General features: G+C 42.9%; 1 protein-coding gene and 1 long non-coding RNA gene across 5 annotated transcripts; one reads left to right on the top strand and one right to left on the bottom strand.

Moving 5' to 3' along the window:
- Positions 1 to 58,266: 58,266 nt before the first annotated feature.
- On the bottom strand, positions 58,267 to 65,161 carry LOC103552818 (uncharacterized). Its single transcript, XR_011532536.1, has 2 exons — positions 64,834 to 65,161; positions 58,267 to 59,435 (listed from the first exon to the last, which is right to left on the bottom strand). It is a non-coding gene; the product is annotated as an uncharacterized lncRNA (long non-coding RNA).
- Positions 65,078 to 143,551, top strand: SLC44A3 (solute carrier family 44 member 3). Of its 4 annotated transcripts, none has more exons than XM_070592590.1 (15): positions 65,078 to 65,322; positions 65,794 to 65,901; positions 69,290 to 69,432; positions 71,041 to 71,177; positions 72,114 to 72,207; positions 90,133 to 90,293; positions 91,988 to 92,077; positions 93,298 to 93,422; positions 98,068 to 98,254; positions 107,264 to 107,429; positions 116,630 to 116,786; positions 119,248 to 119,331; positions 139,505 to 139,642; positions 142,014 to 142,079; positions 143,351 to 143,551. In XM_070592590.1, exons 1-15 carry the CDS (start codon positions 65,296 to 65,298, stop codon positions 143,465 to 143,467), a joined length of 1,800 nt encoding a protein of 599 aa, XP_070448691.1. In that variant the 5' UTR covers positions 65,078 to 65,295; the 3' UTR covers positions 143,468 to 143,551. The 4 variants fall into 4 exon arrangements, with proteins under 4 accessions (XP_070448691.1, XP_070448689.1, XP_070448690.1 ...); XM_070592588.1 differs by having other exon boundaries at positions 142,014 to 142,250; XM_070592589.1 differs by having other exon boundaries at positions 119,245 to 119,331.
- Positions 143,552 to 144,179: the final 628 nt, after the last annotated feature.

Genomic DNA, 144,179 nt, shown 5'->3' with positions numbered 1-144,179 from the left:
ACAAGGACACCAGTCATACTGGATGAGGGATCACCCACATGACCTCATTTTACCTCAGTTACCTCTGTAAATGTCCTGTCTCCAAATACAGTCACATTCGGAGATACTGAGAGTAGGACCTCAGCATACGAATTTTGTGGCAGACAAAACCCCCTAAACACTCAGCCCATAACAGACCTAGATAAACTAAAATAACTCAACTCTGAAAAAGGAAAACAAAGTTGGAGAACTTACACTACCCGACTTTAAGACTTATTGCAAAGCTGCAGTATCCAAGACTGCACAGTGTTGATGTAAAGACAGACGAATCGATGAATGGAGCAGAATAGAAAGTTCAGAAATAAACTCACATGCATATGGTCAGTGGACTTTCAACAAAGGAGTAACATAAAGACAATTCAGTGGAGAAAATAGAGCCTTTTCTACAAAGCGTGCTGGAACCAATTGGTTATCTGTATGCAAAAAACCAAACTTCATTACATAACTGTACCGCTTATAAAAATTAACTTAAAATAGATAATAAGCTTAAATGTAAAACTACAAAACTTCTAGAAGAACATATAGGAGAAAATCTTTCTGACATTGGGTTAGGCAGAGATTTCTTATCTGTGACACCAAAAGTGTGACTATAAAAGAAAAAATAGGTAAATTTAGGTTCATCAAAACAGAACTCTTTAAAAGACAAAATTAAGAGCTCTTCAAATGAAACTGTTAAGAAAATGAAAAGATAAGCCGCAGACTGCGAGAAAATATTTGCCAATTATATAACTGATATACGGCTTGTGTCTAGACTATACAAACAATTCTCAAAACTCAATTCTAGGAAAACAACATGCTTTGTAAAAATCAGCAAAAGACTTTAACGGGAAATTCACCAAAGGCAGTATACAGATGGCAAGCATGTGAAAAGATGTTCAACATCATTGGTTGCTAGGGAAATGGAAATTAAAACCACAATGTGATATCACTATATACCTACCAGCATGTTTAAAATTAAAAGGACTGGACGAGAAGATCCAAGATGGCGCCGTGAGTAGTCCTCTTTGTCTCTCGCCCTTCGAGTCTACAATTATTTGGACACTTATCGCTTGACAAAGGATATCCAGACAGCATCTCAGGACGTCTGAGACACCCACGCGACTATACATCGGAAGGCGGACGGACTTTCCTCTGGGAGGATGTGGAAATAGGTGAAAACTCTCCGACCCCGAAGGGCAGCCTAGTACCCGCAAGCGGCTTTCTTCCAACGGACACCCCCAGAGGATCCACACACATCTAGGGCAGGAGCGAGAACACAACAGAGGAGCGACGGTGGAAACAGGTGACCAGATCCCTACCTAACCCCCCCGCAATTACTCCTAAACGCAGAGGGAAACTTTGGAGTTGCACACCTGAGCCCGCGGGGAGAGTCTCTCCCCGCCATTGGCGGGGAGACCCAGCCTGGTGCTCGGGGCACCCGGAGGGTCCCAGAGAGAGACACGGAGGGCACGGAGGTCTCCCAGCTGCCGTTGCCCGCCCCGTGGGACTAGGGATTGCCGGAGATCTCGGAGAGGACCGGGGCGGGGGAACTTTCAAAGGCCGGTTCGGCGACCCGGAGGGGAAGCGCCGGAGCTCCGCCAGGCAGCAGACAAAACTCTCTGTGTGCCGTTAGCAGAGGGGCCACGCTGAGCCTTCAGGGCTCCCGGCAGAGGCCCGGAGAGAAGCCCAGAGGGCGGGGCGACCCCCAGCTGCCGTTGCCCGCCCCGTGGGGCTAGGGATTGCCAGAGATCTTGGAGAGGACCGGGGCGGGGGAACTTTCAAAGGCCGGTTCGGCGACCCGGAGGGGAAGCGCCGGAGCTCCGCCAGGCAACAGACAAAACTCTCTGTCTGCCATTAGCAGAGGGGCCACGCCCAGCATTCAGGGCTCCCGGCAGAGGCCCGGACAGAAGCCCAGAGGGCGGGGCGACCCCCAGCTGCCATTGCCCGCCCCGTGGGGCTAGGGATTGCCGGAGATCTCGGAGAGGACCGGGGCGGGGGAACTTTCAAAGGCCGGTTCGGCGACCTGGAGGGGAAGCGCCGGAGCTCCGCCAGGCAGCAGACAAAACTCTCTGTCTGCCATTAGCAGAGGGGCCACGCCCAGCCTTCAGGGCTCCCGGCAGAGGCCCGGACAGAAGCCCAGAGGGCGGGGTGACCCCCAGCTGCCGTTGCCCGCCCCGTGGGGCTAGGGATTGCCAGAGATCTCGGAGAGGACCGGGGCGGGGGAACTTTCAAAGGCCGGTTCGGCGACCCGGAGGGGAAGCGCTGGAGCTCCGCCCGGGCAGCAGACAAAACTCTCTGTGTGCCGTTAGCAGAGGGGCCACGCTGAGCATTCACGGCTCCGGGAGAGGCCCGGAGAGAATCCCAGAGGGCGGGGCGACCCCCAGCTGCCGTTGCCCACCCGGTGAGGCTAGGGATTGCCGGAGATCTCGGAGAGGACTGGGGCTGGAGAGAGTTCCAGAGACCCAGCTTAGTAGCCTAGGGGGAAACCCTACAGGCTCACAGAAGCCTTAGGGAAAGCCTCTGCACAGCACCAGTAGAAGGCACCCAGCCGCCAGCCACAAGGCTGGAAGACCCCAGGGCAAAAGCAGCATAGCTAGGTGTACTAACCACAGACTGTAGAAGATGCCAATAGCTCTCCTGCGACCCATAGAGGACAAGTGAGATTTGGTGGGTGCCGACAGCAACGGAGCGACAAATATAAGTGATCCCACCCCTGGCCACTGGAAAAGCCCATAACACCGTTGCAGACCCCAAGGAGAGAGCGCATCTAGGTGGGCAACAACAGTAGGCACCTGCAGCCTGAAGCCCCCCGTGACGGCCCCCACGGCAGAGGAGGGAATCCAAAGGGCCACTGTGGCTACGAAGAGGGGCCCAGGCCCAGTTAGCAACTACGGACAGGGTTCCTGGTTGGTGAAGTATAAACAGCTGCTCCCCCCACCGCAGCAGCTGAAACAAGTGAAAGGAGCAACTAAACTCTATCTCCATGCGGAGGCACAAATCAACATCATCAAGCAATATGAAAAAATACATTAAATCTCCAGAACAGAAAGAAAGTAACAAATACACAGAAAACAATCCCAAAGAAAATGAGATATATAACCTAAATGATGATGACTTCAAAACAGCCATCATTAAAATACTCACTGAGTTAAGAGAGAATTCTGACCGACAACTCAACGAGTTCAGGAGCTATGTCACAAAAGAGTTTGATACGATAAAGAAGAACCAAACAGAAATATTGGAAATGAAGAACACAATAGAGGAGATTAAGAAAAATCTAGATGCTCTGAACAGTAGGGCCGATAATATGGAGGAAAGAATTAGCAATTTGGAAGATGGCAATATAGAATTGTTGCAGGCAGAGGAGGAGAGAGAAGCAAGACTTAAAAGAAATGAAGAAACTCTCCGAGAATTATCAGACACAATTAGGAGATGCAACGTAAGGATTATAGGTATACCAGAGGGAGAAGAGAAGGAGAAAGGGGCAGAAAACCTATTCAAAGAAATAATGGCTGAGAACTTCCCAAATCTGGTGAGGGAGATGGATCTTCAGGTGACAGAAGCCAATAGATCTCCAAACTTTATCAATGCAAGAAGACCAACTCCACGGCATATAGTAGTGAAGCTAGCAAAAGTCAACGACAAGGAGAAAATATTAAGGACAGCCAGGCAAAAGAAACTAACCTACAAAGGAACCCCCATCAGGCTATCAGCAGATTTCTCAGCAGAAACTTTACAGGCTAGAAGAGAGTGGAATGATATATTCAAAAATCTGAAGGACAAAAACCTACAGCCGAGAATTCTCTACCCAGCGAAAATATCCTTCAAATACGATGGAGAAATAAAAACTTTCCCAGATAAACAAAAATTAAGGGAGTTCATTGCCACAAAACCTCCTCTTCAGGAAATCCTCAGGAAAACCCTCATTCCTGAAAAATCCAAAAAAGGAAAGGGGCTACAAAACCAAGAGCAGAGGAGATAAGTAGAAGGACAACAACAGAGAGTAGCAGCTCTACATCAGAACAGATTAAACCATGGGACGAGAAACAAAGGAAACTGAAGAAAACCGGAAAACAAGACACAAAATGGTAGTGGTAGGCCCCCACGTCTCAATAATCACTCTAAATGTAAATGGATTGAACTCCCCAATCAAAAGACACAGAGTGGCAGGATGGATCAAAGAACAAGACCCAACAATATGCTGCCTCCAGGAAACACACCTCAGCCCCAAAGACAAACACAGACTCAGAGTGAAGGGATGGAGAACAATACTCCAAGCTAATAATGAACAAAAGAAAGCAGGTGTCGCTATACTAATATCAGACAAGGTAGATTTCAAAGCAAAACAGATAAAGAAAGACAAAGAGGGACAGTATATAATGATAAAAGGGACTCTCCACCAAGAAGACATAACACTTATAAATATATACGCACCCAACACAGGAGCACCAAAATTTGTAAAGCAACTCTTAATAGAACTAAAAGAAGACATCAACAACAATACAATAATAGTAGGGGACCTCAACACACCATTAACACCAATGGACAGAACATCCAGACAGAAAATCAACAAGGAAATAATAGAATTAAATGAAAAATTAGACCACATGGACTTAATAGATATATATAGAACACTTCATCCAAAAACAGCAGGTTACACATTCTTCTCAAGTGCACATGGAACATTCTCAAGGATTGACCATATTTTGGGAACCAAAGCAAACATCAATAAATACAAGAGAGTTGAAATAATATCAAGCATCTTTTCTGATCATAACGCTATTAAACTAGAAATCAACTACAAGAAAAAAGCAGAGAAAGGTGCAAAAATGTGGAGACTAAACAACACGCTTCTCAACAAACAATGGATCATTGAAGAAATTAAAGAAGAAATCAAATATTATCTGGAGACAAATGAAAATGAGAACACGACATACCAAATCATTTGGGATGCAGCAAAAGCAGTCCTAAGAGGGAAATTCATCGCAATACAGGCTCACCTCACTAAACAAGAAAAAGCTCACGTAAGCAACCTCAAACGACACCTAACAGAACTAGAAAAAGAAGAACAAACAAGGCCCAGAGTCAGTAGAAGGAGGGAAATAATAAAAATAAGAGCAGAAATAAACGATATTGAAACAAAAAAGACAATAGAAAGGATCAATGAAACAAAGAGTTGGTTCTTCGAAAGAATTAACAAAATTGACAAACCCCTAGCCAGACTCACCAAGAAAAGAAGAGAGAAATCGCAAATTAATAAAATCAGGAATGACAGAGGAGAAATCACAACAGATACCAATGAAATACAAGAGATCATAAGAGAATACTATGAAAAACTATATGCCAACAAATTGAACAACCTGGAAGAAATGGACAAATTCCTAGACTCCTACAATCTCCCCAAACTGAATCAGGAAGAAATGGAGAATCTGAATAGACCAATCACAAGTAAGGAAATAGAAACAGTAATCAAAAACCTCCCCAAAAACAAGAGTCCAGGACCAGACGGCTTCTCTGGAGAATTCTACCAAACATTCAAAGAAGACTTAATACCTATTCTCCTCAAACTGTTCCAGAAAATTGAGAAAGATGGAGAACTCCCTAACACATTCTATGAAGCCAACATCACTCTGATCCCCAAACCTGACAAGGACAACACAAAGAAGGAGAACTACAGGCCGATATCACTGATGAACATAGATGCAAAAATCCTCAACAAAATTTTGGCAAACCGATTACAGCAATACATCAAAAAGATTATACACCATGATCAAGTGGGATTTATACCAGGGACACAGGGATGGTTCAACATCCGCAAGTCAATCAACGTGATACACTACATCAACAAAATGAAAACCAAAAACCACATGATCATCTCAATAGATGCAGAGAAAGCATTCGACAAGATCCAACACCCATTTATGATAAAAACCCTCAGTAAAATGGGTATAGAAGGAAAGTACCTCAACATAATAAAGGCCATATATGATAGACCCACAGCCAACATCATACTCAATGGACAAAAGCTGAAAGCCATCCCTCTGAGGACAGGAACAAGACAAGGGTGCCCACTTTCACCACTCCTATTCAACATAGTTCTGGAGGTGCTGGCCAGAGCAATTCGGCAGGAAAAAGAAATAAAAGGAATCCAAATAGGTAACGAAGAAGTAAAACTCTCGTTGTTTGCAGACGACATGATCTTATACATAGAAAACCCCAAAGAATCCACAGAAAAACTATTAGAAATAATCAACAACTACAGCAAAGTAGCAGGGTATAAAATTAACGTGCATAAATCAGTAGCATTTCTATACACTAACAATAAACTAACAGAAAAAGAACTCAAGAACTCTATCCCATTCACAATCGCAACGAAAAGAATAAAATACCTTGGGATAAACTTAACCAAGGAAGTGAAGGATCTATACAATGAAAACTACAAGACTTTCTTGAAAGAAATAGGCGATGACATAAAGAGATGGAAAAACATTCCTTGCACATGGATTGGAAGAATAAACATAGTTAAAATGTCCATACTACCTAAAGCAATATACAGATTCAATGCTATCCCAATCAGAATCCCAAGAACATTCTTCACAGAAATTGAACAAACAATCCTAAAATTCATATGGGGCAACAAAAGACTGCGAATTGCTAAAGCAATCCTGAGCAAGAAAAACAAAGCCGGCGGAATCACAATCCCCGATTTCAAAACATACTACAAAGCTACAGTGACCAAAACAGCATGGTACTGGTACAAAAACAGGTCCACAGATCAATGGAACAGAATTGAAAGCCCAGAGATAAAACCACACATCTATGGACAGCTAATCTTCGACAAAGGAGCAGAGGGCCTACAATGGAGAAAAGAAAGTCTCTTCAACAAATGGTGCTGGGAAAACTGGACAGCCACATGCAAAAGATTGAAAATTGACCATTCTTTTTCACCACACACCAAAATAAACTCAAAATGGATCAAAGACCTAAAGATTAGGCCTGAGACAATAAGTCTTTTGGAAGAGAATATAGGCAGTACACTCTTTGACATCAGTTTCAAAAGAATCTTTTCGGACACTGTAACTCCTCAGTTGAGGGAAACAATAGAAAGAATAAACAAATGGGACTTCATCAGACTAAAGAGCTTCTTCAAGGCAAGGGAAAACAGGATTGAAACAAAAAAACAGCTCACTAATTGGGAAAAAATATTTACAAGCCACTTATCCGACAAAGGGTTAATCTCCATAATATACAAAGAACTCACACTGCTTAACAACAAAAAAACAAACAACCCGATCAAAAAATGGGCAGAGGACATGAACAGACATTTCTCAAAAGAAGATATGAATATGGCCAATAGACACATGAAAAGATGTTCATCATCGCTAATCATCAGGGAAATGCAAATCAAAACTACACTAAGATGTCACCTTACCCCCGTTAGATTGGCAAAAACATCCAAAACCAAGAACGACAAATGTTGGAGAGGTTGTGGAGAAAGAGGAACCCTCATACACTGTTGGTGGGAATGCAAACTGGTACAGCCACTATGGAAAACAGTATGGAGATTTCTCAAAAAGTTAAAAATAGAAATACCCTATGACCCAGCCATCCCATTACTGGGTATCTATCCTAAGAACCTGATATCAGATATCTCAAGAGTCTGTTGCACCCCTATGTTCATCGCAGCATTATTTACAATAGCCAAGACGTGGAACCAGCCTACATGCCCAGAAACTGATGATTGGATAAAGAAGATGTGGTATATATACACAATGGAATACTACTCAGCCATAAAAAAAGACGAAATTGGCCCATTCACAACAATGTGGATGGACCTCGAGGGCATTATGTTAAGCGAAATAAGTCAGTCAGAGAAAGACGAACTCTATATGACTCCACTCATAGGTGGAAATTAGTATATTGAGAAGGAGATCTGATCGGTGGTTACCAGGGAAAAGGGGGGGTGGGGGGAGGGTACGGAGGGGGAAGTGGTGTACCCACAACATGACTAACAAAAATGTACAACTGAAAAAAAAAAAAAAAATTAAAAGGACTGATCATACCAAGTGTTGGCAACGATGAAGAGGAACTGGAACTCTCCTAAACTTCTGGTGGAGTGTAAAATGGTACAATCATTTTGGGAAAAAGTTTGGAAGTTTCTTATAAAATTAAACATACATCTACCCTATTGTCCATCTATTCCTCCCCTAGGTATTTACCCAAGACAAATGAAAGCATATGTCCATCAAAGACTTGTACACAAACATACATAGCTGCTTTATTTGTAATAGCCAGAACCTGGAAATAATCCAAATGTCCATCAGCAGATGAATAGACGAACATATTGTGATACATCTCTACAACGAAGCACTACTCAGTAATAAAAAGGAATGAACTATTGATAAAAGCAACAACATGGATGAATCTCAAAATCATTATCCCGAGTAAAAGAAGCTGGACAAAAAAAGAGCTAGAATTTGCATGAGTTTTTGAAATGTAACTAATCTGTAGTAACGGAGAGCAGACAGGTGGGTGCCTGGGGACAGAGGGCAAGGAGGGAAGGTCAGGTAGGAGGGATGACAAAGAGGCATGAGGAAGGTTTGGGAAGTGATGGATATGTTCATTATCTTGATTTTGGTGATAATTTCACAGGCATATACATATGTTAAAACTTAGCAAAATGTATACTTTAAATATATACAGTTTATTGTATGTCAATTATATCTCAAAAAAAGCCTTTTTAAAAAATACACAGACTCCCGAGGTCCAGAGTCAGAATCTTCAGGGATGAGATGCAGGAATCTAATATACAACTTGGATTTGAAACCACTGAAATTGGATATAACAGGAGATAAGCAAAAAGAATCAAAGCAAATGAGATGGGATGGAGTATAGTGAGATGGGATGGCGTGGGCCTTGAAGCTCTTGCTAAAAAGTTTTAAGGTGACTTGCAACACAAATACATATGATTTCTGAGAAGGGAAGTGATGTAGTCAAAAGAAAGCTGCCAAAACCGGATTCCTGAAGAAGGTTCAGAAGTGGTGTTTCCTGTGTATGCACAGAACAGTGATGACTGGGCCACTGACTCTTTGTGAGTTTCAAGAATGCCAAAGGCCAGGCAATGCTTTCTTTGCTGACCGTCTTAATAGATGATTTCATTGCATCGTATGATTCTACAGTTCTGGGTGGTGACTTTTCTAAATGATTCTCTGTACAGGTTCTTTATGTTTATTAACATATTCTTGGTGTCTAAAATTCAAATATCCTGCCATATACTCAGAAAAGATTAGAGTTTTTATCCTGTCATGAGTTTTAAAGGGACTTTAGAGGTGACCGCCAGCCCATGACACCTTCCCTGAGAACTGTCCCCTCTCTGTCCACAGCAGTGCACACCTTTCAGCAGCTATGCTTGAGCTATTTGGACTTGTCCACCCAGCTGGGCCGGAGTCCCCAGGAAGCTGGAATTGGGACAGAGAGATGTGATCTGGTTCTCCCTGGCCCCCTTGACCTGCACACAGGCCATTCCGGTGCTGTAGGGTGGCTGAAGTGGTTAAGGTCACCCTGCAGAGAGAGAAGGCAGCTGATTTGGGGAGAGGGTGATGTGGAGAACAAATGGGGCTCCCAGGACTCTGAGTCCCAGTCATTTTCTGTCTTGGGTGACACAAAACACCCCTATAACCTTCCAATGCAGCCTTTTTTTCTGCCAAAGCTGTTTTGAAGTGGCATTCTGTTAGGATCCACTAGCTCTAGAGATTTGATTCTGATAGTTACACACCCACAAACCCACTTATACCTTTTATTTTTGGTGTGTTTATTTCAAATTAAGAAAGGAATTTAGTACAGCTATTTCTAGTGGCAAATCCACATCCATTGATTTTTGCTCCTTAAAGTCAGAGTGATGCTGACTTTTATGGTCAAAGAGGAAACCGCTGACCAAGGAGGGACTGAGCTGTTTCCAGTAAGGGGGATGGAAGGAGGCATCCCCTCCCATCTCCAGGCAGTGATGCAAAGATTTAACTTTGGAAACAAAACCCGTCCTGAAAGTAAAACATCTCCTGCTATGGGTCCCGTTTGAAAATTCTTTCTTGTATCTTGTCTAAACTCTTCAGACTTTAACTTGAGCCTTTTTCTGAGGAGATCAGGAAAAGCTATTATCTGTCTCTTTCATATGCATAGAAGCTATCATTAAGGTGCTGTTCACCTTTTTCTAGGCTAACCAACCCCATTTCCCTCATCTTCATAATCTGTCATCTCCGTGGTTCTCCCCAGATGTTCGTTATCCATTCGCCCTTCCATTCCCTGCTGCCCCAACCCTGCTCAATTCCCACTTGGAGTTGGATGTAGATAAATCCTCTCTTTCTGCCTCTCAAAGGCTTCTTTAGTCTCTTCTCTTTCCTCCCTTCCATTCTCTCTGCCACTTCTCAAGTTCAGGCCCTCATTAACTCTTATTGGCATTTGTAACTAATGCTCTCTCCTGTCTTCCTGCATCCTACATGTAACAGCCAACAGGCTCCCTCTTTGACCAATTCACTTCTCTAAGGCCTAGCAATGACCAAACCACTCTGCTGCTCAAAAGCCTTCCCTCTTGCATATAGAATAAAGTCCAAACTCTACAGTCTTGTATTCATTTCACATCCTCCATTAGCCAGCTCATTTGATCTCCCACGTGACCGCCTTCGTGCTTCCTATGGTGCAATCGAGCATGCTGGTTGCCAGATGTGATGCTGCGCACGTTTTTGGGCTTCCACACACTCTCTGTCCCAATTTTCCTTCCCTTTCTCAGCTTGTCAAGTCCTACTTACTCTACTTCCTTCCAAAGCCTACCCTGACGTGGCTTCCTTTGCAACTCTCCCAGGTCAGAATGAATTACTCTGCTCTTCCCAGTCACACAGTTTATATTTCTGTGTGTTAAAACTTCTTAAGGTCCGACTTGTAGTCCTTGGATATGGACCTGTCCTCCCCACTAGAAAGCAAGCTCTTTGTGGACAAAGCCAGACCCTACCCCTCTCAGTAAGCTCCAGGTCCCTAATTCCAGGTCTCTAATTTAACGTACGTCATGCAGTTTGTGACCTGGGAATACTGGTTGAATCGAGTTTGAAAAAAATATCTGTGCACAGACAAGCTGTGGGCCCACAACAGTTTCTTCTGATCACATGACTACTCTTTCAGAAAAGCCATGAGGTCAAATGACTCAGCAAAATTTGCAGCCAAATGACAGGAAATAAGAGCTTCAGAAGCAGACTATTAACACTAATCTAAAACACATGTGTCTGGAGCCCCGGGGTCTGCAGCCTGACACTGTGTCCCCGGATGGGGGCGAGACTGACCAACCACAGGCTCAGCCCTCCCCGCCCCCTCCAGTGTCTGGTGCCCCATCGAGGACACTTAGGAGGCCTGTAGACGCTTGAGTGTGCATACAGAGTTGTACCTCCTTTACCCAAGAAATGCCTTTGCCTGGATTTTCCAGATAATCAAGACTTGCCCCTATAGGCAACCAAACTTTTCAGGGTAAAATTCATTTTGATAAACAGTTTTCAAAAGGAGGAACATGATTCCATACTTTCCCACCTTCTTAAGCTGTCATGAATGTTATTTGATGGCTCTGGGCTGACATCGGGTGTATTAGTTGTTGTTTTTCCCACAGGATTACCCATTCCATTACTGTGTTATACCTTCAAATAATAATAATTGCAACAATAATAGAAGCTAACATTTATGAGCCCTTCCTACACGCACAGCACACTGAGAAGCACTCTACATACATGATTTCATTGTGGCTCCACAACATCACTAATAAGCAGATGCTATTTTTCTCAATTTTTAAGTGCCACAGTTACATGGCAAGTTCAAGAATGGAGTTAGGCCCTTCCCCAGGCAGTCGGCTCCACAGCCCGTACTGGCAAACCCTTTGCTGCCTCCCGAGGCACAAATTGGCCTGAAATAAGGTGACAGACTCGTCCCGGGACTTTCCTGGTTTTAGCGCTGAAAACCCTCAGTCCAGGAAAAACCATGATGGTTGGTCATCCTAGCTTGTGAGTAAGAAAGCACTTGCAAGAAAGGTGGGAGCTTGAGAAATCAAGAGATCTATTTTAGACCTGTTAAGTCTGAGATGCTTACTCAACATTTAAATGGATTTTCTAAGCTGTTTAGATATTTGTAGACCAGATATTCCACTCCCAGTGGCCCATCCCTAGGGCTGAAGACAGGGAAGAAACCCAATAGCCAAACAAGTCAAACCCACAGGGCTAGACACACTGGGGCCCCTAAGAGAGTTAATAAAGTTGCTCCCCTCGAAAGCATTTTTGTTCAACATTAGTGGGAGTGAGAATGTTCTACGAATAAAAATCATATACTTCTTTCTTTATACAGTATTCCAAACAAGAGAATGGCTACATACTCTTGTGGCTTAGAAAATTCTGGGCAATTTAAAAATAAAATTGCCCACAATTTTCTAAGCCAGGCTGTTTTGTGAGGCAATTAAAGAGCTTATCATTTAGATAATAAAAGAGAATGAGCGCCCCCACTCCCAGGAACAGCATCTTAGGAACCAGGCATCATCAGCTGTGGGAAACGGGACTCCAGCCTCCACATGTGGACCCAGGTGGCGGGGGGAGGGGCTGCGGTCAGGCCTGCAGTTGTGCCCTGCTGCTCGCATGGAGGTGTCACAAAAAGGCTGCTTCACTGAGAAGTCCCATGACACGAAGGTGAAGTTTGCAGGAAGGAACTGCTTCCACAGGAACAGTTGTAAGTGAAAACTTGAGTTAATGGACATCGTATTTTTAGTTTCTTCCAGTGGGGATTTAGTGCTCCTTCAAAACCAGCATCCTAGGCAGTGTCCATTACTGCTCCCGGGGCCTCCTCCTTAATCTGCCTAGTCCTCTGGCCTGAAAAAAGTAGACGGGCTTTGTGACCGCCTTTTCCTTAAAGGCGTTTTCCAAAATCTTTTGTGGCTAGGAAAGCTGAGGTCAGTGGCAGTCTGGCCCCCAGAACAGCGGGATTGCTGTATTTGGAGGGTGTTGCTTCCGAAGGCGTTAAGTGCTCCTTTCCCTTCCAGGGAAAACAAAGTGGCGTGGCGTTCTGCCTTGTTTCTTGCATCTGCACAAGCGGGGACATCATCTGGGCAGGAAGGCTCAACATTTTAGGGAAAGAGAAGAGACAAGGAAAGTTGATCTGCCTAACGGCAAGATGGGCGCGGCTCTCTTTCCTGGAGGCCCTGGGGTTATCTTGGACTTGCTGTGCGGCACTCCAACAGGCGCTGGACGTGCAGCCATAACCTGAGCCTCCCCAGAGGGACTCCCCAGCTCTGAGGCGGTGGTGGGCACTTGATGGGGCAGCCGGCTTACTCTTCAATGAGCTAAATAAATGATTCCTTTAGGAATTAGAAACCAAATAGTTTCAGGCTGCCAGAAAAGATGACTAACGTGCTTTTCCTTAACTATACAAAAAATTGTCCCATGGAAAATTATAAAGGCATTTTTAAAGCACATTGGGGTTTATGTGTCTATTCATTTTATTTTTCATTTTCTTCTTAAATTTAACTTAATTTAGCTTCTTAGGAAATTGCTTATTAAAACCCAAAGATCAAAATATTTTCTTTCTTAAAGCCAAATCCGGTATGTTTTCTTTCACAGGAAGCTCATAGCATCTTCAAAAAGGGAAGTGGTCACCTCTCCTTGGTGTCCCAGTGCTGCTTTGGCTCAGTCTCCATAAATACTATTATTTAGTTTGTGCTTTTCCCAACTTTCACCTGTCAGGCCCCTTCATGGGCTTTTGAATCTTCCAGGGAATTTCTGCAAATCGCCACTGACACAGTGTTGAAAGCCTGTCCAGTCAAACACCATTGTACTATGGCGAGATTCTAGATGGACTTAGCCGTGGCCCAGAGCAAAATTAGACCCCAAAACACGATCTCTCACTGCAGGAGCCTACACCCCTCAAGAGTGTTAAACGGTACCCTAACTTCTATTCAGTTCACTGACCTCAATGGCCAAATAGAAAAACCTGCTCAGAGCATCCAATTTATGGGAATATAGGAAGAACATGCTGACCAAAGGTGAGAGATTCACAAGTATTAGGCCATTTTCAAAGTAATAAAATCTGATTTCACACTGTTTAGATCAAAACAAACTATAATTTCAGGGTTATTTGTGTAAGGCATTAAACCCCAAAGTATTGATGACATCTTGAAAGTTAAAATATACTGAAGTTATGGCCCCTTCCAAATGGATGAACAGAGAAAAAGCTATAAAAGCCCATTCCTTGGCCTTTTGTGTTTGGTTTCAGGGAAGTTAGATACAGCCATCCTCAAGATTCACCGATTCTGTATTTGCCAACTGGCAAAAATTTACTTGTAATCCCAAAATCAATACTCTGTCCCTCTGCTGTCAATAGCAGACATGTGCAGAGCAGCAAAAAGTTGGAGTCAGCAATGCACTTGTTTCTAACTGAGGTCCCAGCCAGGCAATGGAGGTTGAATAAAGAGATGCTCTTGCTACTTGTTTTGTTTCTCTTTGTAAACAAGCACCCTTTTCATGGTCTATTCAGTGTCACATTTTTCACATTTTTGTGCTTTTTGTTGGTGATTTCATTGTTTCAAATGACTCCCAAGCATATACCGAAGCGCTATCTAGTGTTCCTAAGCACAAGAAGGCTGTGAGGCGCCCTGTGGAGAAAACACACATGTTAGATAAGCTTCATTCAGGCACGACTTATAGTGCTATTGGCCATGAGTTTAATGTTAATGAATCAACAGTATATAATAAAAAAAGGTGTCTTTAAACAGAAACACATACAGCAAAGTTATGTATTGATCAGCTGACAAAATTGTCGTGAGCAAAGGCTCATAGGATCTAAGCCTGTATGTCCACTAGGATGGAAACGCTGATGCTTCAGCATTCACAAATTCAATGTTCACAGCAGCTTTGTGGAACATTACCATGATAACGAGAATGGACTACTTCCTCGAGCTTATAACGGCCTGTTAAGGGAGTTTAATTTTTACGGCACCTCTTTGTTACTAATTTCTGTTCACTCTCACTTATTAAGTACCTATTGGGTAGAGAACACTGTGATAATCCCTTTGAGGGTCCAGAGATGACCAAAGTTAACATTCTTGAGCTCCAGAACATTCCGATCCAGCAAAGGAAAGAAGAATTGGCATTGATGGAGACTGATAGTCTGAGTTAGGAATACTAATACCTGTTCAGGTGTTTACCGTCACAGAACCACAAATTACCAGACTTAGGGAAATCTGGTCCACTGCCTCCTCCTTCACCACTTTTCTTACCTGGCTGCCAGGACACCACACAACATCCCTGGCCTCTCCCTATCAGTCTCATTTGCCCCACATTTCCTTTACTGCTAAATGTCAGGGTGCCCCAGAACTCAATCCTTGGATCACATTCTTTTTTACCTACAATCACTTCTTTGGTCATATTATCTGGCTTTCTGATTTTAAATAGTAACTATACATTGATGATATCCCCTGACCTCTAAATTCACATATATACCTGCCTGCTTGTCTTCTGCAGTTGAAAACTAAGAGGCATGTCAACAAAATTATCTCAAACTCCTGATATCAGCTCCTGACCTCACCCTATCCCAATCTTCTCCTTCTGTGGTTTTCTTTATGTCAGTAAATAGCCACTCCACCTGCGGCAGATTTTATTTTCCTAAAATAAATCCCACAACATGTCCACTCCCATCAGCTCTTACTATGACTCCATCAAGAGATAGAGTCTATTTCTTTCTCTTTGACCTTTGGCAGAACTTTGTAACTGCCTTGATGCATAGAATGTGGCGGAAGTGACACAAGACTTCCATGGTGAGGTCATAAAAGTTGATACAGCTTCTACCTGGCTTTCCACTCTCTCTTTCTGGGGCCAATCACCCTTGGAACCTGGGAACCCAGCCAACATGTTGTGAGGAAGCCAAGCAGCCACGTGGAAAGGCCACATATAGATGACCTGACCTCAGCCAAGAACCAGCATCAACCACTGCACACATGAGTGAGCAAACTTTTAGATGATTCCAGCCCCCGGCTGGCATATTGAAGGCTGTTGATAAACATCTGTTGAATAAATGAATGGGATGAAATGCTTTGGTTGAAGTCGTATCATCTAAGTAGCCTTGGGAGAATTTGAACCAGCACTTTTGGTCTAGCTTTTATACCAAATAGTATACTCTCAACTACAATAATAGAATACCCAATAAATCAACAAAGAGAATGTACTGTCTTCTGAAACAAGACATCCTGAAGTGTTTCCAAGGTTGATTACTTCAGTAGCACGATGATTGTATCAAGGACCTACATGTTTTCTATTCTCTCTCTTTACCATCTTCACTTAATATATGCCGTAGACTCAATGTTTGTGTCCCCTCAAAATTCATATGTTGAAACCCTAGCCCCCAATGTGATGGTAGTTGGAGATGCGGCCTTTGGGGGACAATCAGGCTTAGATTAGGTCATGTGAATGGGGCCCTCATGATGGGATTAATGCCCTTACAAAAAGAGGAGGAGACATGGTATCATCCTCTCTGTGCGCATGCACCAAGGAAAGACCACACGAGGACATAACCAGGAAGAGGGCCCTCACGAAGAAGCTGATCATCCCAGCACCCTGATTTTGGACTTCCAGCCTCCAGAACTGTGATAAATAAATATTTGTTATTTAAGTCACCCAGTCTATGGTATTTGTTATGGCAGCCCAAGCAGACTAAGACAGTGCAGCAGATTATGCTTCCCAAAGATGGCCACAGCTATACATTTCTTCGATGGCACATGCTCTTCATATAATGTGACTGATGCTCCTCCCACCAAGAGGTGGGGTCTATGTTCTCTCGTCTCAAATCTCGGCAGGGGATTGTGACCATCCCAGTCAATAAGTAAGGCAAAAGTCATGCTATGTGAGGCTGGGTCACAGAAAGGAAACAGCTTCCACTTGACTCTCTCTCTTTTAGGATGCTTGCCTGGGAACCCTGATACCATATTGTGAGGAAGCACATGCCAAATGGAGAGGAGCTAAGCCCTCCCTCCAGCAGGCAATGGCAACTTGCCAGCCATGTGAGCGAGCCATCCTGAAAGTGGGCCTTCCAGCCCCAGTTAAGCCTTCAGATAATTACAGCTCCAGCCAACGTGTGACTGCAATCTCACGAGAAACTCCCAAGCCAGAACCTCTCCTAAATTCCTGGCTCACAGAAACAATGGGAGATAATAAACAATTGTTGTTTTAAGCCACTAAGTTTTGGGGTAATTTGTCAGGTAGCATTGGATAGCCAATACACTCAATATGTTGGCTTTTGTCCTTTATAGTTAAGGCATGGCTGCTACAGCTCCTGACATCACATCATCATTTCAGAAAAATATGACAATATTCTAGGAGCAGAATTAATTAATCTTAAAATAAGCATTGAACAACTAGCATCTTCTGAATTCAAATTTGGACATGGGATTGCAGCACTAAGAGCTACAAGACTGGCTAGCTTTTTATACTCTTTTCAAGCAAGGGCAGGGAGCTACTCTAAAATATTTTAGACAATTCACATCTTTTCCGCTAGTAACCTCACTAATGAAATCCCATCGGTAGCATTCATTACACTAATTAAAAAGCCACTGAATTCATCAAAGGAAACCTCTTTCTAACATTAATTATACCAACTAGTAAAGCCTCTGCTATTGATCAGAGATAAAGATCATGGATGCTCTTTTAGTAGCTGCTTCTGGAACACAGGTTTCCTAACTAGAATGCTGGCTTTCCATCCTAGGGTGTGAATTACCAATTAGGGAAACGACTGTACCTAGGGTATAATGAAGCCTGGAATACATAAATGAGAACACACTACCTGTGATGAAATATTTTAAAGTACATTACAGACATTACAATACCCACTGTGGCTCTCTTAAGTTCATTCCTGCATCCCCTTTGAAGCATCCCCTTCAAGTCTCCCTGTTAGTTTTCACTCACTCTGAGGAACCAAATCCACTTGAACACAGGAGTGGGTTTCTTTTCTGATACTCCCTCCAGGATGAGCTGCAGATACACTGTTTTGACTCTTAGATCAGCTAAATGCGTGCTCACTTCCCAAGGAAGGCAGTAATCCTTGTAGGCAGTTTAGTCCAAACCTATATTCAAGACAGACACGCTCTGTATTTCTTTAATGACCTTATCACTTGCAGTTAGAGCCAGTGATCCTCATTATGGCTGCAGACAGTATTTGGTTCCTTGGGGCCCACCAGATTAAGACCAGGACCATGTTACTCCTTAATGGCTGTCTTCTGGTTTTCACAGGAGAGACATTGAAAGATTACAAATACCGTTAAATTCACATCAAGTGCCTACGTTCTCCCAATCTCCATCTGGGGGTGGATAGGAAATGTCCTATTCTCCCAGTGGCAGAGGGCAGCTGAGGTTTATCAAGGCTTATGGAGGCTGGGGCATTTACTAAGGAGAATAGAGAGGACAAAAAGCTGCCCAGGCGACAGCAGGGGCTGTGACGAGTAACTCCGGAGAGAACTCTCTCAGAGCCAATCTCTTAGAGCTCCAGGCCCACTTCTGCCAACACGGTGGGTTTAGACATGCTTTTTAACTTTTCTTGGCCCCTAAATTTCCTCGTCTGTAAAACGAAAGTTCTTAAGATCCTTCCCAGCTCAATAAGCTCGTTCTGGCTTCCCGGGCTGTTGCTTCTGAACAAACTGGGCTGTGCCACCTTCTTCATAGTTCCCATATTTCCCTCCTCCTTCCTTTTCCCTCCATCTCTGTCTCTCTTCCCTTAGGCTCCCCTCCTTTCTCTCTCTATTTTCTTTCCGCTATATAGAGTACCTACTATGACCTCAGAACAGCCCCTGCCCTCGAGGAGTTCACCATCTGTAAAGGACATATCAATAATAATTATTAATATTATCACAATAATACACACTAAAATGCTAACTGCTAATATTTACCAAGCTCTCACTATGCCCCAGATATCATGCTAAGTGCTTTCATGCATCAGCTCACTTAATTGAATCCTTGCAATACTGCAAGGTGGAAGAAACTGTTATCCCAGTTTGAGTTTCAGAGAAGTCAAATGATGCACCCCAAATCCCACAGCTCTGGCCTGACAGAGCTGTTTGAACAAATGAAAAATCACAGTGCAACATGACAAGTGCTACCGTAGTGGTATGTACAAAAAGCAGAGAAGCTGACAAGATAGAGAGAAGGATCTCTCCCTACATAAATCCAGAAAGATTCTTCAAAGATGTAGCACTGAAGAATGAGAGGGATTTACTTAATGGAGAAGAATCTGACTTCCAGGTTAGATTAAGTCATGACTTAGAAAATGATGAAGACGACATATAAAATGTCACTGTCATGTAATAATATCACAATAACGGAAATTACATGGGTTTTCATTAGGGTGTATATTAACGCAGATGTTGCATTAGCTTTTTTGGGGTTTCTTGCCAAAAAAAATAACCACTTCATGATTTTACTTCTTGCTTCATTTCCTCCTCTATGCTAAGTAATGCTGCCTATATTCGTTGAAAGGACACAAGCTTTCTCTCTCAGCCTCGTGCCTGCCCTTCCCCCAGTTTCCAGTCCATACGTTTGTTAATCACATTGTTAGTTTCCAGAGCCAATTGCTTCAGCGTTCTTTACTTCTTAAGAAATGCTCTAGAACAGGTCAGGAAAACTCCTTCACTTTCTAGAAACATTGACAGATACACGAAAGCATTGGGTGACTGATCCTTCACGTAAGTTTGGCCTTTGACTTATATCCACTCACACGTTTCAGAGTCAGAAAATGTGGAAATGTGATATTTTTGCTGCTCAGCACTCATGCCCTCCCCTTGGATGATAGGAGCTCGGTTTTTCTTGGGGAACCACTTCTCCCCCAATCTCAGTCCAAGAACTAGAGAGTGGTTACCTACCCCAGGCCTGGCTAATCAAGGTCACAGTCATACTCCCTGGCCCATGCTGGGCTGAAGAGCATCAGCCTTGGAACTTTCTCTGGTCCTCTTGGGAAAGAGGAAAACTCTTCCCACTTTGGCAACAAAACTGGTGGGATATGAGCTTGGAGCTATAGGTACACATCTTTGCCACCACTCAAGGACAGCCAACCTGAAAACGGAGATAATACCGTGTCAGTTTTTCGGCTCACGTGGTTAATGTCCTTCATAGCTTTCTTTCTATCCACACAAAGAGGCTACTCACGTCACTGCAGTTGGAAACTACCAGAGGAGGCCGTGACAGGGGACACAGTGACCACTGGTAATGCCTTTATTCAAGAGGTCAGTGCCTCGCCTCTACCTTGACTTCCTACACCTTGAATGAGATCTCATAATCTCTCCAACTAGAGCACTTAAAAAATCTCTCACTTATTTAGTCTCAGATTTTTGCTTCCAGCACTGTCTTTGTCCCCTGCCAACACCAGCCAATCCCTCATTCGTGTCCCAGGAAGCACATCTGAGCAGTCAGTCTGGAACTCTCTCAGAGCCAATCTCTCAGAGCTCCTGCATCAGCAGAGTGACACCATCTCATGGCCAGAGAGCCTTGGACTCTCCACCTTCCCCTGAGGCTCCAGGGTCTTCATGCAGAAGAACAAGATGTCAGGCTTCTGCCTGGATATCTGTGGCCTCAACACAGATGTCATCTGAGACTGCCTGCTACTCACACCAACCCTGGTTTCCAGGAGAGCAAGTTGGAGTGCCTGAATAAACCTACATGGAGAATTTCCCTTCAAAACTGCATCAGCATGCAACAATGCTGTTCTTTATGTGTGATGACCCCAGAGCTGATTAAATAGCATCATGCGCAACCTTATGATCTTCTGAAATGATGCTCTGATTTGCTCTGGTTCATCTGCATCTCACTGAAAGTCATGGTTGCTAGTAGCCCACTGAGATGTTTCTGGGCCACTTTCTGATCTGCCAGATTATCTAAGAGATTAACATATCTGGAAGGACCTCTCCCTGGTCCATTTAAGATCCTCTGGTCTTCCTCGGCCACTTAAGGAAATGTCATAGCCATAGTGGTCTATAAACTCCAAGTCTACATTCCTGGTACCATATCACTCTTTCTGCTAGGAACCAACGACAAGAACAAAAACCATTTGGGTTTCCTAGCAATGCCTTACCTGTGGACAAATTGCAAAACAGGCACTGTTGAACCAAAGTTTCAGGCAAGGCTCAACTCAGATTGGTTTATATTTCCCAAAGTCACTTATAAGCCAGTTCTTGAGACTCAGATTCAGTTTCCCATGGAAACAGTGTGACAGAACGTACAAGGGCCTCTGGTCAAGGCATAAATGCCTATAGTAATCATGGTGCCAAGAGTACTATTTCAATAACTTCCAGTGACTATATATTATATTCCTTCTATAGAAAAATGCATGTCAAGCTCCCATGCAGGGTTCTCAGAACATATTTCCCAGCCCCTAGATTCATCCTGGCAGCATGAGAGAATTACCTCCATTGGTCAAGCATTCATTCATTCCTACAAATGTTTATTGAGTATCTACTTTGTGCCTGGCACTACTCTAAGTGCTATAGATACAGCAGTGAACAAAATTGACTCCCTAGATGTTCTCAAATGGGGACACAAGGCCAGCTGCTACCATACTGGTCAGCATAATGGAGGAAGGGCCACCCAACTGTTTCTTCCAAAATGACTAGGGTGGCCCAAAGGTAAATTTCCATTTATATCCTTGAATGTAGACATGCAGACTTTCAAAACATTAGTTTTCTATTTAACAATATTTAGATCTAGTCTTCACTTTGCACCCCCTTTTTTTAACATTTGGCTGTTGATCCTCAAATAGACTAGAAGCAAATCATCAAGGTAAGAAATATTCCCTCTTCTTCTATGGGGCAGAGAAATCCTGGGAGGCACACTGAGTCTCAGCTGAGCCTGACTGGCTTGAGGGCTTCAGGTTCCTTGGGAATTACGGAAGGGCTTGGCGGGGGCAGGGAGGGATGGTGATGCTTCTCATGTCAGTGGAACCACTGGACCACTGGATTTCCAGCCAATCCAGACAGTAAGAAGGAAGATACATTCTTCTGCTTCCCAACTGATCTGGGAGGACATTCTGGGTGAATTCACCTGGACTACTTACCTCTCTAAAATTTGCTTACTTCCTTACCCAACTGAGCATTGTGCTCCAAGACTAACTGCAGAATGGAGTTTACGTATTCACCCAGCTCTTTACTCTCTCTCCTTTATTCACTCAGAGCACCCAAAGTGTTCCTAAATGTAAAGGAATATTGACAATTTTCAAGTGTTCATTGCTCCGTATAAAGTGTTCCTATAGATTTATTCCCTGCCACCACCATGTTTAATGGTTTTTTGTGATTGGTTCAATAAACAAAACAAAACCCTTTTCCTTACAGAGAGAACAACAAACTCCAAGAATAATAAATCTCCATGACATTTTATAGCTCCTTCTTTTTCTCAATAGGCTTATTTATATGGGATTAAAATTTGCATTAACCTTTTTCTCTTTTCTGGATTTGCAAAATATTCACACTAAAAACCAATGACTTCCTAATGGCATCATTAGATTGTGAGCTTCCTTAGGACAAGGAGTGTCTTTAGCTCTGTTGGAGAGTGTATGATGAAAACTAAACAAAAAATAATAATAAAATAAAATCTAACAGTTATACAGATATTGCTCAAAAACTGGCCCAGGCTTTCACGACCAGGGCATCACATTTTTCTACTGACCTGACACCAGAAAAAGCAAAACAGTCTTCTAAAAACATGGACAAAATGTTTCTGGAATATGTCTGTTTAAGATTACGGGAGGGGAAAATTATACTTGTTTTATTTGGCAATAATGAATTCAACCTAGACGTGTATAGAGGATTAAAAAAATTCCTTCTCCATAACTTTTATTCCCATGGAGAGTGCCTTCTCGAAGGTCACTAGAATGAGTTCAGAGACTCAATCTTGGTAAATAGCATTCCTCTGTCTTGCCTGGAGCAAGTGCAGCTGGGTTCCAAACCCCAGCACTAGAAACTTGAGACCATGTGCCAGCCCATCACATCAGAGCCCAGTCCTCCTTTGTGGCTGTGGCCCCTGGTTCTAGACATCAAGAGAGGAGATGGAAGTGACTGGGCCTCCTTTCCTTCTTTTTCACCCTCCCATGGGATAGGATGTGGAGATGGGAACAGAAGAGTGGAGACATGAATAAGGGTTCTCCTATGCCCTTTAGGAGTCTGAACGTGAAGAACAGAAGCCCAGCATCCAGCAGGAGACAGCAGCTCAATGGCCTTTGTCCCCAGGAGCCCTCCTGCTGTGTCTTCAGCCATTTCTGGATTGGAGGGCTTAGAGTCAGCCAATCTGACTCTGGTCTCTACCCCTTTCTAGCTGTGTGACATTGGACAAGCAACTTCTCTCATTCATAAAACTGGGAATAACATAAATTCTACCACTTAGGGCTAAGGATTGGATGAGTTGACATTTGTACAGCATTAAAGGGCACCATATCTGGCACAGGGAAAGCAGGCCACAATGGTAGCTAGTATTCCAGAGGATATTAGTCAGGTTTTATTTATGAGAGACCACAAAGCCTGTATTTTCTTCCCCACCTTGGAGAAGATGCTTTTCCATTTAAGCACAAAAGATCCAGAGCCTTGACAGTTTACTGGTGATGCCCTGTACTCCGCATGGTGGTCAGTAGGAGAATTCTAGCCTCTATGCGAAGGGCTGTGCTAGACCCTGAAAACGAGCTTGCTTTGTTCTCTCTGCTCAAGAATGAATAACATCACTGCCGCCTTCCTTGAAAACCAAATGCAAAAGTCATGGAGGATGCCTGGCAGAATTTCCCAACATGTTTCTAGTGCATTTCCTGCAAGCTGACATTGCAGTCCCAAGCAAATCAAAAGTTAGGAAACACTTTTTTAAAGTATCATTTACGTAAAGAACACTGTGCTCTGGTTACAAGGGCAGGAAGGGTTGGGGGAAAGAATGCAATAAAGTATACAGGGCTGGACCTCAGGATGGAGGCAGTGTGGGTGGTGGACTGAGCACTGAGCCGGGTGTCAGAAGAGCCTGGATCCTAGGCCCATCCCCTCCACTTCATGACTGTGTGATCTCAGACATAACAGTCAACATCATGGGCCCCTGTGCTGAAATGGACAATGCAGGGAGTGGGCTAAATCATCCCAAAGGCCCCTTCCAGGGTGTGGTTCCTGTTAAGGAGGAGAAAGGAGACGTGAGCAGATGGGAGATAAGGAACAGAGCAACTTCTCACTGCATCCTAAATCCTGAGAAGGCTGGACTAGAGCACAGGGTCATTGGGTAGAAAGTTACACTTTCTACCACTTTTCCCGATTAAATTTGCTTAAACGTTTTAACCCCTTGAAGCATCCACTTTCCTCAGCTTATCAGAAAGAACTAGAAATGAGAACATGAGTTCATTAGGACAGAAACCTGAGCTGCTGGCAAGAGCAAGGCACTCTGGAACACGGAAACTCTGAGAGAGCCTTAACAAGAAAATGGGCCACTAATCAGTCTACTGTGACAAAGGTGTTACAAAACCCTGAGTTAGCCTGAGTTAGAAAGGAAGCTTTACTTCCCAGGGGGGAGCAAAATGATCTCATGGAAATCCAGGCCTTATTGTTTTTCACCTGTGAATAAAACCGTGCCCATGCATCATTTTACAAGAAGAATCAGTGTCCACATAAGCGGACCAGCCTTGTGGGAAAACAAGGCAGCCTACGGTGCTAAGGAACAGACTGAACTGAGGGTGTGCCTCTCCCAGGCCTGCTGCGCAGTGGTCCACCCCAAAGATAAACCAGCCCAAACTGGCTAAGGCCTTGTTCCTCCACAAGCCTGCCGGGGGGTAAGCACAGTGGGCAGTGGACTTTTCCATCTAGGTTTCAGACATCACTGTCTAGGGGAGGCCAGCCAAGCTGCCCCTTTCAGCCCCTTTCAATTCTGAGATTCTGGGAACCCTAAGGTTCAGCCCGCTTGCCTCTCCCAGGCCCAGGGAACCTCACCTAAGTTCCCACCTGAGTTTACTGGGCTTTGGGAAGAGGTCTTTCCATTACCAGAAGAATGGAAAGACCTTGAAATGAATCATAAATATGGAACACAGTGTTCTCTTTGGATCCTTGTTACAGGAAGTAGCTGGAAAGGGGATACCTTTTTATCTCCCCACTGGTGTCAGCTGGTGAGGAGTGTAGTTTCTCAGAAACATACCCGGTGACCTCTCTTATAGTCACTCCAAAGAGACAAAGCCCATTGTCTCCCGGAACAAACATCACCAGACACTGCTAACATGATTAGGAACAAACAGTAACCATTAAACCAAACACACACCCTAAGAAAACATGCAGAGATGGATTCCGAACTTGCCGGGAGTTCTCATGTCTTTGTGGTTGTCATCATCTTGTCCTCTTCACCCAGAACACCTTCTTTTGCTGGCTAATTTGCGCACGTCCTTCAAGACTCAGCGGAGATCCGAAAGCTTCTCCCTGAGCACTGCCTCCCGTGGCACATGCACACCGAGTGCTCGCTACCAGCATGTGCCAGTGTCCACATTCAGAGCAGTTTCTGAGTGGGGCCCAAGTGCCCAACTCAGTGCATGGCCAAGAAGGCTCAGCAAAATGTTTTAGACAAATGCTTAAGGACAAAATGGTGGCCTTCAAAGGGCCTCTACTCCAGAAGTTCCTGGAGACAGTTTCTTACCTTGTTTTCCTTCATAATATGGAAATGTCCATACTTTTGTTTGGGGTATAAATTAATAATTTCACTGGGTCTTGTCAAAGGTAACATCTTCCAATTAATTCATCAGTGGGGAGAGAGAATAAGTTGGCCATGGCTCCCAAGTACACAGGAGCCTGGAACCTCTATGGGAGCAGCAACATTTTCCAAGCAAAGGTATTTCCCACCTTGAAAGAGGCAACTGACCCTGAAGAAAGATATATTATTATTTCCATTTAATTGATTAGCAACTAAAACAGAAAAATTTCATGGCCAGTAGTCGTGATTGTGCAGAATTGCTATGAGAAGGTCTGTTTTTTATTCATGAACTTTGTACTTATTTGGCAAGGGCTCCACTGTGCCCAGCACTTTGCTAGGCATGCAGTGTGTTCAACAAAATGGACTTGGTCTCTGTCATCACGAAGCAGATGTGGGAGGACTGACATTGGACAAATGAGTATACAATTAGAGGCTGTAATTTATGCTATAAAGGAAAAGTACATGGCACCATGGGATAGTCTCTAAAGAGGGAAGGGCCTGATTGGCTGGCATTTATTAAGAACTCACTGTGTGTTGGGGAGTCTGTGAAGCTCAGACTTCACTCGTTGGACCACAGCCCTGAAGAACCAACTCAGGGCAGGGACTCGAGATTCTTCCACAAGGAGGTCCTATGGCTTTTCCCTGGCCTCAGTTTCCTCATCTGTCAAAAGTAAAGATAATTATAACTTCCCGACTTACTTCTCATCTGCACCTGAAGATCAATGATCAAGCACTTTGTCTTTTAAAAATGCGGGGTGAAATTAGTGCTGAACAAAAGCTTTTCAGAAATGAGCAGTTACTCCCTTGAGTTCAGTTTTATGTTCAACAAGCAGAACTGACTTCCTCAACCATCCCAACTCTAATTTTTTGTATTATAATTTTTTTCCATTTTGTAAAAGACTACAGCACTGCTAAAAGGTAAAACCACGTGGACTAGGATGCCGGCTTCCCTCGGAACCTGGCATAGGAACGTCACCTGTCCTCCCCTCCCCATGCCTTCCCTGAGGTCTGAGAGACAGCTTCCCGTCTGAGACCAGCTGAGGGAGCCACTGGCCTCATGTCTGTGTGTTTCTCCATGGCACCACCCCACAACGAGGCAGTGTGAGAACCACAGACAGAATGAGATAGGGGGTCCTCCAGAGCTGAGGGAGAGGCACAGCGAGGCCTCACTCTAGCCCCTTCTCCACCCTCACCCTGCCTGCAGGCAGCTCCAGGCTCCCAACTGCAGCCCCGGCTTTGACCACTCACTTCCAGGTGAGTCAGGAAGGAGAGAGGAGTTGCTTTGTCTTTATGTCCATGTGACAAAAGTGTTGTCTAGAATGAGGTCCTGATGACAGGACAGAGCGTGGCAGGCCTCTGTGAGCTGCCTCCCAGGAGGCTCAGTGCCCTGAGGACAGGGGCTGGCTGGCATTAGGGCTCCTGTGGTGATAAGCTGCCAGGTGCCAAAAGAGCCGTCCAAGGGGAGCTGTGTGACAATAAAGTGGAGGTTGGGTCAAGCCCCGTCTCTGCCACCATGTCTGAGTTGTCTCCAGCAAAGCCTCCCTCCTACGTGGAGCAGCTAGGAACTCAGCACCAGCCTTTCTCCCCACAAGGGAAGAAAACAGAGATGTGGCTAGTGTCCTTGTGGCCCCAGTGCAAGAGCTGGAAGAATTTCCCCAGAGATGAAGCTGCACAGGAGTGGCGTCTGCAGAGCGGCAGGTCTGGAAGGCTCACCTCTTCTTTGACAGGGACGAGCATGGGCCGTGTGGCTCACTGGGCCCTCCCATACCTGCAGCTGCAGTTGATCTGCCTCACCTTTGGACACATAAACCTCTGAGCACCTGAGGCTCAGAGGGTTGGCTGAGCTGCCTGTGGCCACACAGATAGGTGGTGATGGACTCAGCAGTCAGGCATATTTGCTTATATACTGCTGCTTCCCCAGCGCCCAGGCCTCCTGCTATAGAGAAGGAAGCAGATGATTCCCTGAGAGTGCCCCTGCCATAGCCATATGACCTGCCTACTTCCCTCCCCGCAAGACTGGAGAAGCTCGTTCACCCAAACCCCAAATTGTGAATGAATGACAAGCATATTTGGATTTAAAGGAACAAAGCCTTAACATAAAGGAATGCTTTCCATAGTAGAACATCCAGCAAGAGATCCACGAGGATAGGTCCTTACTCCTCCAGAAACAGGAAGCTCCTCCCGCAGGGCAGGCCACATCTGCCTAACCCTGTGTCTGTGGTGCTCAGCACAGCGCCTGGCACACGGCAAGGTTCCATAGGTACTTGATGATGGACAAATGAATGAGTGGATGGATGCGTGGACCATCCCCAACCTCCCAGTAAATAAAACATTCTTTCACTTATTCAAATTATATTCTCAAGGCACCAAGCCTGCACCAGGCAACAAGCCAGGCACTAGGAATATTGCTGTGGACAAGACAGATGTAGCCCTGGCCTCACAGAGTTTCAAGTCTAACTGGGGAGAGGGCCATTAAACAAACAGTAGCCAAATAATTATTTAGTTACGGTTGAGACTACATGTGCTCTTAAGGCTGATGGCTACAACAGTCAATGCTGACCATTTTTGTGTCCAGCTGCTAATTTACTAATCTGTAATCTAACTTTGAAACCTGGCCATTATACCTGCAGAAGTCTAATTTTTTAAATCCACTTTGGTGTTGTTTAAACACGCCTTATATGTTACAAATTTTTTTTTCAGTTCAAAAAAGTTGTATTTAAGGTCACAAAGGAAGGCCAAGGCACATATATTAAAGCTCTAGGGAATTGGGTTTAAATTCCACCAAACAAGTTAAAAAATTTCCACCAGTCCATCCAAAGATTAGTATTTTAAAGTTCAAAATAACTTCTACAGAGATATTACAATTATGTAAACATTATATGCATAAAAACATTAAAAGGAAATCATAAAAATATTAACAGTACTTATTTATTCAGTGGTATGACTATGGGTAATCTTTTTACTGTTTCCAGTTTTTAAAAATTTTTATTTAATGGATGATTATTACTTTGTAATAAAATAAACTTTTTAAAAAGCTGTTAAAATATATCCTAGTCTATCTCACTTTCTTTTTGGAATTACTCATATTGCTCAGTCTGCAGTATCTTATACTTAATGGATGTTTACTACATCTTTATTTGTTTTCCCCACTATGTATTTCTTGACTGAAGGAATAAATGAATGAATTTTAAATCTCAAGTCTACAGGATCAAAATTTTGACAGTTTTGTCTTAAAGTATTAAAGTCAGATTTCTCAAACAATAACCAAAGTCAAGATCTTTGGGCTTTCCCAAAAGAAGATTTATCATAAGCTTGTTTTAATTCCCTTATTCAGTTCTTGGTTATTTTGTTAAGTAAGCATGGGTTTCAAATATGGTAACTGGATGGAATTAAAGAGGAAATATTTAAACACATTCTGAAATTTAATACTTCTCTAAATTCCATTATTTAAAAATGATCCATCTTTTATCTTGCAGTCTTCTTTAAAAATATCATTTATTATCAACAGTCATTTGGATCACATCAGAACATTTGCTTTTCATTTGTACATATATCTCCTTTGGAGCCCTTCTGTTATCCGTTTGGTTGTTATGACTCATAAGTTAGAAAAGATTATCTAAAATCTATTCAATCATAGGATTTTACATCTGGAAGTGTCATTAGTGGTCATCCAACATCCCTCCCAAAGCAGGAATTCCTTCTATGACTTTGGTCAGTAGTCTGCTTGAATATCTCCTACACTGAGATGCTTACTCCCATGACAGCCTAGTTGGTTTTTAAAAGCTGCTTATCTTCAAGTTCTATCCATCACAGATAAAAGTTTCATCTTGTCTACATGTGTACCCCTAATCCTTGGCACAGAGCTCAGCACATCAAAAATGCTCCATAAATGTCATTGTGTGAACAAGAGGAAGTTTGAATTCATTCATTGATTCATTCACCTTATTTATTGAACATCTACTACGTGGGGCTGTTATTCGAAGCACTAGGAGTACAGCAGCGGACAAGAAAGACATAGCTTCCCACCCCACAGGCATTTTCATTCTAGCTGGAATGAATCACCTACCTATATTTCCCCCTCCTATTTAAATCTTAGACACAGGTCAGGGCAGATGGGGAGCAGTACCTTTAGGCAGGTTGAGGTATATGTAGAGATTTCTTGAATAGTCCTGGAAATTACTCAGGAACCCCAGAGGAAGACTGGACTTCCTATCGGCCTGGGCTGGTGGACATTCTAAGTCAATATCATTTGAACATTAAGGAAATGTAAACTTATTTTATCCCTAAAGCTAGTAAAGCAGAATATTCGATAAGTTAGAGATAAGGTGGAGAGGTTGTAGTACACGCACTTATACTTTCATACTATTGATACATCTATATGTGTGCATGTATACTTAGGCACATTTATTCTTATTCAAACACACAAATGCACTCACATAAAAATGGAAGGATACTCACCTAATTTCAAAAATAATTATCTCTAGGTAGTGGGATTATAGATTTATTCTTTTTGTTTTTCTACATTTGACACATTTTCTACATTAAACAAGCATTACTGAAGTAAGCAAAACAAGTTTTATAGAACAAAAAACAAAAGAACAAATCCCAGTGGGTCCCACTCACTGGTCATGCTGTCAACATCTCAGTTCTTTCTTCTTGCTGAGGCCTTCCTCTCCCTCACCTCTCCCCTTCCGCGCCTTGTTGACCAGGTAAATAGAATTTCAGCTCAAGCATTACCTCCACTAAAAGCTTTCTTGATGTCCCTCAGCCCCAGAGGCTCTGCACTGTCTTTTGTGTGCCTACCAAATTTGGTGCAGACATTTATGATGGTGCCTACAACTCTGTGTTGCCTGCTCTCCTGATTCTGAGAACTCAGCAGGCCTGACTGTGCCACCGTGCGTCTCCTTTCATAGGCCCCCAGGAGATGTGTGATGAAGGCTTGGGCCTCACCTAGGTCATGGCCATACCTTGCTGCTGGTTTCTAGAGTCCAGCTTACATCACATTGGCTCCCTACTGTCTACTTAAGAAAATGTAATGCCTTAGTGCATCCAAGAGCCTCTGCAATATGGTACCAGCCCAGACCCCAAGGAAAAAAAATTTTTTAAAAGTTCTTGCATCTGGCAGGTAAATAACTCACTATAATACAATATGATTAATATAACAGATCTAGGAACAAAAAGCTGTGGGAGCAAACAGTTGAGGGAGAAGGGTAGCGGCTTACCAGAAGAGATGGAGTTTTCATTGAGCCTTAAAGCATAAGTAGGAATTTCACCAGGAGAAAAGGAGAAAATAAGGTGAGGCTCCCCGGGCAAAGTAAATGTCAAAAGCAAAGGTGTAGAGGAATAAATGAGAAAGGTGAGTTTGGACAGCTACAGGTACTATAGCCAGGCTTCCTCTTTCTAGCCCACTGAAGAGAGCCACTTTCTTCTGCCTTCCACTGCCCAGAGAACAGCCTGGAGTGCTGGGCTGATAGGGAGATGTCAAAGGAGGGAGTGCGCAGTACCCTGGCACTCTTTTTGCTGTCACCCTGATATGGGGAGAGGAGGCCTGCTCGCCAGTGGGAAGGGTAGAGTCGCTAAGGTGCTAGCTGAGGGGCCAGAAAGCTTCCCACTTCCAGCAGAGCCTTGGGGAACCCACATTCAGCAGTAACTGCGAGAAGACAGCCCAGAAGCTGATGGGCCACCAGCAGAGCGCCCATCCAGCCTTCCCCACAACAATCACTATTTACTTTGGATACTGGCCATTCCCACAATTCATACACAAGATTTATCACCAGAAGCCAGTCACCCAGACTATAACACCAACAAACTTGCCAAACACAAGCCTTTGCCCCGAGGTTAAGGGTGGAGAATGTCAACGGAGGAATAGTGTCCAGTTCTGGGGAAAATTTATCATTCTTTATGTATTTAGAGAATGTTAAGTTCTCTAGAAATGTTAAGAAGTCTTTCCTTCTATCTTCAGCAACTTTGGTGTCCCATCTCCACAATAGGGCCATATACTAAAATTTTAAACTTTGTTCACGCTCTTTGTATTTTCCCCTACCCTCATTTCAATCAGGAAACCAAGGTTTATAATTTCTTGAAAGAGGATTTCAGCAAGGGGAAAGTAGACGTCAATTCTCAAGTAATAGAATCTCTTCTAGAGACTGGGGCAGGAAGAGTGTCTTTGAGGAACAGTAAGGTAGGAAATAGAGATTTTTGGAACTGGAAAGGTGATGACAAGACTTCACAGAGGAATGGATAAGTGATTATAGACTCACCAAAGATTCCTGGAACCCAGGCTTGGCCCTGAGGGGAACACAGAGAATGGACAAACAGGTGGTAACTAGAGATGACCTAGAACTGGAGGGGTCTCACTAACGCCTTAATACGTAAAACCCTGGGACGAGGCTGAGCCTCAAAATGACTGGGTTGGAGTTTCCTTCTAGTGAAGTAAAATGGGGACTAAAATAAGTCTTGTTTGCCAGTTGAAGCAGCCTTTCCACTCCCATGTGAGGAGATTAACCTTGCATTGTCTAAGGAAACAGTAATGGCCTCCCCCAAGGTAGCTGCCATGCAAGACACTGTCTATTCTCCTCACGACTCAGTCCCACCACCCCTTTTCTCTTCCAGACCTGTAACTAGACTCAAGTCCCAGCAGGCCCCAAAAGATAAGGTACAAAACATGACCCATGAGGAGGTGCACTACACTCCAAAAGAAGGACATGATTTCTCCCATATATACAGACAGAAATCTGGGGAATATGTGTGGGAATGGATACTAAGGGTGTGGGATAATGTTGGAAGGAACATAAAGTTCGATTAAGCCAAATTTATTGATATGGGCCCACTAAGCAGAGATTCTGGATTTAATGATGTAGCTCCAAGGGTTATAAAGGCTTTAAGAGTTTGCCTGGTTAGTTGGTTGGCTGAAACATGGACCAAAGAGTGGCCTACACTAAATGAAGTTGAAATACCAGAACTGTCTTGGTATACTGTAGAAAAAGCTTAGGAAGATTGGAATGTTAGAGTGATATCTCATGGAAAACCTGCATCCTCACTCTAGGAAGGTCAGAGACACATCTTTCACCATGACCATGAGGAATAAATTTCTGAGGGGAGCCATAGCATCCTTGAAGAACTCAATGGTTGCTTTTCTCTAAAAGTCAGGAATCTCTGTGGTAATTGCTATCATTAAACTGCAATTCTTAGATACAGTAGAGATAATTAGATCCTGGGATGGCAGGGGCCAAGTGGTGGCACTTAACCACCAAAGACAAGGAGGGTGTGGTTGCCCTAATGGACAGCAGAGTCAAAGCAATAATCAGAATAGTAGGGCTCACAGAGACATACGGCATTGGCTGGTTGATCATGGTGTGCTTAGAAGGGATATAGATAGGCAGTCTACTAAATTCTTACTTATCTGTATAAGCAGAAGAGTTCTAGGCCAAATGAACTAAAATAAAAATTGAATCATAAAAATAGAGTCATGGCCCCTCAATCAATTCCTGGACTTGAGCTTGTTTACAGACCCAGAACCCCATGAATAAAGAGGAGGCTGGACCTCACTACACCACCAAAAATTTATAAACGTTAATATATCTTCTAAGGTGAAGGATGAATTGTTGTATTGGGCCCTTCCCACAACCAGAAAGTGGGACTCTGGGTTTTGGAGGAGACATATTCCTCATTTGGGTGTGCTACTCCAGCCCATTAACTAAATGACCTGAAAAGCTGCAGTTTTGAGCAAGGCCCAGCACAAGAGAAGGCTCTGAAACAGGTCCAGGCTGCCATGCAAGCTACTATGCCACTTGGGCCACATGGCCCAGCAGATTCAAGGGTGCTTAAAATGTCAGTGGCAGGTAGAGATTCTGTTTGGAGCCCTAGAGGTGAATCACAGCACAGACCCTTAGGATTTTAGAGCAAAGTCCTGGCATCTTTTGTAGATAACCACTTTCCTTTTGAGGATCAACTCTTGGTCTGTTACTGGGCCTTAGTGGAGACTGACTATTTAACTATGGGCCACAAAGTTACCATTTGACCCAAGCTGCCCATCATAAACTGGGTGTTGTTTGACCCATCAAAACATAAAGTTGGGCATGCACAGCTGCACTCCACCATCAAATGGAAGTGGCATATATAAGATCTGGCCCAAGTGCACCTGGAAGGCACAAGCAAGCTACATGAAGAAGTGGTCCAAATATCCATTACCCATGGTCCCTACTTCCACTATATTACCTTCTCTCTCCCAGCCCACACATGTGGCTCATGGGCATTCCCTACTATCAGTTGACTGACAGAAATCTTGAGCCTCGTTTACGGATGGTTCTGCATGATATGCAGGCACCATTTGAAAGTGGACAGCTATAGTATTACAGCCTCTTTCTGGGACATCCAAGAAGGATAGTGGTGAAGGGAAGTCCTCCCTGTGGGCAGAACTTCAAGCAGTGTACCTAGACAATTTTGTGTGGAAGGATAAACATCCAGTTATGTGATTGTATGCTGATCGTGTCCCATGGCCAATGGTTTCCCTGGACTGTCAGGGACTTGGAGGAAACATGATTGGAAAATTGGTGACAAGGAAATTTGAGGAAGAAGTATGTGTATGGACTTCTCAGAATGGGTGGAAAATATGAAGATATTTGTGTTCCGTGTCAATGCTTACCAAAAGGTGACCTCAGCAGAAGATTTTAATAACCAGGTGAATAGGATGACTCATTTTGTAGATACAAGTCAGTCTCTTTCCCCAGCCACCCTGGCACTGCCCAATGGGCTCATGAACAAAGTGGCCATGGTGGCAGGGATGGAGGCTACACATTGGGCTTGGCAACATGGACTTCCACTCACCGAGGTCAACTTGGCTACCACCACGGCTGAGGGCCCAATCTGCTAGCAGCAGAGACCAAGACAAAATCCACATTATGGGGGGCATCATTCCCCAAAGTGATCAGCCAGCTACCTAGTGGCAGGATGATTACATTGGACTTCTTCCATTATGGAAAAGACAGTATTTTGTTCTTACTGAAATAGACACTCTATACATGGATTTGTGGTCCCTACACGCAATGTTTTGCCAAAATTACTGCCTGTGGACTTATAGAATGCCTTATCCATCATCATGGTATTCCATATAGCATTGTTGCTGGCTAAAGAACTCACTTCAGAGCAAATGAAGTGCAACAATGAGCCCACGCTCATGGAATTAACTGGTCTTACCATGTGCCCCACCATCTTGAAGCAGCTGGCTTGGCCTTTTAAAGACTCAGTTACAGCACCAGCTAAGTGGCAGGGCTGGGCCAAGGTTCTCCAGAAGGCTATATATGCTCTGAATCAGCATCCGGCAAATGGTGTTATTTCTCCCATAGCCAGGATTCACAGGTCCAGGAATCAAAGGGTGGAAATAAAAGTGGCACCACTTACTATTACTCTTAGTGATCCCCCAGCAAAGTTTTGCTTCCTGTACATACAACCTAATTCTCTGCTTGCCCGGAGGTCTTGGTTTCAATGAGAAAAATGCTTTCACCAGGAGACATAGCAACGATTCCATTGAACTGAAAGTTTGGACTGCTATCCAGTCATTTTGGTCTCCTCATAACTAAATCAACAGGCAAGGAAGGGAGTTATTGTACTGTCAAGGGTGATTGATCCTGATTACCAGTGGGAAATTGGACTGCCAGTTGACAATGGAAGTAAGGAACAGTATTCCTGAAATACAGGAGATTTCTTACAGCATCTTTTAGTACTACCATGCCCTTGTGATTAAAGTCAGTGGGAAATTAAAACAAACCAATTCAAGCAGGACTACCCTACAGATATTTAAAGGATTATTACGAACAACTTATTCCAACCAAATAAACAACCTAGATGAAATGGACAAATTCCTGGAAAAAAAAACCCAAATTATGAAAATTTACTTAAGAAAATCTGAGTAGATCTATATCAAGTAAGAACATTGAATTAGAAATTTAAAATATTCCCACAAAGAAGAGGCCAAGTCCTGATGGTTTTCACTGTTGACTTCTATCAAATATTTAAGGGAGAGACAATACCAAGCCTGTACAAATTCTTTCAGAAAATAGAGGATGAGGGGACACTCTCAAATATTAGTAGCCCAGTTTTAGCCTGATATGAAAACCAGGCAAAGAAGTCACATGAAAGGAAACTATAGATCAATATCCTTCATGAATATAGATGCAAAACCCTTTACAGAAAATCACAAACCAAATCTAGTAACATGAAAAAAAACCCCACCATAACCAATTGGGTTTTATTCCAGGAATGCAAGGTTGGCTTAATATCCAAAAGTCAATAAATATAATATACCATATGAAAAGAATAAACAATAGGCCCACATGATCATCTCAACAGATGCAGAAAAACATTTGACAACATCTAATATTTAGTCATGATTTTTTAAAACTCAACAAACTAGGAATAGAAGTAAACTTTCTCCACCTGATAAAGGGCATCTATGAAAAATCCATAGCTAACATCATATATTTATTTATTTATTTATTTATTTATTTTATTGAGGTCATAATAGTTTATAACATTGTGAAATTTCAGTTCCATCACTACATATATGTGCCCCTTTACCCCTTATGCCCACCCTCTAGCCCCCTTCCCCTCTGGTAACCATTAATCTGTTCTCTTTGTCCATGTGTTTGTTTATCTTCCACATATGAGTGACATCATATGCTGTTTAGTTTTCTCTGTCTGACTTATTTCCCTTAACATAATGCTCTCAAGGTCTGTCCATGTTGCTGCAAATGAGACAATTTTGTCTTTTTTACGGCTGAGTAGTATTAAATTGTGTATATATATATATATATATATATATATATATATATATATAACCACATCTTCTTTATCCAGTCATCAGTTGATGGGCACTTGGGTTGCTTCCACTTCTTGGCTATAGTGAATAATGTGCGATAAACATAAGGGTGCATACGTCTCTTTGAATGTGTTAACATCATATTTAATGGTGGAATACTGAATGCTTTGCCCCTAAGATTGGGGATGAGGCAAGGACGTCTTTTCTTACCACTTCTAGTCAACATTGTGCTGGAGGTTCTAGCCAGTGCAATTGAAAGAAATTAAAGGCATACAGATTGAAAATGAAAAAGCAAAATTGTCTTTATGTGCAGATGACATAATCTTGTAGGTAGAAAATTTTATAAAATCAACAAAAAAATGTACTAGACCTAACAAGCAAGTTTGGTAAAGATCCTCTTTTGAAGAAATTGACAAGATGATTCTAAAATTTATATGAAATTCAAAGGACTTAGAATAAACCAAAAAAAAAACTGAACAAAAACAACATTGGAGGACTTATACAACACTTACTATAAAGTAATCAAAAATGTGTGATGTTGGGGTACAGAATGACATATAGATCAATGAACAGAGAGTCTAAAAATAAATCCTCATATTTATGGTCAATTGGTTTTGACAAAGGTATCAAGACAATTCAACAGGGAAAAGAATAGTCTTTTCAACAAATGATCCTGGAACAATTGTATCTTCGCATGCAAATTTCAAAAATTACCATGGAACTTTTCCCCACACCTTACACACCATACGTAGCTAAAACTGGATCACAGGCCAAAATGTAAATCCTAAATCTATAAGATTTCTAGAAGAAAACATAGGAGAAATCTTTGTGAACTTGGGTTAGGCAAACTATTAGATATGATACCAAAAGCAAAAAAAAAGTTAAATTGGACTTCATCAAAATCAAAAGGTTTTATTCTTCCAAAGATATCATTACAAAAATTAAAAGAGGAGTGACATTCAGGATCATGGCAGAGTGATTTCTCCCCTTAGACTCTCTCCCTGAGACACAATGAAAAGGACATTCACATACCAAGAGAGAACATTCACACAACACAAAAGACATCTGAGAGACCCACACAACCATGTGTCTGAAGGTGAAGGTGCTGGTACCCCCAGGGAAAGTTGAAGGAGATAAGAGCATCTCCTCTCCCTCCCCAACAGCAGCAACCCAGGGCTCAGGACTGCACGTCGCTCTGAGAGGAAAGGGGAGAAGGGTGGCCCTCCATGGGAAATCCTTCTCTCTCCAGGTTCACTCACAGCCCATGGGAAAACCCCACACAGAAGTGACTAAGTTAGTTCAGGGACGTCTTCAACAAGCCAGAACCCAAGGAGAGCAGATAGTGAGGGCAGAGCGAGAATGCCCCTGCGATTGTGCAGGTGAAATAAAGCACCCCTCCCTGGGCCCAACACTCCAGCTCAACTGGTCAGCTAGAGTGCCTGCACAGATAGAAAAGTAGCAGCTGTGAGAGAGCAAGCCATGGATGACTGTGGGCTCAGAATACACAGATCTTGACCCCCATCCAGTGGCGGCAGGTGGAAGCTGTGACCAGATAGTATCACTATGCAGAGACACAAATCCATGCTGTCAAACAGTATGAAAAAAATATTAAATCTCCAGACCAGAAGGAAGATAACAAGCACACAGAAATCAAGCCTGAAGGCACAGAAATTTATAATCTAAATGACAGAGAATTCAAAATAGCTATCATACAAAAACTCAATGAGTTACAAGAAAATACACATAAACAGTTCAATGAAATCATGAACATTCTCACAAAAGAGATTGAAACTATAAAGAAAAACAAATCAGAAATGTTGGAGATGAAAAACACAACAGATGAGATAAAGAAAAATCTGTACTCCCTGAATAACAGAGCTGATAATATGGAGGAGTGAATCAGCAGTCTGGAGGACAGAAATACAGAAATGCTCCAGATGAAGGAGGAGAGAGAACTAAAACTAAAAAGAAATGAAGAAATTCTCTGAGAAATATCCAACTCAATTGGGAAATACAACATAAGGACTATGGATATTCCAGAGGGAGAAGCAAAGGAGAAGGGAGCAGAAATCTTGTTCAAAGAAGTAATAGCTGAGGGGCCAGCCCAGTGGCATGGTGGTTAAGTTTGCATGTTCTGCTTCGGTGGATCAGGGTTCACCAGTTCTGATCCTGAGTGTGGACCTAAGCACCATGTGTCAAGCCACACTGTGGCAGGTGTCCCACATATAAAGTAGAGGAAGATGGGAACGGATATTAGCTTAGGGCCAGTCTTCCTCAGCAAAAAGAGGAGGATTGGTGGAAGATGTTAGCTCAGGGCTAATCTTCCTCAAAATAAATATATAAATAAATAAAATTTTTAAAAAAAGAAGTAATAGCTGAGAACCTCCCAAACCTGAGGAAGGAGCTAGAAATACGAGTGAAAGAAGACAACAGATCTCCTAATTATATCAATGTAAAAAGACCTTCTCCAAGGTATGTAGTAGTAAACCTAGCAAAAGTCAATGACAAAGAAAAAATATTAAAGGTAGCAACCCAGAAGAGAATAATTTACAAAGGAACCCTTATCAGGATTTCAGCAGATTTCTCAGCAGAAATCTTACAGGCTAGGAGAAAGTGAAATGACAATTTCAAAATTCTGAAAGACAAAAACTTTCAGCCAAGAATACTCTATCCAGTGAAGATATCCTTCAGATACGATAGAGAGATAAAAACTTTCCCATATAAACAAAAGCTAAGGGAGTTCATTGCCACAAGACGAACTCCCCCCACCCTCCCAAGAAATGCTCAAGAAGGCTCTCATACCTGAAAAAAAAAAAAGAAAGGGGTTAAAAAGTCTTGAGCAAGGATTTAAATAGGTAGACAAAATCAGAAAATTGCAGCTCTCTATCAGGACAGGATAGCAAACACTTAATTATAACATTAAATTAAAGGGAAGGAAAGCACCAAAAATAAATACAATCTCATCATTTAAACCACAAACTCACAACACAAGACGAAATAAGTTGTAACAATAATAACTTAGAAGAGGAAAAGGAAAGGGATGGAATTGGCTTAATCTAAGGAAATACGAAATCAGAAATGGACTATCACATCTATGAGATTTTTTATACAAACCTCATGATAACCACTAAATAAATAATCAGAACAGAGACATAAGTGATAAAGAGGAAACTAAGAAAACCATCATAGAAAACTACCAAACTGAATTGGTAGTCTGAAATACACAGGACAAGAAACAAAGGAAATGCAGAAGAACTAGAAAATGAACAATAAAATGGCAGACTAAGCCCTCATATATCAATACTCACTCTAAATGTAAACAGATTGAATTCTCCAATCAAAAGACACAGAGTGGCTGGATGGATTAAAAACAAGACCCAACAATATCCTGCCTCCAGGAAACACATCTCAGCTCCACAGACGACAAACAAGCTCAGAGTGAAGGGATGGAAGACGATACTCCAAACTAATGGCAAACAAAAGACAGCAGGTGTTGCCATGCTTATGTTAGACAAAGTAGACTTCAAGATAAAACAGGTAATGAGAGACAGAGAGAGGTGGTTTACAGTGATAAAAGGGACACTCCATCAAGAAGATATAACACATATAAATATATATACACCATCACAGGAGCACCAAAGTACATAAAGCAACTATTAACAAACATAAAAGGAGATATTAACAACAACACAATAATAGTAGGGGATCTTAACACCCCACTTACATCAGTGGATAGATTATCCAGACAGAAAGTCAACAAGGACATAGCGGATTTAAATGAAAAACTAGACTAGATGGACTTAATCAATATACATAGAGCAATCCATCCAAAAACAGCAGAATACACATTCTTCTCAAGTGCACACGGAGCATTCTCAAAGATAGACCAGATGGTGGGAAACAAGGTAGGCCTCAATAAATTTAAGAAGGCTGAAATCATATCAAGCATATTTTCCAATCATAATGCTATAAAACTGGAAATCAATGACAAGAAAAAAGCTGGGAAAGTGACAAATATGTGGAGACTAAATAATGTGCTACTGAACAACCAGTGGATCATTGAAGAAATTAAAGGAAAAATAAAAAAATATCTGGACACAAATGAAAGTGAAAGTACACCATACCAATTCATATGGGATGCAGCCAAAGTGGTCCTAAGAGGGAAATTCACAGCAGTACAGGTCCAGCTTAACAAACAAGAAAAATCTCAAGTAAGCAATCTTAAACTACAGAATTAGAAGAAAAAGAACAAACAAAGCCCAAAGTCAGCAGAAGGAGGGAAATAATAAAAATTAGAGCAGAAATAAATGAAATAGAAAAAAATTAGAAAGGATTAATGAAGCAAACAGCAGGTTCTTTGAGAAGCTAAACAAAATTGACAGACCCTTAGCCAGGCTCACTAAGAAAAAAGAGAGAAGCCTCAAATGAATAAAATTAGAAATGAAAGAGGAGCAATTACAATGGATTGTACAGAAATACAACGGATTATAAGAGACTACTTTGAAAAACTATATGCCGACGAATTGGATAATCTAGAAGAAATGGATAAATTCTTAGACTTATACAATCTCCCAAAACTGAATCAAGAAGAAATAGAAAACCTGAATAGACCAATCACAAGTGAAGAGATTGAAACAGTAATCAAAAGCCTCCCCAAAAATAAAAGTCCAGCACCAGATAGCTTCTCTGGAGAATTTTACCAAACATTCAAAGACTTAATACCTATCCTTCTCAAACTATTCCAAAAAGTTGAAGAAGATGGAATACTTCCTAACACATATTATGAGGTCAACGTCACCCTGATCCCAAAGCCAGACAATGGCAACACAAAGAAGGAAAATTACAGGCCAATATTGCTGATAAACACAGATGCAAAAATACTCAACAAAATATCGGCAAACCGAATACAGCAATACATTAAAAAGATTATACACCATGATCGAGTGGGATTTACACCAGACACACAGGTATGGTTCAACATCTGGAAATCAATCAATGTGATACACCACATTAACAAAATGAGGAATAAAAACCACATGGTCATCTCAATAGACACAGAGAAATCATCTAAGATCTAACATCCATTTATGATAAAAGATCTGAATAAAATGCGTATAGAAGGAAAGTTCTTCAATGTAATAAAGGCCGTGTATGACAAACACACAGCCAACATCATACCCAATGGTGAAAAACTGAAAGCCATCGAGATAAGACAAGGGTGCCCATACTCACCACTCTTATTCAACATAGTACTGTAGGTTTTGGCCAGAGCCAAAAAAGTAAATAAAAGGAATCCAAATAGGCAATGAAGAAGTGAAACTCTCACTGTTTGCAGATGACATGATTTTTTATATAGAAAGCCCTAAAGAATCCATTGGAAAACTATTAGAAATAATCAACAACTATAGCAAAGTTGCTGTACAAAATGAACTTAGAAAAATCAGTTGCATTTCTATGTTCTAATAATGAACTACAGAAAGAGAACTCAAGAATACAATACCATTTACAATCACAACAAAAATAATGGCTTGCCTTCATTATTCTGTAATTTATTTTTAACACGCAAGAGCTCCTGTTACACGCCTTTCGTTCCTTCTCCTTCAAAAATGTGTTGCTCTGCAGTTATTTCACTTGGGAAGGGCTCAGTCATTGGTTCAGACCACAAGAACACAGTAATCATGCGGCCCAAGTATAATTCCGTCCCCTCAGGTGCCATCTTTCTTCTAAATCTATAGCAGTGATTGCTTGGAACCAAGATTACTGAATGTTAAAGACAGAAACACTCATCAGAAGACTTTTAATTTCTAATTGTACTAAGTTTTACTCCTAACACTCATCAGAAGACTTTTAATTTCTAATTGTACTAAGTTTTACTCCTATTAAGGTAGAGGTGAAACTAAGTTGATTGTGAAACCACAAGCTAGAGCTCGTTCTAGAAGTCTTCCAGATCCACTGCCACCCAGGACCTGAGTGCTGGGATCTTGGAAACCCTGGGTAAACCTAACTGGCCCATTTGGCCACACTTTGCAAATCTGTCATACTTGGAAAGTTCTGTGAGTGGTTTAAAAGATTTTTAAAAATTTCACAAAACATAAAACCCAAACGAGTCATGTTTGTGATCTCTTTCTAAAGCCATAAATTTCAACTTAATTGAATTGTTGATGAAATCATCATTCAAATACGGCTAGAGGAAATCTGAACCAAACTATACCTACCAGTTTGTGCAATGAAGTTCAGAGCAAAATACGTACACAATTCTGGGGTGAGTTGCCTGAATCCAGTAGCAGAAAACCCATGGCTCTATTTACAAATGGTGGTTTTTTAGATGAAATGCAACTTTATATCAAGATTTCTCCAATGGAAATAACAATAGTATATCTTTACACTGGTTTTTTGTTAACAAGTCACCAGTTCTTCCCAGCTACTGTCAGCACTGCTTCCCCAGAAAGGAAGGTGTCTGTCTCTGCACTTTTGTTCGGATTATTTGGTCATGGCTCTCTGAGGTTCTGGGAAGCTGAAAATTTGTCTCCCAGAAGAAACTTATCAGAGACATAGAAGAGTAAAAAATCATAGAACGATAGCATCTCAGAGGTGAAGGAGACCACCCACCTAACTCAGGAATCAGCCCTATAATTACCCTGGTGTTCTTCTATATAATTCTAGGAAACCATGACTCTCAAAGTTTGAAATTCCATATTCTGGTCATTTTGTCTATTTTGTTTAGCCATTTGTGTATTTCAAACAGAGATGGGAATCAGTTCTGGCTGTATTTGAGTTAGATGACTGGAATTCTGAAGCTGGAGAGAAGTAGATCAAAAATAAAAAGTAAATATCCTAAACTTAAGCACCAAAAGAAAATGATTCCTCCCCTCTTCCCAGGATCAGCCCATTCTCAGTCCACCAGTGGCTTCATTTTTTTGACCTCACATACTATCCCCAGATGCCACCTCCTGCCTAGGGGAGAGCAGAGGATCCTGCAGAGGTTTGCACTTTCTGTTCCCGGTTTATGGTTTTTATTTTTGTGAGACAATCATAGGGAGATGCTTCCTCTACCCAACTTAGTGTATCTAAACTGTGAGTCATTATACAGGAAGTAAAAGGAATTCCCAAAGCTCTATACATATATCCTTTGGGGTTTTTTATTAAATGAAGTTGCACATATCACAAAATAACTCACACAAACTGTGTAAAAAACAATTTGTTAGCCATCCAAAGAAAGACCTCAGAGTGATTATCCACCATAAACGTCATCTTGCCAAACAGTTATTACTCATGGGGATTGCACTCTTTCTAAAAATAGATCTTTCAATGAAAAAGCACAATAAGTCATTGCTGTCTGAGGTAAAACTACAAAGGAAGTTATTTTTATCTTTCAGGAGGTTAACTTAATATCCTGAATGGAACCAACCAAACAGTTTACAAAAGAAGAAAAGAAAGGAAATGAGACATCAACAAACTTGCTGTCTTTCTCTTCCTCCAGTTTATATTCCAAAAACGCTTTTTCCTATTACATAAAATCATATTCTCTAAATAATTATGTCTGTTATTGAATGTCCCCAGCTTGTAGAAGGCGGTGACAGGAAACGCAAGGTACAAAAATGCAGGGAAAATAGAGTGATCATATCATTGAAAGAATAAGTAGCCAACTGTACAACATGCCTGCTTCTCCTATCATCTCTGTCCCAGGTTCCACACTGAAAGGCGGTGCTGTGTTGCAAAACAGCCTGATCTGTAATCAGAAAAATCCAACTGCAGAGATCTGCATTGGGTAATAGCTCCATCACTCACCAACTGCTCTCCAGCAAGGCACTTAATCACTAGCAGCTCAGTTCCCTCTCCTGTAAAGTGGGGATAATAGTACCTGCCCCATCAGGGAGTAGGATTAAACAGGATATGTGAGTAAATACCTTAGCACATTGCCTGTCACACAAGCCCTGCAGAGATTAGCAAGTAGAATCCTCGCTCTTAGACTTCAACAGAATTTTGCGAAAGGAGTGTTTGGGAGCAGTGAGAAGAAGAAAGAAAAGTCAGAAGTGAAAGGACAAGAACAAGAGAAAAGGAGCATATCCTGGTGACCGCCCAAATTTTGAGGTCCTTTAAGTATTGCAACATTTGACACCACATCTTTCCATCTGGGTGATTCTGAAATCATGCCATTATTTTTCCACCTAATATATTTATAAGGTGACTAGTCATAAGCTCCCATTATTCATAAACCGAGCTGAAGTGTGATGTGAAGACCCCAAGGGAAAGCAAGAAAGGAAACCCACAACTTATTGTGGGCATTCTGTTACTCTGCCCATGAGCACCAAAAACGGGTCTAATTATCACTTCTTTTTAAAAAAACATCTCTTATACATGAATTTAGGCAAAAATATAGAAAGTTTATGATGACACTGTAAACAGGTTAAAAAAAACATATCACAAGAACTAGAAGGTGACATGAACCACTAAAAACACAACTTTAATTTAGGATAAAATTATATGCAATATTTTTGTTGGATTTCCATTACTTAAAATTTTTAGAATAAAAACTACACTAACCATGCATAGATCTTAGCAAAGTCAATATTATTCTTTTCTTTGCCTTTCTTTCTGTCTCTTTCTCTAAATACTAAAATCCAAAATCACCGGATGATAGGTGAAGCCCTTAGCAGAACTATCTGCTGGAAGATTTGCACCCAGTCTGGTTCCATGATGCATGGATATTCCTAAGAGATAATTTCCTAGTAATTGTGGCCCATTCCTAGCACAATTACTTACCATAGACTAAGGGAAATCCAAGAAGAAAGTCAGCAATCCATTGAGTACTAATTGCAAAGCATGTGGTTTTCAAATCTTAAAGGTAGATTCGTAGGACCAGGTGTCCAAAAGGTTGAGCACCACCATCCTGAATGTTTGACTTGTCTTGAAGCATGGCAGTCCTGAGCTACTAGATAGTCCAGAGTTGCAAGGGTCCTCTCAGATCACTCCTGAAGGACACTAATTATCAACATAATTGCCCAGAGAGGGCAATGCTTTCTTCTTAATCCCACCCCCATGCGAAACAGCATGGAACAATTGTGCGACCATCACCCCACTTGAAACACATGCCAGAGAAGGGGAGAGAAGAAAGAGAAGGCAGAGAAGAGGATTGTGGAGGCAGCTGACTGAAGGAAAGACAAGCTGTGCTTTGAGCAGGGAGCACTGTGTGCCAGCAATCCCACACGACCCCAATGCTTCTTTGGCAATGCCCTGTGGGCTGTCCACCCTGGGACAATCCATCCATCCCTTTGAGAACAACAACAACATTTCTATTTCTGGACAAGATGCACAGTCTCATACTCACTAGGCCTGCCGTTGAGAAATTCCCAACATTGCATTCCCATTCCTGGAGGAAACACTCACTGCTGTGTGACCAGTTTTTCAGATGGCGAATAGGATATTTTTCTTTATAGATCGAGCACAGTCATATAATAAAGAGTTGGCTTTTAGCCAGTTTTATTTCACAAGAAGCTTGAGGACTTCCCCAAAGCATGATATATGGGCTTCGTTTCACAATGTCTTAAAAAACTGTATACCAAAACACACACACATAGCGTGTGAATGGCTAGTAAACGTCATGTTTTTCTAACAGTCTTGGTCTACTGTCCCGCTTCCTGCCTTCGTGAACAGGATGTGACCCAACAGGATGCAGCTCTCCCTTGTCTTCCATTTTCCAGCTCTAAAAAACTGTTCTCGGGGTTTGATGACTTGGTCATTGATCTCTGGTGATGATGGCTAACAGGGGGAAAACTCACGGTCCAATAATCCGAGCCCAAAACACTGCTGCACTTTTGGTTCTTGCCCTAGGTGACTGATAGTCTCCTCTCCCAAAATATGTAAAGGACAGGTAAATTGAACAGCTGATCCATCATCTGACCAGATCCATAACTGTTCTGCTACATCTCTGCCAAGGGCTGGGTTCCCCTGAAGGGTGAACATTTTACGCTGTGGGAGAAGATGGTAGGGACCATAAGTAAACCCACAGCCCACCCGCCATGCCTCAGCCCCCTTACTGGACACTCCACTTGATGATCTGAGATCTCAGGCACTTGTCCAGCTGGATGTATAGAGGGGGTCTGATCCTGGCCATCAGAGCTGGCTCCTTCTACAGAGCTGTCATTTACCCAGTTTTTGTAGGTGAGTTAACTGAGGCATAGAAAGGTTGAGTAACTTCTCAAGGACAAAGCTTCTCCTACTCCAGCGTACTTCTAAGGATGCAGTAGTAGAGGAACCTGGAGACTTGGGAATTGCCAAGTGTGCCAATAGCAGACGAAACACGGATGCCATGGGAGGGCATGAATGACCCCCTTCAACGTCAACCCCAGCTCCTCCTAGTCCTTTGTCATTCACCAATTTGTGCAACCCTTTTGGAATTCGCTTACTTCTTTCACCTGTGCCAGCCCTCAACATGTCACCCACTATAGACTCTACTGTGCTGTCTTCGCTTCTCCAGACAGTCCTGTGACCAGAGACTGGTCCTAGTGGCCCTCTGAGAGCCTCCTGTGAACGTCCCTCCTCTCCTGAAGTCCTTTTCATGTACAACAGAGAAGCAAAAATGTGAAGATGGAGGGAAGGATGGTGAAAGTTGTCCCAGGCTGGCCTTCTTGGGCTTTCAGAGCTGGAATCTCAGCAGTCAGCGCCTCCAGCCAGTGCTCAGGCCCACAGATGACCCAAAGTACCCCAGACTGGTTTGGGCCAGCAAGTAGTATATTTCTCCAACTGAGGAGACAGCATCAGAGATGTATAGTAAGCTCTGTCTTACTGCAAAGCACACAATTGCCCACTGTGCCACAAATGGAGGAGGGAAGATGGGTTTGTGGAATAGGTAGGGGGAGCTAAGAACTCTATTGGGGAGATACATTACACTTGGGGTTCCAGAGGACCCTCTAGGTGGACTGTACAGTAGGCAATTGGAACTCTGTATCTGATGGAACTCTGAAATACTAAACAGCACCTCGGTTCTCCCACAATGTGATTTTATTCATGACAATCTAAACTGTCGCCCATCAGATGAGTTTCCTTGCAATAATCCACCCCTAAATCAGACTAAATAAACACAACTGTGATTTGCGCAGCTCTATACATAAGACGGAGTGAAGGCACACCTTCAGATGACGAAGATATTATTAAAATATGTACTGTTTACAGGGCAAACAGAGTTTATCAAAGCCAGCTGAAAGAGTTTCCAAATTTTCTTGTTGCTTTTTGGTATAAATAATATAATTTGTCGTAAATACTATGAGGATATTAGAAACATAGTTTTTTAATGGTCTTATTTCTAAATTCGTACGGTTGTGAAATTGCCACTATCTTCCTGGCGTTAGAGACATTTGCACACATAGGTTAAGGCAGCTATTACACGCTGAGTGGCTGGCTCATCCGCTAACCCCACAGATTTAGCACTGTGCTTCGCACATAGTAGGCTTGCAAAAAATATTAGGATACTTCAATTTAAATAAAGAGTGACCCTTGGAAGTGGCATATGCTTAATAGTCAGAACTGAACAAAACATCTTAGAAAATCAACCATATTTATTTGTTTAAATGCCTGTCAAGTATATTTTAAGATAAATATCAAATTCAAAGGGACACCAAGCCAAATGCAGTTTTATAAAGGAAGACTCTAGGTAGGTTATAAACAAGATCATTGTACGAATCTCTAATTTACTGTGATCATCTACAGCCATCGTTCTCGGCCTTGGAGACAAATTTTGATATCTGGGCCCAATCTCTAGAGATTATTTGGTTCAGCAATTAATTAAAAAGATGAGATTTTTTTTTAATTCTAATGTGCGCTGGAAGTTGAGAAACGATGAACTACAGTTCACTCTCTCCAAAAACATGATTTTGCAAAATGTTCAACCTCCTGGTACCTAATTAAAGGAGTTGAAATTGAAACTTGTCATTATCTCAGATTATCAGATAGGCAAATACTAAAAAGAATGTTAACATCCAAGCATTGACATGGTGTTTTTCCAAATGGTGAGTTCCTACCCATTTGTGGATCATGTAATTAACTTAGTGGACCATCTCTGGCATTTAAGAAAATTTTCAGAAGGAAAAGAAGAGGAGAGGAGAGAAAAAGAGGTCACTGCATCTAGTCAGGAAAATAGTAAACTTTGTTTAATGTGTATTTACACTGAATCACTACATAAAATGTATTTCTCACAGTCAGTCAAGGTGCAGAAGGTTTGAAAAGCTCTAGAATGTAGAGAAAAACACACTCTCCTGTGCTGCTCGGAGGAATGTAAATGCACACAACTTTCCTCAAGGGCCTTTTGGCAAGTGTTTTAACCCTTGAAAATGTTCACTTTGACTCAGATGTTTCTCATCTAAGAATTTATCCTAATGAAATGATCTCTCATATGCACATTTTCATGTAAGGATGTGCATTTTGTTGCTGTTTACAATAAGGAAAAAACTTAAATATCCAGCCATATGGATAATGGTTAAATCCATTATGTGACACCCACGCAATAAAATACAATGCAGACATGAAAAATACTGAGGCAGACTTTTCTCTAGTGACTTGGAATGCTGTTCAGCTACACTAAAAAGAAAAAGCAGGTCACGAGACATTAGGTGCAATATAATCCCACTTTGGTAAATACGTGTTTATAAATGCATGGAAGCTGTGGAGAGAGAGGTTAAGTGCACAGACTCAGAGCCAGAACACTGGGGTTCCATGACCCGCTTCTGCCCCTTCCCAGCTGCAGAGTCGTGAACCAGAAGCTGAACTTTGATGAAATGCAGATAATCTTTGTACCCACCTTAGAAGATTGCTGTGAGAATGAACCTTAGTTAATACATGTAAAATTCTCCAAGCGCTGCCAAGCTCGTGATAATCACTCAAGAAATAACAGCTCTATCCATACCAGAGAAAGTTCACATCACAAACCCTAACAGTGGTGGATGACTCACAAATTTCATCTATTAATTTATACATTTTGTATATTTAAAATTTATAATCAGAAAAAGATAATACACAGCATAAAAATTAAAAGTCTATCTTAGGGTTCTAAAATGTCTTTAATTTGATGACTTTAAGTTAAAAAATAAATAATACTAAAACAGGAATAGCAGTAACATGTTCTAATAGGATTTTGCTTACTTTAAACAAAGTTTGAGGGATTTCTATTTTTTTATTTGTTATTTTCTTTTCCCAATCAAGCAGTGAATTCTGCTCTGGAATTCCATTTTCCTGATTTTGGAATTTCTGTAACTTCTGTGACTGGTAGAAAGAATCTGGTTCTTCACCGTCTTCTCTAAAGGTGCTCTGCTTTCTCTCATTTTATCAGCCCAAACAAGGCCCCTGACAGGAACTGATATTAAATTTCCCCATTATACAGGCCCCAAAGCCCCTCCCTTGTCCCACTGTTGTACCTTAGGTGGTTGCGTTTCTCATGAATAATGATGACATCCTGTCCAAAGAAAACAGTTCAAAATGAGCTGTCCTTTGTGTTTACCCATGAGTTATGAACAGAGACCTTAAATGGCATTATGTTGGGGGGAGATTCATCATTATAGACAACGGGGAATTACAGAAACGTGTGGAAAAAAGGATTTAAAATTATCCATTGTTTCTCCCCTCAAAATCCATTATTAACACGCTAGTATATTTCCTTCCAGTCTTCCTTTAGAGATTATTGTAGGTTGCTGTAGTCATATCAGAGACACAAGTAAATTGCTTCGCTTGGTATTACATCATAAGCAGTTACCACGCTATTACACAATTTTCAAAAACTTTTTTTTAATGACTCCATAAAGTTTTCTTGAGTGAATAATTTGACCATTTTCTTTTAAAGGATGTTCAGGTTGTTTGCAAGTATTAGCTGTTATAAATAGAACAATGCAAAAATTTTGTGAATGAGCTTTTTACGTATGTAAAGTTTTCAGCTTTTTCACATGTAGAATCAAAAAAAATGGAATTACTGTGTCAAAGGTAATGAGCATTTTAAGTCTTAGGACAGATGTTGGCACATTACAACTGACCTTGCTGTCCAATTGCTCTCCAGCATTGGAGTTGGCATCATAAATTAATACAATTCTCTAAGAAGGGCCTGGCAATATGAATTATTAGTTTATAAGCAGCCTTGTCCCAAAAGGATTTGAAGTAGTTTACGAAAGCAAACACAGCACTACAAATATTTTTTTAAAGTGGGAAAATTAGGGTAAAGGGAGAAAATATGAAAAGTAACAACTAGCATTTCTTGAACACTTATTGTGTATCAGGTACCATGGTAAAATCATCATATATAATCTCATTTAATTCCCACAGCAAGGAGGTAGGTATTATTATGCCCATTTTACAGATAAGAAAACTGAGGGTGGGAAAGTTCATAACTTGCCCAATTTCACAAAACCATTATGGGACAGAGCAGAATAATTAAGAGCTCAAACTCCAGAATTTGAGCTCTTAATCGCTATGCTGTACTTCATTTGGGGCTACACGAAGGTACCTTTGTTACGGGTGAGCCAAAATAAGAGTGGGCTTTCCAGCGGTCCAGTGCTTGCCAGGGAGGCAGGAGATATTAGAACATTCACAGTGTTCAAAAGATAAACACAAACCAATTTCTTCTAAGTGCGAGCGTATCTGTTACATCACACTCTCTCCAGCAACTATTTTATTTTTTTATTTTTATTTTTTTTTAAGATTTTTTATTTTTTCCTTTTTCTTCCCAAAGCCCCCCGGTACATAGTTGTGTATTCTTCGTTGTGGGTTCTTCTAGTTGTGGCATGTGGGACGCTGCCTCAGCGTGGTCTGATGAGCAGTGCCATGTCCGCGCCCAGGATTAGAACCAACGAAACACTGGGTCGCCTGCAGCGGAGCGCGCGAACTTAACCACTCGGCCACGGGGCCAGCCCCGCAACTATTTTATTTTTAAATGCGTACATTTAAAATGTTTATGGCAGTGAATGCTATATCACGGCAATTCTCATTTTAATATCAGGAGTCGGCATTTTCCATATGCATATTTATTCCTGTGTTTGTGTCTTCCTTTAGGAATCGACCAGTTCTTTCCTTTGCCCATTTTTCTCTTGTTTTCCTCTACAATCTTTGTGATTATACCTTAGAATAAAGATTTTAGAAACTCTTTGCAGCAAATATGACAATTTCATTTAATTTTGATTTCAGATAATTTTACATTAATTTATGTTCTGTAATCAAGTATTTTCCATTATGATTTTCTGTCATTTGGAAATTTAGTCTTTCATCTTCTAGAAATTTGACAAATATTGAAACTCATATCCATGAAGTTTTTCTATGATATAATATCTGTTTAACTCTGATTCATCAGGAATGTATTGGGGCCATGGTGTGAGAAGGGCACCTATATGGATTTTTTCTTTTTATTTATTACTATTATTTATTTCTTAGTTTATTTTATATATTTGTTTATGTGCGGCCTTGGTCGAACAAGCCCATTAATTTTACTTATTTATTATTGTGTATTTATTCTTTATTATATGTACTGAATTCATGAACGTGTAATATACACTATCGTTGGGCCATTGATTCTGCTCCAGGGAACTGATCCTTTCATCACGTCACTATTTTTTTACTATTTGTGTGCTACCAGCTAATAACCCCAGTACTTTCTTAATGGTGCAGTCTCTTTCTCCTCTTCTCTAGAATTTGATGTGTTCTTGCCTGAAAATACACTTAGATAAATTTTAAGACTATTTTGCCAAGACCTCTTCCCCACAAAATAATCCCATTGGACTTAGTTTGAAATTGCATCAAGCCTGTGAATTTTGAGAGCAGTTACGTCTTCACAATGTTTCATCGTCTTTAAACAGTGGGCCTTCTCTTTCTTCCAGCTTTCCTTTGCATTGCTCAGAAAAATTTGTGCTTTTATTTCTGTCTGTCACATTTGGCTCCCCCTTCTCCTGTCCCACTTCAGTTTTGCTTTGCATCCTCCTGTTTCCTTAGAGAATGCACATCCAGGCGTGATACAATAGGCCTTCTATTGCTGCGGATCAGAAATCCGGGATCAGGTCTCATCTAATTAAACAATTCGCTAACAAAGGCATTGCCTAAGAGGTCGTGCTGTAACTAGAAGGGTAGAGTTCTCTAGCTGTTTGTTTCATCTGGTTAATAACCACTTAGAATGTGAGAGTCATGTGTTCTTTTTAAAGTTACTTGGCTCCCTCTGCAGGGTTGAATTCTGAGTATTTAGAGGAAGGACAATTGGAGTTGCCCGAGCAGGGCCAGGACAAGGGCAAGGCAGGGGAGTTGCCTTGGGTGCATAATTTCAGGAGGTGATCACAGCCTGGGGGCCTCCCTCTCCTCACCCTGCCCCAGCCCTGCCCCAGAGGACTGCCTGCCCATGCCAGGTAAAGTCGGGCAGCAGTTGGGAGACGAGGCCGCCCCTAGAGCTCTACTTTGAGGCCGACAAGGGTGGGAGTTCACCTGTCTCCATCTGGGAGGGGCTCTTGGCCTTTTACATTTTGGCAGCACAAGAGATCTACGGGCTAGAACAGTTTGAGAGCCTGACTCCCACCCAAGCGCTCCTACAGACCTCCTAAAGCCAATGGATTTCAATTTGAGAAACACTTTGTCTGAACAGTTTTCTTGGTCAATGGCGTCATGACCTGCACTCTGACCTCTGCCACTCAACTGTCCAGTACAACGACAGCCAGAAGTACCCAGAAAAGCCTCAGGCACAAGACCAGTTGAAAAATCTAAGATGAGGGGGCCAGCCCGTGGCCGAGTGGTTAAGTTCACATGCTCCACTTCAGCGGCCCAGGGTTTCACCGGTTCGGATCCTGGGCATGGACATGGCACCACTCGTCAGGCCATGTTGATACGGCGTCCCACATTCCACAACTAGAAGGACCCACAACTAAAATATACAACTAGGTACTGGAAGAATTTGGGGAGAAAAAGCCAAAAAAAAAGAAAAAGAGTGGCAACCGTTGTTAGCTCAGGTGCCAATCTTTAAAAAAAAAATCTAAGATAAGCTGGAGACAAGAAGATGAAAGCAGCTACAATTAAATATATTATAAAACCTACATATTGGGGCTGGATGTATGTGAGGCTTGATTCTATAGTCTGTATGCTGTTCAAAACACATATAGCAAAATAGTTTTGGTTTTGTGCTGTTTATATTTAGCAGGTGTTTCAATATCTTTATGTGTATTTTTCACCTTTGGTTCTATGCCTTTTGAAATAAATACTCTTCAATCCTCAAAAGATGAAGGAGAAGTTTGGGCAAGGAGAAATTTATTTAGCTGTTTTAGTTAAAATTCTCTTTGATTAGAAATGGCTCTAAAAACAAAGAATGTAAGATAAAATTCAGACTGAGATGAAAGGAAAGAGAAGAGAAAAGAAAGGTTGTGAAGCAAATAAAATGGAAGAGGATATCAGAGAGCAGAAAGGTGACAGGAGACAGTAACAAGAAGACCCTGAGACAGGGGGCAAGGCAACAAGGACACAGGTGTCAGGCAGAGAGGGCTGAGTCACTTAGTGTGGGACAAATGGGCCTGCCCACCACCATCCCACACAGATTGCTCACAATAATTCTCAAAATGATCACACAGTACAATAATTTATGTTCCTAATAATCACTCTGTCATTAAGAAAGTTAAGGTACACATCCCCCCCCCCATTTGAAGTAGCCATTCTACTCTGTGTCATTATAATGACATTTATCTCTGAAATAGTATGCTATAAAAGTAAATAGATATGCTGACCCATACAGGAGACATATTCTATATTTTCCCATGTGCTGAGTGCTGTTGTAAGCTCGGTGACAATGACAGCTGTGCTCTCGGGCAGTGAGTATTAACTCACACCTGCAAAGGCTCTCAGCCACGAGCCCTTCACAGCCCTGTCCTGTGCTCACATCCAGCACTGTGTGTGGCTTAATCCACCACGGCCTTGTCTCCTGTCATTTAACGTGTGTCCCAGAAAACAATTTGACCTAGAGGAGATCAAGCGCACAGAAGTGATAGTGCCAGACCTGCACCAGATATACATATACACATACATGTGTTTGTGCAAGTGTGTATGTATGCATTTATAGATATACATATGGATTCAAGTTTTTGGCACTTAAAGTTGCCTTCAAGAAAATGTTTAAGGAGGAAGAAATTGCAATTGACCAACAATTGCATGAGCGGCAGCTGGAAGAATGCGTGTCCAGACACAAGTCATGACTGAAGGGACGGGACAGCACAGGGAGACCCTCTCCACGGACACCTTGCTGTGTGTGGAGAGTTGGTCCAGGGTCTCCCTCAGCTCCAAATACACATGCTCTAGTCCTTGTGTTCTCTGTACTGAGAGAGAGAGCCTGAGTCTGGGACCTAGGAAGCCATACACAAATATTTGTTGAATAAATAATTTTCATCAAAAATGTTCAAATAGTGTAGACATTTAAAAAGTTAAACCTCAGTTATCTAGAACTCACTCACCAATCTAGAATTCTCATTTTCTAACTATTTCACACAATGGAGACGAGACTTTATAACTGGCATTGCCATCACGCCAGGCCCATTCATTTTTTTTAACATAGGTTGTTTTGTTTTTATTGAGATATAATTGACATATAACATTGTGTAAGTTTAAGGCGTGCAAAGCATTGATTTGATACATTTATATATTGCAATATGATTACCACCGAAGTGGTAGCTAACACCTCTATCTCGGCACACAATTATTTCTTTAAGGTGAGAACATTTAAGATCTAGACTCTTAGCAACTTTGAAGTATATAATACAGTATTGTTGCCTATAATCACTGTGCTGTGCATTAGATCTTTAGAATTTATTCATCTCCTAGCAGCAAGACCCATTCACAATGGTGGTAGAAACCACTGCAAATGGAACTGATTCGTGAAAGATGAGCGACACATGGGAAGGAGAAAGATCAGAGGAAACCAGAGTTGTCCATTAGTTTTGTTTTTCCATCACTCAATAAGCAAATTAAAATCACCGTATCATTCAAGTACTACAGAAATAAGCTAAGTTAATATGATCCCAACACTAGTCAGCAGGACACACGCTGGGTCAGAGTTACCGTATTTTTGTGTCCCTACAAACAACATGGAGAACTTGTTTAAAAAATGCATTCTATGCTGCATCTCCAGGGATTTTAATTTAGTAGGTCTGGGTGGGCCCAGAAATCTACCTGTTTAACAAGCACCCAGGAGATCCTGTTCCCGGAACCACACTATTGAAGATGATAAAGTCGTGCCATCTGGGTTGAGTGTCAAACATCCATGGACCCCAAGTCAATTAGCTAATTCATTGAATAGCACCGGTGCGGTCTCCCTAATTGTTGTAAATTAACAGGGGTCTGTTGCACATTTCATTGTTAACCTAAGCTTTTTAAAATTATGTGACACTAGCTGGACGTTATTGAAACTGTTTTGAGCCAAGTTATATAGTAGGCATACAACAACAATCTTCCAAATTAGCCATTGTTATCACCATTTGAAAGATGAGGAAACTGAGGCTCACAGAGGATAAGAAATATGCCCAAGATCACACAGCCTGGTTTCAAACCCCTGAGTCTGTCCAACCTCAAAGCTTCAGTGATTCCCAGACAACTAACTAATGCAGCATTTTTAATTCTTCAGTAAGAACTTATGTCCCGTGAGCTTGAATATTCTCTATAGGTAATGAATTCATTCCAGATAGTGCTAAGGTTCACAACACGCTGATGTCCTCCATTCTAAGACAACGTTAAGATTTAATAAGAAGCAGCATCAATTTAATAACAGCTTTCAGGGGGTATAAAACTCTACGGTAAATCTACATATTGAGTGTAAGATGCTTTACAATTTTGGAAATGTGAAACTGCAAATAAATAAATAAAACAGAGGAAGAGAACTTAGAATCAATGGAAAAACCTGATACTACAATTTATGGCTGGTTTGACTCCTCAGCTCCTGGCTTACAGTGCCACCTGCTGTAACAAAGTGGCAACTACATTAGCCCTCAATGCCAGGGTGTCACCAGGACACTGGTCTAAGGTCTATCACCTCTTTATTACCCCCAGGAGTCTAACAGAGTGAGTGCCAACATCAGATATAATGTGTAGACATGGAATAAAGGCAGAAGTAAGAAGAAAATACAATATAAGAGGAGGAAAACTAAGGAGGATGGGAGAGAAAAAGAAAAGCCACACAGGGAGGGGGTGTCACATCACTGACCACTGTGTACATTAGTCTCTCTCTCTTATCACCTGCTGGGTATTTTGCATATTTTATCTCCAATCTGTTTTACTGATCTGTCACAGAGGCTTGCTTTTTTGCTTTTTTCAGTCTTTTCAAAGAATAAGCTTTTGTTTTCATTGATCATCTCTATTATATTTTCATTTCTATTTCACTTATTTCTGTTCATCTCTGTTATTTGCTTCCTTCTACTTCCATTGGGTTTTAGTTTCCATATCTACACCATGTAATTTTAAATCACAGAACTCAGAGCTGGAAGAAGACAGAGAAGAACCTGGCTCTCCCCCCTCATCTCACAGACCCAGAGAGCAGGGAGATGCACCTCATTGCCTACAGCCGGCGACGAGGTTCCACATTCTTGATTCATCGCTCCTTCCCCATTCACTCCACCACGCGTCCTCCTCCCTTCTTTACTCTCTCTCCCTTCCTTTTCTTCTTCCCCACACCCAGAACAGAAAAAGATAAGGTTGTTGGATTGATAAAATTCAGGAGAAATAGGCAAACATCCCCTGCAAGAGATTTGCATGTAAGAATTTAAAAATCAGAGTACATTTGTGTTGGTGGTTAGTGATTTTCCTGTTTTTATAACATCACACATTTATTCCAAGTGGACAGGCTTCCTGTTGAATGAGAAGAGAGAAAAAGTCACAGGTAATCAAATACAACATAATTTTAGATTAAAAAAATTCAATCTGCCTTCTAGAAGTTTATACTTGTATCCATTAAAAATTCTGATAGTTATAGCAGATATTTGGCAAGAAGCAAAAATGGATGGTATCTTCATGTATCAGTGATTGGTATGAAAATGAGAATGTAGTCTTATATTTCAGGTCAAACAGGTGAGCAGTTTCAGTCATACAATGTATTCAACTGTGCAGTAAAAAGCACTGGCCCTGACAAGGTTACAAAGAAGCTCGTTTGAATTCCAGGCTTCTGTCCTGCCCTTTCATGCCACCCTCAGTCTTCAGAAGCCCAGTGGCCTTGAGGTCTGGGTCTCTTCCATTCCCTATGAAGACCTTTGATAAGAAAAGAATTTGTTATTAGTCATTCATATCTTGGTACGGAGATATTACCCAAGCCCCTCTCCCTGTGCCATCTGTATTGAAAGTATTCCCTCAAGGGGGGCAAAAAGGCTTTCTTCTCTAAGAAACCTGAGGCAGCATTGATCAAGTCAGCAAGGCATGGAGGAGGAGGGTTTTCCAGGAGCCTTGGAAATCCTTCCACCCACTCTAAGATCCCATGTATTTCCACATGTTGAGTGGAACATGTCCTCTAATACATAGTCTCTAACAACACTTCCCAAAGCAGTGCTAACAGTTGTTACCACACCCATACACACAAACACACACACTGTGGTCCAGTCTCTAACATACTGATGAACAGTCTGGGATAGATAACATTTCTAAAACATATGTAACCACAGGGCATGTTCAAGTAGCGTCTGTAGGTCTGTAGTGGGTTAAATAATGCTCCCCTTCCCCTGCAAAAAAAAAAAAAGATACATCTACCTGGAACCTCAGAATGTAACTTTATTTGGAATAAAGGTAATTAAAGTAAGGATCTTGAGATAGATCATCTTGGATTGATTAGGGTGGATCCTAAATCCAATCATGGTGTCCTCCTAAGAGACAGAAAAGAAGGCAAACAGTGACCCAGAAAACAAGCCATGTGAAGACAGACACAGAAGTTGGAGTGATGTAGCTGATACCGATCTCTCAATCTCAAGTTCAGGTACCCAACATGCAGTAAGCCAATCAGTGAGACAGGAGCTTGGAGATGGAGAAAGGTTTATTCGAATTGGCCAAAATGAGAAAGCAGGAGGATAGGTTCTCTCAAATTCACCTTCACAAGAGAAGAACACAGGAGGTTTCATAGAGCTAAGGGGCTTGGCAGGAGTCTCACAGAAATAAAGGGGAAATCCGTGTTTCTTTCACTCCAGATAAGTGCTTGGGCAATCTGACTTCTGGGCAGCAATGGCAGCTGGGGCTGGTTATCTGGTGATTGTAACTTCCTTGAAGGCATTCTCTCTCTTCTGTAAAACAAGCTCATAAATCCTTGTGACCCTCCCAGGTTACACTTACAGCAAATTGACAAGATTGACTTCTTTTCATCTATGTGTTAGGAACAAAAGTGAAAGGTAATCTTAATGAATATTTACAGTAACCCTCACGTCCCCAGCTTCATAGCCACAAGCCAAGGAACACTATGAGCTACTAGAAGCTGGAAAGAAGGATTTTCACTTCCCAGAGCCTTCAGAGCATGGCCCTGCTGACACTCTGCTTTCAGACTCCTAGCCTCCAGAACTGTGAGAAAATAAATTTCTATTGTGAAGCCATGCAATTTGTGGTAATTTGTTGCAGCAGCCCTGGGAAACTAGACAAGGACTAATGTTCCTCAGAACACACAAGAGGGACCAGGCCATCGACTTCCTTCTGTTCAGTCTCTAGCCTCATCAAAGCATCATGGTAAAGGCTGTCCTACAGCTTTGCTGTTAGAACTCTCGTTATTGATTAAAAGACAAAGAAGGAAGAATATGGTTTCTGAAGACTGCTGTGGACACAAAAGGCCGGAACAGGAGGTGTCCTAGAGACAGGTGCAAACACTGGGTGAAGGAAAGCAGGAAGTGTCATGAGGTCATTCGCAGGAGGGCTCTGCCCCGCACGGATGTAGAAACCTAGGAGGTAAGAGATCTGATTAGTGTACAGATAACATTAAAATCTGACTAAATGGAAATGGTGGGACAAAGGAAAGCCAAAAATTGGACCAAGCAGTCAGCCCCTAGCAGTGCAAGCATTTTATCTTCAACAGCATTGGAGGACTCAGAAATCTGATTGTTCTGCTCTTCCAAACTACAGGCAGAAAGTCTGTGGATAAATTGTTTGGTTAAGTCTTTAAAGGACCAGCTTCGATTTTAAAATCAAACGTGAAAAAAATAATGCTGAGTGAAAAAAGTTCCAGCCAACTCTATGCCATATACCACTATTTTTTATAACATTCCCTTAGAAAGCAAACTAAATTATATTATTTAAAGATTAAGATAACGCGAGATAAACCTGTTTAAGCAGGGATTGATAAACAAAATTCAGAACAGTGGTTACCTCTGAGACTGAAGGTTCGACAAGGGTTGTGATCAAGAAGGAACATGATGGTGATGTTCCAGTTCTTAAGTTGGGCGGTGGGTTCAGGGGTGTTCGTGTTATTATGCCTTATAACTGAAATATGTTACATATATGACATATATGTGTTACATACGGTATTATTATGTAATATTTGATATATACAAAAGGATTAGTAATACAAATAATGTAATGTAATTATATATAACTTTTCGTAATAAAAAAAAATTTTTAACCAAACAAAATCCCTCAGAGCTTGAGGAGAGCTGCATTCCAAGGAGCCCATATAGGAAGGGAGCCTGGTGGCTGTACTGTCCCCATGTCTCACTGCCCCATAAGAGTGTCTCACTTGATTCTTGCTGCTCCTACTACCTATAGCCCCGAAACTGTCGCTCTCGCTTCCAGCTCTTCTGAGGCACGAGGAGGAACAAGCCCCTCTTCTTCCAGTCCTCTAAGTACAACCAGGGCAGGACAGCATTTTCCAAACGCTGTTCTAGTGAGGGCGAATGGGAAAGATAAAACCACAAAAAGACAAGCAGGTCCTCAGTGTGGCAGGCTGGGCCCTAAACGGCTGAGAGGTTTCCGCCTTCAGACTCACCCCACCCTCCTTCCCTTGCTCCTGTTCGTTTTCCAGCAGTACTGCACGGCTCGGGGTTCTCCGTGCAGTTCCACACATCCAGGCCTTTGTCCCTGCTGTTTCTTCTGCTGGGAATGCCCTCTCCCCCTCTGTCTGCCTCGTCATCTCTTACTCACACTTGACCCCTCAACTCAGGCACCCTTTCCCAGGAGGTTTTCCGGGAACCATTGCTCTGGGCAAAGAACCCTCACCATGTGTCTCATCACCAACCCCCAAGCAAGTGTGACCTTCACGAAGGGGCAAATGCTCCTGCTTGGTGTTTGTGCCCCTTGAGTCGGCCCAAGTCCTGGTACAAAGCAAATGTTCAGTCAATCCTTGTTGGATGGAGAACAGCTGAAATAGTCAAGGTTCCAGAGACCAGATTTCTGATCCAAAGATTTCAAAGAGAAAAGAAAGACTTTTCAGAGCCTCCAACTTCCTCATCCTGAAATTCTCCCAATCCAGCTCGAAAGCACTGGGACTCCTTTACACACACACCTTGCTTGGCTCTCTTCCTCTCACCCCCTTTCCTGTCTTGTAGCCAATGGCCCCTTGCAGCCCCCTTATCTGTCCAGTGCATCTTGGGCCATTCCTGGACCAACAACAAATACCAAAGTTCAAACCCAAGACCCCCGTATCCTTCATCTAATTTCTCGCTTCCATTCTGAGGGATGAATCTTCATGGCTGACAGGAAAGGAAAGATGATGAAAGATCTGGATCCTCAGGCCTGAGCTGATGATCCTGCCCTCTCTGGAGCCTCTAATAACTGACTTTCTTAGGTGAACCCTTATTCTTGGAAGACAAATTGCCATATCACAGTCCAGCATCACAGTATTTTAACCATAGGGTGTCAGGCTAGGGTTCAAAGCATGCTGGGAACTCAGCCAGAGGAGCTGGTGAGGAGAGGAAGAAAGCCTGAGCAAAGTGGAATAGAGGGTGGGAAATGCGACCTTCCCCAGGTGTTGGCCCCAAAGTACAGTGTCAATAAGATGTGCAGGCTGAAGCCCAGCTCAAGCGTCAGTCTGCACGTGAGAGGCCTGACCCGAATGGTAGTGGTCAGATGCTTGAAAGGAAAGCAGGCAACTTGAGTGGTTCTAATTGCATCTCTGTCTGGCTGGATCAGGACAGGAGTAAGAGTCCAGCATCTGGGGAGAGCAGCTAGAAGTTAAGGAAGGTGCCAAAGCCTTTGGAAGAGATGCGGATTAGAGTATCAGGAAGGAAAAGCATGCAGATCATGAGAAATTTAGGGATGGATGGGCAGAAGAGGCAGTGTGAGTGAGGGATGAAGAGACACGTAGAAGAGGAGAAAACATTACGGCCCAAGTGCTGCAGAAGCACCAGGGGCTTGCAGATGGGGTTGGAGAGGAGTTTGAGGGAAACTGTAGGAGCGGGGCACCTTGACAAGGCCAATAGGTCTGGAGACACAACCATCCTAAGGCTCAGCAGGGGGTGTTGCCTCCTGAGGATAGATGGGGTCAGGCTGAGGGCTCAGGCTGTGGGGTAGGGAGTAAAAAAGGAGAAAAGGCAAGTGTGTTCAGTAACAGGTACGTGTGTACAGTAAGTGTTAGAGGCTGCCTAAGTGGAGGCTTGGGAGAGGGATGCATTGTTGTTTTCTCTGAGTGTGTGTATAAAGTTGCAAACATACCAAAGCAGAGAAAACAATTCAATGAACCCCATGTATACGTCCCCCAACTTCAGCAATTACCAACTGATGGTCAACCTCGTTCCTCCTACACCTCCACCCATTGCCCTTTGCCCTGAATTTTTTAAAGCAAATCGCAGACAGCATATCATTTTGTAAAAGTTTGAGTACGTAAATCTAAAAGATGACTCTCCTTTTTAAACTTAACCCCAATGACATCGTCAGATCCCCAAATTTCTTAATATGAATTACTTAAAACCATCAAATATCCAATCAGTATTCACATTCCCTAGATTGTTCACTGAATGGCCTTCTTTCTTTTTATTTTTCCGGTTGGTTTAAGCTGGTTCTAAACAATGTCCTTACATTATAATTAGTTAAAATATCTCCTACGTCTCTTTTAATTTACATTCTTCTCATTTACATTCTTTTAATTTACATTCCCCTCCCTGCTTTTTTTTTCTAACTTTTTTTGCTGCTGCTCCTGTTGTTGATGTTCAAACTAGGCCACGTGTCTGAAGACTTTCCCATTCTCGGTTTTGCTGGTGGCATCCCTGTGGTGTCATTTCTCTTGTTCCTCTATTCCCTACACTTCTTATAAATTGGTAGTCAGATTCAGGTGGACTTTTCTGGCATGACAGCTTCACTGGTGGCAGTGTGTTCTTCACTGGGAGGAGGCTGATGTCTGATTGTCCCTCTTTTCTGATGTTCAGAAAACTGTGATGTCCTAAATTCTATCATTTCTTCTGCACTTATAAGCCAGACTTCTCTAAAGGAAAATTTCCTTCATCAGTGATGTGATTACCCTGAAGTATGGCTCCTGTCAAAGAAGCAGGATATGCGCTTGATTCTTTCCCTTATTTACCAGTTTTTGGAATAATGAGTTTAGACTCCTCTACAGGCAATCAATGTTTTTATTTTTACTTAGCATTATTGTGAATTTCTGAATATAAACATATTTGATGTATTTCAAGGATGGGATATTTACAGGTTTCTTAGGGTCTGGTATAAGATGGGTCTTTCAATGCAGGGAGGCTGATTAGATTGGGTAAGTTTGTCAGATAATAGTTGTGACTAGTGAACACAGCAAGGGAAGGGTCTGAAGTGAGCCTTGAAGGGCACACTCATGGGATAACCCAGCTGACTGGTCTGTGGCTCTGAGGAGGGGCTGTTATTCTGTTGAGAGCTGGTTGGGTGGTTGAGCTATTGTCCCAATGAATGAATTTTTAGGAAATCCCTAAAACAAACAAATAATATATTTTAAATATTCATAATTGGATTGAGACTTGCCCTTTCAATCTGAGGTTTCTTTCTTTCTTTTAACCTTGGAATTTATCTCCATTATGTCTTCAAATATTTCCTCCTCTCCATTTTTATATCACTCCTTTTCTCTTCTAATTCTATCCTTGATATTAATCAGGAATTTTTAAAACAAACAGCCTTATTTTATTTTTTTAACCTTTTCTTGCTGCCTCTGCAGAGCTGCTGAAACTGCTCTTCCAATCAATAATTCATCTTAATTAGCTGCATCCAGTGGCATCTTTTCTATGATTTATCTAATGTTATTAATAAACAGCATCAATAAATATTCATTCCAATTATATTTTTCATGCGTAATATTTCTGTTTGTTTTAGTTTCATGATATTTTTTCCTGATTCATACTGCTATCGTCATCTCTCATCTTCTTAAACATATTTATCATGTTTATTTAAAAATCTTGGTCCATCTACTCTCACAATTAGGTTTCAGAGGCTACATGTTGCTCAATTGTGGTCTTTTTATAGTAGTTGTACTCCTCAGCTGTCTGGTTATTTGTCTGGTGAATTCCTGTTCCCTGGAGTTCAGCTACCCTGATAAACATGCGTCCAGGAGGGCCCAGTGGGTGTGGGGTGGGAAGGTGGTGATGAGCCCAGGACTGATGTCTCAGGCCCCAGCGAACAAGACTTTCTGATACTACACCAGATCATTCCTCCAACCAGGTTTCTACATTCAAGGAGACACAGTATTGAAGGAAAACAGTAACCTGGCAGCCCTGGAGGAGTAGAGTGAAAGGGGTAAGGGGGACCAGTCTGCAGTGATAATTCTCACCCCAACAGCACTTCTGTGCTGGTCTGCTATTACCTGGAGGACTCCCCCACCAGCGGCTTCTGCGGTTGCTACCATTTCAAGTGCGAAGAGTAGGGCAATGATTGTCCCAAGGCAGCGCGGGAGAGAGGTGAGAGCAGACCCGAAGATTCTTTCAGCCCCGCCAACGTCTAAGCGTCTCCTCCCGCCACCCACCTGCGGCACACTCAGACTAAGGCAGTCTTCAGGCTCCCAGGGTTTTTATTCTTGTTGTTTTGCTTCCTAGAACCCGTGGTTCCTCCGGCTCCGGTAGTCCCTTCAGGAAAGACTTTGTGGCAGAGAGCCAGCAGCCTCCGGGTCCACCGTCTCGGTAGAAACGGCAGCTGAACCAGAGACATGGTAGCGTTTGCAGAGAACCGCCTTGAGAGCGACTCCGTGAGGGTCTGGGTTCAACTCCTGGGCCTACAGTGTGCTAGCTGTGTCTCCTCGAGCAAGTTACATCGCTGCTGTCCAGTGCCTCAGTTTCCCTCATCTGTAGATTAGGGATAACAACAGTCCCTGCCTTGTTGATTATTTAATAAAGCTTGTAAAGCGGGTCGAACAGAATCCGGCACGGGGCAAGTGCTTCTTACCTGTGAGCTCTGAATAACGCAGCGCGGAACGGTCCCCCACCCCTCGGGAAGGATTTGCTGAACCTCTGCTTCCTGCTCCCTGCAGTGGCCGGCCAGCTAACCAAGCCCCCGGCAGGGCACGCCGGGGTGGTGGCGGGGCCGGCCCGGGACCTCCACGCTGCAGGCCGCGAAACTGGCAGCCCGGGAGCGGCCGCCGAGCAGGGGTGAGGCGGGCGGGGAAGCGCCCCGGGCCCCGGATCCCGACGGGAAGGAGTGCGCCGACGGCCGAGGCCCTGGGCGGGCCGGTGCTCGCGGGGCCCGGCGCTCCTCTAGGCGGCGCCGAGCGCGCAGTTCGTGGCTCCCGGAGGCGGCCGCGGGGCGGCGCTGCGCCCCTTCCCGCCGCTCGGCCGCCTGGCCCCCAGGCCCGCCAGCCGCGGGCGCTCTGCCGGCTCCCAGTCGGCGGCCCCGGGCGCGGAGCGCAGGATGCACTGCTTCGGCGCCGAGTACCAGGTCAGTGTCCGCATCTGGCCCCCCGGGGAAGGGACCGCGGGGGAAGGCACCGCGGGGGAAAGCTCAGGTCCCCTCCTGCATGCACCTGCCCTGCCGGGACGCTTCCGCCTCCCCCAATCCTCAGGGATAACCCCCCGCCCCGGCGCCGCTGAGTGCTGGGGACACCTGGCGAGGAGGACCTCGGACCCCACTGAAGTGCTGGGGCAGAGGCGCGGGAGAGGCTGGCCTCGGAGCGCGAACTTGGGGCCGCCTCCAGGTGCACCTCCGGGGAAGGACTTGGCGAGTGGGAATTCACAACCGCTCCGCAAGAGCAGGTGTTTCACAGGCTCCCAGGAAAGCTTAGGCCGCCACGTTGAAAAAAAAACAAACAATCGAGCAGTCTTCGAGTAAGTTTGGGTTCAGTTTCCAGGCTGGGATCCATATCATTATTTATCCTCTTTTTCTAAACTCTCTCCCTTCTTTTTCTGGAAGGTTTCTGCAGAGAGAACCCCCAGGGAAAGAGAGTGGCGACCTCAGATTTATAGGAAATGCACAGATACGATATGGTTATCCCTGTTCTTTCTCTTTTGGACTGGTTTGGTAAGTGTGGGTGCTTGGCAGGGAAAAGCCCAGAGCGTGTGCGCGTGTCCCGAAATAACTGTGCCCCAAATGTAAATTGCTCCCCTAGTACTTTCCCTGGGGAAGCCCAGGGCTCCGGGAGCTACCAGGTTAAAGTCTGTGGTGCAATGAGAGACATCTACCAATACTGCAGAATAAACATCAGTCCTGGAGAATTCTTGTCAGGTGTCTACTAACCTCGTCGACTTACTGAATGGGAGAGGCTGTATTCCTGCCGCAGGCCACGTTCTAAGGGAATACTCCATTAGCAGATGAGAATCACCGTTTGCATCCGGCTTGTTATTTAATAGACCAGTGTGTGGTCTCATTATCCGAGCTCACTGCTTGGAAATTCTTTTACTGTCTCAGCCCCCAAAATAAAATATTCCTCAAGTGTTTGCGGTTCCTCTAACATAGGAAAATCCAGGGTGAGCCTAGAAATATGTTACTCATACTTTAGCTGAGCATAACACACACTCTCCTGGTATGTGGGGTTTAGCAGCTAACAGGGAAACAGGCCTTTGATTTAAACCCACTAGTTAGAGAATAATTTCCCCCCCCCACTCCAGCTTCCAGGTGTGTAGGATTGCTGGTCGACCTCATCCGGCTGTGCCGTTTCAGTCCTGGGAGAGTCTCTTGGAAGCTGAATGTTGGTGCTTCAATGCATATTTTAGAGTCGTAGGTAACAGCAGAAAAAGGCTCGCTCAACTGCTTCCAAGAGCGTGTTCGTGAAACCATGCACTCCAGATTGAGGCATGCTGTTTGCTGCATGGTAAATGATTAATTTATAAAGCTCGATAATAGCTACCAGATACTAATTACCTTTGTTGAAAAGAATTCTGTTTGAATGACTCGAATATAGTGTTTGTTCCTCTTTCCAAGTAAGAAAGGTATTTGTGCAGTTGTTGGCTTTACCAACTGGTTACAGACACAGGGGAAGGTTGGGCTTTGAAGGTGTAACTGAATGTTCTGGGTGTCTAAATCATGGCCGTTGGAGCTCTCCGCTAGGAGCTGAGAGAAACTGCACCTCCCCCTTAACTTCCCACAGATGCCCGTGTTTCTAGCCGGGTCTGCTATTGCATAAATGCAGGGACCAGCTATCCTGCCTGCACCTGGCTGCGTGGACCTCTGGCAGTTAATGTTACTTGGTGATCTTCCCTAGGCCTCATGGCTACCAGACTCTCAGCCCGACAGCTGTCTGGGGAGAGGGTTCATAGATGGCCCATCACAGCCTGAAGAATTATGAACCATCTGAGAGGTGGCACAGAGCTGGAAACTGCTTTAAAATTACATGTCGTTTGCAAAATCAGTCTGAAGGCTTCAATATGCCCACATTCTCTTTACTGTATTAAATTTGAATAATGAGAGTCCTTCCTTAGCTGACTGGCTTTTAGTATCTTTTGCGACATTTTTAAACCACAGATATTTAAAACAGGGCAAAGAGTGTTTTTCCTGTCTCTGCTCTTCAGCTTCCTGGTCTTGTGACCTGACCGGTGACGAGGCGCATGCTGGACTGGATTATTGATGGTGCTGCCCTGAGTTAGGGTTGGACAAAGGAGGTTAGGGGGTGAGGGGCCAGAATTGGAAGCAGGGACAGTCTGTTGCAAATAGAAAGACTACCAGTCTTTGTTTATATTTGTATAAGACACATAGAAGAGAGCGTCTCAAAACCTGGACCATCTCTGTCTCTACTTACCTCTCCAGAGTCCTCTCCCTCCTTGCCCTCTCCTTCTTGTCTTTTAAGACTCCATTTTCTAGATCTCCCTGGCACAGCTGACAGTGACCTTGGTAGACCCACCCTACCTGGTATACACACCTACCGTATCACCTATCTTATGGAATTGCTATTGTGTGTTTGAAATTAGAACAAATTTTCGATGGTTTAAAGTAGTAATTGTAAGGCAGGGACTCAGGGGTACCCAAATCCCTCCTCCCTCCCTAAGAAAAAACCTCCCACTTCTCCCCACAACCTTCCAAGGGAGAGATTAACATAAAGAATGCTAGTAAATGGGAATGGTCACTTCCTTATTAGCTTTCTGGAGAACTGGGCAGAAACAGACGACCCCTTTCCTCCCTCTAAACCCAAACCCAATCAGGATCTTAGCTGGAAGGGCAGGGGAGGAGCAATGCGGGGCTGGGTCAGCCTGCCGTGCCGGCCACGTGGGCACACCGTCAAACCCACACCCGCAGCCTGTAAGTAAAGGGGGAGTGACCTGTCTGCCAGCACAGGTGACGCACTCGTCCTGGAGTCTGACCATGGCAAGTGCTGGGGGCGTTCGAGGGGCAGAGAGCCTCCTTCCCAGGAGGCCGGTGATTCCTGAGCCCTGAGCCGCGCCTGTCTTCTAGGCTCAGTTCCTTGAGGATGGGGACTTGAGGTTGTTCACCTTTCTGTCCTCCAGCAACAGAGCCGCTGGCACACAGTGGGCACTTGAAGACTGTTATCTTGATTTCTTAATTAGTAGGGAATGCAGAATGTCTGAAACCTATTTCGCTTTGGGGTGATATACCTTTGGAACATGCGGTATCAACACCATATTTTATTGAATGATGTACGGTATCCCCTCTCCTGGAATGAGGCTGTCGTTACCACCTATTAAATGGTGTTGTCTGCATTGCATGTTGGGAAACTTACAGCGCTGGGTGTGTGTTATAGAAGATACATACTCAGCCTTGGTAGAAGGCCTGCCGATGCGTATTAATGGAACCATCATTTGAGCTGAAATTTCAAACATCCCACATTCGTTATGAAATTAAAGAAAAGTGACTATAGATTGCAAGATGTTCTTGTCCAGCAGAATACGAAGATTCTTTATTTTGTGTGTTTTAAGCACTTATTCCATTTTCACGCTCGTTATGAACAGTATTTTTGTACATGTCAGCTGCGTTGCCTCTGCCCCTGAGGGTCGGAGTGCCCTAAATATAAGACAGAAAGAAAAAGGGAGAGCGAGGGAGAGGGAGGAAGGGGAGGAAAGTCAGAGAAAGAAGTAGTACAGCCCTGGTGCACTTGGTAAACCAAGAACCTCGAGGGGAAAAGCACTAAGTTGTCCTGGTGAAGTGAGGCCAAGAGGGAAAAATGACAGACGCTAGGAGAAGACGGCGAGAAGTGCAAAGAGGGGAGAAAATGGTGAGAACTCTGTGTCGGCGTTTTAGAACGTTCTCCCTACCCACCCTGTTCACACAAGTAGCACATGAGCAGCTTCCTAACTCATTTGAGTCATTGACGTTGTTGCTGAAGGAGAGCAGTGCAGTGACGCTGGGGGATTCATTTTCACCTGGTTTCATTTTATATCAGCATCTTCAGGGATGTGGGGGACCATGTTTTCAGCACGTTGGCCAGGCTTTCACATGCCACCTGGATGGGTTTTGCCAGGTGTTCATCATGGGCTACTCGGTGGCGGCGGGAGCCACGGGAAGACTCCTCTTCGGCTATGACAGCTTTGGCAACGTGTGTGGCAAGAAGAACTCCCCAGTAGAAGGAGCCCCTCTTTCAGGGCAGGACATGACCCTAAAAAAGTAAGTATTCAAGGGGCTGGCCCGATGGCGTGGTGGTTAAGTTCACGCTCTCTGCTTCAGTGGCCCAGGGTTCATGGGTTCAGATCCTGGGGGCAGACCTACACACCGCTAATCAAGCCATGCTGTGGCAGTGTCGCACGTGCGAAACAGAGGAAGTCTGGCACAGATGTTAGCTCAGTGACAATCTTCCTCAAGTAAAAAGAGGAAGATTGGCAACCGATGTTAGCTCAGGGCCAATCTTCCTCACCAAAATAAAAAAGTATTCAAGTAAGTCCCCAACCTGTACAAGGGCTATATTTCAAAATCTTGTATAAATTAGTCATGTTGAGCCTGGAAGCTGTTTTCCCATTCAAAACTCTTTCAGCCCATCTCTTAAAGAGGGAGGCATATATGTGGTAAGAAGGACATGGGTTTTAGAATCAGCCAGTCCTAAGTTCAAATTCAGCCTCTGCTGCTTTTCAGCAGTGTCACCTTGGACAGAGTACTTAACCTCTATGAGCCAGGTTTTCAACTTTTTAAACTGGTTATTGCACCCACCTCGCAAGGTTGTTTTGAGGATCGGCTGAGCCACTGCACGAGCTAAGGTTTAGTAAAGGTTAGTTGTTACAGCGATTCATAGTGAGTTAAATCTTGTTGCCAATTGTACTCCATCCACAGTATTGTCTCTAAGCAGAATACCTGGCTTGCACTGGGAATGCTGGGGGCTGTGTCTCACTTCCTCCTCAGTCTACACTCTCAACTCTGGTGCTGTGATGTCACGTTTTTCCTCCTCTGACTCCAACACAGAAACAGGAAGGGGAGAGAAGAGACAGAAATCCAGAGGGGAGAGGAATCCCTGGCTGTGACTTTCTACGATGGAGACTGCCTCCTAGTAACTTTTGAGGCTTGATAATCAAAAGCAGCTCCCAGGAGAGAAATCTTAAGGGTCTAAATAGGTCCTGAATGTAAGTTTGGAGTCACCGAATATGAATCTCAGACCAAGCGTTTTCTGTCCTTGAATGTCACTCCTGAGGACGGTGGCTTTGCGTTGCTGGACGTGGATTGCCTGGGGGCATTGCCCACCTCCCCAGTGGCTGCACAGTGCAGCAGCAAGGGTCTCCTGAGTTTTCTGGCTCTCAAACTGGGAGGCAGAGGGAGGAGCAAACCTTTAATTCAGAGCCTCTGGCCCCTCCTTTCCACTTCTCTCTTCCCTGGGTTCAGCTAGTCTCTGAGGTATAGTTGAACGCTCTTGGGTGCAAAAATGCCTTCTGTGGACTTCACTGAGCAGTTTCTGCACTGGCCTGATGTGGCAATCCACAGGCAGTTGAATCAATCCCCTCCCTTCCTCAGTGACTTCCTAAGTTAACTCCCTAGTGTTCTCCCCCAGAAAATGCTGAATCTGGAAAAGGAAAGTTGTGTTAACATTTGAGTATGCTTCCCAAGCTGCGCAACTCCCTAGATGACCCCCAGGAGGCATGCTACATGTTAAATTATGCTGAAGCATTTGATTATAAAAGTTTGCGTTAATTATTCCCATATTTGATAGCACGTGGATATTTTTTAAAGCCCGCAGTGAAACCCAAGGAGTGGAAATGCTCTAAAACATTATCTGTTTGATCTATCTCCTAGACACGTGTTCTTTATGAATTCCTGCAACCTGGAGGTGAAAGATGTGAGGCTCAGTTCCACTGTCCTCTGTGTGTCCAGCTGTCCTGAAGAGCAGCTTGATACCCTGGAAGAGGTTCAGCTCTTTGCAAACAACAGTGGTAGGTACCGAGGGACGGGCTCCCTCTTTCCCCTGAGGCTGGGAACCACGGTGGGGTAACCTGTGCAGACCTAGACCAGATAACTTACCCTGACACTCCTTTCTCTGCAAAGCTGGAAATCACCCTTCCTTGTGGGTGCCTCTTCATGTGTGGAAAAGGCTGTAAACCTTTTCTCTTGAGCTTGTTCAATTTCACTCTGGTTTATCTGGAATTTATCTGAAACCCTAGCTGTTCTCTGCTCACTGCCAGGGAATAGTCTTCCGTAGAGAACACAGAGTAGATGACAGACATTTATGGCCTGCAGGCAGGGTCAGACGGAGGTCAGAGAGCTCTGTGCCCGGGGCCCATCCAGTCCTAGAGAGGCGCCCACAGGCTTCGGAGTGAATTGCCAACAAGTATGTTCTTTCATTAAAATGTTGGGTACTTTCACCGACCAGTGGGATAGTCATAAGTGGTAGCAAACGTTTGAGTAACTGAAGTACCTTGTTCTGAGCCCACTTTTCAGGTTTATGTTACAAAGACTAAACAACCAAAAGAAAGTAAAGGGAATTTGAGGCAACTTACTGCAAATTTTATCTGCCTGTGAAATAGTACGCCAGATTTTTTAAAGATTAATTGCAAGGCTGAGTTAAAAATATCAAGCCTATCCAATTAATATCTTCAAATAAACTTCAAATCATTTTAGTACCAATCATATAGCTTTTAGTCTTGGATTTGGGGTTTTGGAGAAAGAGGAAGAGAGGACCTAACTTGACCTCAGATGGTATGCTAATTCTTTTGTATTTAGGTCACCCATAGGCCTGTTTTCTAAATCTGAGTGACTTATTCTGTCTCTCTCCTGGGTTTGTAAAATGACTATGATTTCCTTACTGGCTCCACTAGAAAGATGGGCACAATATGGGAAGATGGTACAGTCTGTGTGTCTTCTGCTTCCAGGGTCCTTCCTGTGTGTTTATAGCTTGAATTCCTTCAACTACACCCAGAATCCAAATGCAGGCTCCTTGTGCCCCAGTCTGCCAGTCCCTCCAAGGTAAAAGCTTCCGTACTTTTTCCTTATCCATCAACAAAAGTTATTGGGTGCCTGGTGCGTGTCTGTTACTCTTCTAGGTATTGTGTGAAGCACAAAGGAGGTATATCGGGTAGAGCCCCTGCCTGCAGGGAGCTTACAGTCTGGAGGAGGCCAGGGGTAAACAAGGAGGGACTGTTTGCAATATACATAATGGACAATGGATTAGGAACCAGGATAAATAAGGAGAGAACAAACAAGAAAGATACACATAGTCTGCAGTGACAACACTAGAGCTAGCAAAAGTAATATATGAATTATTACCAAATGAGTGGTTTTACAAAGTTGTCGGTGTGTATTTTTTCCACTCCAACTATTTTATTACAAAGTAGAAATTGTTTACTTTTGCTTTTTTATTGCAACCAGACATTGTTAGTTTGTATAGTTCTAGATTTGTCCATAAGAAACAGACCTGGGTAAGCAAGGCCAAGTGTCCATGATACCTTTCTTCTCATTGAGAACAGAAAACAGGTCCTTCTCAAGAATAGCACTCAGTGAGCTCCTGTCAGAGTCTTATTTATCCCTATCAACTAGGGTAGTACTGGCACATAGGAGGCATCTTATAAACATCTGTAGAATAAGGCTGTAATGAGGAAGCGGTGGTTGCATTGCCATGGTAAATGGTTTGTATTTGAGCCACTGAGAAGGCTAAGGGGAAAAATACAGTTAATAATCATTGCCACCATCAGGATGCTGAGGTGTGATGAAGGAAAACTTCGATTATTTTGCATTGACCTTCTTTTGAAAATTCTAAGTATGTTTACCATGAATGAGACCTCTTTGCAAAATCCCTGAGAAATAATGATGATTTAAGCAGAACAAGGCCTTTTGCCAACTGTCTAATTCAGTGTTTATCACACTCTTGGTTGGGACCCACAGTAAGAAATTTATTGTGTCACAACCCCAGTATACACGCACCTCCATCGTACATACTTACATATATGAAGCAGAAAGAGAAGTCTCACAAAACCAGATTGCCCTTAACTACACATGATTCACCCTAACAGTTCCTGTTCTCTTTAACTTTTTTAAAAAAGAAATTTAGTTCAGGATTTCAGTAATTTCTAACAGGTTGCAAGTACAGCTTGAAAAATGCTGAATAGCAGGTGCTAAAAAAAGAAAAAAAAGGGGATAGGTTTTAACTGAATAGGAGGAAGAATATAGTGAACCATTCTTGTGGTATTCTTTTCTAAAATAAATACTTTGTGTTATAAGTAATTGAAAGAGGAAAGAATTACTTGCCAAGGAGAGTACCAGTTCCATTTTTCTGTAATTTTTTTTTTTTTTAAGATTGGCACCTGAGCTAACATCTGCCAATATTTTTCTTTCTTTCTTTCTTCTTCTCCCCAAAGCCCCTCAATACGTAGTTGTATATTCTAGCTGTGGGTCCCTCTGGTTGTGCTATGTGGGATGACACCTCAGCACGGCTTGATGAGCGGTGCCATGTCTGCACCCAGGATCCGAACCAGCAAAACCCTGAGCTGCCAAAGTGGAACGCACGAACTTAACCACTCAGCCACGGGCCCAGCCTCTGTAATATTTTTTCAATTCTGGTTTTTGTCATATATCATAAATACATCTCAATGAAACACAACTGAACCCAGGGGAAAAAAACTACAATATTTTAGCAGGTTGAAAGAAAATTATTTAACAGTTAAAGAGAACAATTTTTTTTTTAAACTTTATACGCTTTGACCAACATGTCCCCATTGCCTCCTCCACTCTTGGCCACCACCATTCTGTTAGAGAAGAGCTTCTAGATTGACTATTTAGAGTCCATATATAAGTAAGATCCTGCGTATTTGCCTTTTGAGAAAGACTTTTTAAAGAACACTATTTGTAACTGTGCCTGCAGAAGGAATTGAGAGAGAATGGAATTTTTAAGGTTGTTTATCTAACCAGAGCCGGATAAACTCCCCTCTTACTGTAAAGGGACGGCAACTGTAATTCCATGGGAAGCTTATATCTTGATGTTACTGATGATACTAGAGAACTTTTATTGAGTTTTTGATATTTGCCAGGTACTTTTGTAAGCTCTTGACGTGTATTCACTTATTTGGACCTCACCTAACCTCTGTGTTGTAGGCGTTGTTTTCATCCCTATTTTACAGCTGAGAAAACTGATGCAGAGACAGGTTAAGGTCGTACAACCAGCAAGTGGAAGAGCTGGAATTCAAAACCAAACAGCGTCCGTATTTGTTTATGTGATTCAAAACAAACAGTCGACGCTTCATTGGTTTTATTTTGCCTGGCAAATGTCCTCCTTAGGCTCACACCAAGCTGGCGGAGAAGTCCCATACCATGTGCCCTAGGGTCACCATCTTTTCTACCACTCGACCACTCCTAGTCCTATCACTCCTTAAATGCAGACTTTTCCAATACTAACTTTTCCAGTGAAGACAAAACTGCTGATTGACTGGCCTTTCTTGGATGGAGTTAGGCAGATAGAAATAGGCTTGAGGGCTCCGTTTCCTTTTCCTGCACAAACGTTTGTTTGTTTTAAGATGGAAATTATCGTATTTATCATGGAAGAATAGTGCCAAGAGTGAAAAGCTTGAAAACATGAGAAGTGTGGCTATATGGCCCAGGAGCATTTTCTAAATACCTCTTTTTGACTAAACCAGTTGTTTCTTCTTCCTCTGTCGATCACGTGAGGTGTAACACACCCTTTTAGAGCAGCGGCTGAATATCAAGAAGGTTTGTGTACCTATGAATGAGCTTTTAAGAGCAGTAAAAAAAATACTGCAGAAGATAACAAGCGTATCTTTTTCCCTTTGGTGTTCAATGAAATATTGTATTTTGAGTCTCCTGTGTATTTAAAATCTAAAAGACTTGGGGTTTTCCCTCTAGTATATTCTAGTTCCAGCCTCCCACACAGGTGCCCATGGATGTCACCGAATTGTTTCCTTGGATGAATTCCACATACAGGGTCATCTGAATATACAGTCAGCTCTCCAAATTACTTCCTGCGCATTTGAGTGGCTTTGCTGGTGGGGAGAGGAAAAGCAGAAGTGGGGAAGAAACCACAGTTTGTGGCCGAAAGATACATCCCTTGCCCCAGCTAATGAAGCACTCAGTGGGCAGCTGGTCAACCACCCAGCAGGGGTGACCCACAGTTTGTGCCTCTCTGTGTCACCCTCAGGGCTAAGATAGGCCATTCTTTACCAGCACAGCATTATTAAATGCCTAAAAATCACCCTAGTTGACAAAATTAAGGTCTTACGGAGAACTGTGCTTGAAGAAAAACAAATAAAATAACATTCAATCTGTATCTGACCATATTTTTCAGAAACACTAAATGAAAGGTCAGAAAACATTTGCTTTCAAAACAATTCAGATTCATTGGTGTTAAGATTGTTTAGTAATAAAAAAGAAAAAGAAATTCGAGGTTTAAAAATTGGAAAGCAGGAGGTAAAATTACTACTCTTCAGTTGTTAAGAAAATTAATTGAAAAACTAAAAATGGTAAGAAAACTTATTTAGATGGCAGGGAATGAGATTAATGTACAGAAATCTGTAGGATTCATATATTTTTTAAAAGACTCCTTTTACTGCAACAAGAAAAATACATACAAAAGCACAAAAGTGCCTAGAAATAAATTTAAGAAGAAGTGTACAACAAAGAAAACTTTAGGGACTGGCCCGGTGGTGCAGTGGTTAAGTGTGCACGTTCCACTTCAGCGGCCTGGGGTTTGCCGGTTTGGATCCTGGGTGCAGACCTGGCACTGCTTGGCAAGCCATGCTGTGGTATGCATCCCATATATAAAGTGCAGGAAGATGGGCATGGATGTTAGGTCAGGGCCAGTCTTCCTGAGCAAAAAGAGGAGGCTTGGGGGCAGATGTTAGCTCGGGGCTAATCTTCCTCAAAAAAAAAAAAAAAAAAAAATTTAATAAGTTCCTGAGGTACAAGCAAAACTTGAACAGATAGAAAGATAGACTGTGTTCTTGATAGTATGACTCAATGTTATAAAGATGTCATTTCTCCAAAAGTAGAGCTATACATTTATCATGATTACAATAAAAATGGGATTTTTCAGTAACTAGATAAGCTGATTTGAAAGTTTGTAAAGAAAATTTAAAGGAAAAAAAACAAGAATGACCAAGAAAAACCTGAAAAAGAAAAACTAAGAGGACTAGCCCTTCCAGTTTTTAAAACATATGATAAAGTTTAATAATTAGAATACTGTAGTACTAGTTCATGTGTAGAAAGATCAGTGGAAGACATTAGATAATCCAGGAATAGACCCAAATGCTTACGGGAATTTAGTACGTGCTAAAAGTGGCATCTCATATAAGTGACAAAAAGATGGACTATCAACAAGTGGTGTTGGGACAACTGGGCAGGCATTGGGGGAAAGCTGGATCCATACCCTGTGCCTTTTATGAATAAATTCCAAATGGATGAAAGATTTTAATGTGTAAAGTGAAATCAGAAAGTACTAGAAGCCATGGGAGAATTATTTTATGACCTGTGAGTAACGAAGGCTTCTAACTATGGCTTAAAACTCAGAAGACATAAATTAAAAAATTGATAAATTTGGCTGCATTAAAATCAAACATTTCTGGGCTGGCCCCATGGCCAAGTGGTTAAGTTTGCATGCTCCAATCTGGCGGCCCAGGGTTTCACCAGTTCGGATCCTGGGCACAGACATGGCACCGCTCATCAGGCCACGTTGAGGCGGCGTCCCACATGCCACAACTAGAAGGACCACAACTAAAATATATATACAACTAAATACTGGGGAGATTTGGGGAGAAAAAAAAAAAGAAGATTGGCAACAGTTGCTCAGGTGCCAATCTTTAAAAAAAAACAACAAAATTTCTGCATGACAAAAACACTAGAAGCGAAATTAACAGGTAAATAAGTTACAGTTCATATAAAAAAGTTTGATTTGTCTAACTTATAAAAGGTTTTACTAATCAACTTTTAATAGACCAATATCTCAATATGAAAATGAAATAATGATATGAGTAGATGCATTAAAGAAAAAGCATAATGTTTCTAAAATATACTAAAAGAGACTGGACCTCCCTCATGATAGAGGAGATTCCATTAAGACTCTAATGTTTTCACCTCGTAGACTGGCAACATCTAAAGGTTTGATAATATGCTGTATTGGCAAGGGTATGGGGAAGTAAGGACTTTCATCCATTGTGGAGGCAGCGTCCCCAGGAGGGCAATTCATTGATATTCATCAGTGATGAATGTGCATACCTTTTAATCAAGCATTTCTGCTTCTAGAAATTTAATCTACAGGCCTACTTTTACCAGGGTGAAATGACATTTGTGCAAGGTTATTCACTGCAGTGTTTGTAATAGTGAAAGATGGAAAACAATCTAAATGATTGTCAATAGAAGCTGCTTAAATGATGGTATATCATTTAATGTAACACCATTTAGCCTTTTTTTTCATAAGAGACTAGCAAGCTAGGAATAGCTGAGAACTTTCTCGGTCTGATAAAAGGCACCTATGAGAAATCTACAGTTAATGTTATACTCAACGGTGAGCTATTGAATGCTTTCCACCTAAGATTAGAAACAAAGCAAGGATGTCTGCTCTCACCACTTCCACGCAACGTTGTAATGGAGGTCCTGCGAACTGCAATAAAGTAAGAAAAAGAAATAGAAAGGAAGAAATGAAACCATCTTTATTTACAGATGAACTAATTTTTTACATAGAAAATCCAAAGGAATCTACAAAATACTAAGTAAATTTAGCAAAGTTGTAAGATACGAGACCAAATTGTATTTGTATATACCAGCAGCATTTAGGAAATAATTTTTTTTTTTTGAGGAAGATTAATCCTGAGCTGACATCTGCCACCAATCTTCCTCTTTTTGCTGAGGAAGGTTGTCCCTGAGCTAACATCTGTGCCCATCTTCCTCCACTTTACATGTGGGACTCCCGCCACAGCATGGCTTGATGAGCAGTGCATAGGTCTGTGCCCAGGATCCAAACTGGCAAACCCCAGGCCGTCAAAGTGGAGTGCAGCCACTGGGCCGGCCCCAGGAAATAATTTTTTAAGTACATCTTCAGCAGCATCAAAAAATATAGAATACTTAGGAATAAATTTCATAGAAGACATGGAAGACGTCAACTGAAAACTTCAAGCCATTGCTGAGAGAAATTAAATACCTAAATGAGTAGAGAAAAATACCTTATTCATGAATTGGAAGTTTTTAATATTGTTAGGATTTCACTTCTCCCTAAATTTAATATTCACTTCTCCCTAAACTTTAATATTGTTAGGATTTCACTTCTCCCTAAATTGTTCTTTAGAGTCAACACAATCCTCCATATATAATTTTTGTAGAAACTGACAAGTTTATTTGACTTATTCTACTTAGGGTCACAAAAAATTCTTGAAGAAGAAAAGATTCAGGAGTTATTATAAAGTTACAGCGATTAAGACAGTGTGGTATTGGAATGAGGATAGACAAATAGACAAGTGGATCAGAATGGAGAGTCCAGAAATAGAACTACATATCCGTGGTCAATGATTTTTAATGAAAGTACCAAGTCAGTTTCATGAGGAAAAGAAGTCTTTTCAACAAATGGGGCTGACGTAAGCAGAAAGACATTGGGGGAAAAATGACTCTGGGTCATTTTGTATGAGGACTCTTATCCCATACCACACACAAAAAGTAATTTGAGATATATCTTGGACCTAACATAAGAGCTAAAACAATAAAGCTTCCAGAAGAATATCTTTGACACCTTGAAGTAGGCAAAGATTTCTTTGAGAGGACACAGAAAGCACTATACATAAAAGAAACAAAAATGATACTGTGGACTGCATCAAAACTAAAAACTTCCATTCATCTAAAGACACCATTGAGAAAATGAAAAGAAAAAAAGCAAGACTGAGAGAGAATGTCACAATACATATCTATGACAAATGCTTAAACCCAGAATATGTAAGGAATTTCTTTAAGGGTCTATAATCTTTTTTTGTAAAGGGCCAGATAGTAAATATTTAGGCTTTGTGGACCATAGAATCTCATGGGCAACTGTTTAATTCTGCCACTGTAGTGCAAAAGCAGCCATAGAAAATACATAAACACGTGGGCTGTGCTCCGTTCCAATAAAGCTTCATGTACAAAAACAGGTGGTGGGCCGAATGCGGCTGACCCCTACTTTAATCAATAACAAAAAGACAAATAGCTCCATAAAACTGGGCAAAAACTTGAACAGACACTTCTTCAAAAGAAGATATACAAACAACCAATAGGTGCATGAAAAGATGCTTGCCATCAGGAAAATGCAAATAAAAGCACAATGAGATATCAACCACACCCCAACGAGAAGGGCTACCATTTTAAAAATTAACAATACCAAGTGCTGGTGAGGATATAGAACAAGAACCCTCATACATTGCTAGTGGGAGTGTAAATAGTGCAGCCACTTTGGGAAAAGTTTGGTGTTTCTTATAAAGCTAAGCATGCACTTACTATATGACCCAACAATTCCACTCCTAGGTATTTACTCAAAGAAATGAAAATGTACATCCATAAAAATATTTGTGTACAAATGTTAATAGCAGCTTTTTATTTGAGGAAGATTAGCCCTGAGCTAACGTCCACTGCCAATCCTCCTCTTTTTGCTGAGGAAGATTGGCCCTGAGCTAACATCTGTGCCCATCTTCCTCTATTTTATATGTGGGACACCTGCTACAGCATGGCTTGATAAGTGGTGTCTATGTCCACGCCCAGGATCCAAACCGGTGAACCCTGGGCTGCCGAAGCAGAGCATGCAAACTTAACCACTGTGCTACCGGGCTGGCCCCAATAGCAGCTTATTTTTTTTTAATAACTTTTATTAAAAATACTATTTAGTGTAATTTCTTTCAGGCTGTAGTCCCAGGGGATGGTGCTTTGTGTTTTTTTGTTTTGAGTTCATAATAGTTTACATCTTTATGAAATTTCAGTTGTTCATTATTTCTTGTCTGTCATCACATAAGTGCTCGCCTTCACCCCCTGTGTCCACCCCTCCACCCCTCTTCCCCTGGTAACCACTGAACTGTTTTCTTTGTCCATGTGTTTGTTTATATTCCACATATAAGTGAAATCATACGGTGTTTGTCTTTCTCTGTCTGGCTTATTTTGCTTAGCATAATTCCCTCCAGCTCCACCCATGTTGTTGCAAATGGGATGATTTTGTCTTCTTTTATGGCTGAGTAGTATTCTGTTGTATATACATCCACATCTTCTTTATCCAGTCATCAGTTGATGGGCACTTGGATTGCTTCCATGTCTTGGTTATTGTGACTAGTGCTGCAGTGAACATAGGGGCACATATGTTACTTTGGATTGTTGATTTCAAGTTGTTTGGGTGGATACCCAGTAGCAGGATAGCTGGGTCATATGGTAGTTTTATTTTTAGTGTTTTGAGGAATCTCCATACTGTTTTCCATAGTGGCTGCACCAGTTTGCATTCCCACCAGCAGTGTATGAGGGTTCCCTTCTCTCCACACCCTCTCCAACATTTGCTATTTTTAGTCTTAATGATTATAGCCATTTTAACAGGTGTAAGGTGGTATCTTAGTGTAGTTTTGATCTACATTTCCCTGATGATTAGTGACATTGAACATCTTTTCCTCTGTTTTTTGGCCATCTGTATATCTTCTTTGGAAAAATGTCTGTTCATATCCTCTGCCCATTTTTTGATCCGGCTGTTTGTTTTTTTGTTCAGTTGTGTGAGTTCCGTGTATGGAGTTCCGGAGTTACGGAGTTCCGAGTTACGGAGATTAACCCCTTGTTGGATATATGATTTGCAAATATTTTCTCCCAATCGGTGGGTTGTCTTCTTGTTTTGTTCCTGGTTTCTTTTGCTTTGCAGAAGTTGTTTAGTCTGATGAAGTTCCACTTGTTTATTTTTTCTTTTGTTTCCCTTGTCTGAGACGACATGGTATTCCAAAACATCCTTTGAAGTTCCATGTCAAAGAGTGTACTACCTACATTATCTTTCAGGAGTTTTATGCTTTCAGGCCTTATCTTCAAGCCTTCAATCCATTTTAAGTTAATTTTTGTGTATGATGTGAGATAATGGTCTGTTTTCATTCTTTTGCATGTGGCTGTCCAATTTTCCCACCACCATTTATTGAAGAGACTATGTTTTCTCCATTGTATGTTCTTGGGACCTTTGTCAAAGATTAGCTGTCCGTAGATGTGCTGTTTTATTTCTGGGCTTTCCGTTCTGTTCCATTGATCTATGTGCCTGTTTTTGTACCAGTACCATTGTGTTTTGATCATTATGGCTTTGTGGTACATTTTGAAGTCAGGGATTGTAATGCCTCCAGCTTTGTTCTTTTTTTTCAGTATTGCTTTAGCACTTCGGGGTCTTTGCCCCATATGAATTTCAATATTCTTTGTTCTATTTTCGTGAAGAATGTCATTAGGATTCTGATTGAGATTGCATTGAATTTGTAGATTGCTTTGGGTAGTATGGACATTTTAATTATGCTTATTCTTCTAATCCATGTGCGTGGAATCTGTCTTCATCTCTTTATGTCATCATCTATTTCTTTCAATAATGTCTTATAGTTTTCATTGTATAAATCCTTCACTTTCTTGGCTAAATTTCTTCCTAGATACTTTATTCTTTTTGTTGCTATTGTAAGTGGAATTTTATTCTTGAGTTCTCTTTCTGTGAGTTCGTTATTAGAGTATAGAAACGCAACTGATTTCTGTAATTTGACTTTGTACTCTGCAACTTTACTGTAGTTGTTAATTATTTCTAATAGTTTTCCTATGGATTCTTTAGGGTTTTCTATATATAAGATCATATCGTCTGCAAATAGTGAGAGTTTCACTTCTTCATTCCCTATTTGGATTCCTTTTATTCCTTTTTCTTGCCTGATTGCTCTGGCCAAAACCTCCAGTACTATGTTGAATAAGAGTGGTGAGAGTGGGCACCCTTGCCTTGTTCCTGTTCTCAGAGGGATGGCATTCAGTTTTTACCCCTTAAGTTGACGTTGGCTGTGAGTTTGTCATACATGCCCTTTATTATGTTGAGGTAATTTCCTTCTATCCCCATTTTGTTAAGAGGTTTTATCATAAACAGCTGTTGGATCTTAAATGTTTTCTCTGTGTCTATTAAGATGATCATGTGGTTTTTATCCCTCATTTTGTTAATGTGGTGTATCACATTGATTGATTTGCAGATGTTGAGCCACCTCTGTGTCCCTGGTATAAATCCCACTTGGTCGTGGTATATGATCTTTTTGATGTATTGCTGTATTCAGGCTGCCAATATTTTGTTGAGGATTTTTGCATCTATGTTCATCAGCAATATTGGCCTGTAGTTTTCCTTTTTTGTGTTGTCCTTGTCAGCCTTTGGTATCAGAGTGATGTTGGCCCCATGGAATATGTTAGGAAGCACTCCATCTTCCCTAATTTTTCGGAATAGCTCAAGAAGGATAGGTATTTAATCCTCTCTGAAAGTTTGGTAGAATTCTCCAGGGAAGCCATCTGGTCCTGGGCTTTTATTCTTTGGGATGCTTTTGATTACTGTTTCAATCTCTTTCCTTGTGATTGGTCTATTCAGATTCTCTATTTCTTCTTGACTCAGCTTTGGGAGGTTGTAAGAGTATAAGAATTTATCCATTTCCTCCAGATTGTCAGTTTTGTTGCCATATAGCTTTTCGTAGTATTCTCTTATAATCCATTGTATTTCTGTGCCGTCCGTTGTTATTTCTCCTCTTTAATTTCTAATTTTATTTATCTGAGCTTCCTCTCATTTTTTCTTTGTAAGTCTGGCAAGGGCTTTGTCAATTTTGTTTATCTTCTCAAAGAACCGTTCTACTGCCTTTTTTGTTTCAATAGCATTTATGTTTGCTCTGATTTTTATTATTTCCCTCCTTCTGCTGACTTTGGGCTTTGTTTTTCTTTTTCTAATTCAGTTAGGTGTAGTTTGAGATTGCTTATTTGGGATTTTTCTTGTTTGTTAAGGTGTGCCTGTATTGCAGTGAGTTTCCCTCTTAATACGGCTTTTGCTGCATCCCATATGAGTTGGTGTGGTATGTTTTCATTTTCATTTGTCTCCAGTTATTTTTTTATTTCCCCTTTAATTTCTTCGATGATCCATTGGTTGTTCAATAGCATGTTGTTTAGTCTCCACATCTTTGTCCCTTTCTCAGCTTTTTTCTTGTAATTAACTTCTAGCTTCACAGCATTGTGATCAGAAAAGAAGCTTGTTATTATTTCAATTTTCTTAAATTTATTGAGGCTTGCCTTGTTTCCTGACATATGGTCTATCCTTGAGAATGTTCCATGCACACTTGAGAAGAATGTATATTCTGCTGTTTTTGGATGGAGTGTTCTATATATGTCTATTAAGTCCAACTGGTCTAGCTTTTCATTTAATTCCACTGTTTCCTTGCTGATTTTCTGTCTGGATGATTTCTATCCATTAATGTGAGGTAGAGTGTTGAGGTCCCCTACTATTATTGTGTTATTATTAATATCTTCTTTTAGGTTTGTTAATAGTTGCTTTATGTACTTTGGTGCTCCTGTGTTGGGTGCATAGATATATATAAGTGTTATGTCTTCTTGGTGGAGTGTCCCTTTAATCATTATATACTGCCCCCTTTGTCTCTCGTTACTTGTCTTATCTTGAAGTGTACTTTGTCTGATATAATTATTGCAACACCTGCTGTCTTTTGTTTGCCATTAGCTTGAAGTATCATCTTTCATCCCTTCACTCTGAGCCTGTGTTTGTCGTTGGAGCTGAGATGTGTTTCCTGGAGGCAGCATATTGTTGGGTCTTGTTCTTTAACCCACCTTGCCACTCTTTGTCTTTTTATTGGAAAATTCAGTCCATTTATGTTTAGGATGATTATTGATATATGAGGGCTAATGCTGCCATTTTATCACTCATTTTCCAGTTCTCCTGAATTTCCCTTGTTTCTTGCCCTGTGTATTTTGGTCTACCAATTGAGTTATGTACTTTTTTATGTTGTGTTTCTTTGTTTCTCCTTATTTGTTATTTGTGTCTCTGTTCTGCTTTTTTGTTTAGTGGTTACCATGAGGTTTGTATTCGAAATCTCATATATAAGATAGTCCATTTTCTGATGGCCTCATTTCCTTAGAGTAAAGAGATACAGTCCCTTTCACATTCCCCTCCTGAGTTGTTTTTCTCACATCTTACTCCATCTTGTGTTAGGAGTTTGTGATTAAAATGACAAGATTACTCCTGTTTTTGGTATTCTTCTGCCCTTTGTCTGTAATGCTATTCTTCAGTATTTGCTAACCTGTTCTGATGTATAGCTGCAATTTTCTGATTTTGTCTACCTGTTTATCTCCTTACTCCCTGCTTTGTAACCCCTTTCTCCCTTTTTCTTTTCCCCTGGTACGAGGGCCTTGAGGATTTCTTGTAGGGGGGTTCTTGTAGCTACAATCTCCCTTAGCTTTTGTTTATCTGGGAAAGTTTTTCTTTCTCATCATATCTGAAGGAAATTTTCGCTGGATAGAGTATTCTTGGCTGAAAGTTTTTGTCCTTCAAAGATTTGAATATGTCATTCCAGTCCCCCCCCGTAAGGTTTCTGCGGAGAAATCCTCTGAAAGCCTGATAAGGGTTCCTTTGTAGGTTATTTTCTTCTGCCTTGGTGTCCTTAGTATCTTTTCTTTGTCATTCACTTATGCCTTGCAGTTGGTCTTTTTACATTGACATATTTAGGAGATCTACTAGGCTCTTCCACATGGATTTCCATTCCTTCCCTAGATTTGGAAAGTTCTCTGCTATTATTTGAACAAGCTTTCTGCTCCATTCTCCTTCTCTTCTCCCTCTTGAATACCTATAATTCTTATGTTGCATTTCCTAATTAAGTTGGATATTTCTCAGAGACTTTCTTCATTTCATTTTATTCTTAGTTCTTTCTCCTCCTCTATCTGGAGCATTTCAACATGTCTATCCTCAATTATGCTGATTCGCTCCTCTATGATGTCTGCTCAATCATTCAGGAAATCCATATTTTGTTTTATCTTATCCGTTGTGTCTTTCACCCTCAATATTTCTGATTGATTCTTCTTTATAGTTTCAATCTCTTTTGTGAAGTAGCTCCTGAACTTGTTGAATTGTTTCTCTACATTCTCTTTTAACTTGAGTTTTTTGATGATAGCTATTTTGAATTCTCTGTCATTTAGATTACATATTTCGGTGTCCAAAGGACTGATTTCTGGGTACTTGTCCTTTTTTCTCTGGTCTGGAGATTTAATATAATTTTTGATACTGCTGGAGGGTGTGGCTCTGTTTTTGCACATCATGGTATTATTTGGTCTCAGTTACTGTCTGTCACCACTGAGTAGGGGTCAAGAGCCATGGATTCTGAGCCCTCTGCATTCTGCCAAGATCCCAGGGACTAGATCCAGGGCTGGGTGGGTGGGGAGAGGGGTCCTTTCTCCTGTGTGCTCTTGGGGTTTTCTCGCTCTGCTCTATCTGCTCTCCTGGGGTGTTGGCTTGATGAGGTCACCCCCTATGACAGCTTTCACCCTGATAGGGGGCTTCCCTCTAGGCTGTCAGGGCCCTTGGGGATCTTTGACATTCTAGCAAATGAACATCCCCTCCCCTGTTCCTTTCCTCTCAGAAGTGGCCTGCAGTCCTGGATCCCAGTCTTTTGGGGAGGGAGTGAAGTTTTCTCTTACCCAGTTCTACCTCCTCCAAGCAGGACTCCAGCCTCTCTGCCCAACATCATATGGCTGCGTGGTCTCTCAGATGTCTTTTGTGTTGTGTTTGGATGTCCTCTGTTGGAGTATGAATGTCTTTTTCATTGTATGGTGGAAAGGAGAGATTACCAGGAAAGCTCTCTCTGCCGTGCTGCTGCTGTCACTCCAATAGCAGCTTATTTTTAATAGCCCAAAACTGGAAACGACTCCAATGGCAATAGACAGGACAATAGATAACCAAATGGAGGTATATTCATGCAGTGGAATAGCACTCAGCAATTAAAATAAATGATATGCTGGTACATGAAACAGCTCAGTGAAAGAAGCTGGACACAAGAGTACGTACTATGTAATTCCATTTAAATGGAATTGTGCAAGAGTGAAACTAATTTATAGTATAGAAATCAGATCACTAGTGCCTATAAAGGGATGGAGATTGATTGCAAGGGGGCATGAGGGAACTTTCTGGGGTATAGAAATATTCTGTACCTTGAAAGGGGTTGTGGTTACATGGACATATATATTTGTCAAAAGTCATTAATTATATGTTTAACACGTTTACATACATGTTTCACTGTATGTACATTTTACCTCAGTAAAAATAATAGGAATCCCTTACATTCTGAAATGAACAGGGCTGCAAGATGTATTATGTTAAAAAAACAAACTATAAAGCAGTATGTAGTGTACTATCTTTTGCATAAAAAGGAAATATCAGTGTGACTTATGGGATTATATACATATAAGTGAATATATGTATATGTAAGTGTATATAATGGTTGTACAAGTAAATATATATATACGTTTATGTCATACACATGTATGTAAATATACATCAAACAAACATGACCTTTAGCATATAGTCAGAAGGCAACTTTATTTTTATCTTTCTGTCTCTTTGAATTTATTCAGTGAGTCTAGTTTTTCCCATGAGACCCTTCTCATCGGACTCAGGAGTAGCATCCCTCACCCTCTTCCCCTTGGGGACAGGGATGGAATCACGTAACAATTCTCTCTCTTTCAAAAAAAGGGAAACTTCAGAATTGCTCTTCTATGTGATTCTGTGTGCTTGTCACCTCCTATACAGAGTGAACTTTACTATATCCAAATTAAAAATAAAATCAACCAGTGTTGAGATCTCAGGATAGAATGTAGACTATGACAAATGAATCTAACTCTTACAGATGTACAACATAACCTCACTGAAGGGAACAGCGAGAACAAGAGCTGACCTAAGTAACCCTGGAAAACAGCTATGTGATTGGATACTGTAAGCTAAAGATGGGACATAAGGAAAAACTAAAACTGTCACAGACCAAAGGAGATCTGACAACTAAATGCAATGTGGGAACAGAAAAGGACGTCAGTGGGAAATGGTGAAATCCAAGTAAAGGCTGTGGGTTAGTTAATGGTGCAGTACCAATGTTAATTTCTTAATTTTCACCAATGTTCTGTAGTTACGTAAGATGGGAACCTTAGAGGAAGGTGAGTGATGGGTATACAAGAACTCTCTGTAACACCTTTGGAATTTTTCTGCAACTCAAAAATTATTCCAAAATTAAAAGTTTATTTTTGCAGGCCAGCCCCGGGGCTGAGCGGTTAGGTTCAGGTGCTCCGCTTTGGCGGCCCAGGGTTTTGCCAGTTCGGATCCTGGGTGCGGACATGGCACCACTCCTTAGACCATGCTGAGGCAGCATCCCACATGACACAACCAGAAGGACCCACATCTAAAATATACAGCTATGTACTGGGGGGCTTTGGGGAGAAGAAGAAAAAAATAAGAAGATTAGAAACAGATGTTAGTTCAGGTGCCAATCTTTAAAAAAAAAAGCGTATTTTTTAAAATGTTCTGATCTCCAATTCCCAACCCTTTTATACTCTCAGTGTGGGTGAGGGGTTTAAGAATAATCTAACCAGTTCTCTGCACCTCTCTTTTGATAAGCCCTGTGTGGTGGGTTCTAGCATCTTGTTTTGGAGTATAATTTTTATTATATTTTTGCCTCAGCTGCAAACTTCCATTTAAATTCTCAGTTACGTTCACATGTGCTAAAAAATGTCTCTAGAACGATATACAAGAAACCAAACAATGGTGGCCTGTGAGGAAATGTACTTTGGTGGCTCGAGGAGACGAAAGGGCAATTTCTCACAGTTTATTCTATTGTACCTTTTGGAATTTGAGCCGTGTGAATGTATCACACTTAAAAATTTTTAATTACAAAAACCCAACTGCTTAGTTGTATTACCCTTCTTTTGAATCACTGTTCGATGACTCAGGAACTATTTCTGTAATGCTGTGTCTTCCTGAGAAAGATTCTTCCATATGTTCTATGTTGTGCTTCAGTGGAGTTTTGGAAGTCATTTTTTCTTCACGGAAATGTAATATTGTTTGCATTTAGGTTCTCCCTTGTTTTATCTTCACACATTCCACAAAATGCTTGGTGACTGCCTAATGTTTTAGCAACTTGTCAGATAATTTGGCACTTCTTGGGTTGAGATTATTTCCACTGTTTGGAGCCCATGGAAAGGAAGAAGAGTAGGATCTGTGAAATTCTTTGTGGCCTCATTAAGAGTCATTAGGGTGAACATTCCTGGGCATTCTTGCAGTTCAGGAAGGAGCCCAAAAAGGGTCAGTTTTCTCATCTGCCCAGGGCAGTTGTCAACCACACTTCATTCATACATTTATCCCCCGTTTATTAAGCATTCACTCTGTTTGTAGCAAGGCTCGCAAACCTTAGACATCTTCTTAAAAAGGACAGAATATATGATTTGCAAATATTTTCTCCCAGTTGGTGGGTAGTCTTTTCATTTTGTTGGCGGTTCCCTTTGCCATGTAGAAGTTTTTTAATCTGATGCAAATCATATATCCACCAAGGGGTCAATTTCCAAAGTGTATAAAGAACTCATACAACTCAACAAGAAAAAAATGAACAACCCAATCAAAAAATGGGAAGTGGATGTAAACAGACTTTTCCAAAGAAGATATACAGATGGCCAATAGGCACATGAAAAGATGTTCAACGTCACTAATTATTAGGGAAATGCAAATCAAAACTACAATGAGCTATCACCTCAGACTTGTCAGAATGGCTGTAATTATCAAGACAAGAAATGACTAGTGTTGGAGAGGATGTGGAGAAAAGAGAACCCTCATACACTGCTGGTGGGAATGTAAACTGGTGCAGCCACTTTGGAAAACAGTAAGGAGACTTCTCAAAAAATTAAAAGTAGAAATACCATATGATCCAGCTAATCCGCTACTGGGTATTTAGCCAAAGAACATGAAATCAACAATTCAAAGAGATTTGTGCATCCCTATGTTCATCACAGCATTATTCACAATGGCCAAGATGTAGAAGCAACCTAAGTGTCCTTCTACAGATGAATGGATAAAGAAGATGTTATACACACACACACACACACACACACACACACAAAACACACAAAAAAACACACAATGGACTACTCAGCCATAAAAAAAGACCAAATTGTGCCAGTTGCGACATCTATGGACCTTGAGGGTATTATGCTGAGCAAAATAAGTCAGACGGGCAAAGACAAATGCCATATGATTTCCCTCATATGTGGAAGATAAACACATAGATAAAGAGAACAGATTAATGGTTACCAGAGGAGGAGGGGTTAGGGGAAAGGCGAAAAGGGTAAAGGGGCACATATGTATAGCGACAGATAAAAACTAGACTATTAGTGGTGAACATGATGCAGTCTATACAGAAACTGAAATACAGTAATGTACACCTGAAATTTACACATTGTAAGCCAATATGACTCCAATAAAATTTTTAATAAAAGGACAGAATAAAGTTGGCAGTTTCATTAATACAGCTTCTGATTGACCCAGTGCATATTTCTAACAGTTCCTTAAAGAAATGTGATTCTTGTGTTGGAATTTGTAGTTTGTGTAAGGAAGGCCCAAGACACGAGAGTCAAAATTGTCACTCTCAAATTTAGGCATCTTGTTTCTACAGGACCCCATAATCAGTATGCCGTGCAGAGGAGCAGTTTTCTAAGATGTACAGTACTTTGCAAACAGGATACTCTACCCCTTTTTATTACTGCAGATCTTATGCTTTCTTGGATGTTGAGAATTTTAAATAATAATTTATTATAAAACATATTTATTTAAATATATTTAAATTATAAATTAATAATTTTAAGTAATTGAAGTAATTAAATGAATCTCTTTGCCCTTTGTCCTCTTATTTTTAGCAAGCCTTTTCCTTTGTTTAACCGGTGCATCCCTCAAACGCCTGAGTGCTACTCCGTGTTTGCCTCTGTTTTGATAAATGATGTGGACGCCCTTCATCGAATCCTAAGTGGAATAATGTCAGGAAGAGACACAATCCTTGGCCTGTGTATCCTCGCATTAGGTAATGTTCAGTTAATTTTATTTCGGTGTCTCTTTATGCCAAAGCTTCTAGCATTTATGTATGTTGCACAATGAAAATTAGCCTCTTGACTTAAATATAAAACTTCGTTTCATATGTTTTCTTTATGGATATTTTCAGTATTTCAGGTTTGAGTGGGGAAGGGGCAATAAGATGGGGAAAGACCAGCTGGCTCTCTGCCAGGAGACCTCATTGGGTGTGGGTCACCTTAATATTGTGACCATGTTCCAGTGCCTGGTCCTCGGCTCTACGTAAGGGTGGGTGTGCAAAGCAGATCACCAATTTGTGAACTGGCCATGAAAAGCACAACTGTCAGGGGGACCAGAAACGCACGTCTTCTGGCCAGTGTACCCTCTTCCTATAGGCAAGCCAGATCAGAAGGCTGCTCAGTGAGCAAGGGAAGGAGACATGTGCATCCATGTTAAATAGCATCAGATGGCAACGGCCTGATGTGTCCAGCTCCTCCGAGGAATGTGCCTGCTTTGGGTTGTAGGAAGGTCCAAGGCTTGAGCTGGGATGTGCCTCTTCCGGGCATTTCTAGAAGCAGAGACCCACTCTTGACCCTTGACTTCCCATTTTCTATGTTTCAGCTTGATGAGCCCCTTTAAGAGTCACTTTCTCTTTGAACAAGTTAATACACTCTGCTGCTTTAGGCACTTGTAACGGCCTGTTATCTACCCGCTTCCCCAGTGGCTGCCTCCCTACCTCTTGGTTGAAAGAACCTCTTTGGTCAGCTGTTAACATAATTTTGCCACTTTACAAATTGAGTTTTCCATAATTTTGTTACCAAAAAGTTTCTAATTCCTGAATGCTTGGGCATGCTTAACTAGTCACCATTATGCAACTTCCAGACTGCTTATGACCCAAATGTGCCAGGCAATGTGCTTACTCTTAACTCATTGAAACCCCCTCAGAATCCCATCACCGTTTGTAGGAGAGGAAACTGAGGCTTCGCGAGGTTAAGAGCCTTGGCCAAGGTCACACATCCAGCAGAGTGAGCAGCAGAGCTGAGACCCAGCCCAGATCTGTCTGATTCCCAAACCGAGTTCTTAACCACTACACCAAAATATCTATCTGTAATCCTGATTTCTTGTTTAGAAGAAAATAAAATAGCATATATAGATTCACTAAAATACTTAGAATAAATCCATAAGTTTAAAAACCCAAATATTGGAAAATAATAGGCAGATTTTTTACACATATAGCTTACCATAGGATTAGAATCTTAAATTTTTCATTTTTAAAGGCATTAAGCTTTCCTTTTCAATATTAGTATCTGAGAACATTTAAAGTTAGAACTTTACGTAAGCCCAGTGTGAAGTCAAAAGAGTTAAGTATGGTAAAAAAAAAAAAAAAAAAAATGGTTCATTTGGACTTAAAAAAAAGATTTGGATATTTGAGAATAATACCTGCTTAAAAAAATTTTTTTAGTTCAAGTAGAATGCTAGCACTTTCAGAGACCGGCTTACTGCAGCCGACTGAACTGGTGTTGCTTTAGAGAGTGCCCTGGATGTGTCTTACTGTTTCTGTCTGGTGTTTGGTAGACGTCCCAAGATATTTAGAGACTAAAGGAAATCCTCAGCCCTGCCTTTTCTGGAGGGGTTAGTCAGTATAGTCCGTCACTGCCCTCCCATCTTGGTTGCTGTTGGGTTTATATATTTTGCTTAATTTTTCAGCCTTGTCTCTGGCCGTGATGTTCACCTTCCGATTCGTTACCACCCTTCTCGTTCACATTTTCATAGCCCTGGTTGTTTTAGGATTGCTGTGTAAGTATTTCTACTTGATCTCTTTTTGATTAAATGAAAAGCCTTCCCACTAAGTGTAGAACTTAAAAGTTGGCATTTTTGAGCTAAATGGGGTCTCAGAGAGTCTCTCCTCCAACCCCGTCATTTTACAAATGAGAAGACTCAGGCCCAGAGAGGACAAAGAGGATTTCTTAGGCCTCATAGATAATTGCAGAGTTGATGCCCAGCTTATTGTCCCGTCTACGTTATGCCCCCTCTGAGATGAGCCTGCCAGTTAAGTGGTCCTGGTATCCGTACCATTAAAAGAGAATTCCAACGCCTGTTGGAAGCATTTTAAAGGATTTCTTCTGAACTTTCACATCACCCGTTGGCACCTGGGTGCCCGCGACTGTCATTCAAAGACTCCACCCCGTCTGAAAAGCCGCAGGTCCTGACCTGGGGCAGGGTCCTGGGGAGGCTCTCCTGTGCCCACTGTTCCCTTTGTGTTACTGGATTGTGAGTCCATCCAGGGGTTGTCAGGAAAGGGGTCTGAGAGGCAGGGACAGGCAGGAAACTCAAGGCAGCAGCTATTTACCAACTGCTGTGAGGTGTTTTAATTTTTAATAATTGGTGTGACCGTAGTGTTTCATTCCCCTGAATAATCAGTTCTCCTCAGAACTTGGAGCCCTGCAGCGCCCAGGTACACAGCATGCCTGTGCTGAAGGACAGGCACCATGGCTTGTGAGGGACGCTTTCCTCATCTACCACATAAAGACCACTCTGACCTTCCTGTAGTCACTGTGGATGTGGCGTAGGTGGCATTTAGTAGCTAAATGGAGAGCATTTGCAGTGTCAAAGTATTCGTCTGGTGTTGTGGCTGCCAGGCCGACATTCAGACTCTCACAGGAGTTGTCACCACAGAGCTCATTTGGAAATTTCAGACTTTGGACTCTAATATTGTTCTTCTCACCATCCTGGTGCAATTTCCTCCTGCCTCACACCCAGACCCAACCTGTGGGCTAGACTGACGGGACACACCTGTGTTCTGGGGTCAGCTTCCTGCATCTCCCAAAGACAACCAACCACTGCAGGTCTGGTGGGTCCTCAGGGGGCCACCCTGGCCCTGCCCAACTCCTTCAGAGGGGCAGTCTTTGCCTGTAAAGCCCCGGGGATTTGAGCCCCACTGCCTGAGCAGGGCCACCTCTGTGGGGTGGTTCCCTCATGCCATGTGTGCTGAGCCCCACTGGTGTTTTGTTTTCCAGTTGTCTGCGGTGTCTTATGGTGGCTGTATTACGACTATACCTATGACCTCAGCATAGAATTGGACACGGAAAGGGAAAATATGGAGTGTTTGCTGGGGTTTGCCATTGTATCCACAGTCGTCACGGTAAGAAACGAGTAGCCAGCCACAACTCCGAAATCCAAATACTTGGATTTTAACCAAAAACCACTAGAATTTATTTGTCTCTCACCTCCAAATGTGCATAAATATGAGTGTAGTGAATGTATATACATATTTAGTGCCTTCTTTTTATTTGAGATACCTACGTAGGAATAAATCAAAACCTTCAAAAATAAGGAAAAGATCTTACTTCTCTCCGAGTTGTTTCTGCCATCTCTCTGAGGTTGATTCGTTACCCTTGAATACAGTGAGTGGTGCTCTAAGGTGGAGGGGTCAGACTCACGACAGTGCCTATTTCCTGTCTGTGAGGAGAGGCCCCCTTCCAGCCAACGGATGCTCTGCTCCCTCCAGGCTGTGACAGCTCCCACTGCCTTTGAACACAGAGAGCCCTTTGTTTCCAAACCTCCTGGCCACTGGGTTATTTTGGTTTTCAGAGAACCTGCCGCCTCCTCAGTGAACTCCATAGTTGAAAACAGGCAAACACAGAACGTTGAAGCAGCAGATACGGGTTGTTGGGGGAGGGTGGTTGGCAAACGCAAGTCATTCGGGCCACACCCCAGGTGGTGTTAGAAGTGCTAGAACCACAAGGCCCTGGTAAGGGTCTGGAATTGATTCCAGGTGACCCATGGTCATCCTTGCTAGTGTGTTGCTTACTGTTTATGGAAGAGCAACAACCAGGGGTTTCCACAAGCCCATTAATCTTTCAGCAAATGGAGACTGTCTTGCCAACTCAGTTCTCTCTCCTAAGGAAATCCTTTGGTTCCCATATTTGGTACGGTCTTCACATTTTCTCCTTTCTAGTGATGTTTCAGGTTTGTGTTCTTCACATAAACTGCATCTCAAGGAGCAAGGCTACGAGAAAGCAAAGCTCCTGATTTGTCCTGCCTCAGCCAGGGAGCAAGCGCGTAGCTGAGCCGGGGCCTGTGAAGGAGGCTGGAGAAGAAAGGACCCCCTGCACCCCCAGGCCGGGGCTGTTGGGCCTGGGGGTGGAGGGAGCAGGGCTAGAGTTCCCGAGAGAGCCGCTTCCTCCCTGAGCCCTCCACAGGGCTTCCTTTGTCCTCACACACTGAACCATTGATGGCCACCCAGATGCCAGGGTCAGGGGTGAATTTTCCTCCTCACTGAGTGTAAGGTTAGGAAAGGAGAGGCTGTGAGAGCAGAGAGAGGCTGTTTTCACCTGTGTCGGTGAGGAGTGTGAAGGCTGGTACAGAGGGTAGAACTAAACCACAGCTCACACACCATTCATTGGGCACCTACTGAGTTTCTACCAAGTACCAGTTCCTGGATGAGCTTATCCTCATAAAAACCCTAGATTCTTTGTCATCGTTGCTGTTTACTGAGCCCCTATTCTGCACAGGGCTCTGCACTAAGTGGAGCTAGCAGGACACATCACACATAGCACATGCCCTGTGGTAAGGTGAATTACAGGCAAACACCATGACATGGTGCATGGGAAAAGGGTCTGGCCTTTGCAGTCTCAGGCCTACATTCAAATCCACGCCCCACCCACCCACCCACTGTGTGACCTTGGAGAAATACCTTGCCTCTGAGGCCTGGGTCTCCTCATCTGTCCAATGGGAATACCACTGCAAGGTTGCCCCGGGGTATGGACTTCCCCTCCCCTAGGGGCGTCCACCATGGAAGCTTGGCATTCCCACCAGAGAGCCACCCCTAACGCTCCCTGGCTGGAGCCCTGAGTCTGGGGCAGCTGGGCTGGTTACGGAGCAAGAGGAGGGCCAGGGCCATGCCTGGGAAAACCACTGCCCACCATGTTTATTCTCCCACTACCCCAGTCTCAGCTCCTACAGACCCTGCGCAAGGTGAGGGAAGAAGGACAGGGAGGGAAAATCAAGTTATGTCCGCTGGTCAAGCACCACTCCCCATGCCCAGTGCAGGTCTCCAAGGGGCAAGAGGAGTTGTCAGCTGCCCTTCCTCTCCCTCATTGCCTCTTTCTTACCCCGACTTTCCCAGAGAAGGGAAAGAAAGGGGAAAACCAACATTAGCAGGAGAAGAATAGAAGCAGAAGGAGGGTCACCTCCCTCAACGCTCATCCTCTTTGCTCACCTCGAGCCTCCATCTCATTCGTCTTCCCACATGCTCTTGCCATGTATTGGAACCCTGAGAGTCTCACCTGGTGGCCTGAATCCCGGCGAGCTCCTGTCTGCTGCCAGGACCACTTGGGTCGGGATGTGTTTCCTGGGTTCCCAGCACCTGCCTTACAAATAAACTTGAAAATGTTGTTTACAACAGGAAAGATGGGGCTCCCTGTGACTATTATTTAAATAGTTTCAATATAATCACAAGCAGCAATGAAGATAATGGAGTGAATGGCGTTAAATGCTGACCTCAGGGTGTCAGCCTAGGAGCACAGGCTGAAATGCAGCTGCCTGTAGCTTAGAGCCCAGAAAAGTGAAGTCCAGGCTTGGTGCCCATGGTGAGTCAGCTGTGCTGCCTGCCCCAGCCCAGCCCACAGCTCTAGCACCGTCCCATTACCCCACTGAGAAGGATAGGGGGCAGTAATGGGTTCGAGTTAACACTTCTAAAGAACATCCACATAAGTGTACCTTGAGTAGGAGGGGAGTATTTCATGCATATATGTAATATAAGTTGTGAAACACACACACATTTAAATACACATGTTAGCATTCCATTCAGGAGCTAGAAGCCAAGTTTATTTGCCTAAAGATTGTATCATTTTGATTTGTTAAAATTTTAAATAAAAAACAAAAACAAAAAAATCCCTCTTCCTTGTTGATGGTGCTAGGCATTGAGGACACAGAGATGGAAATTCCCACTTAGCCTTTACAACTCTTGGGTCTCCTCTGAGCATCTTCCCCAGCTTCTGCTAACACTCCCCACAGCTAGGTCCGGAGGTTCTGCTCGCAGCCCCAGAGCAGTTTTGCACAGTTTGTCCCACCGTCCTCTGACTTCCCTCCACTTGACTGTGAGATCCTTGAGGTAGGAATGCCCAAGCCCAGCTGGAAGAGAAGGGGCATGTTAGGCCAAGGTGATGGCATGTGTAGGGTCACATGAACAAGAGACGGACTTGCAGGAAGTTCCCTTGGTGGAAGCCTGAGAGGCAGGTGTGGGGAGAGGCCGTGGGGGCAAGGTCCTGATCTGTGATGATAATGACTTTGGTCTTTATCCAGAGGCATTGGGGGACGGTTGATGGATTTTGAGCAGGGAGATGACATCCTTGACACTACCCTTTACAAAGATCCCTTTAGCTGTGGGTTGGAGGAGCGATTGGAGTGGGAGTGGGGGGTCAGAGGGATTAAAAGCAGAAAGCTAATGGGAGGTTATTAGGCTCTAGATGAGACAGGATGAGATTTGAGCTGAGGCATCAACAGTGGGAATAGAAAGGAAAGGATAGATTGAGAGATCGGTCAGGAACCTGAATCACAGGTCATTGGGATTGTGCTGGACACTGGGCCCTTTGCCAGTCCCTGACAATAACAGATGGCCCTCCTTCGAGGAGTTTAGTCTAATGGTAAATCCAGACAGTAAGCATTTACAGTAGAATATGTTGAGTGCTACCATAGGGCAAGTATAGAATAAAATGGAAGCACGCAAGAGAGGAGTCTAACTCATTCTCAAAGAGCCAGAAAAATTAGGGCCACCAGAGTCAGGAACATACGGGAAAGAGGAGATTTTTGTATGAAGCTAATGAATTTGGTTCAGGACAAGTTGAGTTTGAGTTTATTTGAAAGTTATCAGCATCTAGGAAGAATGCTAAAATCTGAAAGGAGTAGGAGATACCCACAAAAGATCCCAAGTAACAACAACTGAAGAAGTAGGAGGAGGGGAACCAGAAGAAAGAGCGATCACAGAAGTCAAGTTTAAGAAAAAGAGGAGTGGACCAGAGATTCCTGTGCCATGCTGAGGCCAAGCAAGACCTGGAAGGTTTCCATGGGGTTTGACATGAAGGAGGTCAAAAGAGGTGACCTTAGGGAGAGCAGATTTAGAAGAGTGTTGGGGTCTGGAGGTTTACAGGTGGTTGAAGAATGAGTTGGGCTATAGAAGTGTAGATGGCGAGTGTAGACGAGTCCTTGAAGAAGCTTGCCTGTGAAAGGAATGAGAGGGATGGTAGTGGCTGGACTGGGATGTGGGGTGAAGGGTGGTTTGTTTCTTTAATGTGATATTTATGTTGAGGCCAAAACCAGTGGAGAAGAGGGCACAGATGGTTGTTTCGAGACACAATCACTGTCCTTTGCCCTCATGCTTGTGTTCCTTTGCCCTCATACTTGTGTTCCTTTGCCCTTTTGCAGTCCTTCAGCGTTCTCTGAGTGTTTTGGGTGCTACGGGGGGAAAAAGACATAGAAGACAGTTCCCTCACCCCAGAGGGCCGCCTTCTCATTTTCTCTTGCTCTCTGACCAGACTGCAGGCTCCTGCAGGGCAGGGGCTGTGTCTTGTTCACTGTTGTAGCTGCAGGATCTAGCAGAGGGACCAGCATATAACAGACGCCCAATTCGTGTTTGAGAATTTATCTGCCCGATTCTAATAAAAGTAGTGAGTAACTACCCTAAGAGAGCTGTTTGCTGAGATGGCAGTGAAATATTAGGGTTTGTTTTAAGCGCTTCTCAGTTCTTCATTATTTTGACTAATTTACTCTATCCCATTTTTCCCCAGGCAGTTCTGCTCGTCTTGATTTTTGTCCTCAGAAAGAGAATAAAATTGACAGTTGAACTTTTCCGAGTCATAAATAAAGCCATCGGCAGCTCTCCTTTCCTGCTGTTCCAGCCACTGTGGACATTTGCCATCCTCATTTTCTTCTGGGTCCTTTGGGTGGCTGTGCTCCTGAGCCTGGGAACTGCAGGTACGGGCAGCGGGGTGGGTCCCATCACCTCGGAGTCATGCACAGAAGATGCCACCATTTTGGAACCATTGGTCTGTTTTTGTAGGCACCGACCCTCCCATTGACTAGAGGCATCTGATGACAACAGAGACGGTGCTAGGGCCTCTGTCATGGGGGGAAGCAGGATGTTCTTTTTCTTCTTTTATATAGTCATTAAAGAAGCTGGGTTTGTGTTTCATGAAAGAACAAATTCAGTGAGAACTGAAAGAGCTTCAGGAAAAACTACAATATGAACAAAAGTCTATAGGAAGAATATTATCAAATGTCTCTGGGTTTAAATTTTTTCCAAGGTAATTTGCCAACTCCTCACAAATCCGTAGGCGATAAAGAAGAACCCAGGAAAGACCCTGTTAAAATCTTGTTGTGCTCAGCAGAGCCAGCTTAAGTGCAAAGCAGGTGCACACAGAAGTTCACACTGCTTTGGTCCTGAGAAGACAATACTGTGTCCCCCATCCTCCTGTCATGATGCATGCATTGTTATGCTCAACTTAACAAGGCAAGAAAATAGAGGTTCTGAGTAAGTAATTTGCCCAAGGTCAAACAGCTGGGAAGTGCAGTGGCTCTCTCTGGCTCCAGAGCTTTAGAATAGAACCTGTCCTCTTTCCTCTATCTCACCTTTTCCTTGTGTCTGAGATTCAAAGCTAGGAAATCAAAATTAGGCTTCCTCAGATCTGTCTGTTCAAATCGAAGCAGTATTACGGCCACAGCCGCTGGCTGGCAGATGCAGGCTGTGCCCCTAATGTGGCACTTGGGGCCTGTGGCTACAGGGAGACATAGCAGGGCCAGAGGTTGAAGCCAGAGCAGGCTGGGAGTGACAAGTGGCAGGAAGTGGCAGGGTACAGCGCATGGGGTGCTGAGCTGTGGTACTTGAGCCCTTGCCTCAAAGAATCACCAGAGGAAGGTTGAGGTCTTGGGAAATATGGCTCAGGACCAGAGAAGGAGCTTCCTCCTCCAGCTTCTAGGGCCTCTGAGTCTGGCTGAAGGAAACTGGTTCTGTGGTTAAACCCTCGATGCTTTAGAGCAGGGCACATTCTTCCATTCGTTCTTTGATTCACGGATGTTAGGTGAGTTCTGTGGGGCTGAGGCCTTGGGAAGGCACCAGGGGTGAGGGGTGGTCTCTCCCCATAGTACTTAGAGCCAAACAGGATGGACTGAGAATTAAACACGTGCTCACAGCAGAGTTGACGAATGTCACCGTGGAGAAATTTGGGGAGCCTTGAGAGCACCAGAACAAGGTTCCAACCCACTTTGTGAGTCAGGGAAGGCTTCTCAGAAGATGGGCTAGAAGTTGCCAGAAGATCAGAAAATACAGAAAGAGACAAAAGGGCGTTTAATGGTGTCACGACCAAACACAGGAGAGGACTCAGTCACAGAGGACAGGAAGAGAGCCAGGTTGAGAGCTGGGGCTTCAGTCAGAGAGGAACAAGCCCCACGGCTGACTGGGGGTGAGCTGCTAGCATGGTGCCCCGTCAGTCCCCACCGTAGGCCCAGGGCCCAGGGGGAATTCAAGAGCCCCAGCCCCAGGATTGAGAGCAAGAGGGGCAGGGAGACAAGCAGGCTCTTCTCCAGGGCCAAAGGTGGCACTCGGTCTATAGCTGCTTCAGAGGGTCATGTATTAAAGTGTAGCAGCAGTTCTCTATCAGTGCAAGGAGCAAACAAGCAAGAGTGAGAGGAGTCAATGGGTGGGAAAGCAAGCTGGGTGCCAGGACCTATTGTGGTATGGATGACGTTAGGGTTGATATTAGACTTTCTGGGAGGGAAGGTGTTACACAGAGTGACCGCCGTCGCTCCTCCCTGGGGTAGGGCATCATAAGACCAGGCTGGCGTCCCCTCAGGCCACCTGCCTCTCCTTTCCACTCACCTGTGGGCTGATCCAGGTGCACAGAGCTCCCTTTGTTTTCAAAGGCCTTTTCACCCAGTGCCAAAGCAACAGCTCTGGGCCTGGGCAGGTCAGCAGCTGCATCCCTTTGATCTTCAGAAGATGCCCCAGCTACACTTGTGAGAGACTCTGAGCTGCTCTCACAGCTCGAGCAAAGATGCCAGGTGAGCTGGGTGGTGAGAGACGGCACACGTGCCTGATTGTCTTGTTCACCCCCCCTCAGACTCCCTCTTCAGTCCGTGCCCAATGTTGTGGAGTGTCTTCAGTAGGTAAACACTTGTGAGTTTTCAATTTTGTCAGACGGTTGAATGAATGATTCTTTTGATCTATAAAAAAGAAAAGAAAATACAGGAAAAGTGAACTTAGATTGATCATTTTTGCCTGGATGAGCTATATTTCTCTAGTGACAGTTGATCAGTCTTTTAACTACTTACCAAATTCTGACCTGTTTGGGGATTATTTCAGCAGAGCATATCAATGCCCCCCAGCAATGACATTTATTGGTCGGTTGGGACTTGTCTGCTACCAGCAACGTGACAGTGACTACTAAAATCCAGTGGAGAAAAATGAAAACTGTAATAACCTTGGGGATCCAGCAGGTGCAGTTGGCAGGTTGGAAAGAGCCCACATGAGCTGATTCCCCCAGTTGTCATTAACATGGTCTGGAGACCCCAGAGTCTGAATAATGGAAGAGGCCCATTGAGGGGGAGTTTTCCCTCGCAGTCTCTGCCGCGCTTAGAAGAGGTAACACAGGGATGCCTCAGCATGCTTGGGACAGGCAAAGGGCCGTGCTTGGAAAGGAGGCAGCAGGATCGGACAGAGGATTTCCCATCAAGGGACCCGGGATCCAGGCTGGCTCTGGCCTTCCTTGTATGTTAATCCTCTGCTCTTCCCTTTTCCCATGTTTGCAATGGAAAAATGCTGCTTTCCCCAGGCTGCCTCACAGGGACGTTAGGAGGCTGAGATGGAATCAGAGCTTTGCTTTGCAAATAAAGGACCATATATGTTCCTAATTTTAGGAATTAATTTCGACTAGGGAAAATCAAGAACTAGCTTCAGCTTAGTGGTTTATTCTTTGCTCTGCCTGGCACATTTGAGAACACAGTTCAAAAGAAAATAGTCTTTTTTTTTTAATTATCAGAGATCTAGAAGATATTCAAAGTTATTGTACAAAAGCCTGCTAGTGGCCCAGCCCGGTCCTAGGAACCGAGTGAAGGGAGATTGCACAGGAGCGATTTGAAACAGCTCCTGCTTTTCAGAAGGTCACGGTCCCTTTGGGAAGGTACAAAGGAAAATGGTCTCCACGGACATCTCTGTGCCCTTCACCTGCTGTGATCTTCGTCTAGAGCCTTCTCCTCTTCCCCAATGATACCCCAACTCCCTACCCCAAACTACTTGGAAATCTAGTCATTCTTCAAGATTTGAGTATTATATTTCTTAGAAAATCTCCTATAAATTCCCCAGGCACACAGATATTTCTTCTTCATTTTCCTTGCATTTTTTATGTTCTTCATTCTTTCAACAAATGTTCGTTGCAAGTCTACTGTGTGCCCTGGGTATGGGAGATACAGCAATGAGCAGGACAAAGGCACTCGTAAGTGGGGAATGAGGGAATAAATAAGTAAATATATTATATGTCATGGTGGTAAGTCCTGTGAAGAACAATAATGCAAGACAATGACTTGTGTGTTGTCGTCCCACTAGAGTACAAACATCTTGAGGGCAGCGACCATGTCTTTTTCTCTCTGTGTCTCTTAGCTCAGTGCACAGGCCCTGAATGGGATCAGAAAGTGTGTCTGAATCCGTGTGAATTCACATCAGTGTTGTGAGTATGAAATGAGATGAATACATTAAAAGAATTTGGTAAATTGCAGGCTCTATGTCAGTGAGATTTTTCTTCTCCTTTTCTCTGATCCTCATGCTGTCAGAGCAGAAGCTGAGCCAGTGGGAGGTACAAGCAGGATTGCTATTAGCGGGCTGGGGGTCCAGCAGGACGTTTAAGCCAATTTGCTGGAAGAGAGCAAGTACACAGAATGTGCTAGAAATTTGAGCCCTTCCAAGTTGGGCCTGCTTTCTTTGGGAAATTATCCCAACCAGCTGGACTGCCTTCTTTGAGAAACTGCCATTTATATTGATGATTAGTATCACTTCAGTCTTTTGAAATACTTTAAAGCTTGCTTATAATACCCAGATTTACAGTTAGCTGCAGGATGAATTTCCTCCAGGTTATACTGATAACTCTAGGAAGATCTCCAGAAAATTGTCTCAAATCTCTATGATAGGATATATTACTTGAGGAAGGTTGGCTGTTCATTCATTTAGTCATTCATTCAACAATTGCTTATTGAACATTTACTGTCTCAGACCCTGTTATAGAGGCTGGAGATAAATCCTTCTGGTTTGGAAGCTAGAGGGAGATAGGCATTAAATAAAATAAGTAAGCGAATTTCATAGAACATTAAAAGTTGGCAAGTGGTATGGAGAAAGATAAAGCAGAGAACAGGAACCAGAAAGGCTTAAGGGAGGGGTGCAATTTTAAATTTGGTGACCGGGGATGGCCTCATTGAGAAGGTGGTACATGAGCAAAGATTTGAAGGAGGTGAGGGCAGAGCCATGAGGCTGTATAAGGGAAGGGAAAATGCTCTCAGCAAAGGGAACAGCCATAGACAGAGGTCTGGGGGCACAGTGAGGAGGCCCGTTCAGCCAGAGTGGCATGGTTGAAGGAGGGCATGGTTCAGGAGGGGGTCAGAGAGCAGAGGGCCTGATTCTGGGGCCCTGTAGGCCTTTATAGGAATTTTGATTCTAATCTAAGATGGGAAGTCATCACAGTGTTTTAAGCAGAATAGTGACGTGATCTGACCTACATATGAATAGCAGTGATCCAGGGAGGAGATGACGGTGGCTTAGGAGAGGTCGTAATGGTGGACATGGTGTGACATATTGGATTCTGCATCTAGTCTGAAGGATTTCCTGATATAGTCAATGAGGGGTCTGAAAGAAAGAGGAGTCAGGGATGGTACTGAGGTTTTTGGCTTGAGCAACTGGAAGATAGGGTTGCCACCCATGGAAATGGAGCAAGACTTTGAGTGGAGCATTTTAGGGGAAGATCAGAAATCCGCTTTTGGTTGTGTTAATTGACATGTCTTTAAGGAAGCCAGATGGAAATATGAAGTAAAGAGTTAGCTGTTGGAGTCTGAAGTTTCTGGAGAAATCCCAGGTAGAGATCTACATTTGGGAATCTGGGAGCATGTAAGTAGTATTTAAAACCATGAGGTTAGAATGAGTGCAGAGAGAGAAGAAATCTAAGGCCTGTGCTCTGGGGCACTTCAGTGTTAAGAAGTCCTGGAGATGAGGAAGAATAAGGAAGGAAACTGAAAGGGAGCCACCAGTGGGCAGGAGGGGAGAAAGCGTGCTGTCCTGGAATCTGGGTAAAGGTTTCCAGGAGATGTGAATGGTCCAGTGCTGCTAAGAAAGATAAGGGCTAAAGATTGACCACTGAAGTTTGCAACATGGAGGTGACACAAAACAGTTTCAGAGAGGTGATGGGGAGTGGATCCGGATTGGAGTGGGTTTAAGAGAAAAATGGGAGAAAAAGAATTGGAAAGAGTAAGTAGAGAAAATCTTGAGAATTGGATCGTAAAGAGGAACAGAGAAATGGAAAGGCAGCTGGAGGAGGAAAGAGTCAAGAGTAGATTTTTTTAAAGATGTGAGATGATTAAAAATGTTTCAGTAGAGGGACTGTTTTGATGAAGCAAGAAAGAGGGAGAGAATTGAGGAGGTATCTTCAAGTAGGTGAGAAGTAGGATCTAGTGGAGAGATTGGCCTTAAGATCATGGACAGTTTATCCTATCAGGAGGGAGGGGGAGGCAGGGGGTGGGCTATGGAAACCTGCCGATGGCGAGTAGATGTAGTGGGTAAGCTCTAGCAGAGGTTTTCTGATTGCTTCAATTTTCTCAGAGAAACCGGAAGTAAGGTCATTGACTGAGAGTGAGGATGGGGAAGCAGCTCTCAGAGGTCGGAGGAGAAATTATAAACAGTCCAGAAGGGGAGATGAATAGACTAACATAGCAACGTGTGAGTTCCTGATAGTCGCTCAGATGGTATCTTTCTTCTGATTTTTCGTTTGCTTCTCTCATTTTCTTCCCCTAATAGCTAACATCCAGCATAATCTAGCATGCAGTAGATGCTTAATAGATATTTGTTAATTTCAGAACTGGAATCATATCTACCTATATCTCAATTATAGCTAACCCTACATTGTACTTACTATTCAAAGTGCCATACCCACTTGATCCTCATAACAGCTACATGTATGACATTTAGAGCCATGAGACTGGATGGGATCCCCCCGGGAGTGAGAAGTAGGTACCTTCAGATTACAGACAATGAAACAGATTTTACAGTGTCCCATAACCTGCCCGAGGTTGGGTCACCATTAGAGGACAATGCAGAGGTGTGAATCTCAGCCTGTGTGACTCTTGAGCCCAAGCCTGTAACCACTGCCCCAGGGTTCATCCTGTCTACCCTCTTCGTCTTTACGATGAGAGAACTGAGGCCCAAGGTGCTGATCGCTTATGTCAAAGCCGAGGCAGGAACTAAGTCCACTCCCAGTTCAGTGCCCTCTCCACCACCATCCCTGAGATCCATCATATCTTGGGATCTATCTGTAGAAGTCCAGTTCCTGCTAACACCTGTTAGCTACACATGGTAGTAGCTGTATTGTAAGAGTCCTTAGTGACAAAGCGACTGGTCGTTCAATGAGAGGCACTTGCCTGCACCAACCCGGCCATCCAGAAGAGGGCAGTCATGTGTGCATAAACCCGCCTGCCCCACCCATAGACTAGTCCTGGGCTTTCCTCCTGAAGCCAGCGCCAGCGCCTGGTTCTTCAGAGTGTTTACTTAAAGGAGTGTTTCTCAAGCAGCCGTTTTGTCCCCCAGGAGACATTTGGCAATGTATGGAGACATTTTAGGTTGTCATAACTGGAAGCGAGAAGGGGGGATGCCCCTCACATCTAGTAGGTAGAGGCCGGGGAAGCTGCTAAACATCCTACAGTGCACAGAACAGTCCCCCTACCCCCGACAAAGAATGATCTGGTCCACAATGCCAATTGGTGTGTTGAGAGGTTGAGAAACCATGTCCTAAAGGGAAGTCTATAAACAGCCTGGTATAACTGAACCAGAAGAACAAATAGAAGACAGCTTTGCTAAAGATGTCCAAAAGCAAGTGAGCAATCAAAACTAACGCACAGGTTCTGCTGCTTTGGGGAATGCCAACGGTTTGAAGGCCTGCACAGGTCTTGACTTATCCAGCCGCTCTCCACTCGCCGGCTGTTGCCATCAGTGTGCCTAGCAGGGATGCATATGAACGTGCAGAGCGAGGAGAGACTGTCCCCCTCAGAATGCAGGACCTTTGTACTTGCCTTTTGTCAGTCGAGGAAACCATCCCTCCTGCTCTGTGGAAACATTCTCGAGCCCCAAAGCATTTGTGAAGGTGTAGATCTAATCTTGCAGAACGGCAATCTGTCCCCAGGACTTGGAGACCTTGCAGGAGCAGCAGAGTGCTTGTTGGCTAGCCCCTGTCACTTCTACTCCTCCAGGGAGTGGTTCTCCAAGTCTCCACTGACCTGATCTACCCAAACACACCTGTTCGTTGTGAGGGGTCACCTCCTTTGGAGTTGGGAATGCTTTTCTGAAACACACCCATTTTGGAGAAACATAAGCATTTATCAGTGCCTTACCTGAAACAGAGATTGCCGCCAAGCCAGAATGCGCCCAGTGTTCACTAAAATATTAACTTCTCTCTGTACATCAAGCTGCTCCACTGTTTGTCACAATGTGACTCTTGTTCAGCAGAACACAGAGCATAAGGAACTGAGCCCAGCCCTGATCTGTGGAAGCATGATTATCTTCTCCTACTTCCTTTGCACAAACTCTATTGTGAATGTCTAAAGACATATGAATTATGAACCTAAAAGCAATTTATAGCTATGAAAGGAATCTGAAACTATCTTTAAATGTTGTTCAAGTTGTAGGTTTCGCCGAAGACCAAAGTGCCCATCTTCTTACTTACAGTAGCTTATTTAAAATATTTAGCAGAGTCCTTCTAGAAATCAAGCACAGTCCCACAGCTGGGATTTGCCAAATCCAAATGGAGTTGAATTAAATTGCAGAGCTAATTCAAGGGCTTCTTTAGATGAGGGCGCGTAAAGCAAGGTACAGCCTTGGGAACGGCTGAGCACTGCTGGGGTTACCTTGCTGGCCTTGGTATAATACAGTATTGTGCTCCTGAAATTTAATAATAATAATCGTTGTCACTTATGGAGGGCTATTCCAGGCCCTCTGTTAAGCACTTACCAGGTAATGTCACTCAGATTACCACCAGGAAATGGGTATTAGAGATAAGGATGCTGAAACTCCAAGAGGCCAAGTACCTTGCCCCAGGCTACCCAGGAAGAGGTAAAGCTGAGATCTGAATCTCCAAGATTAACCCTGAGGCCCAGCAGGCATTTTAAATGTGTTAGAAGAGTTTGTTCTTGAAATCTGCAATGAATCCCTTTGAAAGAAATGAAGATCTTTGTCTTTTAGAATGGCTAAAGTTGGGGTAAAGTAAGGTTCTATAACATAGTCTTAATGGCTTTGTGTGGTTTCATCAACATAGCAACTTTTGTTCACATCCCAAAGTGGTCTAGTAGAAAATCCAGGCATTTTAGAGTCCAGTGTGTCTGGGTTTGTATTCTCCTTCCGCTAATCATGAGCAGCAAAACTTTCCGAAAGTTACTTGTCTCTTCCAAACCTCAGTTTTCACATCTACGAAGTGGGATGGGTATTAGAGTATGGGGCAAATACCTTGCAAATTGCCTACCAATCAGTCATTGTAATTATTGTTGTTGATGTTACTCATAAATTAAAGGTGTGTTTCAATTTTTAGTTTTTGCTGTGGAGATCTTAAATTATGGTGGGTGCTTCAAACTGCTTTGGTGTCTGTGTTTCATGTAATGCCAAAGGCCAGGCACGAGAGGCATGGCCTGTGGAACCGTCTTCCACCCTTGGGGAAGCATTGGTGTAGAGCATGTCTGTGTTTTAAACTTTAGGAGCTGCCCAGGTTATCGAAGGCGGCCAAGTGGAGTACAAGCCTCTTTCTGGCATTCGGTATATGTGGTGGTACCATTTGATTGGCCTCATCTGGACCAGCGAATTCATCCTGGCGTGCCAACAGATGACTATAGCTGGGGCGGTGGCTACTTGTTATTTCAACAGGTAGGTCTAGCATGTTACTCCTGCTGGTTTGTCTGTGTGCTTCATGTTGTGCATCTCAAAAGATATTTTGGAGCTTTGCCATGACCCCTTAAAAGCAGTGGCCTAGAATGAAAGACTAAGCTAAAAATTGGGTGGAATGGTCATTTGGTAGTGAAAAGAAATGTTATACCTTAAATTTGCTGCATTTCCAAGCTGTTTTGCTTTAAACTAAAAAAAAATTCAGAAGGAAATCAAACAGGGAAGTAATCGTACTGTTTAGCATTGAAAGACAGCCTAAAGGAAGAGTTGACTTCTGTAAACATCCATTCTTACTGATTTCAGACTTAAAAAAATTGCTAGTCTATTTGGAACACACTTCAGTAAGTTCTGTGAGCCTCATTTCATCCTATGTGAAATGAGGAGAACATCTTCTTGGAAAATAATTTTAAATCCTAAGGGAATTGTATATAACTATAAAATATAATTTGTGTTCATATAGTCAAGTACTAGAGAATTAATTACTACCTTCTGTGTTCACCATGATTATCATTTAAGTGTTTACACCCCATTACAACGTCAAAATAATTGAGGACACTCACCCCTCAACTCTTTACCCCTTTTGTGTGTAAGACATTCCAAGGAGCATTGATAAAACCACAGGCAAGAAGAGCTCAGCCAAGACAATGACAGGGTTGGACTCAGAACAGGAAGTTTACTCCTGATAGGGCTGATCCTTCCCATCCTCCTCTAACCTCTCAGACCAAATGAGCAGATATACATGAGTGTTTGTGGGGAAAGAAAGTCAACCAGGGATGACTCATGCCGATGAGCACTTACCTCCTGAGGATAAGGAGCCCGTGGGTTTTAACACAGTGGTGCTGTTTGGGAGCCTCCATCATTAAAGACTCTGTAGGACATAGGACTGAGGGCTGCAGAGGGGCTGTAGCCCATGGCGTGGAGAACCTCTGAGCGGCCCCAGGTGGGTGGTATGTGCTGCTTGCTCCTGAGTAGGAGAGCAAAGATTATCCTAACCAAATTGACCAGCAAGTAACAGATGTCTGACAGTAGTGATTTTCTATTGTCTTAGAATAACAAAGCCAAAGCATTTTCAATGAGAGGGTGTGGACTTCCAGTGAAGCATGTGAATGGATCTCCTAACACCTCCTCCCACTCCAGTTCCCACCCCAAAATCATGAAAGAATGAAAAAGGCATAAACACACAAGGCCAGTGACAAACAGAGGCAATGACAGCAGATAAGATATGTCAACAGAAAGGATGGGTGAGTGGTGACTTTGAGCAGACTAGAGAGAGCTAAAAAGGCCTGTCTGTGTGGGGGTTGGTGGGGGGGCAGTGGGAGAGGAGGTGATGATAAGATGCAGGCTGATTTGAGCCACAAAAACCTAGAGAGGCTCAGGAATTCACGGGTAAAATGTACTTCCAAGGATTAGTTAAAAGTTTTTCTAAGGAGCAGTTAGACCCCAGGTCTCCTCCTCCACACCAGCAAAAGATGGGAGCCTTGATCTCTGGAGAGGTAAACCAGAGAAGGTCTGGACTTGGGGTGTCTGGCACAGCTGAGGCTGGAGGGGAGGCTCTGACTGAAAGAAAAGGGAGTAAATGACAGTCTAAATACTGCATAGTGAGGACCCACCACTGATCCACATTTCATGGCTCAGCTCCCAGGATGTTAACAGCCAGGTTAATATCCCTTAGGCAGGAAGTCAGAGGATTCTTCTTTGGAGAAATTTTATAACCCAAAGACCTATACATAGTACCATACGGGAGTCCCCCAATGAAATGGCCTGACTCCCTGATTCTGAACCAGACGGTGAAATTCATCAGTCAATAAGCAGTGCCCCTCAAATATAGAGCTTCCACTTCCTCTTTAGTCTCTCACTCTTAAATGTGAACTGGTAGCCAGTGATGGTTAAGTATTTGAAGAAAGCCTCTAGTGAAAGAAAGAAATCAAAATGAACAAAACAAACAAAAGGAATTTAGAGAAAAAGAGACAATGCAGGCAACAGAAGAAAACTACAAAAAAAAAAGAACTATAATATCCTCAGAGAGAACAAAGAAATACTGAATCCATAAAATAAGAACCAAAAAAAGTGGAGGAGGAGAATAGTGAGAGAACAAGAAAGACCTCTTAGTAATTAAAAATATTACTGTAAAAGTGAAAATTTTCTATTGAAGAATTAAAATATAAAGTTGGAGAACTCTTCCAGGGGGCCAGCCCCGTGGCCGAGTGGTTAAGTTAATGCACTCTGCTTCGGCGGCCCACGTTTTACTGGTTCGGATCCTGGGCATGGACCTAGCACCACTCGTCAAGCCATGCTGAGACAGCATCCCACATAGCAGAGGCAGAAGGACCTACAACTAGAATATACAACTATGTACTGGGGGGCTTTGGGAAGAAGAAGAAAAGAAAAATAAAAAAAGATTGACAACAAGTGCCAATCTTTAAAAAATAAAAAACTCTTCCAGAAGGTAGAGCAAAGAGACAAAGAGATGGAAAATAAGAAAGGATAAAAAGAGGATAAATTTAGAAGACTCAACATCTGACTAATATGAGTTCTAGAAACAGAGAATAGAGAAAAAAGAAGAGCTGGAGGACATGAGTAAAGAGAAGATTCCAGAAGCTTCTAGAAGGAAAAACAGATCACAGGCAAAGGATCAAGAACTAGAGTGAAACCTGACTTTCAACAACAACTCTGAACCAGGAAGACAGTGGAACAAGACTGTCAAAATTCTAAGGAAATATTATTTCCTATCTAGAATTCTTTACCTATTGCCCATCAGTCAGGGTAAAGGAGAATAAAGTTGTATTCAGGCTTGCAGTGTTCTAAAAGATTCCCTCCCCACTCTTCCTTAGGAAGGATGTTCTCCACTGAAGTAAATGAGTAAGCCAGGGAGGAAAACATGAGATTCAGGAAATGGGCTCCACAGAAAAGAAGGGAAGGGTGGTAGTTATGCAGCAGGTATAGAAAAATAGATTGTCCAAGATGGAACAGGAGGACAGTGGGCAAAAGGAGGGTTGTCTCCAAGAAAAAAAAGAAAACCAGGTGTGTTTGAACATGTAGAGAAATGATTTACACTTTGGCGAAGCATTCAGTGAAACCCATGAAAACCAAGCAAATAACAAATGTGAAACGATTACTAACTTCAGGAAAACCAAAAGTTGTATAAGAGAGGAGATATAATCAGAGTACACTACTTGGATCAGTTGTGAATGTTATTTATGTACTGATAATATGAACATTAAACATTAACTAAAACATAATGGTGAGATGTTGAAAGCTTTTCCTCTAAGATCAGGAACAAGACAAGAGTGCCCACTCTCACCACTCCTATTCCGCATAGTTCTGGAAGTTCCAGCAGAGCAATCAGGCAAGAAAAAAGAAATAAAAGCCATCCAAATTGGGGAGGAAGGAGCAAAATTGTCTTTGTTTGCAGATGATATATTCTCAGATAGAGAAAACCCTAAAGACGCCACCAAAAAACTCTTAGAACTAACCAATGAATTTGGTAAAGTTTCAGGATATAAAATCAACATGCAAAAAACAGTTGCATTTCTATACACTAACAACAAAGTATCTGAAAAAGAAATCAAGAAAACAGTCCCATTCACAATAGTGTTAGAAACAGTAAAATACTTAGAAATAAATTTAACCGAAGAGATGAAAGATCAAAACTTCTAAGATTTTGATGAAATTGAAGAAGACACAAACGAATGGAAAGATATCCCAGGTTCATGGATCAGAAGAATTAATAATGTTAAAATATCCATACTATCCAAAGCCATCTAAAGATTCAGTGCAATCCCTCTCAAAACTCCAATGCCATTTTTCACAAAAATAGAAAAAATAATCCTAAAATTTGTATAGAATCACAAAAGGCCCCAAATAGCCAAAGCAATCCTGAGAAAGAACAAAGCTGGAAGCATCACACTTCCTGATTTCAAACTATACTCCAAAGCTATAGTAATCAAAACAGTATGGTCCTCACATCAAAATAGACACAGATAAATGAAACACTGTCGAGAGCCCAGAAATAAGCCCTTGCATATACGATGAACTAATATTTGACAAGGGAGCCAAGAATACTCCATGGGGAAAGGTTAGTCTCTTCAGTAAATGGTGCTGGGCAAACTGGATAACTACATGCAGAAGAATGAAATTAGACCTCTATCTTATACTGGTCATAAAAATTAACTTATAAACACTTAAACATAAGAACTGAAACTGTAAAACTCCTAGAAGAAACAAAGGGGAAAACCTCCTTGACATTGGGCTTGCCAACAATTTTTTTAATATGACACCAAAACCACAAGCAACAAAAGCAGCATTAACAACTGAGACTACATCAAACTAAAAAGGTTCTGCACGGCAAAAGAATCCATCCAAAAATGAAAAGGCAACCTACGGAATGGGAGAAAACATTTGTAAATCAGGTATCTGATAAGGGGTTAATATCCAAAATATATAAAGAACTCATACAACTCAATAGCAAAAAAATAAAAATCCAATTAAAAAATGGGCAGAGGGGCCAACCTGGTGGCACAGCAGTTAAGTTCACACACTCTGCTTTGGTGGCCCGGGGTTTGCTGGTTCAGATCCCAGGTGCGGACCTATGCACCGCTTATCAAACCATGCTTGATGCCATGCCTTGGCAGGCATCCCACATATAAAATAGAGGGAGATGGGCACAGGTGTTAACTGAGGGCCAGTCTTCCTAGAAAAAGAGGAGGATTGGTGGCAGATTTTTAGCTCAGAGCTGATCTTCCTAAAAAAAAAAAAAAGAAAAGAAAAATGGGCAGAGGAACTGAATAGCTGTTTTTCCAAAGAAGACATCCAAATGGCCAACTGGTGCATGAAAATGTGCTTGACATCGCTAATCATCAGGGAAATACAAATCAAAACGACGATGAGCTATCACCTCACTCCTGTTAGGGCGTCTATCATCAAAAAGACAAGAGATAAAAAAGTGTTGTAGAGGATGTAGAAAAAAGGGAACCCTTGTGTACTATCAGTGGGAATGTAAATTGGTACAGCCAGTATGGGAAAGAGTGTAGATGTTCCTGAAAAAATTAAAAATAGAATTCCCATATGATCCAGCAATCTTACTTCTGGATATATATACACAAAGGAAATGAGAACAGGATCTCAGGTATCTGCACTCCCATGTTTACTGCAGCATTATTCACAATAGCCAAGATATGGAAACAATCTAAGTGCCTGTCAACAGATGAATGAATAAAAAAGAATACACACACACACACACACACACACACACACACGGAATATTATTCGCCATAAGAAAGAAGGAAATCCTGCCATTGTGACAACATGGATTGACCTTTAGGGCATTATGCTAAGTGAAATAAGCCACACAGAGAAAGACAAATACTGTGTGATCTCAGTTATCTATGGGTCTGAAAAAGCTGAACTCATAGGAACAGGGTAGAGTGGTGGTTACCAGGGGCTGGGGGGTAAGAGAAATGGGGAGATGTTGGTTGAAGGGTACAAACTTCTAGTTATAGGATGAGTATGTTCTGGGGATCTAACGTACAGCATGGTGATTACAATTAATAAGACTGTATTATATATTTAAAAGTTGTGAAGAGAATAGATTTTAAATGTTCTCATCACAAAAAATAAACAGTAATTACGTGACATGATGGAGGTTTAGCTAAGGCCATGGTGGTGATCATTTTGCAATATGTAAGTGTATCGAATCAACACATTGTACACCTTAAACCTACAGAATGTAATATGTCAATCATATCTCAATAAAGCTGGGGAAAGAAAACGTTAAACATTTCAGTACAATTAGATGAAGAACGGGGCATGGAAGAATGAGTGTATTGGGGAGTTTGGCCTTAGTAAGAACAGTAAACCGGCATCTTGTGTAGTGGGATGTCAGTGGACAATAGCTGAGGCTGAAGAATCAAGAAATAGCAGTAAGAACATATAATTTAGAAGTGTAGAGGTGAGTTCCAGAAGAAACAGCTGAAATATTATCTTTAGGGAGAGAAAATTAAGAGTAGAGGAAGAAAACTGCTGTTTTTCCTGTTAAGCCTCACAGTACTATCTGACTTTTTAAGATATTTGACGTATTACTTTGATCAAACTAAATTATTTTAAAATGAAACACGATTTATTTTTAGCACAGCTATTTCATTTATTAAAAAGTTCTACATTCTTTTTGAGTTTGTGCCTAATTTTGAAACCTCAAAGTTTTTCCTTATCTCAGAGTTCACAATTCTTTAATCTCGTGTTCTAGCCTGCATGCAGAGTGAGGATTAAATATAGCCAGAGTACATTCATCTTGGTCATTCCTTAAGCACTGAGAGGATTGAAGAGTTCATGCAAAGACTCAAGTACCAGGATAAAATCTCCCTTTTAAAACCATTTGCTTAAAGAGGGGTCCACTGAGGTGTGGCAGGAAGGAACTAGAACTGTTCAGCTTGGCAAAGGGACACTTGAGGCACGACTTCATCATCATTTTCAAATATATAAAAGATGGTTTCCAGCTGCTCTGGATTCACAGAGGAAGAAGTGAGGGAACAGATTCACACCAGAGCCTAAGGAATTTAGGTAGGAGACAGATGAATTTCCTAACCCTGGCAAGAGTTGCCGAGGACAGCTAAAGAATCCTGTTCTTCATAACAAACACAGTTTCCATTTTCTGTAGGATTGGAAAGATGAGCTTTACAGCTTCTTAACAGCCCTCCCAACCCCATCTTGCAGTGAATTTGCTGAAAGAAATATCAGGAAAGGACGCGGTCTCTGCAGGAACCACAGAGCGCTCCTTTGCTTGAGACCAGATTTACATTGGAGGCCATCCATCCCGTGCAGCCCGGTCCTTGTCCAGGAGCCTCAGCACAAAATGAGTTTTCCATACTGTTTGAAGAGTTCTTAGTGAGCACTGGGCTGGATCTAACTAGAGCTCCAACTTGCCTCTGGGACTCTGAAGTTGCTTGCTTGGCCTTATGCTCTGTTGTCCTAGGCACTAGTCATTGCAAAACAGCACTTATGCACCATGACTTGTATAGATGGGACCATTAAAACCTCTGCCCAGCAACTTGAGTTGATGCAGTGTTCTGAGGCCCTGGCTCTGTGGCATGGGGCCAGGCACCTTGAGCACTCAGGGCAGCCGCAAGTTTAGAAGGAGAGGGAAACCTGGGCTTGTGGGGCGCATCCTCGAGTCGCTGCTCTCTCACACTGCCTGAGTTTTCCTTATTGCCACCATCCACAGAATCAGGGTGGAATGTGCTCAACACACAGTACTCCCTAGGGACAGATGAGTAAGCCTGACTGGAGGCCCTAGCCTCCTGATAAGCTCATCACTGAGTCCCCGAGTATGCCCGATCCTTAGGCCAATTCTCAAAATACGGTGAAGTTTAGAGATATCTATTACTTTAAGTCTCACCGGGTACAATCAGATTCTCTTGCTGAAGGCAGGTTTTGCTGGTTATGAAGGAAACAGAGATGAAGGCCGCAGCTGCATACATGGCAGAGGAGGGATGCCAGGGTGGCAAAGGGGGAGGCCTCAAACACACTCCACTTATCTAACCTTTTTCTGCAGAGTGGTGTCTAGCTTTCAGGGCAGATATTGAGTGACTTCTGGTTCTGTGAGCTGGCCTGGGTTTAAAGGCCCTTCTTTTCACGTTGTCTCTCTCATCATGTGGTAACTCAGCTTCTGGAACCTCTGCATCTTCTGACCAAGCCCTGGAGACCTTAGAGTCATAGCCAGGATGTGTCATGGATGAGGGCCATGGAGCCAGTGCAGACAGTCCTCTGTCTGAAGTGGTTAATCCCATCACGGCAAAACCTTCTCAGAAAGCTGATGCCTAACCCCAAACTTCAGTACCTGGAGGAGCAGACCCCCAGGCCCGTCTGCAGGGGGGCCTATGAATCATTTGTTTCCCTACCAGATGGAAAGCAGGTGTCGTCCTCTTCTCCCTGCAGCCCCTCTTGAGCACCATAATAAGTTCTAAGGCACATAAATCTCCTAAATGGCAAAGTAAGCATTCTGCCTTTAAAAAAAAAAAAAAAAAAACAACTGAGGAAAGGGAAAAAATGTGTCAGATTTTCCTTGCCCATCCTACTCTTCTAGTTGATCAGATAACGATGAATTCGTATCAGCAATGGCTTCGCCAGTATTTCCTATTTTCAATAATATTGAGTTTAAACACACGTGGCCCTTTTGTGGGACAACTGGATTGCAGTTATTCCGCTCCCGGAACGACTTTCATGTTCTCTTTTCCTTCCTGGATGATTTAAGTAACAGCGAAATACAGCCATTGCCAACTCTTGAAACATTTCTGGCTGCATTCCTTTTCCTCCCTCAAAACCAAGGCTCTTGTCAAAACCTTAATTCATCGTGACTTATTAGCAACCAGAGCAAGTTGTAGAATAATCCATTACGAAGGAACCAACCTTCACTTGGAATCAGTGAATTGCCTTCTCGGAAATGGCCTACTTTTCTAGAACTGGCCTCAGCGGGAATTCAGAGGATCAGGGGAGGGGTTGCACCAGCCCTCCCTCCTTTATCTTTCAGGTTTGAGGCAGGGCGAAGGCTGTGCCCATTCTGTTCTTTTTCGCTTTTTATCCATGCCTGTGAAACTGACTTGCATTCTTGGGAGCTGTGTCATGACAAGTCCCGTAAATGATTCACACTGAAGTGACCTTTAAAGAGCAGAGCAGAAATCAGCTGGATTTCAGGAGCCTAGAGCTGTGCAGAAGCCAAAACTTTCTGTTCCTTCCCATTAAGCTGGAGGTCACAGTTACCTCTCTGGCGGCCCGTCCTGGTCAGGTGATTTGGTGATGATTTTAACCTGGCGATATTTACATATGCTCCTGCGTAATTTAAACCTTGGAGATTCTTATATAATTAAACTTCTGAAAATGAAAATAGGCAACTTAAAGGATTGGTGGCGAGGGTAGGTGTTATAAAGAGGGAAACTTGTTTATTAACTCATTAGTTGTTTTTTTTTTTAATTTTCTTTTCTGTGTAGCATTGAGTGCCACCAAAAGGAATTAAACTCAGTCCAAGAAATAATTTAACCTTAGCTACCAAGGAGTATAAAAATTTTGCCAAATGCTTGTTGCATCACTGCTTTATAACTCAGTAGTACCGTTGATGATTTGAACCAGAGAGAAGTTTTTTGTTTCTTTTTAAACAGTGTTTTTTAAATGCTGTCCTTTTTTCCTATTCCCAGAAATAAAAATGACCCTCCTGATCGACCAATCCTTTCATCTCTCTCCGTACTTTTCTGCTACCATCTAGGAACAGTTGTAAAAGGGTCATTTGTAATCACCATGGTGAGGATTCCAAGAACCGTTCTCGTGTACATGTGTAACGCTCTGAAAGAGAAGGTAAGGCAGCACCTTAACACACAGCGCAGTCTGTCTGGGTTGCAGAAAAGTTCATCACTGGAAAACTACAGCAGCCCCAGGGACAGGAATGTGACCTGTGACAGTGGCCATTCAGAAGGCTCCCGTGTTCTTCAGGTCCCATCCTCCCCGACCCCCAGCAAACTTGTTGTCCCCAGTCGGTTTTGTTTATAGTTTAGTTTGTTGAGTTTTTCACCAATGCGGTGCTGGAGGTGGGGTGGGCAGGGACTGGTCCTTCTTCTTTAAATGCTGAACAAACGGGAGGAGTTCTTCAAATGAAAGTTAAACAAGTTTTTCTGGACATTTATCATGCTTTTTTAAAAAGTAAGAAAATATACTACAAGATAAATGTAATATTTTTTTCTGTTTTAATGCTAAAATATTCCCTGCCTTTTGTGTTTCCTAGAGGGTTACTGGAAGTTACTGGTGTGAAGGGCCGGGGGGGGGTGGGGAGGTGGGCGTACACTTAACAGTGAGAAATGGCAAGCTGACCTAAATCTCAGCTCAAAGACAGAAAACTGAAGGGCTTTTGTGCCTGGGGGTTTTGCTTCTCCCTGGTTTTTATTTCCATGCACATTTGGTTATGAATGCCAGTGGAAACCAGAACACCAGGAAAACAGCTGTTCTCATGGTATTTCTGGCCTGCCCAACAAGGGAAGGTTGGACTTGTCCCAACTTTCCTGTTCTCATACGATGTTCCTCTCTCCCCCATTCCCACCTCTGCACTGGTGGGTTGGTCAGTTTCACACAGCTACCTGATTCCCACCTTATGGGTATAGGTATGTGTCCTTAGTAAATGGGAAATTTTACACATGGATTCATTATTGTATTTTAGAATTACTTTTCTTTTTTCTTTTAAGCAGAAATCCGAGTTGTTTATTTTTAAGCCCATAAGTGTATCAGTTAGGAACAATAGATTGAATTTCACATAAAATTTTCTAGCTTCCTTATCTTGAAATGCATGGTAAGCACTTGCCCCTGATCATAGAGTACTTTATTGTATTGCTACTGAAATATTGCATTGTAGATACCAGTTATGTGCCTATATAAAAAAAAAACCAAGTTTGACTTTTTTGGAAATTAATTCTATAGTGAGACTTTCAGGGCTAAATTTCAAGGGATTAAAAAATATATACATTTTAGTGACTTCAAGAGGCATTTCCACATCCAGGCCAAATGTGGCTGCTCTAGCTCCTGCATTTTGAAATTGATCCTTCAATTTTAGGAGACTTGGAGAAGGATTTCTTGACAAACAGAACAGCTTTTTATTTTAAATATATTCATATATATATATGCATTAGTAATAGATAATCATAAATTAATGAACAGTAGGGGACCTTGCTGTTGCTCCTAGAGCTAGGCAGCTTAAACTGTGGGGAGACAGCCTTCCATAAATCTAAAAGAGACATCGGTGGGTCGGTCTCTCCAACAGAGGTCTAAAAGCTTATTTATCACTCCCCAGATCCCAAAAGGACCAAGGGGCCAAACTCCCTTTTAGTGATGTTACTGTTGGAGAAACATGTCCTTTCTTAGGTTAAAAGGAAATCGTCTTCCTCAGCAGCCTTACAGCCTGTCCTGTGTCTACAATTTCAACGTTTCACACAGCCACTGCGTGATCTTTCCTTCGTTAAATGGCTCATTCACAACCACAGCCAGGCTGAAAAGTATCCAGATCAAGTTTCATCCAATTGAATTAACACTGGGACAAGAAAATGTCCATATAAGGCTGAGTTATTCCTGGGGTCCTCATAGAGGACTATTTCAGGATTGCTTTTTGTTTTCTTTTTTTCACTCTGGGCAGTGGGTAGGACAAATTCGATCACCCCTCCTCCACGAGTTTCATTAAACTATTTACTTTTGAGTCATACACAAGATCCAAGTTAAAATTTCAAAGGACTCGTTTATCCCTTGAAAGTTAGCCCTGTAAGTCTCACTGTAGGATTTCCAAAAAAGTTAAACTGGATTCTTTTTTTACGTGGGCACATAACTAGTCTCTCCACTACGTTATTTATTTTGTCTTTGGGGTGTGAATTTTTCATGAACATAAGCTGGTTTGCAAAAGCAAAGTTTATCATTGAAGCTGCTTAGGGGATGGTGAGGAGGGAAGAGAGATTTGTTTTTCTAGAACCAGAGGCCTAGTTTGCCTTTGCTGGTAAATATGCATTAACCCATTTCCCTCTCTGCTGAGGTCAACAGTAATCAAAACTGGTGAGCCCACAAGAGAGAGACTTTGCTCACTGGTAATAATAACAATAATTCATAATAATAACTTGTGCAAAATAGAGGAACTTCTCCCATACTGAAGGCAGATAGCTACAGTGCGTCCCCAGCTGTGTAAGTCTCCAAGGAGAAACGCAGCCGTGTGTCCACGGAAACTGCCTGCTGACTTCTTTCCTGTGTTGTTTCTGACTCTCTTCCTTTGTTCTGAACCTGATCCCAGCAGCGTAGTGTGTGGTCGAGATACGTGTTCAGATGCTGCTTCTGCTGTTTCTGGTGTCTTGACAGGTGCCTGCGCCATCTCAACCAGGTAGGTGTCCTCCACGTGCAGCAGGGACACACAAAGGGGCCAGTGCGTGGGCTCCATCCCTTAGGTCAGGGATTGGCAGATTTGCCTGTGAAAGGCCAGATAGTGTAAATATGTTAGCCTTTGGGCCATTCAGTCTGTCGCAACGGCTCACCCCTGCTCACTCACAGTAGTGGGAAAGCAGCCATAGACAAAATGTAAATGAAGGGGCGTCACTGTGTTCCCATAGAACTTTATTTACAGGCACTGAAATTTGAATTTCCTATAATTTCACACTGCAATAAATATTCTTCTTTTCACTTTTTTTCAACCGTTTTAAAAATGTGGAAATTGGGGCTGGCCCAGTGGCGCAGCGGTTAAGTTCACACGTTGTGCTTCGGCAGCCCAGGGTTCGCCGGTTCAGATCCCGGGTGCAGATGTGGCACCGCTTGGCAAGCCATGCTGCGGTAGGCGTCCCACATATAAAGTAGAGGAAGATGGGCACGGATGTTAGCTCAGGGCCAGTCTTCCTCAGCAAAAAGAGAAGGATTGGCAGTAGATGTTAGCTCAGGGCGAATCTTCCAAAAAAAAAAAAAGAAAACGTGGAAATTATTCTCGGCTCCGGCCAGAGGAAAGCGGGCTTTCCGATGGAGCTGGCTCGTGGGCGGTGGCTTGCAGGCCCTCACTTTAGAGCCTTACAGCATTAAAGCCATTCTTCAAATTCCGAAAGAAATGGGTTTCTCTTTTCAGAAATAAAAAGGGAAGGAGGCTTTAGAACCTCTAGCATAATGAATATATTTCAACTGTGAGATTATTTTCAATGTGTTCTCTAAGAACTATAATTTTCCTGAAATAGGAAAAGAATTGCCTCCCTAATTTTTATATATTTCACCATCCTTTCCCTTTCAAACTATAAATATTCCTCTAAAAATCAAAAAAATTATGTACTACAATTGTTTGAATTTAAAATTTTTTTCTCTCATGAGTCTTTCACATTGATGGAAATTTAAATATATGTTTTATTTTTCTGTAGGTAATTTAGGAAATTTTAATAGCCCTTAGTCAAATTTATGCAAAGCAATATTTTTGTAAGTCAGCAGGCTGTTTTATAATTTACATGTCCACAAAAATCTCACTTAGAAAAGTACTTCTTATCATTGCCACTCTTCCTAATAAACGTACTAGGAGAAGTAAAGGGACTAATTAGACCATCCGTGTTTAATGATGTCTTATAAATGTATTAAGAATACCTTTCATTGTTCAAAGGAGAGTGTACTCTTCTTAGAGTAAAGCTCTATTTCTAAGGCTCTTCTTAAGAATCTTGGAGTACATTTTAGAGAGTATCGAGTTTTCATTTGGATTGCTTCAAGCCAGCGTGTATAAAACACAGTAAAATACCAAAGCACCTTTCAGAATGGTGGGTCATATAGCAAGTCAAGCCAAACCCTATGAATGTCTTGTCATGGTACAACGTGCTAGCCTCTCTCTTCCTAGAACTGTGTGTACATATCCAGACACCAACTTCTTCCAGAAAGATTTTGAGATGCATTATAAAAATTTACTAATTATGGTAAAGTGTATGTACATGAAAATCAAGGCTAAGAAACATGTAGATAGACTAGAAAGGCAGAAGCAATGGGACCGTGGATATCCAAGTATGTTGGCCACATGGTCCTACAAGGCCCTGAAGTTGAGTTGCCATCCCCTCACTGTATTATGTAAATTCAGGTTCTTTCTGTGTCCCTCTTTCACTGGTAGTTTTCAGACTGCCCCATGGAAGCCTAGGGGCTTCTTGTGGATTCTACAGGGACCCCCACTTCAGGAGGGGAAAGAAATGGGTGAAGAGGAGGAAGGGTGGGCTCTGGCTCCATACCACCACCACCCTACCTGCCTTCGAACCAGAGCAGCTCCACTTTCATCAGATTTGGGAGTAGGAGTCCACTGGATGTTTTGTTTGAAGACAGGTCTCTGCTGCTAACACAGTTGAAAACCATTGTCTTGGACCATGTTCGTGTTTGTTTTCTCTGCCCTGTTTTCCTGAGGGACATAGTTCCTGCATTCTGAAATTTCACCACCTTATACTAACTTGGTACCTTTTCCCTTGGGAGCTCAACATTTTTCCAAGGTCATAAGTAGTGTTAGTATTAACCACACTATAATTACCATTAGAAAGGTGAGGAACCCTTATCACAGATGTGCCATGGGAGTGATTGTCCCTGCATCTCAAAAAAGCTCACCTAACCTTGATCAAGCTCATAGTGAATCAGTGTTGCAAACAGGGATAGGTCCTTCCGATTCTGATCATGGTGCTGGTGCACTAGGCCTTGGCCTAAACCAGCTGTCAAAGCATCTTTAACTTGAGGTGGCTTCTACAGGTCTAGGCAATGCTGTGGGCACTGCCTCCCAGACGTGGGCACTGCTGGGAGGCCAAAGGTTTAGGAGACTGAGAAAGAAGAGGAGGAAGAATGGAAAAGAAAGAAAAAGAATTGATGTGACTATTGATGGAGAGGGGAAGGTCACCTCTAGTCTAAATCAACTACTGGGAAGCAGAGAAAAATAAAGATTTTTCAGAGTAAAGATCATTATTGTATCATGGTGGGCAGAGCTGTGGTCCGTGGTCCATCTCATTTGGTGGTGGACGAAGGAAAGGGAGCTTAAAGGGAGAGAAGGAATTTAGATTAGCCTTTTGAAAAATTTCCTGGCACCATGAATGAGTTACTAAGGAAGGATTTCTCTGGAAATCAGATTTAAAAGAGCTGAGGCCTGTTTTATTTCCTTGTTTTGTGCAATAGGAGCTGGGAAATGCTCAAAGAGAATGAGATCCATTTGTTACCATCAGAACCCAGATGCTCTTCCTTACTTAACATCAAGGAGCTGGTGGGGTCTCACCATTGCTGCAGAAAAGCCTCATCTGTCTTCACTAGTCCTGGGCAGGCAGCAGGTGGTAGTTGCTGTTTTTTATAGACCCCCAGCCTAAGGCTGCACAGTGATTCACAGGCAGAGAACAGGGTGAGACCCCACATCTCGTCATTTCTCATTACTTGTCTCTCCACATCATTAATTCCAAATGTGTGTATACCTGAAAAAATTAGATGTGTACATCTCACTCATTTATATATCCAACAACTATTTGTTTATTTATGGTGTATACGAACCATTTGAACCTGGACGTAGTGGGGGAAGGCACTGTGGTGAAACAGAGTCAATATAAAGCAAAGCCAGGCTTTCTAGGAGCTGACAAGCTAGTGTGAGGAATGGGGAACAGTGTGAGGCATTTATATAACAGAACAGAGAGGTGCGTGTTTAAGTGCTGGCATGAGCACTGCAGTTCAGAAAAGGAGAATTTTGGTCATTGGAGAGGTACTTTGACTTGGTCATTGGAGAGGTGTCATGGAAGAGGTTGGATTTGTCAGACCTGAGCACTGAGCACCCACGGGAGGTCACCAGCTAAGGACAATGACAATCACTATGGGCTCTTGGCACTCCCTGTCTTGCCAGTTGTAGGCTAAGTTCCTGCCTTATATCAGTGTGAGTTCTTGCCTCAGCCCTTTGAGGTGGTATCTCCAATTTACAGATGAGGAAACTGAGGCTTAGAGAGGGCACAGAGTTAGTGGCAGGACTAGAATTTGAATCCGTATCTGTTTTGCCTCCAGGACCGAGAGTTTAACCACTCTGATTTTTAAACAGCCAGAGAGGACGTCACAACCACTGTCAGGTGGATCTCTTCAGCGCCTGTCCCAGCCGGGGCCCAGACACGTCTGTTTGCCAGCATCTCGGCAAGGCCTGTTACAGGCAGGTTTTTGTGGAGAACAGGAAAGGCGTAGGGACATCGAAGGGGATGAAGCATGAATCATGCAATTACAGATCCAGAAAAGGCTTGTGGGGGGGTGGGGCCCGCCTCCTCCCCTCAGGCCAAGTCACTGTTAAAGCTTCTGGGAGGCCAGGCTGGCTGTTCTCAGAGATTTTCAGACAAGGAGATCCTGGAGCCTCCCTCTCCCTCCCAGCACTTTCCAGAAACCTGGCTGAGAAGTTCCCCTGTGGGCCTCTGCGAGCTGACCATCGGCAGGAGTGGCACACCTCTTATTGTTTCTTATGTGTCCACATGTGGTTCCTCTTGGAAATGTCTCCCTAAGTGCACATCTCATGTCCACTGCGGACACACATCTGTCCCAGCTCTGATGCTGGTTTTAGATCAGTGTTCCTCTACGTCTGAAAGCCACTGGTGGGCCACAGGACTCTGCCTGATGGTTCCAGACTAATCTGAACACTCCAGGATGTCTTTTCTTCAATTCTTATAGGCAAATGGCAGAATATCATGGATTTTCATTTTCACATACAATTAAGGGCTATTTACCAATCAGTAAAGTACATAGTATGTCAGTAGAGCTTACTAAAATGTGTTATTAATGAACCAAAATTGATGTTTTACCTAGTTTCCTGAGGACTCAAATTCATTATTCTGTTAAGATGTCTGGCTGCCAAGGCGATGCCTGGCAACCCTACAAAGCTTGTGACTGCGCCCATGCAGACAGTCAGGATTTTGCAAGCTGGGCAAAGAACACTTTGCTTTGGGTGTCCCACCAGAGTTGAATTGGCTGTGTTATTCAACTGCTGTTATTCTTATCTTAATTAACATTTTACTTCTGTTGATTATTTGGCGCGTTTAATTGTCATATTTTTATCATGTTGAACGTTGCATTCATCTTCAATCCTTTGTTCTTCCAGCGGAAGTGGGAATGAGTGTAGGAAGTGAGCTACGGGCTGAGGTGGAACAAGTCTGAGAATGACTTTTTCCCTTCCAGTTGGCTGGGAGGAACTCCCAGGTAAAGGCTACTCCCCATCAGGTGTGGCAACAGTGGGCTTCTGCCTTCTTTGTGGAACTCAGGTGAATCCCTCCACCTTAATGAGCTTCTGCAGAATGAGCCCATCAGTTTCAATGACCCCAAGGTCCTTGTGCCGCTTTCTGACCCTTGTAGTGCCCAACCGAGAGCTGGGGCATGCGGGGGCATACCACTGCGTCACAGCCATGACATGCTTTGTGTGGGATGTGGGGCAGAACAGAAAAAAATGTCAACTACACGTTTTCCCGTCATGTTCCAAATGACAGGATTGTGTTTTTCGTGTTGTACTTCTTATCCATGGCAAGGGATCACAAAGATCGGTGATGTTTTATGTTGCCGCCATCTTGAGCCTCCAGAATCTTATCGAGTGGACTGAGAATGTGAGTGGACAAGGAGGAGGCACCTATCAGCATCCCCTTACAGTGATTCTCCTGATGCTGATGCTACGTAACGGTAACCGCAAATAAATAAAATAACTGGTGATGAGATTCTGGTAAAATGCCAGTCACCTAGGTCATTCTCGGTAGAGGAGAGTACTGTAATGTCCAACAGCTTTCACATCCCATTTCAGGATAGCTTATAGGTACCCGATGAATCTCTGCTGCGTCTCCGACGTGAGGAGAGGACAAGATGACTCGGATCTTCCGTAATGCAGTCCATAGAGTTGGCAGCCTGCTTTACTTTGGCATCCATCTAGATACGAGATGCTAAGAAATGCACAGATTATTGCCTCTTGGCATTTGATCAGAAATCCTGCAGCTTCCTGTCTTCCTGACTGACAAATATAGTGCTCAGAAAGACCCCAGATAATCTTGAGTCCAGTGCAGAGAAAAACTTGCTGCTAGTTGGAAAATACACTCATCTCCGCTCCCTACTTCATAGCCCACTCCCCAACCCATACTGCCTGCCAGTACTTTTTTTTCAGTGCACATAATGTTGGTCTCTGTCTCCTAAGCCTTTGTGGCAGACTCAACTTTGTAATATCTCAAAGCTTTCTCTCCCCAACAATTTTCCTTGCAGTTAGCTTCAATGACTCTCTTTCTTGCAGTCCATCAATAGCAAAGACACTAGGTGACTTTTCCATATCAGGTTTTGGTTCATCCCAAGCCAACTGGCAGATCTCCAGGGATTCCTCTTCTCTACTCTCCCCGGAACAGCATGTGTATCTCAGAAAAAAAAAAAAGTAATGAATATTGTGCAATTTCTCTAACTAGATAATGAAAATGACGTAAAGGTTCTTAAGAGCACACAGTTTTGGTCGCTGACATTGCCGTGATAGGTAACCTCATCACAGAGCATCGAAACAGCCGTTCTTGCAGTGACAGTGTTCTGAATGCTGCCACCCCCGCCGACTGGGTTAGAGCTATTCTGGGCAGGCAGCTGATGATGAGAGCCCTGGAGAGAGGCCTCCCTGTGCACATGTTTTAGAAAGAAACTCACATGTGTGTCAATATGATAGTTTGCATTAGGCCCATTTATGGACAGTGGTAATCCTCACAGCCCAGCTGTTTCATGGCAAATGCTTCTACCCTGGCTTTAGATAGAAAGGAATTAAGATACCTATTTGTCAGAGGCCCCAGACTGTCTGGGAGAGACCTAACTGTATCCTCATGTTTCCTGGTGTGTGGCTCAGAACCTGCTGTTCTTAGGGCCCTGGCTTTATGTGGCTCCCTTGGGAGCAGCCTCTCTGGAGCCTAGCTCCCACCTGCTGTGGGCGTGTTGCAAGGGTGAGGCCCTAAAGCCTTTTCCCCAAGTGGGCCTTAGCAGCCTCTCCTCCTTTTGGGGTAAGGTCCAGGGAGCAACTGCCATCTTAGGATGGACTTTGAAGTCCTTCCTGACTTGAAATACTTCTACCTTCTCAGAGAGGCAATTCATGTTTGTTGAGTGAATGATTGCCTCACTCTAGGGGAGGGACAGTAAGTTATGCAAGGGGTCCTCAGCTAATCAGAAAACCATCCTGGGAGGCAACTGAATGTTAGGCATCACTTACTTTGACTCCCTCCAAGGTGTGCAGCTCCTGAAGACGAGAATACCTACCACTTATTGGGCACTGACATGTGCCCAGCACTGTGCTAACTACTTTACGTGTATTAACTACCTTCATCCTCACAAATAATCCTGTGAGGAAGGTACAATTATCATCCTTTTTCCTTTTTTCATAGATGATGATACTTAGGTTCAGAGAAGTCAAGGAGCAGTGTGCTGTGGGTCAGACAGGAGGAAAGTAGCAGAGCTGCATGTTGCGGTTTTGGGGAGCTAATGTCATTCCCCCTTCCTTGTCCATGTTCTGGACAGTTGAGAGACACAGGAATCAAGTGGATGAAGATTAAAAATATCACCTTGAATACCTAATCAGCAGGTTGGAAAATGCGTTGTAGGAGCAGCTTGTTAATGTTTCAGCCCTGAAACAGACCAACTCTCCCTCTCCCAGGCCCAACCAGCAACGTAGACCTGCCCCGGGGTCTCCCTGTAAACTTATAGCTGAGGAGCTGAGAGGGTGGATTCTCAGTGACAGCTGGATCCCAAAGAGAATGGCGAAGGGCTGAGCCAGTCTGTGCTCTGCATCTCCCTCCAAACTCACCCAGTCCCTTAAGTCAGCCTCATCCTCTGGGAATGAATGAGAGGTATTACCCTAAAGGAGGTCCCCGGCCACAGTAATGCAAATACAAGGTTGCCCCACATCAGGATTCAAACCCAGGTCTTCACCAGTCCACTAGGGCACTCCTTCCGTAGGGTAGGAACTCAGACCCCAGAACTTTAGAGCATGGAGCACCCTCCCCTCATCACAGCAGAGTCTGGGGTCCAGAGGACTTGAGTGCCTTAACCAGGGTCACACAGTGGGCAGAGCTCTTTCTGATTCTCTTCTTCTCTACCTTGTATCTTCTCTCCCCCTGCCCTTCTGAGCTTCACTGAGACATTGAGGACAGACGTGTATGTCACATTACACGGTATGTCAGTGTGAGCTGCCCTGGCTTCCCTTTTAAGCATATCTCTATGTATCTCAACATCCCTTGGGCAACATGGAAGTCAGGCCCATGCTCATATAGGGCAGAAGGGTAGGGAACATTTGGATCCTGGGATGGACAAGGTCTCACTTCTTAATGGTACCAAGCCCCCAGCTTCTTTCTCCAAGCCTCCTCTCTCTCCTTACACCTTAGGCTTCCTCTTCTTCTGGAAGATATTTGTCCACATCTTATGACAGCTTCTTCTGCCTCGCCCTTTCCCCTCCTTGGACCTGGACCATATATCCATTTCCCAGCAGTATGATAGAGTAGGAAGAAGGCAGACTTTGAGGCAGACAGGTCTGAGTTTGAATCAGCTCCACCACTTATTGTGTGACATTAGATAGGTTACCTCGCCTCTCTGAGCCTTGGTTTCCCCATAGGTAAAGCAAAAGTCTTAACACCTACCTCACAGGCAGTTGAGAGGGCTAACTAAGCTAATACATATAAACATTACAGTATGGTGTCAGGCTCTTAGTACATGCTCCATAAATGTTAGTTTCCTTTGTGAGAGGAAGAAGGTTTAATTAGTTTATTCATCGATTCACCAAATATTGGAAGTCTACCATGTGCCAGACAAATTGGGTATAATAGTGCTTATCTTCTGGGATTATTATAAATAATTACAGAGATAATGTTTGCAAAGCTCTTAGTTTTGTGCCTGGTGTTTAGAGGTACATACTGAATAAATGGAAGTCATTATCATCATTATCAACCCGCTAAGTGTATGAGCTCTGATTCTATCCTGTGCACTAAGAATGGTGCTGAGTTCCAGGGGTTATTCATGAAACCTGCTCAGTTGGGAGTATATCAGCATCCATGGGGAACTTCTCAAAATACACCTTTCTCTTCCCCACCCCGTCCTCCAACCCCTGCCAGAACCACTGCGCTAATGACTGGTTCAGGGCAGTTGAATTGCTATAATTCAACTTCCAGTCCAGAATAATGCCCAAGTTTCCCCTCAAGAAGGGTGATGGTGAGGGAAAGCCGAGACTCAAATCCAAACTGGTGCCCAGGAGACAGCAAGTGACTGTGGCTGAGGCTAAGGAAACCTGCCCTGCATAGCACATCCGTCTGGCCCCCTCGTTTCTGCATCTAGCCCTCATTTTCTTTCTCTTCACTCCCGTTTTTCAGCAGTCAAGGGCAGTTGTGTCACTGCCTAGTGAGGGCGACTGGGACCACTTCCAACAACACTGGTTCAAAGGTCGTCTGATCCAAGGGCTCGCCATTTGCTTAACTGTAAGACTCCTTCCCTGAGTCTGAGCCACGTGTAGGACGACAGGAAGCAACCCCTTAATGACCTTTGTCCCTTCCCATCATGATGTGCTCCAAGTACACTGAAAATATGCTGAGGGAGATTGCCTGTGTTTTCAGCTTTGATCTATGAAAACTACCCTTGGAGTCAGCAAAATCCAATTTCCTCATAAATAAGGAAGCAGATGACATATAAAAACACTGTGCTCTGATGAACAGTGTTCACTGTGGGGCTGTGGCAGCTGCAGGTTGACTCCTCCTATGCTCTTCCCATCCGCAGGCTAGTGTCTGTCAGGGCCCCACACTCCCAGCCGCTCAGGCCCTGTGATCTGTGATCACAGCCAGAGTGTGGCCCAGCTGGGAGAGGCGGTTCAGAATGGAAGATGGAACTTTCACAGTCCGAGTTCTCAACATTATCCTAAGTGCTTAAGAAATGTAAAGATTATAGATTAGTTTTGACATTTCCCAAATTCATTTAGCGTGGGAAATGAAATTAAACCATTAAGTAGCTCCTACTCCAAATCTAATCTTCCTCGTGATGGAGAGCAGGTTTCTTCTTGTCCTTTCTCTTTATCTGGGTCTGCTTCTGGAACAGAGTTGTTGTCAGAGGGCTCAGACTGCTCACCCCTGAAACCCACCTACCCCCTTCTCCCTTCCTACCCTACTAAGGAAGGCGCTGACTGTGAGTACGTTCCTCTGCCGTCATTCCCCAATTGACTTTGTCCTAGATGTTGAGACTTGTTGGGAGAAGGACGTGGGTTTGGGCCAGTGACTAGAGAATGCATTCACAAAAAGAAAAAACGAAACGTGTGAGTCATAGTGGTTGAGGGAAGAAAAGCTACTTCGGTGCAACAGTCGCTAATTCACATCCTGCTATGAGCTGGAATCTGACCATGCTCCGGGCTACCAGGGCCTGTGTCTCGACTTTGACTGACTTCCACATGGGTGTGAATCTCAGCCACAAACTCACATGTGCAGGAAATACTGTATCATGTCTCTCAACCTACTTTCTGACTTTGAGCTCCCATTCCACTAGACTGGCAGGAAATTTCATGTGTTATTCTTGGCCTATCCCCCATGGGGTCATAGGAGATTTCAGGTGTCCTAAGGTTGCCCTTGAGAAATCCATCTTCCCATCTTCCTGGCTCCTTCAGGCCCTGCTTAGGAAGGTGGAGTCTTTTGCAAGGCCACCTATGGTCCTGTCTACCTGGATGTGCTAGTGGTAGAGTGACAAACTGTCCAGTTTGTCTCAGACTGATCTGGTTTTAGCACTGAAAGCCACATGTTTCTGAAACTCCCTCACTCTTGGCAAATCAGAACCCTCAGAGTGGCCACTTCTCTGTGCTCTGCTAAAAAAAGCAGACCCAGACCCTTGGTCAGGACCCACAGATCTCTTTTCTCTCCTTCTCGCAGCCCAGAGGAGTCTCATTTTGTAATCTCAGGGTAGAGAAAGACCTACGTGCTCACCTGCTGCTCCAAGATATTCAGTTCATACTGGGAATCCCCTTCCTTCACCTTCTCCACTGGTAGGTAAGGGCTTAAGGAGCTTAACATTTTGGAAAGCAAGAGCCAGTAAGAGTTGCAGACTGGATGTCTTCTTGCCCTGACCCCCACCCCCACTCCCTAGCCTCGCCTGGGGGGAATGAGCACAGAGCCTGAGTCCCACTTGAATAGGGAATACAGAGAGAAGGGAAATGAGAAGATCCACGAGGGAAAAGAAACAGAAGTCAAGAGAGAAAAGGGGAGCATCACTCATGTATTTGGGCCAGCTGGACAGTCCTTCCATTTAGAGTCTCATTTCTAAATGAGGAACATGTGAGGAACAAGTTCTGTGAAAAGTAGGAAAGGAAGTAATTAAGAGAATTTTGCTTCAGATAGCTTTCTTATCTAGGTGGGGCTAGAAATTTCCTAAAAGTTTGGCAGGTGGATCCAGGCTTCGACAGTTCTTGAAGCAGTTTTGTCTTCCCCCATCTTTTGCCTTTTATAGAATGCCTCCATGGGCACAGGGGTGGGGCAGAGAGGAACATTTGCTAGACTTGCATTCATCCAAGGAGTGAGACAGCTGAGGCCAAATGACTTCACCAGGATGCACCTCAGTGCTGGTGGAGAAGGGCCCTCTGGGCCTGTTTGTCATGCCCATGTCTTGCCTCCACCAAGCCACAACAAAGAAATTGGGTGAGGTCCCAAGAACACAAGGCTACTGACGTAGCTCAGTGCCCTGTCCCCAGCCTGGAGCTTGTCTGTGGATGGAAGGATGATTGAATATGAGAGCTCCGACTTTCTCAGCCACAGCCCTGGGTGCATGCTGCCTTCACACAGCTTTCAGCATCTGCTAAGAGTAGCAGAGAGACAATAAAGAAAAAGGAGATACATGCTCGAAAGAGCTACCCTTTCTTGTTGGAGCTGCCCTAACAACACCCAGGGCTGACTGCAAGGGAAACTGCCCTCTGAGCAGAAGTGTCATGGACAGAGGAGGCTAACTGGGGGGTCCCATAGCCTTTTGAAGCTTTGGAAAGGAGATCTGTTATCATCGTCAGTGTCTTTAAGCAGATGCATTTTTCTTATAAGAGAGTTTTTCACTGCAAGCTGGGCCACACTGTGGGCCAGAGCAATTGTTACTCCCAGTCACTAGCGACTTCCCCTTGACTGCCAGGGTCTCTGTCAGCAGGCCTTTCTCGGGCCAGCAGCTTTGGCTTCACCAGTGCCACGCCCACCAGCAGCGTGTTCATGGAGGACAGACACCTGACTTAAAGTTCTTTTCCCCAAACGTGCAATATATGAAAACATGTAAACATTCCCATGTCTGCTTTCCATCTCCCTCTTGATATTTCCTTGGCCCTAAGCTTCAAATCAGAGATGTTTGACATCCTCTTTAACTAAAGAGCCAATCTTCTGAAGTCTTTAAATAACATAGCCATTTACTGAGCTTTCAGTTTACCAGGCACCATGGTAAGTATTTACTTACACATCTAAGTTTATCCTCTCAAGGATGCTGCGTATTAGGCGAGTATTACCCCCATTGTACAGATGAGGAAGCTGAGGCCCAGAGGCTGAAGAGCTCATCTGGGATGGTGGCACTGCCATGTGGTGATCCGCATGACTCCAGAATCTATGGCTTCATTGTGCTGCCTGGAGTTCCTTGTCCAGGAGAAGAGTAAAGACGAGAGGAATCCAATGTTCTTCTCTAACTAGGGACAGCCCATCTATTGAGTCTTCTTTCTAATAAAAGCTGGAGCCAAAACACAGAATGAGCACTTCCCATCCCCTGTGCTTCCCATTTCACGGGTCCACAAGTTCAGTTTTGCCTCAAGGAGGACCAGGCTCCCTTCCGCCTTGCTTATTTCCTCCACTGATTATGCACAGGTCAAATGAGATTAAGGGATGTGAGAGCCCTCTGTAATGGTAAAGGGCTTACTGGATGAAGGCAGCGCTTTCTGCACAGCCCTGTCTCCTGGACCTGCCTTGTCATTATAAATCATATTACTGTTCTGGTGGGTTTCCATTGCAGACTACAGAGCTTTGCTCGCACATCAGTGACGGGTGAAGTTCAACAAGATGCAGTTGCTTAGTCTAGCTTTTTCTGGATTTGTGGGAGGAGGCGGCGCTGGCCGTGAATGCCTGATTCATGTCCCATCCTCGTTACCTCTGCCTGGTCAGCCTGTTGAGGTTTCTGTTTCCTCGTCGGTAAAATGAAAGGATTTTCCTGAGTGACATCAGGGGTGACTTTTAATCTAACATTTGACTGAAGGGACCAATGTACCAAATGTACCAATCAATTAAATTTGCATTTTCTATGAAGAAATATTATTTGGAAGACATTCTTAGTTTGCCAAAAGCATCTTCCTTTATCCATTCAACAAACATTAGCCTGGCAGAGAGGGCAGGGGTCCAGAAGGGCATCTCAGCAGAGGGAACAGCATCAGCAGCAGAGGGACCACAAGGGGCCCTGCGGAACGGTTTGAAGTGCAGCTGGCACAGAGCGGGTGTGGAGGTGGAAGGCATGATGGCTGTGCTGGGTACACCTCATTAAGGAGCTAAAACTGTCATCCTCAAAGAGGCTATAAATGTCCAAAATCCTGGCAAAGTCAGAATAATAATGAAACTCACTAAAATCAGGAGGAGGGAGAAAGTGTGAGAGGACTCATCTTTCACCATCCATGCTGCCTAAACTTAAGACACAGTGTTTAAAAAAAAAAAGTGAGGGCCGGCCCAGTGGTGCAGCGGTTAAGTTCGCACGTTCTGCTTCTTGGCGGCCCAGGGTTCGCTGGTTCGGATCCCGGGTGCGGACATGGCACCGCGTGGCAAAAGCCATGCTGTGGTAGGCGTCCCACATGTAAAGTGGAGGAAGATGGGCATGGATGTTAGCTCAGGGCCAGTTTTCCTCAGCAAAAAGAGGAGGATTGGCAGTAGTTAGCTCAGGGCTAATCTTACTCAAAAAAAAAAAAAAGTGGTCTAACCTTGAACATTTTTATAATGATTTTAGAAAGATTTCTTAGAAACCTAAGTCTTGTGTGTGAAGATACATTCAGCTATAGTAAAATATTCCTTCAGTTTCAGTTTAGTTTCATTTTCTTTTGTTGGAGTCAAATTAACATTAGTACTTTTATTTAAAATACCATGTAGAGGATGGATCCATTTTTATAACTTACGCTTGTCCACTCACCCTTCCTTCTTCCGTCTGTGTATTTTCAGAGAACTGTTGGGCTGAGGTCCCCTGATCTTAGTGATGGTTATTTCTGAGGAGTGGGATCACAATGATTTTCTTGCTTTCTTCCTTGTCTCTTCCTATCTTGCTTGAATTATTTTTTTTATGATGAGCATGAAAATAATAAAGCGATTATTCTAAAAAATAAGCAAAAAGTAAATAAATTTAAAAAGAGCTAACAAGACAGCACTGCTCTGCGTCTGGCTTACAGGCACTGGCAGATCTCGGCAGAGGCACCGTCCGCCTACCCCCTGCCCCCACCTGGTCCCAATCCCAGAGGGGACTGGCCGGTTTCCCCTGCTCACCACTTCACTGGACTTACGCAGCTGCTGACCAGTGGACTCCTGAATGGCTCTGAAGGGTGATGCCAGGCCCTGGAAGGCCCAGTGGCTATTTATGCACTGCTCACTGGGCATGTGTTTGTGATAAAAACAGAGCTCCAGATGAAACTGGCTTGGGATGGTTCCTGCAAGTTTTACTGTAGGTCTAAGGAAGGACACTTGTGTATATGAGGATGGATCTAGGCTCAGATTTCACTGTATTTCCTTCAATTCTGAGGAAAGTATGAATACCAGTGTTATTTATTCATCGCCCAGTTTCTCAAGTTTGTTTTAGTAGTTCTTGTTTTATTTTGAGTTAAGAAATATTGGAATCTTGTTAGGAAGGCATTCCAGATATAAAGCTGGCTATTCATGGCATGGCTTTTGAAAAATCCATCCCTCCTACACGGAAAAACTCTGTTTACCTTTTTGAAGAGTCAACAGAACCTCAGGTTCACAGTTCCGCCACCAAAAGAAGGAACTGCTTCAGTTTAGCGGGAGGACAGACGGCTGCCCTTAGAGAAGAGGGACACAGGCCGGAACCGTGCAGCCTTCAGTTTTGACTAAAGGAGCAAAAATGTTCTTTCTGTGCAAAAGCTGTGATTAACATTCTTGGATAACTCTCAAAGTAAAAAGGTAATCCAGCTTTTCCATTATCCAAAAGTACACTTAAATCTCTTTCATTTTTCTTCAATAATTAGAATTTTCTGTAAAACAGAAATAATAATACCCATGGTCATTATTTCACTGAATTGCAGTGAGAAACAGATATGATCAAATAAGATGATAACAGGAGGTGCCTGTCCACTACCAAATACTGCACAACACAAAGCATCTTTAGCTTTGAACTTCAGAGCTGGCAGACGCCTTTTACAAGGAACAGAATGAACGGGGCCCTGGAGAAGGGACATTACTTAGTGGAGGCCACTCAGCCCGTCTTTGGAGGCAGTGTGATAGGAACCTAGCCTCTTTCCACTAAACCATTCTGCCACATCCTTGGCTCTTTTTAATGATACATCTCAGGAGAGCACTACTTTCTTATTTTGAACGTTTTGGGAGGAAAAGCACAAAGTACAGCTCAAAGTAAATGTTTTCCCGCAGATGGGCCCGAATGAGTCAGAGGTTTACTTCTTGTAAGAGTGATGCAACGTCATGCATGTGCATGCCTGGAGGCATGCTACCAACCTCTCTGTGCTTCAGTTTCCTCAATGACCTCATCACTGGGGTTGTCAAGAGGATTAAATCAGTTCATGCATTCTGGGGAATATAGCATAGGGCCTGGCACCTAGTATGCACTTCATGAATGCTTGCCATTATTATTTATTATTGTTATTTATTTGTACACAGAAGCTGCACACCTGTCTACTAATAGCAAAAAAAAAAAAAAAAGCCACAGAAACAAATTAGGAAGCTACTGTCAGGTCCATTTCAAGCCATTTGGGACATATCACCAAGGAATCTCTTTTCTTCTCCTCCTCCTCCTCCCCCTCCCCCCCCCCAGTACATAGTTGTATATTCTAGTTGTAGATCCTTCTAGTTCTGCTATGTGGTACACCACCTCAGCAAGGCTTGATGAGCGGTGCCACGTCCGCACCCAGGACCTGAACTGGCGAAACCCTGGGTCACTGAAGTGGAGCACTGTGAACTTTACCACTGTGCCACAGACCAGCCCCGCCAAGGCGTCTCTTGATGTGGAGTGGAAGGGAGCAGAGTACCTGGGAAGAGTTACAATTCCTAATACTCATTTTCTTCCCAGAGAAGGGCTCATTTTCTTTGGGCCTGACCCTTGGCTTATGACTGTGAATGGCGCCAGTGTGCTCAGTGGCTGGATGGTCACGCGGCACTTATGCATAACTCAAGCAGAGCCCAGTAGGCATTACGGAGGTGCTTAGGGGCTCCCCAAAGGCTTGGGTGAGAATGAGCCTGGGGAGATGCAGGGCTTTGTGGCTCATCAGGTGGTGATGTGGGGACATCTGCCCTGAACCTTCACAGGGCAGCCTGGGAGAGCTTCCCGAAGCCCAGGCTGAAAATCACGAGTCCTGAAAACTTCCTGTCACTCCCCTTGCTCCACACCATGGCATTTCAGCCCCACCAGGTCTGGCTCATGACTCCTCCAACCCATTTCCCACCACACTTCTCTTCTTGGTCCCTGAGTCTCACTTCACTGCCTCCTGCTGCTGCCTCAGCCCCCACCCACCCCCATTCCTTGCAGGGGACAGCCAACTTCAGGCTCAACGCTACTTTTGTCAAATCTTCTTAACCACTGCCCTCCCCGACGCCCCTTCCTCCCCTTCACCCCGGCTTGTGCTTCTCCTCCCTGTTGCTCTCACATTTGTGCCTGAGTTATAGTTCATTATTCACGAGTCCTTACAGGCACACAGGACCTTCCCCCAAACCTCCCGCAGTTTGTGACAGACCCCGGTGGACAGTCCATGAGTGTCTGAAAACTAATCTCCCGGCCGCCTGACAAGGAAGCAGCTTCTACTCAGAATGCATATAAATTAGCTAATGCTGAAACTGCAGAAATTTTCAGTGCGTATCCTGTGTCTTGAGTGATTCTTCCCTCCTCCTGCTATTCCTTCAGACATTAATTCTAGGTCTCTCTGTCGCACTCAGGCTTGAACCTTGTGGTAAAATGCTAGCGGTATACTAACTGCGGGAAGGCATATATAATTTCCCTGTCAGAGTGGTTTTAAAGTCCTCGTTCAGTGGGCATGATACACTAAAGAAAAGATAAATGGTTGTGGGCCAAAAAAATCTGTGGAGTCAACACATGCATGAGAAAGTACTGTTTTAACCTTTAATCATTTTAGCCAAGGAGCAAAATCTATTTTTATTACTTAGGAGCAGGGGTGCTAAATTGCTTACAAGGCCATGGTCTGTAGGAAAAGGAAGTCCCCACAAAAACTGTAGTCACCAGTTTGAGTCAGGAAGTACACAAGAACCTCAGTTTAGAGGGGGGACAGTTGTGGGGTGGTGGGCTGGCGATGAAGCCTGAATGCAAAGGGAGAGGCCATGTGGCCTGTGGTGGAGCTGCTGCTGCAGAGCAAGACCACGCCGGGGCCTGGCACGTGGGCTGGAAAGCAAGACCTGCCCTTCCTGGATCCCTGTGAGTGTGAGGGATTAAGGTCTATGGATAAAGAAACCCTGGGTCCTTTCCGCACCTCCTCGGTGCTTACAGGCTTGCCTCTGTGTTTCCCAGCCGTAAATGAGATTGTCTTTGGTGAGGTCTGATGATAATAACCACCCTTTATTACGTGTTTCCTATGTGCCGGCACTATGCTAAACACTTTATAGGGAGTATATTCTTTAATCCTCCCAACATCCCTTTGCAGTAGGTGCTACAGCTCACTTTATAGATGAGGAAATTGGGGTCTGAGAGAGGTTAAATCGTTTGCCGAAGACCGACAGCCAGTCTGCGGTAGAATTGGGATCTGAACCCAGAGACTGTCTGCCTACAGAGCCTGTCCTTCCCTTAACCACCACGCTTTTAAATAGCATTTTGTTTAATGAAAATTGATAGTGTAATGTTCAGAAGGTTAGAGTGAAAAAAAAAAACCTCTCTGATTCACTAGGGGACTGGGGAAATGCCCTTGATCTTGGTTTTCAGTCTATAAAAGAATGATCATGCCATTCTTCACCCACCCACCCTACGAGTGTATTTTCAGGATTAATGAGTTGGTCTTCAGGGCTCTTGAGAACCTTAGATGATTGAAGATGCTTATTTAAATAATGAACAAATGAGCGTCCACATCCAAACTGGGGACAGCTTTCCACCAATAGGTGATTTTGGATTTTAAAGCAAACTTAGCATGCATTCTATCTAAGTCAGAAACCAAGAGTTCTTTGTGGAATACCACGAAGGCATTTCTGAGGGACTTCATCTGACTGAGAATATCCCCTCTGGGGCAAGCAGGGTGCTCTGTGCGGAGAAGCAGGCACCCCAACCTTTTTTTTTTTAAGAACCAAACGTTCCTCTCCAGTTGGCTGGGTGAGGAGGCACTTTGGTGAGTGAGTCAGTTCATTCTACCTCCTTATTCCCGGACTTGTTACTCCTGTGTCACTTACTCTGATTAAGACCCACATTGCTGGGGGCTGGATTACTACAGTAAACTCCAAATTGGTTTCCTTACAATGTTTTTGAATGGGTGTCTGAGAGGATTAATTTGTATATCATGAGATAAAAAGTTTTCATTCTTTATCCAAGCCAAAATGAATGACAAAAACCCACTCAGGTAGAATTCAGTGTATTTTCCCAAGAACATTATAAATTCTTTGTTGTAAACTGCAGTGCAAGTAGTATTTTTAAAGATTTCAAAGGAAATATGAGAAATAGATGGTTTGAAATTATCATATAATCATAAGGGGAAGGGATTTTGGAATAATGACCCATTATTGTCTTCTCATTTGAACATAAACACACACAACACACACACACACACTTGTGCTCATTTACTTAGTAATCTCATTTTTGGAAATTTATCCTTAAGAAATTGTCCAAAATCAGGAAATTAAGATATTTGTTGCAGTTATTTATAATAGCAAAATATTTGATAGTCTAATATGCCCTAGGTACACACACAGAGTTACACATCTGATAGAATATGTATTTTTTTTAATTAATTTTTTTTGGTGAAGAAGATTGGCCCTGAGCTAACATCTGTTGCCAATCTTCCTCCTTTTTTTCCCCCCTCCCCAAACCCCAATACATAGTTGTATCTCCTAGCTGTATGTCATTCTAGTTCTTCTATGTGGGATGCTGCCACAACATGGCTTGATGAGCAATGTATACGTCCACACCCAGGATCGGAACTGGCAAACCCCAGGGTGCCAAAGTGGAGCACACAAACTTAATCACTTGGTCACAGGGCTGGCCTCAGAATAGGTATTTATTAAAAATTAAAATTTGTAAAAGCCATGGAGCAACATGAAAATGTTATTAGGGGCTGGCCCCATGGCCGAGTGCTTGGATTCGCACGCTCTGCTTCGGCAGCCCTGGGTTTCACGAGTTCGGATCCTGGGAGCCACCTAGCGCCACTCATCTGGCCGTGCTGGGGCGGCATCCTGCGTAGCACAGCTGAGGGACCTGCAGCTGGAATGTGCAGCTATGTGCTGGGGTTCTTTGAGGAGAAGAAGAAAAAGAAATATATATGAAAGGAAAAATATGAGATGTACAATAATGACACTGTCCCATTTAAATTACATATTTTCTCATTTCTAGAATTTCTACTTGGTTTGTTTTCTACTCTGCCTCTTCATTTTTCACACCAAGCTGTTCGTTCCTTATGGTCACTGTTCCTTCCATTATCTTCTTAGCATCTTAAGCATAGTCCCTTGAATACTTTATTTCAAGTGGTTCTCAGGGTAGATTCTCTTGCTTGTTGTGCTGTTCATTTCCTTGGGTCATCTGCAGATTTTCCCTGTGAACGTTTCTTCTTCTTCAAGGCTTGTTGTCTGTGGGGCTCCCCCTTTCCCTGACCTGGGGGTATGTGGTTTGGATTTGCCTCCTCCGACCATAAGAGTCCCAGGCAGATGGTGCATTTCTTTACCACTTGCCTGGGATGGTTGGTTGAGTTTGAACTGAGCATAAATCCCGAATGTGTGCAGGCAGCTCGATTCCCTAGCGAGGGCCTGAGCATTGTCTCTTACGCATGAGGGGTTAAGTCGCCAGCCCCCAACCCCTGCAGCCTTTCTGATTCCATGCTCACTGAGACTTTGGGTTCAGCTCTCACCAACCTCTAGGGCCTGCTTTTTTTCTAGCGCTACACGTCTTTTCCTGCCCTCAAACTCCGCTGTGCATTAAAACATAATTTATGTTCTACTCCTCATTGCCATATGTTTGCGGTGGCAAGTGGAATCCACCGTATTGACAGAAGTACTTATTTATCTTTTCCATTTACTGCAACTATATGAAAATATATGTGCATATAATCAGAGATGGAAGGGACTTTGAAATGATTTGTTAGGAGTGTATAGTAACTATTTTTATTTTGTAAATATTCTGTCTTGTCATATTGTCTTTAAAACAATAACTATAAGAATCATCATCCTTTTAACTATTGTCTTTTGTTTCAGAATGCATACACTACAACTGCCATTAATGCCACAGATTTTTGCGCATCAGCAAAAGATGCACTCAAACTCTTGTCCAAGAATTCAAGTCATTTTACATCTGTTAACCGCTTTGGAGACTTCATAATCTTTCTAGGAAAGGTGAGATGTCTTCATTAAAATAATAAGTAAAGGAACGTCAGATCCAAAAATTAAGCCATACAACAAGGCTTTGAAAGGGAGCTAATGTTTCCTGAGTGCTTCCTCTATGGTAGATGCTGCGCTTCATTATCTCACTTGATCCTCAATCCGGTGAGGTGTCTGTTTTTTGCAGGTGAGGAAACCAGAAGATGAGGAACCAGATGAGGTTCCATAACTTGTCCAGGATCCCACAATAGGTGGAACCAGGATTTGAATCCTAGTCCTCCTCTCTTAGCTATGATCAATTTTCTCTACTATTCCGAGTCCCACTTTTTCATATCTAAAATGAAAATGCTACTAGCTTCAGAAAATGGCTCTGTTTGGGGGTGGTTGTCATAAAATACATGGAAATAGTATTGAAATCTGATAAAATGTCTACATTATTTAAGGACATTAAGTCCATAGATATAAAGACAGAATTGTTAATGTCCCAAATGGAACCAAAGTTACATTTCTGCTCAGAATCATTTTTTTCAAGGAATCGTGTATAATCGTGTGGAACGAGAGAGCATCTTGGAGCTCCAACATCTCATGGTATAAATGACAACTCCTGAATTTGAGATCTTTAACAACTCCAAACGTCAGTCTTCACACCTATAAACTAAAGGCGACACATGCCCTTTCCAGGCTGATACTGATGAAAGTGGTGTTCCAGCCCCTACTTGACCATGCTTCAAGTTGAAAGTTCTTTATACTTTGCCACAGTGTCTTTCTTTCCATGTGATTGTCACCCACTCGGCCTAATTCTGCACACCTCAGTTTGTCTGATTCCACGTCCACTTGACTGCCTTCACATTGCTGACCACAGACATCCTGACCTTCCCGCCACATCTTCACTATTCCAAGCTAGACATCCTCACTTCTTCCAACTATTCCTCCACATACCCATGAATGCCGGGGCCTTCAGTGGTGCCCCAAAGTGAACAAGATCTGTTTCCAGCTGTGACATGACCAATTCCAAACAGGGAGACTCTTGGCTCCTCATTTAGCATTTTCTGCTTCTCTGGCACTTGGTATGTCTCCGGTGCATTACTATCATAGTTAACTCTCAGTAACAAGTTATAACATGCTTGGATGTCACAGGTGTGTGTTAATTGCAGATATATTTTAAGGCTCAGCTGGGCCCTGGAGACTTTTCATGTGACAGTTGCTTTAGAAACACAAACTGATTATGCCTTTCAAAACAGCCTAAATAATCTAAGTTGTAGTTGTATTTAAATGGATAATATTGTCTACGTTAGCTTGGTAGAATTGTAGATGATGTATTTTCCAATAACTACTTCCAAAAATTTCTGGAACGAGCTTTCATCCTTATAACAGATTTATCTTTTATTTCATTTTATACAATAATCCATTTTCCTGTATTTCTCATAAGGAATATATAATTGCTAACGAGCTTCTAATGAGCATGAGATAATCAGTGATTCTTTGGTTTTTTGAATGAAGTAGCATTCGGACATTCATGTCCATCTTTGTGGATATCCAAGGGCAATGGGGACTCCAGATAGGCTCCACTTTGTCTGTTAAAGAATTAGGTACATCATGGCCTGTAATCATGTTCCTGGAAATATAGTAATTACATATAGCAAAAGCCTGAAGTAATGTTATCATCTCCCCACACTAGCCTTGGAAAGCCCTTCTGCTTTAATCCCCAGGGTAACAATAATCACATATTAAACTACAATATATCCACTCAATGGATTGTAGTACTGTTATTAAAATTGGCGATTATGTGGCATAATGGATAAGTTTGGCACACTCCACTTCAGTAGCCCAGGTTTGTGGGTTTGGATCCTGGGCACAGACCTACCACTGGCAGCCACGCTGTGGTGGCAACCCACATATAAAAGTGGAGGAAGATTGGCACAGATGTCAGCTCAGGGCTAATCTTCCTCAAGAGAAAAAAAAAAGAGGAAGATTGGCAACAGATGTTAGCACAGGGCTAAACTTCCTCAGGCAAAAACAAACGGTGTTTATAAAAAAAGTTTTTGAATGAAGATGCTTATTTGTGGTGTTAAGTGAAGAAAACAAAAATTTTGTGAGGTATCATCACATCTACATAAATACGAAAACTAGACACAGATAAAATGGAAGTACATATCCTCTTCCCACTCTCCATATTAACTGGGTTTTCTTTTGGTATCATAGCTTCTCATTTGTGTTTCTTCCTATTTCATTGTACCAAATTTTCTGACAAGCATTTATCATAGAGTATGAACACACACACACATGCATGTATTTGAAGCTATTACTTGTAACTGACAAAAATCTTCCCCAAAATATTCCAACCGACCACTTTATAAAGATTTTCAACAAACTCTTGTTTTGACAGGTGTTAGTGGTGTGTTTCACTGTTTTTGGAGGACTGATGGCGTTTAACTACAACCGTGCACTCCAGGTGTGGGCAATCCCTCTGCTATTGGTTGCTTTTTTGGCCTACTTAGTAGCCCATAGTTTTTTATCTGTATTTGAAACTGTGCTGGATGCACTTTTCCTGTGTTTTACTGTTGATCTGGAAACAAATGATGGATCATCAGAAAAGCCCTACTTTATGGACCAGGAGTTTTTGGTAAGCAAACATTTCATTTCCTGTTGCAATCTCCATCCTCACAATCTCAAAGGTGTGGAAGACACACATAAAGGAGGCTCGTCCTCAGCCTCATTTTCTCTTCCTGGGGGTGCTCCGTGAGCTTCCACACATGGCCTGAAGGTTCTGAGGGTAAGATTTGGACTCTGTTTTCCAAGGCTGGACTCACCTCCCTTATTGAAACCTTCTCCCTGGAGAGGAATGAAGCTCAGTTAACACTAACCAAATGATCCTGGGTAGAGGGTGTTGTGGACACAGCGGCCATCAAGTCCCTTTTGTGCTAATGGCTTGGTCTGGCCTTCTGAACGGTCTGCAGGTTTAACAGTTGATGTTTCTCTAAAGCACTTTTGCATCCCCAAGTGCCATGTTCTACCAGTTGTATTTTAGGGAGCACACACTCCAGTATAGACTGGTCACCTTCTGTGCCAGTACTCTCGGATGTGCAGTTCTCAGGCCCTTTATTAACCGAGGCACACCAACGTGAGGAAAGCCACACCCTCAGTGCAGCCCCATCCTGCTTCTATCTGGAAATAGCAGGCAGCTGTTTCCAACAGCTTTTGCAACACATTTGTTGCCTGTTTGCCTTATCCTGTGTAGACAGGGATATTTTAACAGCTGAATGAAGTCTCATCTTTTTCCGTTGTCTGGGTCAAGTGACATTTTAACAATTTTCTTTCATTCCGTTGCCATAAAACTTAGGTGTTAAAGCCCTTTTGCTTTTAAACAGAGCATTCAAAGCACTGCTCAGTTCAGCCAGGCACTGCAGTTTCACAAGCACTTCTGTAGTTTTATCATAAAGGTATCCTCATCCTTCTATGAAACATACAACAGCACTGTAACGCATCCGTATGTCCTCTAAAGACAGTATTTCTGATGGTGGTAGGAAGCCAAGCAGGTCTTCTTTCCCTGATTTATACTTTTTCAATTAAAAATCCACTCTGAAATCTACCCCCCAAAATATTTTAATTCAACAGGGAAAACTTTTTTAAGGATTAAATTCCCCGAAATGATACGGCCAAGTTAAATGACTGCCAGTAGTGCAGATACGTAACACCGGTCTAACTCATTCTTCTGTTTTTCAGAGTTTTGTAACAAGGATCAACAAATTAAACGACCCAAGGGCACAGAAAGACAAGAACTCCTTAAGGAAGGAGGAGGGAACCGAACTCCGGCCCATTGTCCGGCCCACTGTGAGATAAACATTGGTATACCTGGAAAAAGTCTCTTTCTTCTAAGAGCCACTCACAAAATAAAGGATAAGGCCCGATGGGCCCTAGTCTTCATTGTTTTTGACCTATTGTTCAACCATGTTACAATACGAGAACCATAAAAGTTTACAACCTTTTTTGTACTAGCTGGGAGAGAAAACCTTTTAAGACAGTGTTTATATGCATCAATTTAAAGAGCACACCAGGTAAAAACTCCTTTCAGGGCACCAGTGAAAAGGACACTCCTCACTCACAACCAGTAAGTAGACCTTAGCAGAAATCTCTAGAATATTGCCCAGCTTGCAGAGCAGAACTTTTCCCCACATATCCACTCTTGGAAATGTGCTCAATATGCTATTATAACTTTTCAAGTACAGTTCTTAGATCTAGTGACAATAAAACCAAAAGTTTAGCTGGAACTACCGCCTGATAGGCATGGTATAAGAGGCAGAAGTTTAACCAGATACGACTTAAGTTTGGTTAAAAGTACAAGGCTACCTCTCACAAATCGGCAAACGTTCTGGAGAAGTGGTTTTCAACCACAGCCCCACCTGAGAATCCTGGAGGAAGATTGACAATAGTTATGCCTGGACCCCATCCCCAGAGATTCAGATTCGATGGTGGGTAGGGGCTGTGCTGGGCACTTTTCATTTTTAAAGCTTTAAACAAAGGGGAACATGTAGCATTGATTGGCAGGCTCATT

This window comes from Equus przewalskii, chromosome 24 (assembly GCF_037783145.1).
Source record: "Equus przewalskii isolate Varuska chromosome 24, EquPr2, whole genome shotgun sequence".
In the NCBI taxonomy this organism is placed as follows: Eukaryota; Metazoa; Chordata; class Mammalia; order Perissodactyla; family Equidae; genus Equus; species Equus przewalskii.
The sequence above is the reverse complement of the archived record's forward strand: the minus strand, read 5'-3'. Positions and strand labels throughout refer to the sequence as shown.

Coding starts and splice junctions, on each gene's coding strand:
- SLC44A3 (XM_070592586.1), top strand. CDS start 65,296: ATGCACTGCTTCGGCGCCGAGTACCAG. Junction 65,902..69,289: donor TTCTCTTTTGGACTGGTTTG/GTAAGTGTGGGT, acceptor GGGTTTTGCCAG/GTGTTCATCATGGGCTACTC. Junction 71,178..72,113: donor GCTCTTTGCAAACAACAGTG/GTAGGTACCGAG, acceptor TTCTGCTTCCAG/GGTCCTTCCTGTGTGTTTAT.